Here is a 144,179-nt window from a genome sequence, read left to right as displayed (position 1 = left end):
AGTAGTCGGTGTTGTAGAGGTAGTAGTCGGTTTTGTAGAGGCAGTAGTTGGTGCTGAAGAGGCAGTACTCGGCCATTTGGAGGCAGTAGTCGGCCATGTGGAGGCAGTAGTCAGTCATGTAGAGGTAGTAGTCGGTGTTGTAGAGGCAGTAGTCGGTCTTGTAGAGGCAGTAGTCGGTTTTGTAGAGGCAGTAGTCGTTGTTGAAAAGGCAGTAGTCGTTGTTGAAAAGGCAGTAGTCGGTGTTGTAGAGGCAGTAGTCGGTGTTGTAGAGGTAGTAGTCAGTCATGTAGAGGCAGTAATCGGTGTTGTAGAGGCAGTAATCGGTGTTGTAGAGGCAGTAGTCGGTGTTGTAGAGGCAGTAATCGGTGTTGTAGAGGCAGTAATCGCTGTTGTAGAGGCGGTAGTTAGTGTTGTAGAGGTAGTAGTCGGTGTTGTAGAGGCAGTAGTCGGTGTTGTAGAGGCGGTAGTAAGTGTTGTAGAGGTAGTAGTCAGTCGTGTAGAGGCAGTAGTTGGTGTTGTAGAGGCAGTAGTCGGTGTTGTAGAGGCAGTAATCGGTGTTGTAGAGGCAGTAATCGGTGTTGTAGAGGCAGTAGTCAGTCATGTAGAGGCAGTAGTCGGTGTTGTAGAGGCAGTAATCGGTGTTGTAGAGGCAGTAATCGGTGTTGTAGAGGCAGTAGTCGGTTTTGTAGAGGCAGTAGTTGGTGCTGAAGAGGCAGTACTCGGCCATTTGGAGGCAGTAGTCGGCCATGTGGAGGCAGTAGTCAGTCATGTAGAGGTAGTAGTCGGTGTTGTAGAGGCAGTAGTCGGTCTTGTAGAGGCAGTATTCGGTTTTGTAGAGGCAGTAGTCGGTGTTGAAAAGGCAGTAGTCGTTGTTGAAAAGGCAGTAGTCAGTCTTGTAGAGGCAGTAGTCGGTATTGTAGAGGCAGTAGTCGGTGTTGTAGAGGCAGTAGTCAGTGTTGTAGAGGCAGTAGTCGGTTTTGTAGAGGCAGTAGTTGGTGCTGAAGAGGCAGTACTCGGCCATTTGGAGGCAGTAGTCGGCCATGTGGAGGCAGTAGTCAGTCATGTAGAGGTAGTAGTCGGTGTTGTAGAGGCAGTAGTCTGTCTTGTAGAGGCAGTAGTCGGTTTTGTAGAGGCAGTAGTCGGTGTTGAAAAGGCAGTAGTCGTTGTTGAAAAGGCAGTAGTCGGTGTTGTAGAGGCAGTAGTCGGTGTTGTAGAGGTAGTAGTCAGTCATGTAGAGGCAGTAATCGGTGTTGTAGAGGCAGTAGTCGGTATTGTAGAGGCAGTAGTCGGTGTTGTAGAGGCAGTAGTCGGTGTTGTAGAGGCAGTAGTCGGTTTTGTAGAGGCAGTAATTGGTGCTGAAGAGGCAGTACTCGGCCATTTGGAGGCAGTAGTCGGCCATGTGGAGGCAGTAGTCAGTCATGTAGAGGTAGTAGTCGGTCTTGTAGAGGCAGTAGTCAGTCATGTAGAGGCAGTAGTCGGTGTTGTAGAGGCAGTAGTCAGTCATGTAGAGGTAGTAGTCGGTGTTGTAGAGGCAGTAGTCGGTCTTGTAGAGGCAGTAGTCGGTTTTGTAGAGGCAGTAGTCGGTGTTGAAAAGGCAGTAGTCGTTGTTGAAAAGGCAGTAGTCAGTCTTGTAGAGGCAGTAGTCGGTATTGTAGAGGCAGTAGTCGGTGTTGTAGAGGCAGTAGTCGGTGTTGTAGAGGCAGTAGTCGGTTTTGTAGAGGCAGTAGTTGGTGCTGAAGAGGCAGTACTCGGCCATTTGGAGGCAGTAGTCGGCCATGTGGAGGCAGTAGTCAGTCATGTAGAGGTAGTAGTCGGTGTTGTAGAGGCAGTAGTCGGTCTTGTAGAGGCAATATTCGGTTTTGTAGAGGCAGTAGTCGGTGTTGAAAAGGCAGTAGTCGTTGTTGAAAAGGCAGTAGTCAGTCTTGTAGAGGCAGTAGTCGGTATTGTAGAGGCAGTAGTCGGTGTTGTAGAGGCAGTAGTCAGTGTTGTAGAGGCAGTAGTCGGTTTTGTAGAGGCAGTAGTTGGTGCTGAAGAGGCAGTACTCGGCCATTTGGAGGCAGTAGTCGGCCATGTGGAGGCAGTAGTCAGTCATGTAGAGGTAGTAGTCGGTGTTGTAGAGGCAGTAGTCTGTCTTGTAGAGGCAGTAGTCGGTGTTGTAGAGGCAGTAATCGGTGTTGTAGAGGCAGTAGTCGGTGTTGTAGAGGCAGTAATCGGTGTTGTAGAGGCGGTAGTTAGTGTTGTAGAGGTAGTAGCCGGTGTTGTAGAGGCAGTAGTCGGTGTTGTAGAGGCAGTAATCGGTGTTGTAGAGGCAGTAGTCGGTGTTGTAGAGGCAGTAATCGCTGTTGTAGAGGCGGTTGTTAGTGTTGTAGAGGTAGTAGTCAGTCATGTAGAGGTAGTAGTAATTGTTGTAGAGGCACTAATCGGTGTTGTAGAGACAGTAGTCGTTTTTTTAGAGACAGTAATCGGTGTTGTAAAGGGCGGTAGTTAGTGTTGTAGAGACAGTAGTAGGTGTTTTAAAGGCAGTAGTCGGTGTTGTGGCAATCTCATTAAAATCAGATTTTAGTTCTCGCTGCCGCTAAACAAATATCTGATAACACCCCATTACGGTTTACGTCATACCGACCTTGCGCGAAGTTTGACCGACCAATACAATGACTGACAAGAAGTCAACATTAGCCAGTCAGAAGGCAGCTTTCTCGTGCTTTATGCCACAAATTTCAAATTGGCGACTACACTTCGAAAAAAATATTTTGACAAATTCTCGATTAAAAATTTGAAACCTAAACAAAAGAACATTCTGGAATGGCTAATAGATGGTCTAGATTGTATAGATTCAGTCGTTAAGCCCGTAACAATCGTTCGGAATACCCCGTGTTAAAGTTTTCGAGGTTGCATGGTTAGAAATCACATTCCGACTGTCACTTTCATGATCTGGTAAGCGATGCTCTGAGTGGTCGGATGAAAGGTCGTTCTGGCGTGACCCCTAATGGGATGTCCTCAGATCTTTGTTTAGCGGTAGCGAGAAGTAAGATCTGATGTTAATGAGATTGGTGTTGTGGAGACGGTTATCTCAAGTCACAAGTCAAAATGTCTGAGCATTGGCCACTGTCTCAATACCTCGAACTGTGGATTTGACTGTGAAAGGTTCTATTCCAACTCCCAGCTCTACACCATAATCAAACCATAACTGATTATGTCACACAGATAACATAGAAGTGTGCGTTTTCCAGCATATAAATGATTGAATAATTAGATTACTGTATTGCGAAGTATCACTGTTCAAATGTGAAGTTAACAGATGCCTAGGCACGATCCTGCCCACGTGACTGGCGACTCTCCGTGCCAGCAGTGTGACGACAGATGCTATAAGGTGCTTGACGTGTCTTGGAGCCTCTCTGCTGGGGTCCAGTAACGTGACGTTGCAGGTAGGTCTTGGGTTATGTATCAGAGCCATCTTATTGCGCGGTGACCCTCTTTAAGAATAATTGTCACTTGAAAAATAGATTCTCAATATAAACATGCAATGCGCCCTATTAACAACAGGACCCGTGAAGAACCGGGGTAGAATAGGTCTTCAGCAACCCATGCTTGCCGTAAAAGGCGACTATGCTTGTAGTAAGAGGAGACAAACGGGATCGGGTGGTCAGGCTCGCTGACTTGGTTGATGCATGACATCGTATCCCAATTGCGTGGATCGATGCTCATGATGCCAATCACTGGACTGTCTGTTCCAGACTCGATGATTTACAGACAGCCGTCATATAGCTGTTAAACGGTGCGGCGTTAAACAAACAAACAGACGATCAAGTTTAGAGAAACATACATTGACTTCCAAGTTGCTGTGTAGGTATTTAGAAGTTTAAGGTTAATGCAGTGAAAATAGTTTATTATCCTTGGGGAACCATATTTGCTGCATAATGGTAGTTGTTTAACTTTTAAAGTACAAGCATCCATGATATTAGCCCATGCACCGACAGAGATAGTTAATAACGTTCTCTAACAAAGTACATTTAACTGTCCATTCAGACACTAATATGTTAGTAGACTTTACTCGTAACTTTGTATATTTTTTACTCGTTTGATTAGTAGGTGGTCTATCGTCACTAACTAAAAAGGGTTAAGTAGCAATCATATATACTGTCATTGTTTCAGCTTCCGGTTTGAGAGAAGTACTATTAGACAACATATTTATGAACACAAAGAATTTTAACCCTCGGCGGAATACGAACCTGCAACCTCTTAATCTGTCGTCATTCACGCATCTTCCCAAGGCAAGTGCGTCCACTTACCTTATTATCAAAGCCTTGTTTTCCACCCTTGCCGCATCAAGCCCACTTTCCTGAGCTAAATATGATTGGACAATCGCACTTATCGATAGTCCAATCAGAGAACGTTTCACAAAATCAACATCCACGACTGGAACACCTTCGTTTAAATGTGATTTACCGCTGCCTGTCTTTGTTGACACGAATATATCTATTTCATCTTTTAAACCCCCCAACGATTGCCTATGTTTTTGTGTCAAGGATGAAATCGTGAATGTTTTCGTTATCTGATCGACTAGGTCGTCGCCCATGGTAGTCGCCATGTTTGTGTGCTATACGAGATAAGAACAGCGATCTGATTGGATATCGCGTTTTCGTTAAAAGGGGCACAACTCGTGATCTTCGCGAGGTGGCGCCAGGGTCGAGCCAAGAAAAGCGACCTTGATGTGGCAAGGGTAGAAACTAGGCTTTGATATAGGCTAGTGGACATGCTTGCATCGGGAAGCTACCTTCACGCTACCTGTGCCATAGAGTCTGTTGACGTGAGAAGTGTCAGGTTTCCTTATTAGCTTGCTTAATGTGTACATTTTTATGCTAATATTGTACCAAGTTGTAAGTCCTGGTGGTATATGTGTTATTCAAGTGCCTGTGAATCTGATTTGCACATCTAATGTTAATATTATATATTATACATCTTATCCACATTCAACCTATAGCCGACCGCCTCCTTGGTCTAGTGGTCCGCCCGGAGAGCGGAAGGTCCGGGGTTCGATCCCCGGCCGCGTCATACCAAAAGACGTTAAAAGATGGTACTTGTTGTTACCCTGTCTGGCGCTCGGCATTAAGGGGCTAAAACAAGGACTGGTCGGCTCGGAGTCAGTATACTGTGTCTGAGAGGGGTATTCATGTTAAACTGCGGCATGGTATCTCAGTGAGCTAGCACTATAAATCGGCATCAGTCCGGACTTGTACAAGCAGCCACACACACACACACACGTACATGCACGTCGCTATATAAGTGCAATAATCTTGGACGCGACGTTAAACCCCATTTCACCTCACCTCACCTCAACCTATAGCCTGATGATACCTAAACATGTTTGGGTTATTATGGGGGTGTTGTATTCAGGTGGTGTTTAGTCTGTGAGACAATAGCTCGTTTCATGTGTTTATACCCTAAACGTGTAGATGGAACAAAACGTTTGGGTGAGTGAGTGAGTATGATTTTACGCCGCTTTTAGCTATATTCCAGCAATATCACGGCGGGGGACACCAGAAATGGGCTTCACACATTGTAACCATGTCGGGAATCGAACCCGGGTCTTCGGCGTGACGAGCGAACGCTTATAATTAACCACTAGGCTACCCGACCTCCCCAAAACGTTTGGAATAAAACTATTTAATAATAATTTGCATAAACAATACAGGTGAATGATTGCATAATGATTGTCAGAGGTATTATTTTAAGTGTATTTACACAATACTACAACAAGTAATTGACAGGTAAATAAAACTAACAAATCTTATTTACACTGGCTATGGATTATGGCTAAAACGGCACCTCATCAAATCGGCACCGAGCGGAAACGGCGCCGATTGGCGGAAACGGTACCGTTTGGCGAAAACGGCACCGATTGGCGGAAACGGCACCGATTGGCGAAAACGGTACTCAATTTAACTCAATGTCAAGGTGAAACTGTATTTAAAGGGAAAAACACTTCAAGTTTAAAAGTAGTTAAATATGGCGCGGCTTTTTCTTCTCGGATTCAAAAGTTGCTTTTTAGGGACTATAATTTCGACTGGTCTGACTTATGTTCAGTGCTATTCTAGCTGAGCTGCGCGAAGCGACACCTATCGGAGGATCGAAAAATGAGAAGCCGTAACACGTGGTGGCAATGGGGGCAGTGAATAAACCAAGCAATATAAGTATATCAAACATAAATACTGGTGGCGTTTTCGTTCGACAATCAGAAGCCGTTTTCGCCAAATGAAATCGGTGACGTTTTGCCGAGGTGTCATTATTAGCCTACGCCCGACTTCAAGTACTTAGGTCAAAGAAACCCTCAGGATACAGTTAAATCTGTTCAGGCGTAATGTATAATGAGTGAGTGAGTATAGTTTTACGCCGCTTTGAGCAATATTCCAGCAATTTCACGGCGGGGGACACCAGAATGGGCTTCACACATTGTACCCATGTCGGGAATCGAACCCGGGTCTTCGGCGTGACGAGCGAACGCTTTAACCACTAGGCTACCCGACCGCCCCCGTAATGTATAATACTGTAAGTCTCGTTGTGTTTTAAATAGCATCTGGAATATACATTATGATATATTGGGGAAATATAGCGTGAATCGTTACGCAAAGAGTTAACATTTTTTAGCTATGCCCATTTGCGCTTAGACGGAACCCAGTCGCAGAAATGGCCACGAGTTGCTATTCGGCTTGTCCCGGAATAACACGAATTGGTCACGAATTGCGTGACAGCAGGCTTAAGCGGAAGACAGGAATATCACGTGACAATAAACTTTAACAGGATACTCCTTCTCGCCACAGCTGCCGAGTGCAATCTACCAGACAAGAGAGTAAATTCGTTGTTTACTAACCTCCTGGCGCTTTAACTAGTTACGTTAATGGGATTCACTGGACTTTTGTCTTTGCTCAGTGTGGGTTCACTGAACGAATCCTAGTGCGAGTGCATGTTTTGTAAGCTATGGCCCAAGTGCCCTCTTAGTTAATCAGATCTTTTACTCAGAGTGAGTATGGTTCTACACCGCTTTTAGCCATATTCCAGCAACGGCAGGGGACACCAGGAATGGGCTTCAGACATTGTACCCATGTCGGGAATCGACCCCGGGTCTTCAGCGCTTTAACCACTAGGCTACCCGACCTCCCTTTTACTCAGATACAATAGCTCTCCATATGAAGAAATATCTAGTCAGCCAGAGATCATCGAGGTTTCTATATTCTCGGTTCAAATGAGGGAAGCGTTCATATCTGATTTCTGCTTTAAAGTTGATTTGTGAATTGTAATCATAAAGGCCACGTCATTATATTTTTGTATTGACCCTGTCGTTTCTTAGGGCAATGATATCTGTGGAATATATGTGCTCTGTAAGGTATACTATTATATTCTCCAGAGAACCTTGTGGGATGGGGATGGGGATGGGGTGTGTGTGTGTGTTGGGGGGGGGGGGGGGGGGGGGGGGGGGGCATATCGTTAAGTTCATTGCACTTATCTTAGTGGCGTGGTATCCCATTGGGCTAGCACCATTCACCCGACATAAACCCAGACAAGCACATGCAGCCACATATACACGTGTATGCACGGCACTATCACTGCAAACACGAAACACGTCGGTTTTTTCCGTATATGGTCATTGGACGGAAAAACGACGTTATTTGGACGCTTTCAAACCATCGTTTTTCCGTCCAAATAACGTCGTTATTTGACATCGGAATTTACTGGGAGAGAACGATATCATCAAGCTTCTCCCTTTCTTGATTGGCATTGTCAATCAAGCAACAGCGTCTACCGGTATTCCTACTTCTCAGATTTCATTGGTCAGTTCTCGCGTGTTAGATTACAGGCCCGGGTTTGACGCTGTTCTCGAAGCGCTTAGCGGAAGTACTGAAATCAATCGTTCTGCGCATGTGGATTGCTTAATGCCTTGTCCAAATTTTCCGTTCTGTGCATGCGCGATTTCGCGTATTGTTTCCACTATATGTCACCACTATTTGACAGTGATTCATAAACACAGTCTCGTGATGAGTCTCGGAATCGTACAATGTCGCTTTAATTTATGGCACGTACTTGATCGGCGCGTATTTCCCATTTAAACAAATACAATGATAACGGTAATAATTTTAGTCAAAATAATTAGGAAAGCGCAAGGCTCAGGAACGTCTGAGTATAGGAAAAGGATTTATACTTTCGAAAGTTATATAATCGTCAAATACGCAAAAGAATATCAACCGGCTTTTAAAACTTATTTTTGTAGAAGGTGATCTTGGTGTTTTTTGCCAGATAGTATATGCATATACATTTTCCCGATATTGCTTATTTTAATGTTTATTAATAGATTTAAGGTTCGTCCGCCTAATTGACGGGATTCCACTTTCATTTGTACATGACACTTAAACAGTCACTCACAATGTATCAATCTATCAATCAAACAATCAATCAAAATGGAAATCGAGTGACGGATGTTTTGACTCATTGTAAGTCTTTGTACGCCATTGTATCGTTGCTAGTGGTACCAGTTACCGGTTTGGGCTAGACGAAGCATTGACGAAGCAAAGAGTTTAATCAGACGTCTCCTTGAGGGAGACTGGTATCACACCTGTGATCCCTGGCGATAAGAAATATGACATTGCGTACCATGCCAGCAGTTAGACGTATCAACGTATAACCGTAAATTCTCCTCGGCGTAATATATATCTTGCACGTGTACGTAAACAGGATGTGTTTGGTAACTTGAGCAGGAAGCACAAGTGCACGAAGGGATGGTTTTTCAGATGACAAATGAAAGAAGACAGAAAGATTGTGACCCAAATTTAGTGACTGGTGGCCGTGTCGCACACACGAATTTTTATTAAATGTATCCTCGAGAGTCAGTAAGAAACTAGAAATAACTGCCTTTGTTCTGTAAATCTCACCAAGTTTCAGCTTTCGCCTCTTCCTTTGTGGAATGAGGTTTCACATTTGTAAAATGATCTCTGTTATCTGTCTGTACCATCAACTTAACTGCCCTCACCCCCTGCAGTTGTCCCGTCCCATATTGCCAAGCAGGTGACCCACAAGGAGGAAAACGGCCCTCCCTCAGTCCAGAATCATGAGTTATATTGTGCCTACCACAATAAGTTGTGAATACGTAGCCTTGCTGTGGCCAAACATTTTGTAACAATTTGGCAAACTTTGATATGTAAACAGCACATATAATTCAGTTTTATTTCATCTTAACATATCAGTTGATTCCCACTTGACCTTTGAAGATCCGGTTAAGAATAGATTTACAGCAACCCATGCTTGCCGTTATAGGCGACTATGCTTGTCGTAAGAGGCGACTAAAGGGATCGGGTGGTCAGGCTCGCTGACTTGGTTGATGCATGTCATTGTATCTCAATTGCGTGGATCGGTGGTCGAGATATCAATCACTGGATTGTCTGGTCCAGACTCGATTATTTATAGATCACCGTCATATAACTGGAATATTGCTACCTGCGGCGTTACACAAAGAACAACAAAAACGAAAAAAACGGAACATGCACTCGCAACTTGAGGACGTCGTAACTTTGACGTTATTTGTGAGAGGGAAGTGTCCAGTGAGTTGTTCTTTATAGATGTAGCAGGGGAAGGTAGATAAATGCAATGCCCGAACAAACGCATCAGAAAGTGAGAGCGAAATGTTAATCGGTATTGGGTGAAAAGGTACAGACGAGAAAATTGTGAGAATATGCGGGAAAGACCAAATTCAAACCCTCCTGTTCATAAAATGGATTTATCTGGCATTGCCGCGGTCGTACGTAATGTTGATATCTCATAAAGGAAATAAACGAGTCGTGGTCGTTGTTTATCGTACAATAAACAACTCCCACTTGCGGTTTGTTTCTTAATTACATGACCATATACCCTGACATTATATCACAGTTGATTATATCAGTTGACAAAAACGACATAAGCCGTTCCATCATCACAAGAAACCCTTGCCAAAAGTAGCGCCAACTGCACGATTCCGAAAACACCAGGAGCATGCATGTTTCATTATTCACCTTATAAAATGATGACACTGGGTGCTCGCAAAAAGGCGAGCTCATCCCGATCCACTAGTGGCACCCGCTACAAACACATGTAAAGCCAAGCCAATTGTTCACCCGAAAAGGCACGGAAACACACGGTACAACTCAAAATAGAGAATTGCATCAGACATCATTTTGGTCATTGATACGTCAAACCTGGATTTGCCAGCTACACGTCCTATACAAAGACCAAGCCAGGACCCGAATCCTTTAAGCCCGCCCAAACAACCCCCTGAGCACGAAGCTTGCTTACATTTCCTCCTAACCTAAAGTAATCTATACTAGTTCTGAAGTAGATCGTATTTACCCGCATGAATCGCCTTATGTCATTCATTCCCGATAAACAGAGCATGCACACTTTCTGACAGTAATGTGGGGTAAGTCACGCACCAAACCTATACTCTCGATATACATGTTGCTCTTACTTAAAACACTATTGGGCTAACAAGATACGTATATTAAAGTGCCATGCTTTTCTGATGTGCTATCATTCTAATTCGAAATAATGACATAAATAGTTACCACTCACCCTTCAATATTTTTCAAGGTCGGGTTAATCACAAACATATTTGAATATATACCACATCTATAATTACATGTACTTATCTTTATACTTTAAAGAATAAGTGTGTCTGTCATACAGACCCCGAAACAAATATGTCCAATACAGCCCAAAATTTGGCAAAATGAAGAAAGTCTCTTGGCTCCTTTTTTGTTATACTTTATAACTATTGTTTAACAACTGGGTTTTTCTGTAAAATATGTTCATTTCAGAGATTAGATGTTATTCTAGCATCAGGTCTGTGGTACGTTCACTGCATCAGCGTTGACATAAAAACGATTTTTACATAATAAATACATACAGAGGAAATGCTTAGCATTTATCTTTTAAGGAAGAATGTGGGACTTGCTTAATACATATGTATGTGGACATATATGTATGTAAATTTGGATGAATATAGATATACCTCCTTATAGATAGTGATCGTAGATGATTGTAGAACGTGCGCGAAGAAAATGGAATAATTATGTGAGTAATCGGGTAAATACCACGTTCAGCCATGTTGCGATATTGGTTTCCAACATACAAGACGGACCATGAACTTATGACTTGAATTTGGACCTGGCGTAGTGTTACTACGTTAATTCATCAGTATATATGTATTTTGCGCAAAGGATATTGTAGATCGACGCTTACATGCGCATATAAACTATTCACCAGTGCTGTAATATTTAATTCATTTGTTTTTGGTACATAAAGATATGACCATGAAGAGTCTGTCTGAAGAAATATAGACATGCATGGGATCTTTTGGATCGTTGTACTTCACGGTTAGACAAACGCTTAGTCTCTGAAAATACATTTTTTTGGTTAAAACGAGAAACTATATTTAAATTTAAAAGGAGCCCAAGTGAGATGGAAATTTCAGCCTGAACCCGTTGAACATCTAGGCTTGTTTCATTTGGGGCTACAGCATTGCAGTAAGGCCTGGGCGGAAGGGAAAATAATATGGTTCAGGGACTGTGAGACAAACTACATCACGGTCTGTATCGCCGTCGTGATCTTTAGAGAAACGAAATTAGAGCCATCTGAGACAGCCACTCGACACCTGTTGCACCCATCAGATACCAGTCACTACTGTCACTACTCCTCTCTCCAAACGAAAAAAACCCCGAAAAATGTCGGAAGTGTATATATTTAATCCTTCTAATTTACTATTTAGATACATGATTTAACTTAAAAGTAATTATATAGATATCTGTGATGCTGGTACCGTTTTGTCGCCATTGTGTAGCTATTGTGGAGTTATTATGAATATCAAATACATGTCTTGAAATATAGACTTGTAAAAGAGTTCAAAGAACCATATGCAGCCATTTAATTGGCGTGTATGGATATATTATCCATTTACTTATACACACTTATTATGGACATATACAGAATTTCATTGTACCTTATTATTGAAAAAATACCCGTGAAGATCCGGGTTAGAATAGGCCTTCAACAACCCATGCTTGTACTAAGGCGACTAACGTAATCGGGTGGTCAGGCTCGCTGACTTGGTTGATGCATGTCATCGTATCCCAATTGCGTAGATCGGTGCTCTTGATGTCAATCACTGGATTGTCTGGTCCAGACTGGATTATTTACGAACCACCGTCATATAGCTGGTATATTGCTGAGTGCGGCGTTAAACAACAAACAAACAAATTCTATTATTAAACACCTTCCAACAATGATAAATTAAACTCATATTTCTATATTTTCTGTTATATTTATAACATAATTTGATTCATAATTTAATTATTGTGTTGCTTTTTTCCCTGTCATTCAATGTACATGTTCAACCCCCTAAACTTTTAATATTTCATTTTTCACAAATAGCTACGTTAGTGAGTTGCCTAGATCTCTCGTTACCTACTCACACGAACAGATTAAAATAATTTGTTTTACTATCATATTTCTGTTTATCTAATTCATAATACGAAATTGATAATTCATTGATCACAGTATAGATCATATTCGTTTATATCACTATCTGATGCTAAGGTTTTATTGCAGAAATTATAATTAATTCAAAATGTAGAAAGATACACAATTTGCCATTATTTGACTTTTAAACTGTACAAAGTATAATATAATGATCAGAATGCCTGTAACGGGTAGTATTTAAGAAAGAAATATTTATCGATAAGTCCCAATTTTCAGATATGCCCTTCAGTAGTATTATTGTATATCTCCAAAGAGAGGTTTACATTGTTAGTTATTATTATTCGTGGATAATTCAAAAAGCAACATAGAAAATATATATGCTACCATGACGAAAGAATACAGAGTATACATAACTCGCAATTCTCCAAAAGAGATTTCAAATCACAATAACATATCTGATATAAAGAGAGGTGGTAATGATTTAATCTCTACATTGTGCCCTTGTTCGTGAGCCCTTGTTCTATTCAGCAAACAGCCCAAAACCGAAACTCCACAACATATCCGATTACACTGATTCAGGCTGTCCCAGTTCTCCATGCGATACTGACGCCCGTTCGTCTCCAAGACCATAGAGAATAAATTTAAAAGGAATCCAGCTCAAGTCTAGAACGATTTGGCAAGCCTAGATTGCCTCAATTCTATCCATGAAAGTAAGCATTAATAAAAAAATATTGTTCTTGTCTGCTTCAGACTATATTTTGTAGAGACGTATTTTTAACTAGGAAAATTGTACTGACACCGCCGCTGTTCCTATTGAAGCTATTTATAAGAATTTCGAATTGTCGTCCATTGTTCGATGTCAGTATATCGATGACAAGTGAGGATATCATAAAGTAATCGTTGATGCCGCGCTACACTATAATAAAAATTATAATCAAGTTGACTGGTGTGTACATTACTACAGTGAACATGTACATGATCATGCCCTAATAATCAAATGCCGTAATGTCAAATACTAATATATTATTGTGTGATGAATTTTACTGGATCAGTGGTAACATGTGATATTAATATTCCATCAATTTCTCTCCTGGCTGGTCCATCCATGTCTACAAAATGAACATAATACAATTAAAATGAAGCCTAGAACAATTCTTAATTTCAGGCTAGGGCTGTGGAAATCTAGACTTTCCCAATCATTATAGACTTGAGTTGGTCTCATTTTTTACATTATTCTCTTGGGTCAACGCCACAGCTCATACCATACACTAACAAGACCAGATTGCCCCCCGCCGGAGCTCCTGGGTTTTGGTTATATCATCTAACATGGCCAACTCTGCTTTTAAGTAAACAAGAACCTAATCAGCGAGGGGTCCTTTATCATCCCTGTGACTGCTTATAAAAATCTGATATCTCTTCCCAAAGACCTGGTTAATAATATATTTTCTGCTGAATATTCGAAACAGAGTGAGTAAGTTTGTACTACCAGAGACCATATAATCTATTATATGGTCTCTGGTACTACATATGTTTACGGTTCTATTTTAAATGACTGCAGCGCTCCATTATGAAAACAAATTGTTTTAACGCCGCTCTCAGCAGTATTCCAGTGATATATGACGGCGGTATGTTGTATATGAAATAAATGCAAATTGAATCTTGAATCTTGAAAGTTGTAACATTTCCGCTAATAAGTATCACATGCAGTATACAGTATATCAACTGCAATATACTGTATACAACATTCAGTAGACAGTGTGTCGCGAGCTCTGCGCTGGGCTGGAGCACACATTTCCTACCCCTCTCCCTTCGGCAAACACCTCATGAGGATTGCAACGAGGTCACAGGTCAGGCGTGCACTCGTCAGTTGTCTAATGCAGTCAAAAGTAAGATCTTCCGGAAGACCACTGCACTAGAGGTATGTGGATTGTTGATGAGGTACTACGTGTTTGGAAATGGGAGTCGAACACTAAGCACTTTTAGAGAAGAGCTCACAATAAAACGTTATGGACTCGAGGACGGGCATCATTGTGTGTTTCCGTGCTTTGTTCAGGTGAACAATTGACTTGTCCTTGCATGTGTTTGTGACGGGTGCCACTTGTGTGGCAGGATACGCTCACCTTTTCCCGAACACCCGTTGGATGGCCTGAACCAATTCGGATTTTAATCCCACATCAGTCTGTACACCGTGATATAACTGAAATACTGTAGAGTTGAAAATGGTGTTTAATGCGATTACCGTATATATATACGCGTAGTGTGTTACTGCAACTGTTCAAATGTTGTGCAGTGCTGTTATGTAATATGTAAAAGAAAGCATATTCAATTATCCAATTGATTTGAATAGAATATACTTGCGTCAGTGTATTTTATTAACGCCCCAAACCGTAATTTAAACACATATAATAACAGATCATATACACGCATGGTGCCTTGACTTACTGCTAACTTTAATAGGCCATCCCGGATTAAAATAGTTCCCCCTCCCCCCCCCCCCCCCCCATGTTTTAGTATGTTTACAAGAAATATATTCCAAACAATATCCTCATTAGATGAGAAGATATTTTTCAGAATTACGTCAGTAAGACAATTACAATGACAGAGCGTCGTAATACATTTACATCAAGTACAATACGTCAAAATGGCCGACACGATAAACGTGACGGGAGATATTCCCGAAGTTGTTAATTAATCTGTGGCTCTTTCAAGCCTGTGTCATCACTGATCAATTGGCCGATCGTTGAAAGGTGATTGTAAAGATGTGTCAAATAGATACTAAGGTAAATTCATAGATTGCTGTAGATTGTCACTACGATAGTTTGGATGTTTTTTTCGTTTGTTTTTTTTCTCTGGGATTGGTTGTAGCGAGGGTATCCTTAAACGGGCATGCAACCACGCTTCTGTATGAATTCGTACCAGGGAATTCCAATGGTTTCCCCAGGAATGTGGAAGTAGTCAGTGTTTACGCCATTTCAAGAATACAGTCACGTGAAGAACGTCATGTGACCGACCTCTCGTCCTAGCCGTATATCTTGTAAACTTCACATTAAAAAATTAGTTATTATTATAACCAAATGAAACACAACCCATTATCCGATAGGGGTAACTGTTCATAGCCGAGGGATATGTTACCACAATAAACTTGGTAACATTGTTTGGTTTGACATCTTGGCGCGTGCCTGAATTCCATTAAAATGTTACATATCCTAAAACTGGCTTATCAGCAAATCTCGCTGCACTCTGCGCGACAGATACTAGAGCAAGGCTTGCCAGAAATACGAAACCTAAAGCTTTCGAAAGGAAGCCTTAGGAATCACGTGCGTCGGGGGACCAGTGCCATCTGATTGGCCGTTAACAGTTGTACAAGGCGGAGCAAAAAGCATCGTTTTTCCGTCCATTTTACCCTTGAAAAACTCGACCCTTTTCTGCACACTTTCTAGACGCTCACCAATTAATCAATTTTAAAGAATTTTTAGTCGTTTTTCCGTCCAATGACCATATACGGGAAAAAACGACGTTTTCGTGTTTGCAGTGTATATAATGAGAACAACTCTTGAACCCCATTTCACCTCCCCCCATTGAATTCTAGCTTCGAATAACAGTTTATGTTCACATTTATGATCGTCGCTTTTTCTTTCCAAGTTCTGCCAGACATGATGGATCACGCTAACCTTGACCGCGTGCTGAACACACTGAAGTGGTATGGGCGGTACCAGGTGACCCAGATGTGTCTCATCTACGCGTCCGTCCTGCCAGGGTCACTCAACATCCTCGCATACATCTTTGTGGGTAAGTCACGTCTACATATCAACACATTCTACCATGACACGAAAGAGTGCTTGATCCTGATTGGTCAACAATGGATTAATATCAGGTATCCAACTCCATTCGATACTTCAAAATTAACATGCCTTTTCACACAAAAACCTTGCATATGAAAAGATCGATCTATCGATAACCTACGCTTGAATGCATTTAAACAGCTCGTAACAATGGTTGCGGATAACCTGTTAGACTTACATTCCATATCAGAACAACATCTTAGGAAACGTGATGAACTCTATCTCAGAACACACACAATTACGTAAAGCACACACTAACCACTGTGACTGGGTCGTGCGGTCATCGGTCACAAAAATGAGCAGTCTGGAGCTAAAAACGGCGGTATTCAACCATATTTCAGGGTGGTTTCCGTTGGCAATGAGCTTGTGCCAGCAGGCGCAGTCCCCGAGTAAATCAATTTGTAAATCCCTCTGTCACTGTGAATAACTATTTTGGTCAAGTTCAACCCCGTCGAAGTCATTCTAAATATGCAGTGCTGTTAAACAGGTTACCAATTGGTACAAACATAGAACTTCAAAATAACTCAATCACTGTGATTTAAAGTTATTTGGGAACAAAATTATTTCAGCGCTTTATCACTATTTATATAACGAATATAACCCCTGCAATGGAAGCAGTTGCCCCGAGTTACAAGAAATGACCCGATTGAGGCCAAGCAGTTCAAATATGCCACAAGAATATATATCTGTGAAGGGTTATTTCCTCATTTCTATCTCAATTCAGCGGTTCATTGGTTCGAATCTTCTCTTCTGATTCAAATTGGTATGAAGCAAAAATGCATCCGCCAAACAAATTCTGACAAGTTAGACATTGAAAATAGTGGCTACCGTTGGTGGCTTATCTTCGATGTTGTGTTTGCTTTTGGTAAAGAGGAACCGAATCTAGAAACGATGGCAAAAAAGTCTTGAAATGAATAAATGGAATCGATAGAGGATAAATGATTGGTTTGTAATATTCAGTAATTTGACCTCACGACACATGTGCTCATTGTCTGATATGCTTCTTAACGAGTCAAAGTGGTGACTCGGGGCTTGAACACCTTAAAAAAGGACATAGTGCGATCTTGAAATTGAGTTCAGTCGCTCCAGTTGTGACGAGCCTGTCCGGTCCAGTAAGTTGTGTATTCAGAGATCGACTGGAGTTTACTTAAGTTAATGTGGTATCAAACCTTTTTGTTGTTTTCATCCGTGTAATGGTGTGCGGCAGTACAAGAATATTTATGCAGATAATAAGGTGTAACGTCTTCGGATCCATCGCTCCCGGACTCTCACGTCCATGCGAGTTGCAGATTGATGTCTTAGACAGCCAATGGCAACACGGAACGGCATTACCCAAAGGTAGCTCCTAAAGGGTGCAACCCCAAAGCCCGTTGCAACAACCCTACTCATGCCACTTGCTTCTCCAGGTTATGATGCCCCACACACATGCAGTGAGGTGAGCAACACATCTCAGTTGGGTCTGACTGTCCGGAACGGCAGCAGCATCAGATACAGCGAGTGTGACATCTTCGTTGACACCAACTCAAGCCAGGGCATCCTGACTGACCGTACATACTGTGTAGCCGGAAACGCCTACCTGGAACACAAGCAGGTCTCCATTGTGTCGGATGTAAGTGTATGCCTGAACCTCGGTACAGACTCCTTCAACAGTTGAACATGTCCATAAATAATGTGTTATTACGTCGTTCATTGAACCAAATCATTTGTCTTATACATCAACATTGATACTTCTTATCAGGCGTTCTAGGAAGGAGCGTATAGGGTTTGCAAGTAAGCGAGTGAGTGCATGTGTTTTTATGCTGCTATTCCAACAATAACAATTATGACAACATCCATTTTGGGAATAGAGGTGAGGTGAAATTGGGTTTAACGTCGCGTCCAAGATTATTGCACTTATATAGCGACGTGCATGCACGTGTATGTGTGTGTGTGGCTGCTTGTACTAGTCCGGACTGATGCCGATTTATAGTGCTAGCTCACTGAGATACCATGCCGCAGTTTAACATGAATACCCCACTCAGACACAGTATACTGACTCCGAGCCGACCAGTCCTTGTTTTAGCCCCTTAATGCCGAGCGCCAGACAGGGCAACAACAAGTACAATCTTTTAACGTCTTTTTGTATGACGCGGCCCGGGATCGAACCCTGGACCTTCCGCTCTCCGGGCGGACGCTCTACCACTAGACCACGGAGGCGGTCTTTTTGGGAATAGAACCTGCAGTTCATCAGTGTGACGATCGAACATGTTAAACCCTGGACCAGTTAACCCTGTGTGAGGCAGTACTTGGGGTTTTGTAAAATTTGAGCCACGGTGAGAGAATGCAGAAATAGTTACATGTGTGTGTGTCAATGATCTTATGAAAGAAATGCCAGAATGTTTCAGTTGTATTTCCATGAATTCTGACAAGACCATTACGGTACTCGAATATAAGGATATCCTTCTTATCCTCTTATCCATAATTAATGAATAGCCCTGGCAAAGAAGCAGAAGTTGATAACACGACAGGATATTACACAACTCCCTGACATCACGGCGGGTGACACTGGGTTCCGTACATTGTGTCCATGACGGGTATAAAAATCCAGTCCTTCAGCGTGACGAGCGCACGTTCAACCACTAGGCTACAACCAGCCCCCCCCCCCCCCCCCCCCCCCCCCCCGGGCGATACTGATGCAATTCTTAAGTACTTTGAGTTAATGGTGAACTTGGTGAACTTATTATTATTCCAGTGGGATCTGGTGTGTGGGCAGGCGTCACTTTCGGAACTCACTCAGACGCTGTTTGTATTGGGGCAAGCCTCGGGCGCCATCTTGTGTTCGTCTCTCTCGGACAGGTTCGGCCGGAAGTGGACATACACAATCTCTTTGATGGGGCTGATGGTCTCAGGACTCGTTCTGTCTTTCTCCCCAAACTATGCCGTGTTCGCGACTTTCCGATTCATTGGCGGGATCTTCCAGCAGGTACGTACATTAGCTCCAAGTACAAATGCACGCAGTACGAGAATTGTGTATCGTAATAAACAATGGTCTTAAACATGTACAGAATCGTCATCAAATTGAATGTATGTACCCTATCACTTGGGTTCAAAACTGATACCTATTATACTCGTATTTAAATGCCACATTGAATTTCCTGAAAATGTGTCAATACAATTTTGATGATTACATGTATTGTTTTATCACATGTGAATTTGATTTTTTTGGAAGAGTAAAATATCTGAAAGTTTATGGGTAAAACCTTACACGGCTTTAAGGCAACATTCCAGCACCATCACGATGGAGACAGTTAACATGCTGCCTTATATCTATGTAGGGGACGGATCTGACCATAGCGACGATGATAATAGAGTGGGTACCTACAAACAAGAGGTTCAAAGCAGGCTCGGTCGGGAGTTGTTTGTGGGGTGTTTCACTCGTTACCCTCGCGCCCCTCGCATACCTCCTCCGTAACGTCAGCTGGCGATATCTGCAGCTCACGGTGGCCTTGACCGCTGCATTTTCCCTCATCTTGCCCTTGTAAGTATCGGTCCGGCAACGTGACCGTCAAACAATTTGTACCTTGGGGGGCTTTATTTGTAATTTCTACTGCATTCCTTCCATCAGCATTTCGTAGAGTGAGATTGCATTTTAACTGAACTCCAGTATGTTTTCCCTATCAATATCTCTTATTTCTTGCCTGATAATGATCAGCCTGTTTCTTTGACTAGCACACTGGATGAGACACTCAGGTGGTTGATGGCCAATGGAAAAACAAAAGAAGTGGAAAGATTATTGAAGAAGGCCGCCAAGATTAACAATGTTCCAATAGATGACGTGATGGCGTCGTACAGGTACTCGGAGGTGAAAGTGGCACTCAGCGCTTCAGACAAGGCCACTCGGGACATAGAGCAACTAGGGAACGGGATTGCCAATGGCACCCAGAATACGGTCGTTGAGGTTACTGTACACGACTGTACTGACGCCAAGGAGAATGGGATGGACGCTACTGTTGAGAACGAGGCTAAGACAGCGCTTCTGAATGCCCAGAATGAGAACAGTGTTGTGGCTCAGGCTGGAGAGACGAATGGCGACGAGGATATCACTGGAGAAACTCACAAGTCTACTAAAAAGTACAATCTGCTTGATATTCTGAAGAACAGGATGATTTTTAAAAACGCACTTATTGTGTGGTATTGTTGGTAAGTAATGGTTGAAAAATTCCACCTTTAAAACAAAACTTTTTCGACATTTTAAGGGACCTGGGGCCCGTTTCACAAAGAGATCGTAGCGCTAAGACGGTCGTAAGTCTATGTTAAAGTATACGAGTCACGGTAGTCGTAGCGCTACGATCGCTTTGTGAAACGGGCCCCTGCTTTCTTGATTAGAAATGACACGCTTGTCGCTGCTTCAGGGTGGTGGACTCTCTGGTGTATTACGGCCTGTATATGACATCATCAACATTGGCAGGAAACCGCTACCTTAACTACTTCTTCAACTCCGTGGTGGAAGTCCCGGCAGCTCTCCTCATCTTTTTGACACTCGAGAGGTACCTGTGGAATGGGTGGTGGTCAGTGCTGAGGGCTGGGTGGTGGTCGGTGCTGAGGGCTGGGTGGTGGGTAGGGGGTGGGTGGGGGCGGGCATGGGGGTTGGGCGGAAGATGTGGGTGGTTGCGGCTGGGGCACAGGGTAGGGATTGGGAATAGTTATGGGTGGGGCTCAGGGTAGGGGGGCTCTCAAGGTATCGATGAGGCTGGGTGGTGGGTGGGGTTGAGGATGGGTGGAGGTTGTAGCGGGTGGGGCTGAGGGTAGGGTGGGACTGGGTGGTGGGTTGGGCTGAGGACTGAGAGGTGGTTAGGGGTTGGGGCGGGGGTGGTGATGGGTGGGTTTGAAGGTATGGGTGGCTCTGAGGGTAAGGGTGGGGCTGGGTGGTTGGTGGAGCTGATAGCTGGGTTGTGGGTAGGGGTGAGGGTGGGGGTGGTGATGGGTAGGTTTAAAGGTATGGGTGGCTCAATCTTTCACACTGAGAATATGTCTCAAGCGGCTGCAAAAGCTGTTAACATCCGAGAATAGAAAAATCTGTTCGCAAATTTGCGAGGTTTCATGTTTTAATAGGAGAGGAGTTTCCTCTTTGTATGAGAGGACTAATCTGGTTATGTGGGGGGAATCTTAAAAAAGGTGTCACTTAAGCAACAGGAATCAACAGCGCCTTATCGTAATTGGCCATCAGTTTGTTATCTTCTTGAAGGTTTGGCCGGAAGAAGCCGTCGCTGATGTTTCACACAACAGCTGGAGTGAGTCTGTTAGGGGCCGTCCTGCTCAAGACATTCGTGGGTAAGCCCCTGCACGGGTCAGTGCTCCCCAGCCAGCATATGTACATGTGCAGGTACTTAAGGCCGTTACGGACAGTGCATAATATGAGCCCGGGCTAGGTTAAAACAAGATCATAGATCTCCTAAAGCCAAGAGATGCTATATAGCGAAGGCCGAACTAACTCTATTTCTGAGAGATGGACAGCTGCTCGAACGTATATAAACAGAGCAGCCAAGGCTAAAAATGAAATCATATCAATATAAGAAAATAGAAATCATATCAACGCAAAAACAGAAATTATGTGAACACCGAACTCACAATAGATATGTGGACCCTTCTCACACACAGGAGTCCCAAAGAGGGACAGGTCAGCCGAAATTGCTTAAGCAGAAGGCGACCTCTTAAACACTTAATGCAACAACAACAGTGCATAATAACATGTGCATAGCTGACCCTGTCAACTCGGGCCCACTCTGCGTTTTCTGTTACCTACATAATACCTCGGAAAAGACGGATAAGTTCGCAAAACATGACGGGAACAGTTGAGATTTGTTTATGGTTAATTAGGATATAAACATAGTTACTGTGTTTGAATTTGGAAACGAACGCGCAGCGTGAGGTTTCAAATGTTAAATTTAGCGGGGTTAAATCTACAGGTAACCTAGCTCTAAATTGAAAACACAGTATGTTTATCTCCATTCTATCATGACTAAATAAAACGCGAACTCTTTGGTGTTAGCAAATATACTGAGTGAAGCGGCATGGGTTGAGTTCAGTGTTTTGAGTGGGATAATTATCGATCTGAATTACGGAATCACCGAACAAGATATGGTGCTGTATATACTCAAGCAGTTTGTTTACACTGTAATACTTCACTCGAACATATGACAGGCATTGAAAGCATATAAGCAAGGCAACTTGGTAAGCTAACATGAGGTGGGCATTCCTAAAGAAAACAAAGCAAGCTTTGCAAGGCTTTCACTCACCATTATGACATCATATCGCTCATTGTGACGCAAAAGATATGACGTCACAGTCGTATATAGAATAACGCCCAAATTTCAAGCTCTCTCTTGTCTCCAAAACGTAAATACATTCCCTTTGTTGATTTCTGTCATTTTTTTTGCACGAAATGTTTTGCCACACATCCTTTGAATATTGTAGTAACCGCATCTGTGCATTTTGTAACCTGTAATTGTAGATACAGTTATTTAAATATGCCTACCGACAATGACTGAAAAGAGTACTATTCTATGAATATTAGCTTCCGCGGTGATGCGGCCGTCAAACCAGCTGTTTCAATCAAAGGGGGTTTATTGTGATTAAATAGCCTCTGATTGACCAATCAGAATCGAGTAAATTCCAAATTCATGGTAGAATATAGTATACCATTTAATATAGAAAAATATGTGTATAAATGTCAAGTCTACCGCTTCTAAATGCGTAAGAGATATCTGAGGGTGGTGAAAAAAGTCTCGGGTGACCTCCTTGTGTTCAGTTGACAGTCAGGCTGCCCAGATCGCCGCCACCATATTGTCCATGATCGGGAAGCTGACCATCACGACAGCATTCGGCATTCTCTTTATCTACACTCCGGAACTCTTCCCTACAAACCTCAGGTCAGTAATCCCTCAGTGATCCCACTGTTAAACACAGGAGAGCTCTCCTCTCAATCATTAGGACAGTGATCTCTAAATGCTCCAACACGAGGCTGCTCTCGTCACAGGTGTCTCTACCTGTCGTACCTGCGGCAGCCCAGCTACCTTCTGTAACCTGACAGCGTGTGTGTTTGCCTTCCAGGAACGTGGGTCTAGGTGCGGCGGCCTGTGTATCCAGACTGGGGGGCATAGTGTCACCATTCGCCTCAATGCTTGTAAGTAAGGCCCCGTGAATCTAGATTAAGCTTTAACCATTTCCGCTATCAAGTATCTCCAAACGCGTAAGAGACGCCTGTGTTCTCCTGTTGTCATGCCATGTCCCTCTGTTCCCTGCAGGAAAAGATGGTGGCCTGGGGCCCGGGAGCCATATTTGTGGTCATGTGCCTCCTTGCCGGCTTCCTCATCCAGTTCCTACCGGAAACACGTGGTCACGAGCTGCCGCAGACCATGGAAGAAATCAAGGAGTGGTACCGAGCCAATCTCCCCAACCAGAAAAAGAAAGACACTAAATACCGATAAATTCTGTCACCACCGTGGATCTACCGACTACCGAGTGGTGCCTTTCATATTATCTAACATCCGAACTGGACGTTCTACAGAGTCCCTGGGGACTGAAGATATGGATCCAGATGAAATTTACATTTGAATATTGTGAGCGAAAATTATGGTCTAGGTGTGGAAAAAGCTCTGTCTGTCAAATAAATAATTTTCATACAGTCAATTTTATGATATCTTGGATTCTGTCAAATGCGAACGTGCTGATTAAAGAGGTGGTGATGTGGGTATGAAATGGGGTTTACGTCGCGTCCAAGATTATTGCACTTATATAGCGACGTGCATTCGCGTGTGTGCGTGTGTGTCTGTGTGTGTACGTGTGTGTGTGTACGTGTGTGCGTGGTTGCTTGTACTAGTCCGGACTGATGCCAATTTATAGTGCTAGCCCACTGAGATACGACACAGAAGTTTAACATGAATACCCCACTCAGACACAGTATACTGACTCCGAGCCCCTTAATGTCGAGCGCCAGACAGGGTAGCAGCAAGTACCATCTTTTTGTGGGGTATGACACAGCCGGTGATCGTTGTCAAGACCTTTGTGTACATCGGGTACGGGTGTTCATCTTGTCCTGGGAAAGGTTAGGTGGCAACCAGGGCGAAACTGGATAATATGCAATGGCCGTAAGATCGCATGCCCAAGGGACGCCACTCTGTACAACGGATTTCGTGGCAGTGAAGGATTTAAGACATTGTCTGAAGCGCTCGTACAATATGAGAAAGTGTACGTCAAGGCCCTCAGTTGGTGGTGGCAGCATTTGAGGCAATAGAAGCGATCACTGTGAACCGTGAAAATGATCACACCAGTAGTGGCAACCCTGTTTCTGTGCCCCATGTATGCTCCATAGATGTAGTTTGGACTTTCTACGACAGAGATGTGTATTTAGCTCAAATATAAATAAAAGCGACAAAACCATTTCCATACAAGAAATCTCGACTTAAATCAGTTTCATCTTACAATTCCGATTATATCACGAGAATGTGTTTATGAATCAGTATCAAGTGGTGATGATTCCAGGTGTTCGCGAAACGGTGAGGGTATCCTGACCCACCGTATGCACCCGTCACAAACACATGCAGAGGCAAGTCAATTGTTCTGAAAAAAACCCACTGGAACACATGGTACAAGTACAAGTCGGGAAAACGCAATAAGATGGAATTTGTCAATGATGCGTCAAATTTGGAAATGTCTTCTACGTGTCAAATGTTTTTTTTTTGAAAGCTTTACCGAGGCCTTGAATGCTGTAACCCTGATCAAACGTTTGAGCAATAGTCGTATGACGCTCTTTGAAACCTTCGTAGAAAGAGCATGCTCGATTTCTACCTCAAAGGTTAAGTGAAAGGATCCTAAAACAATGAGTACCACCAACTGTGACGTCACACTAGTGTATCCGCAGCGACATCTCGGTTTCTAACGGCGGCGTCTGCGACGGACCGCAGCACCATCTTCCATATGCTGACTGGTGCCGCTTTCTTTGCGCTGAAGATTGTTCCATCTCCTCTGATGTCTGCTCTTGTGGACAACGTTTATTAACGTCTGAAGGGAATTTAATTTCCACTTTTGGAATTTCTTTTATTACAACCCCTTTAGATTCGGGTTAGAATTGATCTTCAGCAAGCCATACTTGTAAGGGACCGGGTGGTCAGACCCACTGACTTGGTTTGATGCATGTCATCGTATCCCAATTGCGATGATCGATGCTTTTGATGTCAGTCGCTGGATTGTCTGGTCCAGCCTCGATTATTTACAGATCGCCGTCAGACAGCTGGAATACTGCGTTAAATAAAAAACACCCACAAAGAACAAACAATCAAAATTGCTTCGACATTTCTTTGTACCCATGTCCGAACAGTTACCATGGGAAATGTACCGCAGCAGTATCAGAGTTCGACAGCCAAGAATGTGTAATGTCACTCTCCGTTTTTTATCTCAACAAAACCACTCACAGTGCTACACGGTACGATTCAGTAATTGTATGTACGAGTATATTACTCAACATTTGCCAAGGGCCCCATCTTTAACTAAATGTAACTATTCCTAAGGAAATGTTGATTGGTATATTTATATGAGGCAGTATCATAATACAAGGTATCATGATATGACCGTTGGCTAGTGAGCACTATTTTAACAGGACAGTGGTAGGAGCGAGTGAGTGAGTTCGGTTTAACGCCGCTTTTAACAATATTACAGTTATATCACGGCGTGTCAGCTTAATGTGAGAGGAAAGCCCGAGGTGATGCAGGTCTCAGACGTTTACCACTTCGGTGAAACCCACGAGCACGGGTATGGCGCTGACAAACCTAGAAACATAATCGGGGCGAACCGGGATTCGAACCCACAATCATAGGTTTCTGGCGTGCCCAAGGGACGCAACTCTGCACAGCGAATCGCGGCACCTTAGACGACTGGGCCACCCGCGCCAACGAATTAACTGAAAGTGTTATCAGAAGATGAGATATGTACTTATAAAGGCACACCAACGGTCAGTAAGGCGAGTGAGTGAGTGAGTTGAGTTTAACACCTTTTTAAACATATTATATATTTTTCATAGTGAAAAAAAGTTTAATACAAGTATATACCTTTCCTTTTAGAGATGAGGATAAATCATAGTGACAACTTTGTAAAAAGTGGTCTTTTAATGTCCGTTCTACGACAGAGAACAACAAAAAATATTATCAGGTACAACTTGGTTAGTCTAAATATATGGTAAGCCACATTCAACAAGAATGTTTTTAACAAAAGCAATCCAGGGTTGTTTATACCGGTTGTTTATATTTTCGGAATAAAGATTGATATACAATAACGGATAACTTATTTTGGTTTTCGGAAGTTAATATTTTACACCAATATGATTAAAGGAAAGCGTCCTGTTTCCCCACAGAGCATATAAGAAGGGGTACTTTCTGTTTACTGTAGTGCTAAGTCATAAACTTTTTATGAACCATTTCTAAAGGAGTAATATTGACATTTTCCCACACTATATAGCATTATTGGAAGAATCATGTGATGAAATGCCTTAAACAAACAATATTAGACCTTGACCCCTGCCTGATTATTTTATATATTTTTCTGAAATGTCATACCTAACAATACATATGTTATAACAATTTTTAAAAACCCTAAACTAACCTGAATTCTAAACCCTTGACAGGATAAACTACCAAGATATTACTCAACGTCATTTATGAATATAGAGAAAACAGAGGAGATAAATTTTCACCTTGTCAAACTCCTTTTTCACAACGGAAGAAGTATGATATTTTCTATCCCCAGATGAAAGACATGACTTAATATTGTCATACATATTATATATTACCTTTATAATTCTTCCAGATGTACCATATGACAATATGCCATAAACCTATCCGCCATACATTGTCAGACGTCTTCTTGAAGTCAATAAATACGCAATACACTTATTTGGTTTTTTTACAAAAGAATGTGCAATTAAACCCTTGAAGACAAATATATGATCTGTCGTTGCGTATTCCTTTCGAAGCCTTCCTGGGCATCACTTAAAATAGTAATACTTTCCACAAAATAAGTGAGGCGTAGATTTAAAACTGCCGTAAATAACTTTCCAAGACATGACAGAACAGTAACTGACTGGTAGTTTTCCGCCTTGCTTATACTATACATGCCACGGTTCTGGAAATTCTGTGTAACATTGTGTCATGTAACAAAAATCTAATATGACCGCTTATCGTTAGGTGCCTTTAGAACGAATCTTCTCATATAAAGAATATATGCGTTTGGCTAAAGCGGCCACTCGAACTATTCACCACAGCTTGAAAACGTTTAATTTTGAAACAAGGCAACTTTCAGATTCCATTACATCATGGTCTATGCTATAGCTTTCTGAAGAAGATGTTCTGAGTTCACTGCGGGAGAAAGTCTAACGAGTAGGACGCAGTGAAGGGGTCAGTATTTTCGAAACCATGCAAGCAGTCGCTCCGCTACCGATGTGAGTTTGGACAGGGTAGGTGTCAAATATGTATTTGTATTGTGTAACCAAGTTGTATTACATATTCTACTCAATAACCATATTTCCTATATCGATAATAACTATATTTAGTTAGTTACTGCAGAACAGATCCGTTGACACTTTCATTTTTACATTGTGAAGCCATTGCTGCAGGAGCTCTGACATCATCGCGTTGCTTGGGGCTACAATGTCAATACGACACGTGTAATTATGTACAACACGGCCGCACTTTGACCTGTCCATCACATACCATAGAGGCGATGCTGATTACTATATTCGGACATGCTAACCCTATAGTATTTCATTTCATACCATTATTATTACAGGATCTGACTAAGATTAGCCATATTTGCACTGTGCCACCTGTCGGTTTTCGTGGACCGTTGCTGATTCTATCAGATTCAGGGTTTGAATATAATATTTGAAGATAATATATAAAAAACTAATATCTTTCAATTTTGTATATATTAACTGAATACTTGTCTCCGGTTTCAAAATGGTGGTATACATCAACATACGTTCGTGTGTCTGGTAGGAATATGGCATATAGCTACTTCACGCGTATGGCTGGTTCAATATGGCATATACCTACTTCACATGTATGGCTGGTTCAATATGGCATATACCTACTTCACACGTATGGCTGGTTCAATATGGCATATAGCTATTTCACGCGTATGGCTGGTTCAATATGGCATATACCTACTTCACATGTATGGCTGGTTCAATATGGCATATACCAACTTCACACGTATGGCTGGTTCAATATGGCATATAGCTATTTCACGCGTATGGCTGGTTCAATATGGCATATACCTACTTCACACGTACGACTGGTTCAATATGGCATATACCTACTTCACACGTATGACTGGTTCAATATGGCATATACCTACTTCACGCGTATGACTGGTTCAATATGGCATATACCTACTTCACACGTATGACTGGTTCAATATGGCATATACCTACTTCACACGTATGACTGGTTCAATATGGTGTATACCTACTTCACACGTTCGACTGGTTCAGTATGGCATATACCTACTTCACACGTACGACTGGTTCAATATGGTGTATACCTACTTCACACGTACGACTGGTTCAATATGGTATATACCTACTTCACGCGTATGGCTGGTTCAATATGGTGTATACCTACTTCACACGTACGACTGGTTCAATATGTTATATAAACTTCTTCACACGTATGCCTGGTTCAATGTGGTGTATACCAACTTCACACGTATGGCTGGTTCAATATGGCATATACCAACTTCACACGTATGGCTGGTTCAATATGGTGTATACCTACTTCACCCGTATGGCTGGTTCAATATGGCATATAGCTATTTCACGCGTATGGCTGGTTCAATATGGCATATACCTACTTCACACGTACGACTGGTTCAATATGGCATATACCTACTTCACACGTATGACTGGTTCAATATGGCATATACCTACTTCACGCGTATGACTGGTTCAATATGGCATATACCTACTTCACACGTACGACTGGTTCAATATGGCATATACCTACTTCATACGTATGACTGGTTCAATATGGTGTATACCAACTTCACACGTACGACTGGTTCAATACGGTATATACCTACTTCACACGTACGACTGGTTCAATATGGTGTATACCTACTTCACCCGTACGACTGGTTCAATATCGTGTATACCTACTTCACATGTATGGCTGGTTCAATATGGTGTATACCTACTTCACACGTACGACTGGTTCAATATGGTATATACCTACTTCACACGTATGGCTGGTTCAATATGGTGTATACCTACTTCACACGTATGACTGGTTCAATATGGTGTATACCAACTTCATACGTACGACTGGTTCAATATGGTGTAAACCTACTTCACACGTATGGCTGGTTCAATATGGTGTATACCAACTTCATACGTATGACTGGTTCAATATCGTGTATACCTACTTCACACGTATGGCTGGTTCAATATGGTATATACCAACTTCATACGTATGACTGGTTCAATATCGTGTATACCTACTTCACACGTATGGCTGGTTCAATATGGTGTATACCAACTTCATACGTATGACTGGTTCAATATCGTGTATACCTACTTCACACGTATGGCTGGTTCAATATGGTATATACCAACTTCATACGTATGACTGGTTCAAGTATAAAAGGTATCAATATGGTGTTAATCAACTTAACAGGTATAACTGATATCAATATGGTATATACCAACTTAACACGTATAATTGGTATCAATATGGTGTGTATCAACTTAACACGTATTATTGATATCAATATGGTGTGTATCAACTTAAAGGGTATAATTGGTATCAATATGGTGTGTATCAACTTAAAGGGTATAGTTGGTATCAATATGGTGTGTATCAACTTAACACGTATTATTGATATCAATATTGTGTGTATCAACTTAAAGGGTATAATTGGTATCAATATGGTGTGTATCAACATAACACGTATAATTGGTATCAATATGGCATATATCAACTTAAAGGGTATAATTGGTATCAATATGGTGTGTATCAACTTAACACGTATAATTGGTATCAATGTGGTATATATCAACTTAACACGTATAATTGGTATCAATGTGGTATATACCAACTTAACACGTATAATTAGTATCAATATGGTGTGTATTAACTTAACACGTATAATTGGTATCAATGTGGTATATATCAACTTAACACGTATAATTGGTATCAATGTGGTATATACCAACTTAACACGTATAATTAGTATCAATATGCTGTGTATCAACCTAACACGTATAATTGGTATCAATGTGGTATATATCAACTTAACACGTATAATTGGTATCAATGTGGTATATACCAACTTAACACGTATAATTAGTATCAATATGGTGTGTATCAACTTAACACGTATAATTGGTATCAATATGGTGTGTATCAACTTAACGCGGATATCCAGTATTGTATATATCGATTTAACGCGTGTGCCTGGTGTCTTTATCGACATATAACAGTTCTTGCATATACATGCAAAATACTATTTCTGAAAACACATATCTTGTATATGCAGAATTACTTATTTATGTATACACATTTGGACATATATAGAATCGCATATATTCAGAATAGCTTATTTCTGTCGCCTATGTGGACATATCTAGAATTTGACACGTATTTTATGCAGTATACAGAATATCCTATTTCTGTATACACATATGGACACATATGGAATCTTATATATACAGAATTAACTACTTCTTGAAACACATATATACATCACAAACACTACTACTACTACTACTTCTACTACTACTACTACTACTACTACTACTACTACTACTGCTGCTGCTGTTGTTACTATCACTACCTCTACAACTGACACGCAATCTGCCGTTACGTCGTGTGTAAACTTGATACAAGTTTATGACTTGAGATATCTTTATTATAGACAATCAGAGTGTTTACATACACTAGTGTAAACTGGAGAATGTAACAACTCCGTTTGTTTTATCAAAGTTGTTACCTATATAAATAGACAAAGTTTATCTAAGCCATGTTTAGAGTATTATTTTTATTATGCATTTACACAGACAATTATATTTAATTGGATCCACGTTGCAGGCTGAACTTTCGATGACTGCCTCCACGCGGGCGGCGTCATTTGTCAACGTCCCAACCTATTTACACTGGATCAGTCAATATATAGCACTCCAGATGCCCGCCATTTATTTATTTATTCATTTATTTATTTATTTATTTATTTATTTATTTATTTATTTATTTATTTATTTATTTATTTATTTATTTATTTATTTATCATTCATTCATTCATTCATTCATTCATTCATTCATTTGTTTATTTGTTTACTTTTGTTATATCACATCATCCTTCATTTATACATTCAGTCAGTGATGTTGCGAGATAATCCTACTTAGTTGTGGCCTTACAGATATGCATTAAATACATGTATCCAACAGGTCGTCGCGAAACACTTGCAAAGCCCCTAAGGAAACTGACCACACCTGGCTGACAGTGGCTGACCACACCTGCTTGACGACAGTCCCTACGGCTGACCACTGGAGCCCTAACAAAGAACGATCACTATACTCGTCCAACATCATGGCGAAACAAAACCCCTTCTCTGTCATGTTCTCACCTTCAATCTAATCACGTGTATGGCTTACTGGAGCATCGGGCTGTGGAATATAATATAAAGCCAATTAACTAACCAATCTTCCACTGGCGTTTTCCCCTGCTTCCGTCAAACTTCGATTTCTACTCACGATTGCGCTATCAAATTAATATTGCCTCATTTGACTGTCAATGGCGTGTTCCGCCATGGATTGGCTGAGTAATACTCTTAAAGACCCCCTTCAGCCCCAGAGACGACAAATCTCTGCTAAGGTATCTAAAACAATCTGTGACAATTACACACGCAGAAAGTTGGATATCTTTAGCCCTCCCTCCATTCCGCATCCGCTAACCCAGGCCGAGTATTTAGAAGCTATACGTCACACACGCGCCTCTCTTTTGAACGCGTGTTGTTTTATTGGTGACGTCGAGCCACTCGCTGCAAGGACAGCCCAACAGTGCTATATAGATAGGTGATTCTCAACAGCTGCTTACTGTAAATGCATTTCACACGGGCTTTATCTATGTAATGTATCAAATGTGCCTAGGAGTAGTCAGCGCCTTCCACTCCGATAACACTACGTCGACCAGTTACTTTCCGAAAAGTGTTTTGGAAGAGTCTTTCGAGTGGCTGGCCCGTGGAGAGTATTATGACCAAAGGAGTTGTGTTACTCCCGCTACTATTATGTATATATTTTGTACATAATGTAGATAGTGATTCTCACTTTGTTAACGAGTGGGCAGCACATATAAATGGAGGCTACGACCAGGCAAGGAGGGTCGCCGAACAACATGGTTACGAAATTGTGAGAGAAGTGAGTAAAATTTTTGTTTTCCATCAAATAGTTATCACTTATAAACTCTGTTGATGATGTAGGGATATTACCGTATTTCACAACAAACCTATGTCACCCCACAGCTGTTACCGTTATCTTGTTAATCTTTTCAACAGCTCCGGCGGAGATACACATGAATATGGATAATTTTCAAAATATATTGGTCGGAAAATGAATATCATGGTAGCAATGTTTCAGTTGCTGATATTACAGGTCTTATCAATGACTATTTTATTAAACTCCATGATACATTTATGCTATATACGAGCGACACTGAATCAGTTCGGTTTCATTGTCAGCCATTTGCTGCAATTTGCCCTCAATTATAACTGACATTTTCCCTGTATATCGGAAACGATTCGGAGACCTATTACCGGTGGCAAGAAATACGACATGTTAGTGTAGCCTTTCCAGTCCAACCCTTCACACAATAAACAATCACAGATGAAAATTGGACCACATGGGACAAGCATATGACTAGGTTTGGGTCAAATAACCGAACATGTGGACGGATAAACTGATCTGTTTCTTTAGGATTAATCGGGTAACCTTACCGTCATATCAGCAAATATCATAGCTTGTATACAATATAGACAGGTTTGTTGAAAAAATACATTTTCTGTGGAAAAAAACAGCAAATGTTATCCAACATATGGTCACTTTTGTAATGACATCTGTATATTGTATAATTCTTTTTGTCAATGGAATGATGTTATGTTTCATTCAATCTCAAGAATTAATTTAGCTGAAGATACATATCATGCAGGGAAAAGAATAAAAAGCAGATAAATCGAAAGAATACAGAGTCAAGAAAATTGATTCTATTGAACTAGCATGTTGTCGTTGTTTTCAGCAATAACAGTCAGATAACTTCAGTATACAGGATTCTTCTTTAATCCCACATGTAAAACTACACGAGAACCCTCATATTTTTTAAAAACGGGTCAGAACTTGATAAAGCGATGTTCCTGTTTACCACCTACATACGACATGCCACTCCAGCTATTCAAACACTTCCATGCTGATTTGGTCTATAGACGGACATTTTTTGAAGGAGAAGAAATTGCTGAACACGGTATTTTTGTGATATCAGTAACCCAATACTCTCTCTCGAGGACATACTATTCTACACAGTCTCTGGATTTTATTCTTTGATTGTTTCTTTGTTTGTTTGATGTTTTTAACGCCGCACTTAGCACTATTCCAGTTATATGATGCGATCTGTAAATAATCGAGTCTGGGCTAGACAATCCAGTGATACAGTAATGGCACATAGACATATCATTGAGTACTGACACATGGACGTATCATTCAGTAATGACACATGGACACATCGTTCAGTAATGATACTTTGACATGACATCCAGTACTGGCACATTGGCATGTCATTCACTTATGGCATATTGACATGACATCCACTTACGACACAGTGATATGTCATTGATTAATGACACATTGACATGTCATTGAGTAATGACACATTGACATATCATTGAGTAATGACACATTGACATGTCATTCAGTAATGACACAGTGGCATGTCATTCACTAATGACACATTGACATGTCATTCACTAATGACACATTGACATGTCATTCAGTTATGACACATTGACATGTCATTCAGTAATGACACCTTAACATGTCATTCAGTAATGACACATTGACATGTCATTCAGTAATGACACAGTGGCATGTCATTCACTAATGACACATTGACATACTCAGTAATAACATAAATGGACATAGCATTCGGTCATGACACATTGACATGTCATTCAGTAATGACACGCGAACATACCATTCAGTCCTGTCAACGACACAAGTCAGTATACAGTATACGCACCCAGTGCCAATGGTGGCATTATATGACATTCTCCGTATTGTGGTTACACGTATACAACACGATTAACAAAACTCCAACAGCTGTCAGTTATATCGTTATATAAAAGATCAAAGCTACCTTTCATAAAATCGGAAAGTTTTGAATGATATAAAAGGTATATTACATCCTGTATAGGAGGATTGGAATATATAGCACACATATATAAATGCACGTCTTGTTCAATGCCATGACTGTCAACACAAATCAAGTATTCAGATGAGGAAGAGTAGTGATGCTGATAAACAATGAAGATAAATGACACATACATGGTCACTAAGAAGCAGCAGCAACTTCAGCAGCATACGTTGCTGTTAAGAGTTGTCCACGTTTATTGTTGTAAACCCTAAGAGATACTGTGTGTATGTTAATTAATGTACAACACACCGAAAAGGAACAAAGACTCTATCTAGGAATATGAAACACATATTTAATATCAGATTATATATTTTTTGGTTGATAGTGATGCCATATGTTTCGTATATATTTGCATACACACATATATATCTAACAAAGTTTATTCATTACGGCTAAATTCATAAAAAAATTAATTATCTGCATATGTAGTTCTCTCATGATGACGTCGACGTACGTCATTATCATAGTATACACTCCATGTTTCAATGATCAACATACGCCATATGTATTATGTATGCCCCTATATGGTATACACCCTCCCACGTTCGGTATACATCCTCCTCTGAACAGGATCTATCGCCTGGGTGTAGATCTCCCAACAGATACTCTCAGTAATGATATATGTATGTCAACAGGACGAGCTATTTCTCCATGAAGTGTTAATAGTGTACTGGGCTAACTGTGCAATGACGTGCGCACAACTACGCAAAAATGCACATGTGTGTATGGTGCTTATTTTATTCATAACATGGCGGTGACTTTCATGTGAAACCATGAACTGCGTCTATAAAGCTGTAATTTCATATTCCATTTAATTTGATTAGACACGAGAGACAGTATCAACGTATGGAAAAGTATTTCACATTATGTTTGAATAAAAAAACGTTATTATTATTATCCTTCGTGCCAGGACGTGAGAACGCTGTGAACAGATGGCATGAAGCATTAATGTACAGCCGCCGACATGTTAGGAATTTTGCCCTTGCCGTCTAAACCAACTGTCACAAAAAATGACCGGGATGAAATCAGAAATAGTTAAACTAGATCCCACTTTACAATATGTCAGGTCAAAATCGATACGTATCGATGTACACGCTTAATGGAATTTATGTTAAAACATTCAAATCATCCTTGCCACGAGGTATACAAATACTATTGTCCTTAATGAAAATACATTACCACAAGCGGAAATTTTTTTTGGGTGATAGTTTGAAAGTTATATGAAAGAATATTTTAATCATTTCCTAATGTATGACACACGTCTAGCCTGGCTGTCACCGAGACCCGGATGTGCTACCGCAACATGGAGGTCTCGCCTCCCTCGCACTGTAGCAGTGTACGATAATGACGGACAGATCTTACAAAAGATTGGGACAGATTTAAAAGCTTATGTCAGGCCGTGAGTGGAATGGTGGTCGTGCTGCTCTGATTTCTGACACAAAACACAAACTTCAAAGCTGACATTATCATTTGATATTGTAGATTCCCGATTGCATGCAGCTTTAAATTAGGCAATAAATATGCAACATGATTCAGCAAGGATGAAACGGGCATCACTGACGTGTCTTCAGAAGGTACATGTCTTGTGTGGAACATGAATACATGACACTTTTTACGGATAGTAACTTCTAATATTCTTTGTCACGACGTTTCAGAGCTGAAGTAGAAGTACCGTAAGTCCCCAGTAGTATGGTGGCTCAACTTTGGTTGCTGGTGATCTAGAGCTCATTTTTATTATGTATTGTAATTAATAGTCATACTTTAAGATTACATGCTAGTTTTATATACAAATCTGTGATACTCTAGTTGTTTTACTGTCCATTGCCGACAGATTTTTATAAACTCTGAATGCATTTACTCTTGAACTATATATTGGTCTCGTCACAATCTAGCTGAAATATTGCCGATGTGACGTTAAATATTAACTCACTCACTCACGTTTCAGAGCTACTTCTTGCTCCTCCATCAGGTGAATGCTGAGTGAGTGAGAATGTGTGTGTGTGTTTACACAACAAAAGGTGGCATGAATGTAGAAAGATAACAATATAATGACAAAGCCAATGAGATAGAATTAATGTACTAGGACAACATTATAATGACAAAGCTAATAAGATTAACAGGAGAGGATTCAAATAGGTACACTGAAGGCGTAGGGATGACAAGGGGCTGGCTCTTGTGACACAACCAATACGGCAATCAACATTTCCATAGTAGTTGATGATGTGATTATAGCACAGTAGAGTACACACAGGTAGATACTTGGTCTCTGTTAATGGCTGGCTTCGTTCTTTGGATTTCAATGCTTTCTTGAAATTGCCTTTTTTTCCAAATGACTGATGTTGGTACTGAGAATCTTGGTTTGTGGCCAGGAAATTTGGTGGTCAGGATCTATGATGAGATGTTCCGAAAAAGTAGATGTCATTTTATGCTGGTGGCTATGGGGCGTGAAATCATTCAAATGTATTTGTGTTCACAGTTGTGTAATATATATATATTATTAGACGCAAGAAGTAGCTCTGAAACGTCTTGACAAAGAATTAAAAAAAGTTAGTATCCACAAAAATTGTCATGTATTAATGTTCTTCCAACTTGTAAATGCCTATCAAAGACTTGTAAAGAAGAGGTGACATGACCGTTTAGAAAACAACAACACACGAACTGTGGAGGACACACGCCGACAGGTGGCAGTACATGTGTATGGAGAAATGTCAGACTCTTATGGATGTGAGACACTACATGTAACATGCATATATATTATACACGGAAATGATGTATTAGAAACGTGGGTATGTTATACACTAACATCATATGCTAGAAACGTCCATATGTTATACACTGACATGACATGCTAGAAACGTACATGTGTTATACACTGACATGACATGTTAGAAACGTCCATATGTTATACACTGACATGACATGCTAGAAACGTCCATATGTTATACACTGACATGCTATGTTAGAAACGTCCATATGTTATACACTGACATGATATGTTAGAAACGTCCATATGTTATACATTGACATGATATGTTAGAAACGTCCATATGTTATACACTGACATGATATGTTAGAAACGTGGGTATGTTATACACTGACATGATGTATTAGAAACGTGGGTATGTTATACACTGACATGATATGCTAGAAACGTCCATATGTTATACACTGACATGATATGTTCGAAACGTCCATATGTTATACACTGACATGATATGCTTGAAACGTCCATATGTTATACACTGACATGCTATGTTAGAAACGTCCATATGTAATACACTGACATGATATGCTTGAAACGTCCATATGTTATACACTGACATGATATGTTAGAAACGTACATATGTTATACACGGAAATGATGTATTAGAAACGTGGGTATGTTATACACTAACAGCATATGCTAGAAACGTCCATATGTTATACACTGACATGCTATGTTAGAAACGTCCATTTGTTATACACTGACATGACATGCTAGAAACGTCCATATGTTATACACTGACATGCTATGTTAGAAACGTCCATATGTTATACACTGACATGCTATATTAGAAACGTCCATATGTTATACACTGACATGCTATGCTAAAAACGTCCATATGTTATACACTGACATGCTATGCTAGAAACGTCCATATGTTATACACTGACATTACATGCTAGAAACGTCCATATGTTATACACTGACATGACATGCTATGTTAGAAACGTCCATATGTTATACACTGACATGCTATATTAGAAACGTCCATATGTTATACACTGACATGCTATGCTAGAAACGTCCATATGTTATACACTGACATGATATGTTAGAAACGTCCATATGTTATACATTGACATGATATGTTAGAAACGTCCATATGTTATACACTGACATGATATGCTAGAAACGTCCATATGTTATACACTGACATGATATGTTAGAAACGTCCATATGTTATACACTGACATGATATGTTAGAAACGTCCATATGTTATACACTGACATGCTATGTTAGAAACGTCCATATGTTATACACTGACATGATATGCTAGAAACGTCCATATGTTATACACTGACATGATATGTTAGAAACGTCCATATGTTATACATTGACATGATATGCTTGAAACGTACATATGTTATACACTGACATGATATGCTTGAAACGTCCATATGTTATACACTGACATGATATGTTAGAAACGTCCATATGTTATACACTGACATGATATGTTAGAAACGTCCATATGTTATACACTGACATGCTATGCTTGAAACGTACATATGTTATACACTGACATGCTATGTTAGAAACGTCCATATGTTATACACTGACATGATATGTTAGAAACGTCCATATGTTATACACTGACATGCTATGTTAGAAAGGTCCATATGTTATACACTGACATGATATGTTAGAAACGTCCATATGTTATACACTGACATGATATGTTCGAAACTTCCATATGTTATACACTGACATGATATGTTAGAAACGTCCATATGTTATACACTGACATGATATGTTAGAAACGTCCATATGTTATACATTGACCTGATATGTTCGAATCGTACATATGTTATACACTGAAATGATAATGCAAGAAACGTCCATATGTTAAACACTGAAATGATATGCAAGAAACGTCAATGTTATACACTGAAATGATATGCAAGACACGTCAATGTTATATACTGAAATGATATACAAGAAACGTCAATGTTATATGCTGAAATGATATGCAAGAAACGGCCCTATATTATTCACAGAAATGATATGCAAGAAACGTCAATGTTATAAACTGAAATGATATGCGTGAAACGGCCATATGTTATGCACAGAAATAATATGCAAGAAACGATCACATGGTATACACTAACATGATATGCTAGAGCAGTCCATATGCTAGATACTAACGTGTAAAATATATATCGAATTGAGATTGGGAGATGAAAAAAGATTAATCTGAAAGATTGAATTATAACTGACTTTGGTGGACATTTGAATGTTCGAGAAGTTCAATGGCTGTGTCTGGTTATCTGATGTTATCAAAACCATACCAGACATTAACGTCATCATATTACGTCCATAAATCGAGACGGCCTATCGGATTGAGCATGTGTATGGAGGGGTGAGCAGAATATTTCCTAATTTAAGAAATACCTTCGCTGATATTCTTAAAAGCATATTCCTTGAGCTGTTTTCTGACGCTGATAGATCCCATCCATCATGAGGTGTATTAGGCAGTGAGTGAAATAGGCTCAGTACTCGCGTTCCACGTCTTTATGTATATCACATTGCAAACATGGCAACCATTTTATATATTACCTATTGATGAAATAATTACCAAAGAATGAAATTCTCGACGCAATAGCGGACGAAAGAGCATGAAATGGTCGAACTATATGTTTTATTGGCCATCATACTGGCTGTGCAAGGTTTCTCTACTGTCAGCCTCTGTTTATTTCTGGGACAGATTCGATGTTTTAAGGCGGCCGTGATTTGGATGGAGTATTGCAAACTGCGGCGTAAAACAACATACTTATCACCTAGAGAAAATCATCTGAGCTAAAAAAAACAGCTCTGATCAATAAGATGTTCTTAAAGATACATTTGCATGAATGGTTGGAAAATTCCCAGCATGACACTAGTGAATTCACCCAATCCTGTTTGGTGTTTATGTTGGTGAGAATAAAGCGATTTTAGCAGATGGTTACATATATAAGACCGCTCCTCTCTGACATTGCTGATCAGGATCGGTCGCAATCACCAGTGTGGAGACTAGGGCGGCCACAACCCTCACTGCTACCACACTGTGTATCCGGGTGCAGGAGCAGCATGGCAGCATTTCCACCGTGATGAAGTTGTCGACTCGCACATGTTTATGTACATACAGTAAACTACGTTTATAACGAACACGCTTATAACGAACTGACGGATTTATTGTTAGTCCCGACCATTTGTTGTATATATGCTGTATGTATGCTTATAACGAACTACGGTTATTACGAACTACAATTAGTGGTCCACTCGAGTTCGTTATAACCGTAGTTTACTGTATTTAGACATAATGCGTTGGTATAGCTAAAGAGATAACCGTCACACGTTTTGTTGTCCACAGAGAGGGTGTGTGTGCTTGTGTGTGCTTGTGTGTCCTTGTGTGTCCTTGTGTGTCCTTATCAACTCGGTGTGACAGATCAGCTAAACATGGTTGTTCAACATATATGACACAAGTTTAAATTTCAGTTGAACTAATATTTTTTAATATGTGCAGTAAAATACGTTTATAACGAACACGCTTATGACGAACTGACTGATATTACGAACTTATTTCTTGGTCGCGGCCATTTCCTGTATATATTCTGTATATATGCTCATAACGAACTACGGTTATAACGAACTAAAATTAGTGCCATTTGAGTTCGTTATAACCGTAGTTTACTAATACGCATTTGGTCCAATGGCTGCAATGGAAGTTCAGAACGTAAATATTCAATCTCATAATAATCTTTAGGTATGGGTACAATGTGTGAAGCCCATTTCTGGTGTCCCCGCCGTTATATTGCTGGAATATTGCTAAAAGCGGCGTAAAACCCCACTCACACACTCACTCACTTTAAGGTAACTGAAGGAATCTTTTCAAAGTACAACATACAAAACGTCAACGCCAGAGAATAATCAGTCTCGGTTATCAGTCGAAACAGATTCCATTGGGCGTAAAAGGCAAATAGCTGTGAAAATTATATGAGAGGATCATTGAAACAATACAGAGAGGTACGAACAATTATTGTTTTATGCCGCACCAGCAACTTCCCTGGTCTAAAACTAAAACGCGAGTGAATATTTCTTTGCGCCAGACATGGGCTAATGGTGACAGAAGGGGCGTTTACTACCACGGACACTGCAGAAGTTCTGCCAGATATTGAACTGCCTTGTCATTTTTATGTTTCCACACCATAAAAAGACAAAAGGCATTTTTGTGTTTGTCTGTGAAGTTAACTGTGTGCGCATTACTTGGGAGTCATTACGAAGTCTACAGCGGTGTGTGGACAATACAACGCTTGGCATCTGGTTACATAACTCAGCTTATTATCTCAGAAAAAATCATCAAAACAGTTTAGACGTCATCATGTGACATATTCCTGGTGTGCAGAGTAGGCGGTGCACCGCGACGTCTCAGTCCTCTGTCATTTTATGGGGTTCCCATAACATAACTTAATAGCAATGACGTAATCGCCATGAGTGGCGCGCCCACTTGAAGTGATCGAACCCATTATGACAGGTTGGGGATCGGGGGTCGGGGGGTCGGGGGGTCGGGGGAAGGAGGTCAACAACACAAACTGTAATGTTATTATTGTATTCGTTCTAATTAAATATATTTTTATATCAAAACGTTATGTGCAAACTAAACGGCCACCAACATGGCAACATACAAAAAGAATCTGGATGAATATGATTCCAGTCAGACTAACATGAAGACGACCATGTCATCAAGGCGCTCACCGGGTCTGATAACTGTAGGTGTACTCTTAAATGTGATAGGATTCATATGAGATCACCCAGAGTTAGGAAATAGATCCCAATGCATCCGTTCACTACCGGGTTTTGTTTGTTTGTTGTTTAACGCCACACTCAGCAATATTCCAGCTATATGACGGCGGTCTGTAAATAATCGCGTCTGGACAAGACAATCCAGTGATTGACATCATGAGCATGGATCCACGCAATTGGGATACGATGACATGCATCAACCAAGTCATCGAGCCTGACCAACCGATCCCGTTAGTCGCCTCTTACGACAAGCATAGTCGCCATTTACGGCAAGCATGGGTTGCTGAAGACCTATTCTACACCGGATCTTCACGGGTCTGGTGTACTATGAATAGCATGGTAAACATACATATTGTATTGTGATAATTGATTTTAGAATTGCACTGACAATGGTACTATACCAATCCAGCATTTAACCCAGGCCTTCAAAAGGGCATATGTAGACACCACATATGATGCCACTCTCGTTGCGCATGATTAATGTTGATGTCATCAAGCGTTTTGTCATACTGACCAGAATATCAAAATATATTTAATGATGTATCTTCATAACAAAAGAGTTCAGCTCTCATGGAATGGAATGTTATAAAATTAATTTCTAAATACACTGTTTCAGCTAACTTGTTTGCTAAGAAACATATAGTTTATGAAGTGACCATTTAACCTTTGGCATAAGAACTAACTGACATATGCACGTTTGACCGTTGCGCACTATATTATATATGGTTTAAACAGTCTGTATCAGTATAAAAATACAACCAGTCGCCAACTGTCAAATACCGGATTGTTATATTACCAACATAAATTCATAAAGATCTTTAATCGAATATAACACACCTGATGCAGCTTCTCCATGAAATGTGTTCTCAACGCTTCCAGACAGACTAGTGTTTCAAACAACCAAGATAAAAAAAAACGTAAATGCGACTTCAGTGAACTATAATCGGAAGACTCGATATTTTGTGAGCGAATCTGATTCAGAGCAATTTCTTATTACCTAAGGATGAGACATGATCCCATTATAGGAAACCTTAGAACAGTTATATATCTGTGTGGTGTTGTACAGTTCAGATGTAAATCCTAGTCGCCGTTGTGATGACGCAGTGTCGTGACTGTGTCTCCACTCTCCTCGCTGCATTACTGATAAGGGGGGGGGGGGGGGGTGTAATGGAGACGAGCGTTGATTGGGAACGAAGATGGGGACATAGATTGGGAACGCATATGGGCACACAGATGGGTACGTCGATGGGGGTGGGGGGTGGGCGTAGACTTGGAACGTACATGGAGACGTACTCGTAGTATGGGGACGTAGATGGGGATATATATAGATCGATAGATAGATACTCACAATCACGTATACATTTAACATATAGATACTCACAATCACATGTACAGTTAACGTATATATACTCACAATCACACGTACAGTTAACATATAGATACTCACAATCACATGTACAGTTAACGTATAGATACTCACGATCACACGTACAATTAACATATAGATACTCACAATCACATGTAAGTTAACATGTAGATACTCACAATCACATGTACAGTTAACATACAGATAATCACAATCACATGTAAGTTAACTTATAGATACTCACAATCACATGTACAGTTAACATACAGCTACTCACAATCACATGTACAGTTAACATATAGATACTAACAATCACATGTACAGTTAACAGATAGATACTCACAATCACGTATACATTTAACATATAGATACTCTGAATCATGTATACATTTAACATATAGATACTCACAATCACATGTACAGTTAACATATAGATACTCACAATCGAATGTACAGTTAACATATAGATACTCACAATCACATGTTAGTTAACATATATATACTTACAATCACGTATACATTTAACATATAGATACTCACAATCACACGTACAGTTAACGTATAGATACACACAATCACGTAAACAGTTAACTTATAGATATTAACAATCACATGTACAGTTAACTTATAGATACTCACAATCGCATGTGCAGTTAACATATAGATGCTCACAATCACGTATACATTTAACATATAGATACTCACAATCACATGTACAGTTAACATATAGATACACACAATCACGTAAACAGTTAACTTATAGATATTAACAATCACATGTACAGTTAACTTATAGATACTCACAATCGCATGTGCAGTTAACATATAGATGCTCACAATCACGTATACATTTAACATATAGATACTCACAATCACATGTACAGTTAACATAAAGATACTCACAATCACGTAAACAGTTAATTTATAGATACTCACAATCACATGTGCAGTTAACTTATAGATACTCACAATCACATGTACAGTTAACTTATAGATACTCACAATCACGTTAACAGTTAACTTATAGATACTCAAAATCACATGTACTGTTAACTTGTAGATACTCACAATCACATGTACTGTTAACTTATAGATACTCACAATCGAATGTACAGTTAACTTATAGATACTCACAATCACACGTACAGTTAACATGTAGATACTCACAATCACATGTACTGTTAACTTATAGATACTCACAATCGAATGTATAGTTAACTTATAGATACTCGCAATCACATGTACAGTTGACCCCCCCCCCCCCCCCCCTTGTAACAAATATATGCAGATGCCATCCCTTGTAAAATGCATATTCAAAAATTAAAAAAAGTAAAATATGCATTCACCTTCCCCACTGTAAAATATGCACTTAGGTGTCCATCCCTGTAAAATATATATTCAGCCCCCCTGTAAAATATATATTCATATTCATCTCCGCACCCCCCTCTCCGCACTTTTTACAGACGAGTCCGTGAATGGCTGGGAAGACGGTTGATAATGCAATGGACACTCCAGTTACTAGGATTTCTCTCGGTGACACTGGTTTTAAAACCGTTATTTTTTATTGAACATAAACGTAAACATGACTATTGGTGTGTTTCCTTGGATACCTCATCTTCATGACGGGATAAGTATCTGAGAACCTTTAAAGAGAAGCTAGGCTGGGGACAACTGGCAGCCAAAGAATGTTTGATTTAAGTCATTGTAAAAGCAGGTTGTTTGGCTGTTAACTTTAATTATATATTGTACGTGAATATGTCAGTTGACAATTTTCCGTTTCACACCTGATAATTATTAAAACGTTTAGGCTGTAGACATGTACGCTATTTTCTCAGAGGTTTGTACGCCACCTGAAACAACATATAGGAAGCTGATATGTCGACGAAAACATCGACTACAGCGACGAGCGAGGTCACCTTCACGAGAGAACAGTAATGTTCTAGCATGGTGCATCATGAGTATGGAGACATCATGTGGAGAAAACCCTGTGTCAAACGATTGACAAAGTTTTACACAGCGTATATAAGATGATGGTGATGATGATGATGGTGATGATGACGCCGACGACGATGATGATGGCGATGATGACGACGACGACGAGGACGGCGACGACGTTGATGATGATATCGACGACGACGACGATGATGATGGCGATTCTTTGTTTTGGAAATACTTAGTATATATGAATTCGGTTTGAAATATTGTGTAAAAATGAATTGATTTGAAGGTTAGCTTGCAAACAAAGTTGGTGAAATTTTCTTTTATCATGAATCTGTTTTGGTATAATTATATAAATTGGTAAGTATGACATCATTTTGCACAGGAAAACAATGAGACATGCTAGGTTGTAAAGAGGAGGCTGTAACGGAAGTGTGTCATTTACTAAGCCATAAATATTGTTCATCGTAAGATGAAAAGAAGCTCTTCAAATAAAGGAAGTTCCGTAATAAAGTCTCCATAATGTCTCTAGGCCCATGCTTAATCGAGACAGTGTATGTCTATCAGTTTGTCATTTCATTATCTACATTGGCAGGGCGCGACCCCAAGCAGACTGCTGTCGCCGCCACGGCTTCTTGGACACATTTGACCTTTGTACAACATATGAAAGAAAAAAGTTGAATATGTGTCTCGGTTCATTTCTTCTATTTTTTCATGTTCCTAATTGTCTATCGCGTTTTTTAATGCGTCACCTGATTTTTCACCAAGTGTGTTACACTGAGATGATTGTGCACCACGTGTGTTACAGTGTGAGGTGATTGTGCACCACGTGTGTTACAGTGTGAAGTGATTGTCCACCATGTGTGTTACAGTTTGAGCTGATTTTACATCAAGTGTGTTACAGTGTGAGGTGATTGTGCACCACGTGTGTTACAGTGTGAGGTTATTATCCACCATGTGTGTTACAGTGTGAAGTGATTGTCCATCATGTGTGTTACAGTGTGAGCTGATTTTACACCCCGTGTGTTACAGTGTGAGGTGATTGTGCACCACGTGTGTTAAAGTGTGAAGTGATTGTCCACCACGAGTGTTACACTGTGAGGTGATTGTCCACCATGTGTGTTACAGTTTAAGGTGATTGTCCATGATGTGTGTTACACTGTGAGGTGATTGTCCACCATGTGGGTTACAGTGTGAAGTGATTGTCCACCATGTGGGTTACAGTGTGAGGTGATTGTCCACCATGTGTGTTACAGTGTGAAGTGATTGTCCACCACGAGTGTTACACTGTGAGGTGATTGTCCACCATGTGTGTTACAGTTTAAGGTGATTGTCCACCACGAGTGTTACACTGTGAGGTGATTGTCCACCATGTGTGTTACAGTTTAAGGTGATTGTCCACCACGAGTGTTACAATGTGAGGTGATTGTCCACCATATGTATTACAGTGTGAGGTGATTGTCCACCACGTGTGTTACAGTTTGAGGTGATTGTCCACCACGAGAGTTACAATGTGAGGTGATTGTCCATCATGTGTGTTACAATGTGAGGTGATTGTCCACCACGTGTGTTACAGTTTGAGGTGATTGTCCACCACGAGAGTTACAATGTGAGCTGATTGTCCACCACGTGTGTTACAGTGTGAGGTGATTGTCCATCATGTGTGTTACAGTGTGAGGTGATTGTCCACCATGTGTGTTACAATGTGAGCTGATTGTCCACCACGTGTGTTACAGTGTGAGCTGATTGTCCATCATGTGTGTTACAGTGTGAGGTGATTGTCCATCATGTGTGTTACAGTGTGAGGTGATTGTCCACCACGTGTGTTACAGTGTGAGGTGATTGTCCATCATGTGTGTTACAGTGTGAGGTGATTGTCCATCATGTGTGTTACAGTGTGAGGTGATTGTCCACCATTTGTGTTACACTGTGAGCTGATTGTCCACCACTTTTGTTACAATGTGAGCTGATTGTCCACCACGTGTGTTACAGTGTGAGGTGATTGTGCACAGCGTGTGACAGTGTGAGCTGATTGTCCACAACTTTTGTTACACAGTGAGGTGATTGTCCACCACGTGTGTTACAGTGTGAGTGTGGTCGGATTGTCCAACACGTGTGTTACAGAGTTAACTGATTGTCCATCACCTATGTTACAGCGTCAGTTGAGTTCCACGACGTTTGTTGAACTGGAAGCTATCGTCCAACACGTTGTTTACAATGCGAGCCGATTGTCCAATGTAACGAATGTCGGAAGTCCCGATGGAGTAATCAGCCAGTGGAAGCCGTGTTGTCCTTTTCTGACATTTATAGGTCAATGTGGACTGAGATTATAATGAAGGTAGTACTTCTAGGTTGCTAATGACCCGTGTCCATCCGACTAGTCAACTCCAATCTAACTGACATCGTCTCTGCATTGCAGGGGACAAATCTAAAATGACGCATGGCAACATGATTAGAATTTACTGCGTCAGGACAGCAACATTTTCAAGTAGATATGCCTTAAATGTGTTGATACTTATAAGCATTATGGTACACTATCACTAAAACACTGTTGTCCCTTAAATCAACACTAAATTACAGAATGAAGAACAGAAATCACGGCTGCAGATGTACAATGCAGTATATCTCCACACATGAATCATAACATTTGATTTACAAAAACGTCTCCGAAATACGACCAGGTTTCGATGTACTATGTTGTCCTGCTATAAATAAATGCAATGCCAGCCAGCCACCAAGATATGCTGTATTGTCTATTGTATTCTCTTCATGCCTAGGGAAAATATTTTTGCATTTCATACTACTAATATTCATAAATCTGAGGGGGCACGGGTGGCCCAGTCGTCTAAGGCGCCGCGATTCGCTGTGCAGAGTTGCGTCCCTTGGGCACGCCAGAAACCTATGATTGTGAGTTCGAATCCCGGTTCGCCCCGATTATGTTTCTAGGTTTGTCAGCACCATACCCGTGCTCGTGGGTTTCACCGAAGTGGTAAACGTCTGAGACCTGCATCACTTCGGGCTTTCCTCCCACATTAAGCTGACACGCCGTGATATAACTGGAATACTGTTAAAAGCGGCGTTAAACCCTACTCACTCACTCACTCATAAATCTGAAAAACGGCATCTGAGATTTCAGAAAGTACACAATGGCGATTTCTGTGTACACGTTATTTCAATATGAGTAATCTGTGTCATGCCTCAGACATCACTGTAGCTAGGCTTCTCTCTCTGCATCAGTGTGGGAGGATCAGATCGAGAACTGTCGCCTAATGAGCTTCGCACCTGTCCACACCAGCCATGTCAACAGGTGTGCGAAAGCCGGTCGTTGAGTTTCAACAAAATATTGATTTAGGCGAATATGATAGAGCTCATGGCTATTATCCACTCATTTGCTTGGATTCAAAACTAAATAGCTTATTGATTTAAACAATAAATACATACATCAAACATATTGAACTAACTATTATTGCTCTAATAAAGCGATATGCGTGTCATAAAGGTGTTTAATTAGTTAACACGGCGGTATGGTGGGGTTGACTTGTCATCTGAATCTGAGTCCATCACTGACTGTTTGAAACATGTTACAGCTTGCATAAACTGTCACAGTTTAATAAATGATACACAATCACGTACGTCTCAATACACATTCATTGTATATGTGTTCGCGTGCTGCTCGGACGTGCTTTAACTAACACACACACACACACACACACACACACACACACACACACACACACACACACACACACACACACACACACACAAACACAAACACAAACACACACACACACACACACACACAAACACAAACACACACGTATGTATGTATGTATGTATGTATGTATGTATGTATGTATGTATGTATGTATGTATGTATGTATGTATGTATGTATGTATGTATGTATGTATGTATGTATGTATATATATATATGTATATATATACATTGTATTTTATTTTGTGATGTGAAATTACAATACATGTATCATTACAAATAAATGCTCGACATTTAACTAAACGTGAAAGCTACTCCTGGCTGTAACAGTAGAGTCCAGTCTACAACGACTATCAATAATAATTTCATTCTGCTTAACCTATTCATACCAGGTAATATTTGAAAATTCTTCCCCGATGAAGAATCCTTTCTATCTGCGCTCCAAATAGACAAAGGAAATAGTAATCAAATAGCTTTTTTTATCCATTCCAATAATCAGTATTAAGTTAAATGTCAAATCAAAATCACGTTTAAGATTAAAGCGATTTGTGGAGATGGAAAATATATTTTCCGTAACTCTATTTAATCCTTAATTGGTTTGAAACTACTTTCAGTCTTGATGTACCCAGTGTATACCGTCCCCGCGGTACGGTGGGGTTGTTTGGTCTCGACTGAGGGCGGCTGTATTTTATTCTGATAGGATTGTCTAATTGTTGATATTGATCCCCCCGTAGTGCTGACATAAGTGGACACATCTGGCGTTAACATGCCCGAGACATTAACTTTCGGAAGTAGAGGACTCCACCACAAAACATAACAGAAAATACGATGTCCTACGGGAGAGGACAAATTGGCACCGACGAGAGATCTACATTTATTTACGGCCAAAAATATACAACATGGTGTCAATGTTTCATAACGTGAATTAAAATTTCAGCCATTTATAGACCAGCAGAGTAGCTTGACTGCTTGGAAAATCATGCAACGTTATTCATATTCAAAGTAGTTTGTATCTTCCGCTCTATTATAGGTACCTAGCAACATGCAAATATGTTCCTAATAACATATTATCATTACATAACATATCATCATAACATATTAGCCATACGTCGTTGAATATGCGTATCCAAAGAACGCGTGCTATTAGTTCGGTTCAAAACTGCACCTTAATTTGTTTATGTTCATTAACACATCACTCATGTTGATAACAAAGAGTATTTGTGATATATGTCCATAAGAACACATCATCATGTTGATAACAAAGAGTATTTGTGATATATGTCCATAAGAACACATCATTCATGTTGATAACAAAGAGTATTTGTGATATATGTCCATAAGAACACATCATTCATGTTGATAACGAGGAGTATTTGTGATATATGTTCAGAAGAACACATCATTCATGTTTATAACAAAGAGTATTTGTGATATATCTCCAGAAGAACACATCATTCATGTTGATAACGAGGAGTATTTGTGATATATGTTCAGAAGAACACATCATTCATGTTGATAACAAAGAGTATTTGTGATATATGTTCAGAAGAACACACAATTCATGTTGATAACGAGGAGTATTTGTGATATATGTTCAGAAGAACACATCATTCATGTTGATAACAAAGAGTATTTGTGATATATGTCCATAAGAACACATCATTTATGTTGATAACGAGGAGTATTTGTGATATATGTTCATAAGAACACATCATTCATGTTGATAACAAAGAGTATTTGTGATATATGTCCATAAGAACACATCATTCATGTTGATAACAAAGAGTATTTGTGATATATGTCCATAAGAACACATCATTCATGTTGATAACAAAGAGTATTTGTGATATATGTCCATAACAACACATCATTCATGTTGATAACAAAGAGCATTTGTGATATATGTTCAGAAGAACACATCATTCATGTTGATAACAAAGAGTATTTGTGATATATGTCCATAAGAACACATCATTCATGTTGATAACAAAGAGTATTTGTGATATATGTCCATAACAACACATCATTCATGTTGATAACAAAGAGTGTTTGTGATATATGTTCAGAAGAACACATCATTCATGTTGATAACAAAGAGTATTTGTGATATATGTCCATAAGAACACATCACTCATGTTGATAACAAAGAGTATTTGTGATATATGTCCATAACAACACATCATTCATGTTGATAACAAAGAGTATTTGTGATATATGTCCATAAGAACACATCATTCATGTTGATAACGAGGAGTATTTGTGATATATGTTCAGAAGAACACATCATTCATGTTGATAACAAAGAGTATTTGTGATATATCTCCAGAAGAACACATCATTCATGTTGATAACGAGGAGTATTTGTGATATATGTTCAGAAGAACACATCATTCATGTTGATAACAAAGAGTATTTGTGATATATGTCCATAAGAACACACAATTCATGTTGATAACGAGGAGTATTTGTGATATATGTTCAGAAGAACACATCATTCATGTTGATAACAAAGAGTATTTGTGATATATGTCCATAAGAACACATCATTGATGTTGATAACAAAGAGTATTTGTGATATATGTTCATAAGAACACATCATTCATGTTGATAACAAAGAGTATTTGTGATTTATCTCCAGAAGAACACATCATTCATGTTGATAACGAGGAGTATTTGTGATATATGTTCAGAAGAACACATCATTCATGTTTATAACAAAGAGTATTTGTGATATATGTCCATAAGAACACACAATTCATGTTGATAACGAGGAGTATTTGTGAAATATGTTCAGAAGAACACATCATTCATGTTGATAAAAAAGAGTATTTGTGATATATGTCCATAAGAACACATCATTTATGTTGATAACGAGGAGTATTTGTGATATATGTTCATAAGAACACATCATTCATGTTGATAACAAAGAGTATTTGTGATATTTCTCCAGAAGAACACATCATTCATGTTGATAACAAAGAGTATTTGTGATATATCTCCAGAAGAACACATCATTCATGTTGATAACAAAGAGTATTTGTGATATATGTCCATAAGAACACATCATTCATGTTGATAACAAAGAGCATTTGTGATATATGTTCAGAAGAACACATCATTCATGTTGATAACAAAGAGTATTTGTGATATATGTCCATAAGAACACATCATTCATGTTGATAACAAAGAGTATTTGTGATATATGTCCATAACAACACATCATTCATGTTGATAACAAAGAGTGTTTGTGATATATGTTCAGAAGAACACATCATTCATGTTGATAACAAAGAGTATTTGTGATATATGTCCATAAGAACACATCACTCATGTTGATAACAAAGAGTATTTGTGATTTATGTTCATAAGAACACATCTCTTTATGTTGATAACGAGGAGCATTTGTGATTTTTGTCCATAAGAACACATCGCTTAATTTTCATAACAAAGAGTAAATGTCCATAAGAACAGGTCGATCATATATCAAATGAATGTCGCTTACATTAAATTCATTCATAAAATAGCGTGGTTTCACATGTAGAGAAGCCCAGTAGATGAAGCGCTCAACCATCACGCCAAATGGACTAGTTCGAATTCTATATGGGTACAATATATCCTGCGTTAGGTTTTGCTTGACAATTGCAAAAGGCGGCGTAAAGCCCCATCCACACACCCACTCACTCACTCACTCACTGCTTGAAAAGAAGTTATTTCATTTTTTTCACAACATTTAGTTTTGTCAGGACACTGTGCATGTCAAGCATACAACGAATTTTGGGGTAAAACCGAAGATTCTTTTTCTCCAGTTTGTTCTGTAACATTATATTATTTATACAAAAAATAAGAATAACTTTAACATCGCCTCCCAATGGTGGGTTGCCTGATAATATCAACCTACACATGAACGGTTATATCATATTAACTTATCTTTATTACCAGAATAACATTTTTCATCAGTCGTTTCGATTACAGTGACGCTAACGAAATAATATTGTTTCACGTAGAATGCACAGAAGCGGTGATGGTTGTGCATGAAAATGTTGACAGTGCCAGTCTTGCTGTTTCATACGCAATTCACTACATGTACCTACACAGGAAATAGACACAACTAGATGTAAATCACTCATGATGTTATTGGTATGGCCTTATCAACCTCTTACTTAAACTAACGGCTACTTGGAATCACTTGGACTCACTATATACCACGAGCAGTGAAGATATCGATGTGAACTCGGGGGTGACCGGAAGCGTCATATGTCGCGGGGATGCCAGCGTGACAGTCCATACAGATAGGCTCAGGTAAATAGTACCTGCTCGAATGCAACCACATCAACCGCAGCGCTCACAGAGTGGGCTGGACAAATATTACAACGTTGACTACTAGGGTTGAGGGATGGACGGCCACAACAACCAATACATTGACATGTACAGGAGTGAGATGGTTTTACTGTTAGTGAGTTGGTACTGGATAGAGTTGGATCCGAAGGAGTGAGATAATTAGTAGTTAATGGTGCTGGGAGGAGTGAGAGATACTTAGTAGTTCTGGAGTGAGTTAGTATGTAGGAGTTGGCCCTGCAGTCATTGAGTTGGTTCTGGGATGAGTGACAAGGCTCTAGAGACAGTTCTGGAGTGAGTTGGTATGTAGGAGTTGGCCCTGCAGTCATTGAGTTGGTTCTGGGATGAGTGAGATTGTTCTAGAGACAGTTCTGGAGTGAGTGAGATGGTTCTAGAGACAGTTCTGGAGTGAGTTGGTATGTAGGAGTTGGCCCTGCAGTCATTGAGTTGGTTCTGGGATGAGTGACATGGCTCTAGAGACAGTTCTGGAGTGAGTTGGTATGTAGGAGTTGGCCCTGCAGTCATTGAGTTGGTTCTGGGATGAGTGAGATTGTTCTAGAGACAGTTCTGGAGTGAGTGAGATTGTTCTAGAGACTGTTCTGGAGTGAGTTGGTATGTAGAAGTTGGCCCTGCAGTCATTGAGTTGGTTCTTGGACGAGTGACATGGCTCTAGAGACAGTTCTGGAGTGAGTTGGTATGTAGGAGTTGGCCCTGAAGTCATTGAGTTGGTTCTGGGATGAGTGAGATTGTTCTAGAGACAGTTCTGGAGTGAGTGAGATTGTTCTAGAGACAGTTCTGGAATGAGTTGGTATGTAGAAGTTGGCCCTGCAGTCATTGAGTTGGTTCTGGGATGAGTGACAAGGCTCTAGAGACAGTTCTGGAGTGAGTTGGTATGTAGGAGTTGGCCCTGAAGTCATTGAGTTGGTTCTGGGATGAGTGAGATTGTTCTAGAGACAGTTCTGGAGTGAGTGACATGGCTCTAGAGACAGTTCTGGAGTGAGTTGGTATGTAGGAGTTGGCCCTGCAGTCATTGAGTTGGTTCTGGGATGAGTGAGATTGTTCTAGAGACAGTTCTGGAGTGAGTGAGATTGTTCTAGAGACAGTTCTGGAATGAGTTGGTATGTAGAAGTTGGCCCTGCAGTCATTGAGTTGGTTCTTGGACGAGTGACATGGCTCTAGAGACAGTTCTGGAGTGAGTTGGTATGTAGGAGTTGGCCCTGCAGTCATTGAGTTGGTTCTGGGATGAGTGAGATTGTTCTAGAGACAGTTCTGGAGTGAGTGAGATTGTTCTAGAGACAGTTCTGGAATGAGTTGGTATGTAGAAGTTGGCCCTGCAGTCATTGAGTTGGTTCTTGGACGAGTGGCATGGCTCTAGAGACAGTTCTGGAGTGAGTTTGTATGTAGGTGTTGGCCCTGGAGTCATTGAGTTGGTTCTGGGACGAGTGAGATGGTTCTGGGGCGAGTGACTGTTGGTTGTGGGAAGAGTGAGTGGGTTTACTTTCTTTCGCCCGTTAGATTATATACCTGTCTGACATTTCCAACCTTGCCTCAGACAAAAATATATTTTTTAATTATGCTTCGTTTTCCGTTTGTTATATTATGCAAGGGAAGTTAATTTCTTGCATCTAAGAAATTTCGAAAGAGAATGTTTGTGTTTCAAAGAGTTTTGCCATGGGCTAGTCAGGATACTCGAACCTAATGAAAAAGAAATCTCTCGTTACAACAGATCTCATATCAGTGAGTATGTGTCTAGAGGCGAGTGTCGTCTCTACATCATGCTTGTCGAGTATCATGATCTCCTAATTGTTCTGACTAATTGCTTCTGTTTATGATGGAAACTATTTTCTTATTTATTGTTTGCCATGATGTTTAATCTTTTACGAGATGAAATGATGTTAAACATGATATTCCTGATGAAAATAAAGAGGTCTCTTCATTACATGATATGGTTAAAACAATCTACGGTCAGAAAGATGTTTATTTCTGAATTGTCATGGCTGTTGGATTTGATATGTGTTCGGGGTTGTGTCTTGATATGTGTTCGGGGTTGTGTCTTGATGATATGTGTTCGGGGTTGCGTCTTCATACGTGTTCGGGGTTGTGTCTTGATATGTGTTCGGGTGTGTGTCTTGATATGTGTTCGGGGTTGTGTCTTGATACGTGTTCGGGGTTGTGTCTTGATATGTGTTCGGGTGTGTGTCTTGATATGTGTTCGGGGTTGTGTCTTGATACGTGTTCGGGGTTGTGTCTTGATATGTGTTCGGGTGTGTGTCTTGATATGTGTTCGGGGTTGTGTCTTGATACGTGTTCGGGGTTGTGTCTTAAAACGTGTTCGGGGTTGTGTCTTGATATGTGTTCGGGGTTGTGTCTTGATACGTGTTCGGGGTTGTGTCTTGATGATATGTGTTCGGGGTTGCGTCTTCATACGTGTTCGGGGTTGTGTCTTGATACGTGTTCGGGGTTGTGTCTTGATATGTGTTCGGGGTTGTGTCTTGATACGTGTTCGGGGTTGTATCTTGATGATCTGTGTTCGGGGTTGTGTTTTGATACGTGTTCGGGGTTGTGTCTTGATATGTGTTCGGGGTTGTGTCTTGATGATATGTGTTCAGGGTTGCGTCTTCATACGTGTTCGGGGTTGTGTCTTGATATGTGTTCGGGGTTGTGTCTTGATATGTGTTCGGGGTTGTGTCTTGATACGTGTACGGGGTTGTGTCTTGATACGTGTTCAGGGTTGTGTCTTGATATGTGTTCGGGGTTGTGTCTTGATATGTGTTCAGGGTTGTGCCTTGGTTTGTGTTCGGGGTTGTGTCTTGATATGTGTTCGGGGTTGTGTCTTGATATGTGTTCGGGGTTGTGCCTTGGTTTGTGTAGGGGTAGAGGCAGATAGATTGTGTTAGGCAGAGGCGTTGTGCTGTGGTGGGGGTAGAGGCAGGGGCAGAGGCGTTGTGTCGTGGTGGGGGTAGAGGCTAAGGGGTTGTGTCGTGGTGGGGGTAGAGGCTAAGGGGTTGTGTCGTGGTGGGGGTAGAGGCAGGGGCAGAGGCGTTGTGTCGTGGTGGGGGTAGAGGCTAAGGGATTGTGTCGTGGTAGAGATGTAGGGAAGAGGGGTTAGGGTTGTGCTGTGTTGTGGGTAGAGGCTAAGATCGGCTAAGGTGATGTGTCGTGGTAGAGATGTAGGGAAGAGGGGTTAGGGTTGTGCTGTGGTGTGGGTAGAGGCTAAGATCGGCTAAGGGGTTGTGTCGTGGTAGAGATGTAGGGGATGAGGGGTTAGGGTTGTGTCGTGGGGTGGGAATTGACGCGTTGTGTGGAGGTTGGGCATTAGGAGCACTGTGGCAGGACGCTATTCATACATGTATGTCCTGTAACACTTGCCACGACAACATACACACATCTATATTTCTGTAACACTGTCACATGACACTATACATTCATTTATATTCCTGTAACAGAGGGACGGGACACTAAAATTTTATTTCATTCTAACACTGTTTCAGGCCCGTCAATGAAATAATCCTGCAACACTGCGTCAGGCACCATGCATTCTTGTATATCTCATCCAAGCGATATCTCCTGTGGGAGTCAGTTTTGGATGATAAATAAATATATATATATTGGTTACCATGACGTCACAATCAAATGACATCACTAATGGCTCTGCTACTGAAGCTGTTAGCAGTACTTTTTACACTGAAGACACTGCTAATTACTGTCTACAAATTGATAAAGTTGAAAAAATGATGTTGGATGATAAATAAAATCTCACCCTCGTGTCTTTTGATATCAAATATATCAACAATCGTTGATAAAAGTGGCAAAAATCCTCGGCAAGCCTCGGAATTTTCACACTTTTATCAACTCGTGTTGATTTATTTGATATCAAAAGACACTCGGGTGAGATTCTCTCTCTATATATACATTAACTTTCCTGTAACACCGTGTCAGGCACAATATATACATATATATTCCCGTAACACTGTGCGAGGAACATACATACATATGCACGCACGCACGCACGCACGCACGCACGCACGCACGCACGCACGCACGCACGCACATCTGTACACGAAATCATCACGAACAGGAAAACCAATATCTAACGGGTGTTTCCTTTTCATCTTATTCACTTCAAAGTTACTTGACAAAATGTTTGTATAACTTCATTTACGACTAATGTTATCAGTAGTGAATTTCAAGGCTAATCGGGTCAATTTTCCACTTCAGTTAATGCTAGAAGCGTCGTTGCTATGGTCACACGAAACCCATGTTCCGTCCTTTTTACGACAAAAAGGTCTTGTGGTGATGCCGACATAAAGGGCAACATTAACGACGAGTCTGAAAACAAATTAGGAGGAAGACTTTATGTCTCTGTGGTTGGAAGGCTTTCTAAAATCGAGGCACGAAGGACGGATTTAGGTCGGAGACGAAAAGCAGCAGGGACACACGAAACGAGAATTAAAGGGAGATAACCCAAGTTGGTGCTGACAACCGCTCATGCACAGACCGTGAAGTGCTAATGCACACTGCCTGCCAAGTGTTAAGATATCCCAGTAATGGTAGGAGGCCCTCGCAGTATTAAATATTTAGATTTTATAACTAATTTTGCGCCTTTGTGTGCAATATGAACGTAACACCGACATATCGCATGTCGTATTCTATGAAATATGAACGCACCTACCACCCCCAGGAGAATGATCGTTGCTGTAATAAGCTACTAGGTAACATAGTGACGACAATGGCTGCGTCTGCCCGGTATTGTGAGTTCAGGTATTGGGGGTAAATGGTAGATCCAGAATTTTAACATACGACGTAGCTGTTTTCTGCTGCTGAGAATGCTATCCCCAGTGTATGACGCAGCCATTAGCAGCCACACGTGTCCACTCTGAAAGGAAAATCACGCGTACACGGGTTAACTTTTTGTATGACGATGTGCAAGGTGATAGTCACGTGACTGATGTTTCACTCCGAAGTGAAATAGTTAAACAGGTACCTTAACTACGTCAATGCAATTTACTTCTTTAATACAGTAAATAGTTTAAATATGGTGTTATGATGATGATGATGATGATGATGATGATGATGATGATGATGAACATGAAGATGATGATGGTGTGATTTCAATGAAAAATGCAGCAAAGAGGGTTTTGGTGATCCTGACACAGTCAGGCTGGTTAGGCACATCATCACCTCAGGGGCCTTCCCCCCTCCACACGCAGCCCAGACAGCGAATGGACTTCTCCCAGGAAGCGCTGCCAAGTAAAACCCACCACCAACTTTTCGGAGAATGTGAAGACTCCCCAACACTGCAGCCTTCTGCATTACCCAGATTGTCAGAAGGGCTGTATTCCTGGTAGCAAACCCGGGAGCTCTCCCGATGTCAGTCAACAGATTGGGAGGAACCAAACCTAAGGCACCAAGAACAATGGGTAGTCGGACAACTTGGTACTTGGGATGCAAGCGTGACATTTCGAAAGCGAGGTCCTCATATTTGCCATTTTTTACTGAATCTTGTCATCACATTCGTATCAAGAGGGACAGAAAATTCAATATTTTATTATAATTTAATTGGATTTATCAAGAAAGGACAAAATCAGGTTTGTTGGCCTGGATACGTCTGAGGCTGTACACTGGCCTATTCAAAAGAATTTTGTATTTATCATTTTCCATGACGCCCTCTACATATTCCGGGTCGTACCATGGATGACCACTCCATTATGTCGCTTAAGATACCGTGTTTGTGCCAAAGCTGTGCATCCACTGACAGTGTTTTGGACAGTCTCATGAAATTCATTTCATAATCTACATTAATTTTCATTTTTATATTTTGATGCAAAATCACACAATGACGGTTTCGAGTGAGAAGTGACTGGTCATGAGAAGCAAAGAGAAAATCTTCTTCTTCTTTAAAAATATGTTGACCTAGGAAAATCTGAAAGTTCAGAGCTGAACGCCCGCAATACAATCAAAGCCACAAATACTTATGCTGTACCTGTCCTTTCGTAGTCGTTAGGTGACATCTGATGTGTTGGTACGGATGGAGTACATATCAGATGTACCTGGTCAAATAAGGAAGTATTCGTTTGCTCTAAAACAGGGGGTAATGTATGAATGAGCTGTTACTAGTGGGATGCTGTGTCTTTAAAATTGAAAATTGTGAAAATGGCGGGTACTACATGTAGAGCAGGGCATGTTCACCCTCGTTTCCTCTGACGCTCTTTCCAGCAGATATTCGTGACTGGGTGTTCTCTGGCGTCAGCAATTTGAAATGAACAAAAACGGCAGGGTCCAAATTGTCCAACACAATGAGATTTTACATGGTTCCCGGTTGTGTATAGAATCATAATATTATTAACTATATCAACTGATACGGCTTTATCGATCTGCAGAAGCAATATGTGGCGTTGCGGTGTTTATAACGGAAACTCTTCGATAGGAAAATATACCTGCCGAAAACTGTTTTCCATGTTTAAATTAGGTAGAGAACGAGATACATTATTCCCCTGTACAATATAGTGGAACGTCTGTGTACGATGTGTAGATAAAAGACCAGATTTTCTTAACACGAGTCAGTTGTTGTTGTTTATAATATGTAACAGATTAGTTAAGTGGTCTCGTGTAGAACGGTGTGTTATTGATAAACAGGCTAGTTTCAGCAAAAGGCTTTCAACCTGTGGACAACATATTAGTTATTAATACATTAATAAATAGGTATTTGTAGTAGAAGCGATGTAGGCTGCACTGTGCCTCCATGGACCTAAAGGGTGATTAAGGTAGAACATATAAGTTAATCAAAAATATGTATGAATCTGTGAAACGTGTCTGTCTTTGGAAAATTGGTATACTGAGTTGTTTTTATGCAAGGCAACAGAGGTGTCAAATATCGTTATTTTTATTTTCATTTTTCATCAATGATGTTGCAATTTTTTTCCATAGAAGATAACAAAAAATGCTATCACGTTAAATGCCCTTGAGGCATTATTCTAATTGATGACAAAGGTGTAGGCTTACAAAAGCGTTTTGCTCACTTTATTTTCATTGCAATAAATGGAAGTTAAAAATCAATATGGATAAAAGTAAGGTTATTGTGTTTAGAAATGGTGGCCATTTGAGGAAATTTGAAAAGTTTGCGATTTGGGATTCTGTACTCGAGATTGTTAATAGTCATACATATCTGGGAGTACAACTGTCTTTGTCAGGCTCTTTATATTTAGCTCATCTAAGTTTGTTCGAATACTACACTCTTCATTGAAGCTCTCCGCTCTACTCTCTCGTTTAGCTTTGGAGCATTGATGTAATGTTATTTAGAAAAAAACTCTCATACGATTCTGTTGCTCTAGCCATTCTCATGTTAGAAAGTGGAAGTAAATATGACATACAAAGGTTATGCCCATTTTGTGTAGTACCACAAGTAGAAACTGAATACCACTTTTGTTTAAAATGCCCCTTTTATTCTGACCTTGGACATAATATTATTCCTTTATATTATTGTGGATTGCCTAGCGATGAGAAAATCAGACAGTTTACTAAAATATCTTGGAAAGTATATATTCTTGGTTAAAAACAGAGAGGTAATTATATAAAATATTCGTAGCAATATCTTTAATTCTGTGTGATCTGTGCTGTATTTATTATACTTAATATTATTGTTAACTTATTGTGGTTGTCACCATGCTGTATTATATTAGACTGCAACTCCATCTATGCGCTCTGTAAAAAAACTGTATCATTGGCCGGTGTCATCTTTTCGCTAATAAACAACAACTGACTATGAACACTAGTAATTCAGAAGCAGAAACTTGTTTGTCTGCTGGAATGTCTTACTATTGACATGTCTGACTACTGGGTGTCCGACAATTGACATTCTTGTCTATTGGGTATTTGATTATTGACATGTCTGATTATTGACATGTCTGATTACTGGCTGTCTGACTACTGGGTGTCTGACGACTCACATGTTGGACTACTGGGTGTCGGACTACGCACATGTTGGACTATTTGGGTGTCTGACTACTCACATGTCTGACTCCTGAGTGTCGGACCACGCACATGTTGTACTATTGGGTGTCTGACTACTCACATGTCTGACTCCTGAGTGTCGGACTAGTCACGTGTTGGACTACTGGGTGTCTGACTACTCACATGTTGGACAACTGGGTGTCTTTCTACTTGGTGTCTGACTACTCAAATGTTGGACTACTGGGTGTCGGACTACTGGGTGACGGACTACTGGGTGTCGGACTACGCACATGTTGGATAACTGGGTGTCTTTCTACTGGGTGTCGGACTATGCACATGTTGGACTACTGGGTGTCGGACTACTCACATATTGGACAACTGGGTGTCTTTCTACTGGGTGTCGGACTACGCACATGTTGGACTATTGGGTGTCTTTCTACTGGGTGTCGGACTACGCACATGTTGGACTATTGGGTGTCTGACTACTCACATGTCTGACTCCTGAGTGTCGGACTACTCACATGCTGGACTACTGGGTGTCGGACTACTCACATGTTGGACAACTGGGTGTCTTTCTACTGGGTGTCGGACTACGCACATGTTGGACTACTGGGTGTCGGACTACTCACATGTTGGACAACTGGGTGTCTTTCTACTGGGTGTCGGACTATGCACATGTTGGACTACTGGGTGTCGGACTACTCACATGTTGGACTACTGGGTGTCGGACTACTGGGTGACGGACTCCTGGGTGTCTGACTTCTCACATGTCTGACTCCTGAGTGTGGGACTACGCACATGTTGGACTATTTGGGTGTCTGACTACTCACATGTCTGACTCCTGAGTGTCGGACTACTCACATGTTGGACTACTGGGTGTTGGACTACTCACATGTTGGACAACTGGGTGTCTTTCTACTTGGTGTCTGACTACTCACATGTTGGACTACTGGGTGTCGGACTACTGGGTGACGGTCTACTGAGTGTCGGACTACGCACATGTTTGACTACTCACATGTCTGACTCCTGACTGTCGGACTACTCACATATTGGACAACTGGGTGTCTTTCTACTGGGTGTCTGACTTCTCACATGTTGGACTACTGGGTGTCGGACTACTGGGTGACGGAGTACTGGGTGTCTGACTACTCTCATGTTGGACAACTGGGTGTCTTTCTACTGGGTGTCAGACTACTCACATGTTGGATAACTGGGTGTCTTTCTACTGGGTGTCGGACTACGCACATGTTGGACTACTGGGTGTCTGACTACTCACATGTCTGACTCCTGATTGTCGGACTACTCACATGCTGGACAACTGGGTGTCGGACTACTGGCAGGAATCTGTGACTGCCAATCTGTAGTTTAGAGTAAATAATAGTTAACATCCTAAGCAACTCTCAGCAAGTCCCCTAAAAAGATATGCGCGAAGTAGTCGTAAAAATGCAACTGACTGGTTGGCAAATACAGGGGTTTACACAGATGTAAACCCCATTAGCTTGTCTTCCTTTCTAAATGTGATGTGTTTAATACCCCGTTAGCCCCTGAGGGGGAACATTGTTGTTTACGGCACACTACAGTATTAGTGTTTAGTCGAGCGATTACGTCTCATATACTCACGATGGATTTTATGTAGTTTAGATCTACTTAGATCGATCGAGAGTATCGCAGACACATTTACAAACATATTCACGGGGGGAGGGGGATGGGGGGTGGGGGGGGATGGTAGTAGTTTAGTTTAGACATATTTACAAACATATTGACGAGGGAGAGTTTAGTTTAGATATAGTTACAAACATATTGACGAGGGAGAGTTAGTTTAGACATATTTACAAACATATTGACGAGGGAGAGTTTAGTTTAGACATATAAACCAACACATTCACTACAGAGCTTTTACCTTTTGTAACCAAAAGGTGTTGTAGTTTGGTCGAACGTATTTCCACCGTTGGTGGTTTAAAAAATACGAGTTGCACATTTCACCATGTCTAACCCGTGCAAGCTTCCCTCCATTTCAACACACCTGGCTCCCTTCTATAGACCAGGTGTCACCTAAATCACCTCTCAAACGTCAGCTATGCGATGGGATGAGGGAAGGCAGCCCAGTTAATACGAAAAACGGCAACGTTGATTAAATTTCTCGAAGGATCACTGCGATATAAGCGATGTTATGAGTTCTAATTTACTTCTTGTGCGGTGAACTAAGGTGGTTATAATGTGATTGAAGTCTTCACCGGTTTGCCCCCATGCCATCCTATTCGTGTCCCTGATTCATCGTTGGACTATAGGTGTTGTAATACATATAGAGAATCTCACCCAAGTGTCTTTTGATATCAAATATATCAACACGAGTTGATAAAAGTGGAAAAATTCCGAGGTTTGCCGAGGATTTTTTCCACTTTTATCAACGAGTGTTGATATATTTGATATCAAAAGACACGAGGGTGTGATTCTATTTATCATCCAACATCATTCTTCCAACTTTTTCAATTTGTAGACAGTAATTAGCAGTGTCTTCAGTGTAAAAAGTACTGCTAACAGCTTCAGTAGCAGAGCCATTAGTGATGTCATTTGATTGTGACATCATGGTAACCAGTGACGTCACAATGGTCTGCAAAGCATTGTGATGTAATTTCAATGCAGCGATATCTACAGTGTGATCTAATCCAAGCGATATCTCCTGTGGGAGCCAGTGTTTTTAAAAATAACTTATCGGTTGTTAAGCAATACATTTGTTTATTACCCATAAGGTTAGAAATAAACGAGTTAATAAAAGTCGTATGTGCACTTGTGCAAATATCACTTCACGCATACCAGTGTATTGTTTACGTCATGTGGGCGGATTTGTTGACGTCCTTCGAATATTATTGTGACGTAAGGTCGGAATGATATCATACTAGAAACGACGTCATAACTGAAGAATTCTGACGTCATTCGACAATTGTGGTTTTCTGAGACGGCAGTCGTGATCTGTGCACTTTTCTAAAAGGGAGCTCAAAAGAATTGTGATAATGCGTAATAAAGAAATTATAATACTTGCATGTGTGTTACTCTGATCTTACGAAACTCGTGTAATTCGTGTCATACACGCGCTCTCGCTCGGGAAATGCAAAAATTCTGACACTCGTTTTGTAAAATCAGTTTGACACACATGCTCGTATAATAATCCCTATTTATTACCCACAGGGTTAGAAATAACCCTGTTAATAAAAAATCGTATGTGCACTAATGCATATATCATTTCATGCGCAACAGTGTACTGTTTACGTCATCCGGACGGCACTGAAGACGTTATTCGAATCATGTGACATAAGGTCGGAATGACGTCACACTAGAAACGACGCAATTGCTGAAAATTGTTGACAATTGTGGCTTTCTAAGACCGATGTCGTGATCAGTGCATATTTCTGAAGTTGAGCTTAAAAGGACTAAGTGACGACTATTTGATATTCTGGAGGGGTTGGGGTAACTGGGATATGGTATCGAGATTAGATATTTTTACAGCTTCAGCTTCAAATCCAGATTATTATTTATTTAAAACTTTGAGCCTGATTTTATTTTTAAAGAAAAACGCCTTGCAACAATGTAAATTTTGTGGCAGGAAATTTCATTGTTTATCAAAGGTACGAGCCACAACAATTTCAAAACAATTCAGGGACAATTTATTTTTTGGGATAAAATCCCAGGCATACCCCAAGGGATAGAACGGATTTCGTGTTAACCAGCATTGTCGAAAGACCCGATTAAACTGGGCATCGGGGGGTTTGGCCCTGTGACTTGGCTGGTTGCGTGCCATCGCTTCCCGAATGCTTGGGAATTTGCTCATGCTATCCAACACTGGTTTGCCTTGTTTGACTCGATTTTGTGTAAGTAAGTGAGTGAGTGAGTTAGGTTTAACGCCGCTTTGAACAATATTAATTTTATTTCACGGCGTGTCAGCTTAATGTGGGAGGAGAGCCCGAAGTGATGCAGGTGTGACGATCTCACAATCATAGGGTTCTGGTGTGGCACTCTGCACAGCGAATTGCGGCGCCTTAGGCGACTAGGTCACCTGTATGACTCGATTATGTACAGAATGCAAACATGGAGCATTGCTGACTCCTGCCTAAATTAACAAACCACATGAGAAATAGTTTCAGAGTACTATCATCAAATTGTATAGCACGAATCAACGTAACTCTTTTCCCTGGCACATATAAGTTTCACCGCTCTTTTACCTTTCACACTCAATGGAATCAGTTTCGGTGGATAATCAACATTGGTTGTTATCCGGGGTTGCTGTTTATTATTTAACTGTTTAAAAAGCAGTGAGAGAGGCAGATCACAGTGTTTCTTGTTTGTGTATATATGGGACTGCACCTGAGTAAAGGACCTGTGCAGATCCGGGGTAGAATAGGTCTTCAGCAACCCATGCTTGCCGTAAAAGGCGACTATGCTTGTCGTAAGAGGCGACTAACGGGATTGGATGGTCAGGCTCGCTGACTTGGTTGATGTATGTCATCGTATCCCAATTGTGTGGATCGATGCGCATGATGTCAATCACTGGATTGTCTTGTCCATACTCGATTATTTACAGACCGCTGTCATATAGCCAGAATATTGCTGATTGCGGCGTTAAACAACAAACAAACAAACAAACCTGAGTAAGGATGGTATGTTCTGTTTTGCAGGTGCGAGGATTCGATGACCATTACTTGCTACGCCACAACAACGTCCCTCACCGGTCCCGGCGCAGTGCGGACCACCAAACCAGACGGCTGACAGGGGACCACAGGGTAGGCTCTATACACTGTCCCTATACAACAGAAACTACGGTTATAACGAACTCAAAGGGACCAATAATTTGTGTTCGTTATATCCATAGTTCGTTATAAGGTTTTCAACTGAAGGTTATCGCAAAAAAAAACCCCAAAAACCCAAACGAGACCAAAAACAACAGTTCGTTATATGCGTCACTTCGTTATAAGCGTGTTCGTTATATACGTAGTTTACTGTACATTCGTAATTAATTCACAGTGAAGAACGAACCTGGATCTGTTCTCTGGTGGTATATCTAAATTTATTTATTTTCGTTTGTTTTTACATTTTATGTTTAGAACGTCCTGGAATGGCTAGTAGGTAACACGAGTCGTCGAGTCATATATACTCGGCATCAAATGAAACGCAAAACCACAGAAACATATAGAAAAGTATGTACGTTAAGGAGAGATGTTTCCAATGTGTACTACTTAATGACAAAACTAACAATCAGTCAATTGTTACCATAGTGTGTTTTTATTCGTATCACAATATGCTGCACGAGATTTCCAAACTTTACAGTCATGCTAATCCTGCACGAGACAAAGTATGTTCGTCTGTGCATCAAACCAATCTAATATCTCTTGAATATGAGTAATTCTTCATAAAGTTATATTAACCAACACGCATGGTATTCGCGTTTCTTTTGTCGGTGAGCATATATACAATATTACCATTCACAAAGATATTGCAGTTTCTGATCGAGAGGTTTGTTTTTGTTTGTTAGATGTCTTGATGAGATATGAGTGACCAGCTATACTACACAATGACATGTCAAACTTTATATTCTCATATATGACATCATTGTATAACTGAAACGGTAACGATAATTTTACTGTTAATTAAGTGATTTAGACTTTTAAACATAATATAAACAATTAAATACATTCATGTAGAATATTTAATTTATTTTGTGTATCCAAAAGATTTATGTGTGTCTAATTGTCACACATTTATACGTAGCATAATATGAAATCATCTGCATAAATAACTAAGAACTGTTTACCAGCTTCTAGAGAATTGGATTTCTGTGCAGTTGTCTTTTGCTATGCCTGTTTTAGAGAAGAAAAAATAATAGGATGCACATTTTGCGATTTAACATATATCCATCGTTACACATTTATATACAGGTGTTTTTCTTTAATCCGCCGATCCAAAATATCATAAGTGCTGAATAAAATTAAAATTTGGTCAGTTATTTTTTTCCATAATGGTAAGTATATATAAGTGGGCAAATGTGAATAACCATTAAATGCTCCTTTACATGTATTCCGCCCAAACTTCTTTTCAGGATAAATTAACTTTTATTTTTATTTCGGCCAATGTAATTGAAAAGGGAATCAGTAATACAAAGTAGTTATAGAAGGATTACGTCACAATACAAAGTAGCATCCTTCCCTTGTTGGTACTCGGACAACGCAGGTGGAACAGTGACGATAATGTTCCTCCTGTAGCTCTAGTCCCAGGGGTCTTAGTCTTGTGAATCAGAAACAGTTAGAAGATATTTATCATATCTGCTGACAGAGCCCATCGCTGGGAAACCGAGGAATGCTCTGGGGACAGTAAGGCGGCGTGCGTGTCGCTGGGGTGGGTGTGGGGATGATGGTGGGGGTGGGGGTAAAAGGGTTGTTTCATTGGGAGGTAATAGATTCCGACAACCGTATGTCACTTTTTCGTCGTTAACAATACAATGATGGCCACTGTAGGTGAGGTGAGGTGAAATTGGGTTTAACGTCGCGTCCAAGATCATTGCACTTATATAGCGACGTGCATGTACGTGTATGTGTTTGTGTTTGTGTGGCTGCTTGTACTAGTCCGGACTGATGCCGATTGATAGTGCTAGCTCACTGAGATACCATGCCGCAATTTAACATGAATACCCCACTCAGACACAGTATACTGATTCCGAGCCGACCAGTCCTTGTTTTAGCCCCTTAATGCCAAGCGCCAGACAGGGTAACAACAAGTACCATCTTTTAACGTCTTTTGGTATGACGCGGCCGGGGATCGAACCCCGGACCTTCCGCTCTCCGGGCGGACGCTCTACCACTAGACCACGGAGGCGGTTGATGGCCACTGTAGGAACCAAAGTAGGCAAATATGACTTGAACCGAGGCTCCATATATACTAGTGGGGGACGTATAGTGGGAGAAACGAAAGGACGCATGTGGCAATAGCACCGACAGGCTTAGTTCACAGCACCCAATTGTATAGTGTGAAAGTTGTAATCATTGTGGAAAATATGAAACTTGTGGTTGTAATGGACTTTCATAAGTATTATGTTTCTATTTAATATATTTAGATAAACGTTAGATATTTTTTCCTAACAATGTAGAGTTGCTGGCCGAAGTGATTTTTTTTATTTTAATGGATTTCTAAAAGAAATGTTGGGATATTATAAATATACTTTTTTATAGAATGGCAAGTCGAATGGTTGCTTCGCTTCCTATATAATGACGTATTTGAAGTTTTTTTACACCTAAATTAGTGGAGAGATATGGATTTAGCAGAGGGAAGAAAATACTGTTCTCAACATTTTATTAATCCATTCTATTGATCGTTATGAATAAATAAATGAATGGGTGGATGGATGGATGTATAAACAAACAAACAAACGAACGAACGAACGAACGAACGAACGAACGAATGAATAAATGAATACATTGTCTGTGATAGCGTGGATGTAGTCTATGCTCTGTGTTACGTGCCAATATCAAGACATTAATCTGTCTGCATTGGCATACAAGCACGGCCTAATCCTTATGCTGTCGCGAGTGTTTGGGAAGTCAATATTTTGTAACGACCGTTTGAGACAGAACCTATTGTAACTAAAATCTTTCTTGCCAATAAATGTTTAATTATTTTTTATTCATTGAGAAAACAATCGAAGTTATATTGAGTTGAGGGAGGAAATGGTCCTATTCCCGCAGCGGTTCGCCATCACCTAATCAACTGGCCACCAACTGCAATTTCCGGTAATGGAGGCCTTCAGCGACATAGCAACCGGTTTTATCCAATGAAAAGACGCGATACAAAGGTCATTCATCACCTTTCGACATTTATCTGTCAATGAGTGACTGAAAGCTTAGCAATTTTGACATAGGAGAAAAGCTTTTCCACCTCGAGATTACGAAGTGAATACCTGATTATTTCATCTCCTCTTCCCAACACTCCCAAGACATACGGTAATACTCTCTATCTGTCGCACACTCCATGTTGAAAGAAAACGGATATGTGGATCTCTACGACTGCCTGATGCATATACTTAATGCAGATGATAACGCACTATTGGTTACACGCCGACATGCACTTCAATGTGTAATATACAACGTGGTCATTAAATTGATGATTATCCGTAATTATTCCATCGTATTTATTAAAGATAATGGTTCTTTAAGACTTGTGGGAAATAAGGTTTTTGTTTTGATATCATTGGCGTAAAGCGTGTAGGGGCGTATTTAAAAGATCCATAAACTTAAAACATTCTACTGATATTTATTCTTTAGAAATGTGATTTAATCACAAAGGGAAACACACACGCGACAGAAACGCTATGAAAACCATTCAATTAATTATTTGAATAACATTTGGGTTCGTGTAAACACAACCTTGTCGGAAGTAAGAGAGGTTCCTACGTATGGTATGGCTTTCAACGCGCAGTATCGGGGAGATCCTGGTCCAATACAATACACATTGCTTCAACAATAATATTGTGGTAACTATGGCAACAAAACTAGAATGTAACTGGATTAATAGCCTGGTCCAGATGCTGCATCCCGACTTGGTAAACTGATCCTACATCACTCCTGCGGCTGCTGGCGTCCATAAATCAGAAAACATTTGACTTAATCTAGTTATTTCTTCATGCCACTTAATTGTTTCTTTTGAAATTACTGCTTGATCTATAGTTCCCGTTGATGCATCATGATCTAGCTAATGAACCACGCTGTTATACGAAGATGCTCATCATTAAAGACAGATTGCGTAGCATATACAGTGTGCCTGTTGCGTTGAAGGTGCGCATTGTGTGCGAAGTGTGTAGTGTTCGTATCGACACTTGGGTTCCTTGTGTGCGAAGTGAGCGGAGTGCTCGTAGTGGCAGTAGCGTTCGTAGTTTGCAGTATGGGCGTTGTCTTCATAGCGACTGTAGAGTTCGTAGTGTGCGGAGAGAGCGTAGTGTTCGTAGCGTGCGGAGTGGGCGTAGTGTTTGTACTGTTCGTAGTGTGCGGTATGAGCGTAGTGTTCTTAGCGACAGTAGGGTTCGTAGTGCGCTGATTGAGCGTAGTGTTCGTAGAGTCAGTAGCGTTCGCAGTGTGCAGAATTGGCGTCTTCTTTATAGCGACTGCAGAGTTCGTAGTGTGCGAAGTGAGCGTAGTGTTTGATGTGACAGTAGGGTTCGTAGTGTGCGGATTGAGCGTAGTGTTGGTAGTGTTCGTACTGTTCGTAGTGTGCGGTATGATCGCAGTGTTCTTAGCAACAGTTGGGTTCGTAGTGCGCGGGTTGAGCGTAGTGTTCGTAGCGACAGTAGGATTCGTAATATGAGGAGTGAGCGTAGTGTGCGTATCGACACTTGGGTTCGCAGTGTGCGGAATGAGCGTAGTTTCGTAGTGTGCGGAGTGGGCGTAGTGTTCGTACTGTTCGTAATGTGCTTTATGAGCGTAGTGTTCTTAGCGACAGTAGGGTTCGTAGTGCGCGGATTAAGCGTTGTGTCGTAGCGACAGTAGGGTTCGTAATATGAGGAGTGAGCGTAGTGTGCGTATCGACACTTGGATTCGCAGTGTGGGGAGTGGGCGTAGTGTTCGTACTGTTCGTAGTGTGCGGTATGAGCGTAGTGTTCTTAGCGACAGTAGGGTTCGTAGTTCGCGGATTGAGCGTAGTGTTCGTAGCGATAATAGCGTTCGTAATATGAGGAGGGAGCGTAGTGTTCGTAGTTTGTGGTTTGAGTATAGTGTTAGTAGAGAGCATTGTATGGGGAGTACGCGTAGCAACTCTTCGTGATGGTGTTCGCAGTGTGCCTAGTGTGTAGTATGCATTCGGCTGCTTCCACCCTACAAATAAAAATTGTTATCCTCTGGATGATACAGAACGTATGCGCCCGTCCTCAGTTCAGGTCCACCGCAAATCGTGACCAACTCGTGTTATTCCGGAACAAGCCGAATAGACTCGTGCCCCTCTTATGGCCATTTTTGCGACCGGGTTCCGTCTTAGCGCAAACGGGCATACCTAAAACAATTGTCAACTCGTTGCGTAATGGTTCACATATATTTCCCCATATATTATAATTATATATCAGATGCAATTTAAAGCACACCGGGACATGCGGAATTATACGGTATACATTTAACTGTGTCTTGGGTATATTTTTAGATGCAAGACATGTAAAATCAAAAACTGTTTCTGAGGGATTCTTTGACGAAGAACTTGAAATCATACGCGCATTCTGATTGGTTTGTCGTAGTTTCGCACATAACACTCAACGATAGGGGGACGAGTCTTCTTGCAGGTTACGGAAAGGGGCGAGTGGTGACGAATGGTCCACCGCGTCCAACAATGTAACGACACATCCGGGTGACTACTGACATGCGCGGTAGGAAACTTCCTCCGTGCTAGGGAAGACATGATCAAACAACACTATCTACTATGAAAGAATTACCGACGACAAAAAAATATGATCTTTACCGTAACATTATTGTTAACCTTTAACCGCATAGAGTAACAATGATCCATCTGTTCTCGTTTCACAACACTTATTGATGGAATTCTTCTCATCCATAATGCATGTATGTATCACGTGTATCGAAAACGACAGGCGTACCTACAACCATGACAAATGCATTAATTTTATTGATATTTCCAATGTTAGTACGTGTTGCATATGATGTGTTTATTATGCGTAGAAATTTTTCTTTTCATTTTTGCTGATCGATATGTATATTAACTAGTGTTTAATAGTCCTCTGGATACATGCATGGCGTGAGGGGTGTGGTTGTGTGGTTGTTAAAGCATTAACACTTAGCTATACAATGTGCATGCTGGGTTTACAGCTTTCCTACTTGCCATCTTTGTTCTGTGGTCTGTCCTTCCCAGAGATTGCAGACATCGTCTACGTGTTATGCACACTTTTTATTTACCTGCATTTTCACTCGTTCAAGTTTGTCACTAATAAATCAGTTAGTACGCACATTGTATAAAGAAGTACTGGTTTTAATGTCTACACCTCTTAGTCCTCGTCCTCGCCCGCGCAATGTCCTTGAGTGAGTGAGTTGGTAAGTGAGTATGGTTTTACGCCGCCTTTAGCAATATTCCAGCAATATCACGACGGGGGATACCAGAAATGAGCTTCACACATTGTACCCATGTCGGGAATCGAACCCGGGTCTTCGGCGTGACGAGCGAACGCTTTAACCACTAGGCTACCCGACCGCCCCGCAATGTCCTTGACCTGGTCTATGCACCTCTCCTTCCCGGGGCGGTCGGTTTACCTAGTGGTTAAAGCGTTCGCTCGTCACGCCGAAGACCCGGGTTCGAATCCCGACATGGGTACAATGTGTGAAGCCAATTTCTGGTGTCCCCCGCCGTGATATTGCTGGAATATTGCTAAAAGCGGCGTAAAACCAAACTCACTCACTCACACTCACCTCTCCTTCCCGGGATTTAACATCCCAGCACCTCCCCCTACATAGGTCCGTCCCGTTGGGTCGTCGCACTCCCCTCGTGTCTCAGCCCTTCTCTTCACCCCATCCCAGCCCCTTCCTTACCAATATAAGGAAACTATGACCTCCACCAAATAGCCAATACTCTTAACAGTTCCTTCCAACACGGAAATACAATTTTATGCATTGACTGATAATCGCGTAATATTCCTGTATTGGGTCGGAGGCACTCGCTGGCCACTACTGCTTATGGTTCCGCGTGTGTTAATTGAGAGTGAATCGTCCTTGCCGTCCGCTATCCGGGGAACAGGTCAAGTCAATGACGCCGCGCTTACGTCTTCCGGCACGACGTGACTGTCGGGAAACGTGGAGGAGACGGCGACTGCTGCCACAAAGACGATAATGGAATATTCCAATAGAAAGATCTCTCAATTTCCTGAAATTGGAGAGAGGGTTTACAACTAAAACCTGCTGTTAACTTCCACGTGTTACTGGGAACAGTTCAGTTTCACAAGTTTGATGAAATTTCGAGAAAAAAAATCAGTTTAAAAGTGACGAGAAAATAGCAAAAAATTAACGAAACACCTAGTTTGTTCATTCTGAATGCTGGTGTGTTAAACCAGGCTACGGATCAGTGGGGTTCTCATGTGTGTGATTATAGGTACACGTGTGTGTGATTATAGGTAGACGTGTGTGTGTGTGATTATAGGTAGGTGTGTGTGTGATTATAGGTACACGTGTGTGTTATTATAGGTAGACGTGTGTGTGTGTGTGATTATAGGTAGGTTTGCGTGTGTGTGTGATTATAGGTAGACGTGTGTGTGTGATATAGGTAGACGTGTGTGTGATTATAGGTAGGAACACGTGAGTCAGAACAGGTAGATACGCGTGTAATTGTAGGTAGAAACATGTAAGATGGTACAGGTCGACACGTCTGTTATTGAAGGTAGAAACATGTGAGTTAGCACAGGTAGACACATGTGTAATTGCAGGTAGAAACATGTGAGTGATTACAGGTCGACACGTCTGTAATTGCAGGTAGAAACATGTGAGTTAGCACAGGTAGACACATGTGTAATTGCAGGTAGACACATGTGAGTGATTACAGGTCGACACGTCTGTTATTGCAGGTAGAAACATGTGAGTTAGCACAGGTAGACACATGTGTAATTGCAGGTAGACACATGTGAGTGATTACAGGTCGACACGTCTGTAATTGCAGGTAGAAACATGTGAGTTAGCACAGGTAGACACATGTGTAATTGCATTGTCGAAACATGTGAGTCAGCACAGGTAGACACATGTGTTATTGCCTTGTCGAAACATGTGAGTCAGCACAGGTAGACACATGTGTTATTGCATTGTCGAAACATGTGAGTCAGCACAGGTAGACACATGTGTAATTGCAGGTAGAAACATATGAGCGAGTACATGTAAACACGTGCGTTATTGTAATTAAAAACGTGTGAGTCGGGACAGACAGACATATTTGTAATTGCAGGTAGAAACATGTGAGTGATTACAGGTAGATACGCGAGTAATTGCAGGTAGAAACATTTGAGTGATTACAGGTAGAACCACGTGTAATTGCAGGTAGAAACATGTGAGTGATTACAGGTAGACACGTGTGTAATTGCAGGTAGAAACATGTGAGTGATTACAGGTAGACACGTGTGATTGCAGGTAGAAACATGTGAGTGATTACAGGTTGACACACGTGTGATTGCAGGTAGAAACAGATGAGTGATTACAGGTTGACACACGTGTGATTGCAGGTAGAATGGGCGGAGCAGCAGGAGAGCAAGGTGAGAAGCAAGAGGGGATACCTGGAGGAAAAGGCATACCTGGTGGAACGCGCATACCTCGAGGACAAGCGTGAGACGGAGGACCGGCTATACAGAAATATACAAAACAGCTTCTCGGACCCCATGTTTAAGGACCAGTGGTATTTGGTACGTTTTACAACATATGTACGGCATGCATTTCCGGAATTGGACAACTGAGATTGCTTGAATTTAATAGAATTATTGCTGGAATATTGCTAGAAATAGGTAAATATAATTACTGCTAGAAATAAAACATAATTATTGCTGAAATATTGCTAAAATTAAGAAGAATTATTGCTGGAATATCAGTAGAATTTAGTGAATTGGTGCTTGAATATTGCTAGAATTTAATGGAATTCTTGCGGGAATATTGCCAGAATTTAGAGTAATTGTTGCTGGAATACTGTTAGGATTTAGAAGAATTATTGATGGAATATTGCTAGAATGAAAGCACAATTACTGCTGAAAAACTGTTAGAATTTAGTAGAATTAATGCTGGAATATTGCTAGAATTACTATAGTGTGTATCTAATGAGATACTGCGACATGTAGTTATTCTGATATTGCATTTACAGCCATGGCGTAACAATTGCTGTTCTATTATATCGGGGACCGCCTCCGTGGTCTGGTGGTAGAGAGAGCGGAAGGTCCGGGGTTCGATCCCCTGCCGCGTCATACCAAAAGACGTTTAAAGATGGTACTTGTCTGACACTCGGCCCAGAACAAGGGCTGGTCGGCTCGGAGTCAGGGTACTGTGTCTGAGTGGGGTATTCATGTTAAACTGCGGCATGGTATCTCAGTGGGCTAGCACTATAAATCGGTATCAGTCTGGACTAGCAGAAGCACACATTCACGCACACACGTGCATACACGTCGCCATATAAGTGCAATAATCTTGGACGCGACGTTAAACTCCATTTCACCTCATCTATTATATCCGCTGTTGGATGTGTTTTTGCGCCATGCATTTGTGTAATGTAGCGGTTGTTCTGTCACATAGTGTTGCCGTTGTTCTACCATATGGAGTAGCAGTTGTTCTACCACATAGTGTAGCGGTTGTTCTACCACATAGTGTCGCGGTTGTTCTACCATATGGAGTAGCGGTTGTTCTACCACATAGTGTAGCGGTTGTTCTACCACATAGTGTAGCGGTTGTTCTACCACATGGAATAGAGGGTGGTTCTACCACATAGTGTAGCGGTTGTTCTACCATATGGAGTAGCAGTTGTTCTACCACATAGTGAAGCGGTTGTTCTACCACATAGTGTAGCGGTTGTTCTACCATATGGAGTAGCGGTTGTTCTACCACATAGTGTAGCGGTTGTTCTACCACATAGTGTAGCGGTTGTTCTACCACATAGTGTAGCGGTTGTTCTACCATATGGAGTAGCGGTTGTTCTACCACATAATGTAGCGGTTGTTCTACCACATAGTGTAGCGGTTGTTCTACCATATGCAGTAGCAGTTGTTCTACCACATATTGTAGCGGTTGTTCTACCACATAGTGTAGCGGTTGTTCTACCAAATGGAGTAGCGGTTGTTCTACCACATAGTGTAGCGGTTGTTCTACCAAATGGAGTAGCGGCTGTTCTACCAGATAGTCTAGCGGTTGTTCTACCACATAGTGTAGCGGTTGTTCTACCACATGGAATAGAGGGTGGTTCTACCACATAGTGTAGCGGTTGTTCTTCCATATGGAATAGCGGTTGTTCTACCACATAGTGTAGCGGTTGTTCTACCACATGGAATAGAGGGTGGTTCTACCACATAGTGTAGAGGTTGTTCTACCACATGTAATAGAGGGTGGTTCTACCACATAGTGTAGAGGTTGTTCTACCACATGTAATAGAGGGTGGTTCTACCACATCGTGTAGCGGTTGTTCTACCACATGGAATTGAGGGTGGTTCTACCACATAGTGTAGAGGTTGTTCTACCACATGTAATAGAGGGTGGTTCTACCACATAGTGTAGCGGTTGTTCTACCACATAGTGTAGCGGTTGTTCTACCACATAGTGTAGCGGTTGTTCTACCATATGGAATAGAGGGTGGTTCTACCACATAGTGTAGCGGTTGTTCTTCCATATGGAGTAGCGGTTGTTCTACCACATAGTGTAGTGGTTGTTCTACCACATAGTGTAGCGGTTGTTCTACCACATGGAATAGAGGGTGGTTCTACCACATAGTGTAGCGGTTGTTCTTCCATATGGAATAGCGGTTGTTCTACCACATAGTGTAGCGGTTGTTCTACCACATGGAATAGAGGGTGGTTCTACCACATAGAGTAGCGGTTGTTCTACCACATGGAATAGAGGGTGGATCTACCACATAGTGTAGCGGTTGTTCTACCACATGGAATAGAGGGTGGTTCTACCACATAGTGTAGCGGTTGTTCTTCCATATGGAATAGCGGTTGTTCTACCACATAGTGTAGCGGTTGTTCTACAACATGGAATAGAGGGTGGTTCTACCACATAGTGTAGCGGTTGTTCTACCACATGGAATAGAGGGTGGTTCTACCACATAGTGTAGCGGTTGTTCTTCCATATGGAATAGAGGGTGGTTCTACCACATAGTGTAGCGGTTGTTCTACCACATGGAATAGAGGGTGGTTCTACCACATAGTGTAGAGGTTGTTCTACCACATGTAATAGAGGGTGGTTCTACCACATAGTGTAGCGGTTGTTCTACCACATCGTGTAGCGGTTGTTCTACCACATAGTGTAGAGGTTGTTCTACCACATGTAATAGAGGGTGGTTCTACCACATAGTGTAGCGGTTGTTCTACCACATGGAATAGAGGGTGGTTCTACCACATAGTGTAGAGGTTGTTCTACCACATGTAATAGAGGGTGGTTCTACCACATAGTGTAGCGGTTGTTCTACCACATAGTGTAGCGGTTGTTCTAGCACATAGTGTAGCGGTTGTTCTACCACATAGTGTAGCGGTTGTTCTACCACATAGTGTAGCGGTTGTTCTACCATATGGAGTAGCGGTTGTTCTTCCATATGGAGTAGCGGTTGTTCTACCACATAGTGTAGCGGTTGTTCTACCACATAGAGTAGCGGTTGTTCTACCACATGGAATAGAGGGTGGTTCTACCACATAGTGTAGCGGTTGTTCTACCACATAGTGTAGCGGTTGTTCTACCACATAGTGTAGCGGTTGTTCTACCACATAGTGTAGCGGTTGTTCTACCACACAGTGTAGCGGTTGTTCTACCACATAGTGTAGCGGTTGTTCTACCACATAGTGTAACGGTTGTTCTACCACATAGTGTAGCGGTTGTTCTACCACATAGTGTAGCGGTTGTTCTACCACATGGAATAGAGGGTGGTTCTACCACATAGAGTAGCGGTTGTTCTACCACATGGAATAGAGGGTGGTTCTACCACATAGTGTAGCGGTTGTTCTACCACATGGAATAGAGGGTGGATCTACCACATAGTGTAGCGGTTGTTCTACCACATGGAATAGAGGGTGGTTCTACCACATAGTGAAGCGGTTGTCCACCACATATAGTAGCGGTTGTTTTACCACATGGAATAGAGGGTGGTTCTACCACATAGTGTAGCGGTTGTTCTACCACATAGTGTAGCGGTTGTTCTACCACATAGTGTAGCGGTTGTTCTACCACATAGTGTAGCGGTTGTTCTACCACATAGTGTAGCGGTTGTTCTACCACATATTGTAGCGGTTGTTCTACCACATAGTGTAGCGGTTGTTCTACCACACAGTGTAGCGGTTGTTCTACCACATAGTGTAGCGGTTGTTCTACCACACAGTGTAGCGGTTGTTCTACCACATAGTGTAGCGGTTGTTCTACCACATGGAATAGAGGGTGGTTCTACCACATGGAATAGAGGGTGGTTCTACCACATAGTGTAGCGGTTGTTCTACCACACAGTGTAGCGGTTGTTCTACCACATAGTGTAGCGGTTGTTCTACCACATGGAATAGAGGGTGGTTCTACCACACAGTGTAGCGGTTGTTCTACCACATAGTGAAGCGGTTGTTCTACCACATAGTGTAGCGGTTGTTCTACCACATGGAATAGAGGGTGGTTCTACCACATAGTGTAGCGGTTGTTCTACCACATAGTGAAGCGGTTGTTCTACCACATGGAATAGAGGGTGGTTCTACCTCATAGAGTAGCGGTTGTTCTACCAAATAGTGAAGCGGTTGTTCTACCATATGGAGTAGCGGTTGTTCTGCCACATGGAATAGCGGTTGTTCTACCACATAGAGTAGCGGTTGTTCTACCACATAGTGTAGCGGTTGTTCTACCATATGGAGTAGCGGTTGTTCTACCACATAGTGTAGCGGTTGTTCTACCACATAGTGTAGTGGTTGTTCTACAACATAGTGTAGCGGTTGTTCTGTCACATAGTGGAGCGGTTGTTCTACCACATAGTGTAGCGGTTGTTCTACCACATAGTGTAGCGGTTGTTCTACAACATAGAGTAGCGGTTGTTCTACCACATAGTGTAGCGGTTGTTCTACAACATAGTGTAGCGGTTGTTCTACCACATAGTGTAACGGTTGTTCTGTCACATAGTGGAGCGGTTGTTCTACCACATAGTGTAGCGGTTGTTCTACCACATAGTGTAGCGGTTGTTCTACAACATAGTGTAGCGGTTGTTCTACCACATGTAATAGAGGGTGGTTCTACCACATAGTGTAGTGGTTGTTCTACAACATAGTGTAGCGGTTGTTCTACAACATAGTGTAGTGGTTGTTCTACCATATGGAGTAGCGGTTGTTCTACCACATAGTGTAGCGGTTGTTCTACCATGTGGAGTAGCGGTTGTTCTACCACATAGTGTAACGGTTGTTCTACCATATGGAGTAGCGGTTGTTCTACCACATAGTGTAGTGGTTGTTCTACCATATGGAGTAGCGGTTGTTCTACCATATGGAGTAGCGGTTGTTCTACCACATAGTGTAGCGGTTGTTCTACCACTTCATCATGTTGTGTTCTGTAAGACACAGCTGATACGAACACGTTTGCTTGCTGTACAAAATTACACTGTTCTAGTGGGTTACATCACTATGTGTTTCATGTTATGGGTGGTATACTAGTATATGGTCTTGTGATTCTGCAGAGTTTGGGCTTTTTTGACGGGAAAAGTTTATGTTATATTACCCAGAGAGACGATCGGGAGGGCACCGTCAGCCCCAAGGTCGACCTTCACGTCATGCCTGTCTGGAGCAAGAACATCACCGGAAGGGGCGTGGTCGTCACGATTCTTGATGACGGTGAGCTCCACGCATGCGTAGTCTCACGTATCTGTAACATTATGCCTATCATGTGACAAAGACATTAAGACGAAAATGAGTACCAAGTGTTTAGCTTGGGGCCCCAGATTAAACATAAAGGTATAAATTACTTATTTTCTTCTGCAGGTATTGAGAGGAACCATACAGACCTTATAGATAACTACGTAAGTTCATATCTCCAGCTTGGTAAGTGGAGAAACACATTTCGTCATTAAGAAAGATACAGCTTTGTTAGTGGAGAAACACAGTTTGTCATTTATACGTATCCAGCTTTGTTAGTGGAGAAACACAGTTTGTCATTTCGAAGTATCCAGCTTTGTTAGTGGAGAAACACAGTTTGTCATTTATACGTATCCAGCTTTGTTAGTGGAGAAACACAGTTTGTCATTAAGAAAGATACAGCTTTGTTAGTGGAGAAACACATTTCGTCATTTATACGTATCCAGCTTTGTTAGTGGAGAAACACAGTTTGTCATTTATACGTATCCAGCTTTGGTAGTGGAGAAACACAGTTTGTCATTTATACGTATCCAGCTTTGGTAGTGGAGAAACACAGTTTGTCATTTATACGTGTCCAGCTTTGTTAGTGGAGAAACACAGTTTGTCATTTATACGTGTCCAGCTTTGTTAGTGGAGAAACACAGTTTGTCATTTATACGTGTCCAGCTTTGTTAGTGGAGAAACACAGTTTGTCATTTATACGTATCCAGCTTTGGTAGTGGAGAAACGCAGTTTGTCATTTATACGTATCCAGCTTTGTTAGTGGAGAAACACAGTTTGTCATTTATACGTATCCAGCTTTGTTAGTGGAGAAACACAGTTTGTCATTTATACGTATCCAGCTTTGTTAGTGGAGAAACACAGTTTGTCATTTATACGTATCCAGCTTTGGTAGTGGAGAAACACAGTTTGTCATTTATACGTGTCCAGCTTTGGTAGTGGAGAAACACAGTTTGTCATTTATACGAATCCAGCTTTATTAGTGGAGAAACACAGTTTGTCATTTATACGTATCCAGCTTTGGTAGTGGAGAAACACAGTTTGTCATTTATACGTGTCCAGCTTTGGTAGTGGAGAAACACAGTTTGTCATTTATACGTGTCCAGCTTTATTAGTGGAGAAACACAGTTTGTCATTTAGAAAGATACAGCTTTGTTAGTGGAGAAAAACAGTTTGTCTTTTATACGTATCCAGCTTTGTAAGTGGACGAAAACAGTTTGACATTAAGAAAGATACAGCTTTGTAAGTGGAGAAAAACAGTTTGACATTAAGAAAGATACAGCTTTGTAAGTGGACGAAAACAGTTTGACATTAAGAAAGATACAGCTTTGTAAGTGGACGAAAACAGTTTGACATTAAGAAAGATACAGCTTTGTTAGTGGAGAAACACAGTTTGTCATTAAGAAAGATACAGCTTTGTTAGTGGAGAAACACAGTTTGTCATTAAGAAAGATACAGCTTTGTTAGTGGAGGAACACAGTTTGTCATTTATACGTATCCAGCTTTGTTAGTGGAGAAACACAGTTTGTCATTAAGAAAGATACAGCTTTGTTAGTGGAGAAACACAGTTTGTCATTAAGAAAGATACAGCTTTGTTAGTGGAGGAACACAGTTTGTCATTAAGAAAGATACAGCTTTGTTAGTGGAGAAACACAGTTTGTCATTAAGAAAGATACAGCTTTGTTAGTGGAGGAACACAGTTTGTCATTAAGAAAGATACAGCTTTATTAGTGGAGAAACACAGTTTGTCATTTATACGTATCCAGCTTTGTTAGTGGAGAAACACAGCTCGTCGTTTAGAAGCTTTATTTGTGGAGAAGTATTCTCACGTATTCACGTATTCACTCACAAGCTGAAGTTCAGAGAATGAACTCTCCGAACTGTCTGTATAAAAATGGATATTTCTCTTAACTTAAGGATCCAAAAGCCAGCGTCGACCTGAACGGCAACGACAGCGACCCGATGCCCCGATACGACCCCACCAACGAAAACAAGTCAGTAGTTTCAGTATCCGCATGTCAACTATGACTGGGCAGGTTTCGTGGGGTAAACTCTGACTGGGGAGGTGTGCTTCAGTGAGGGAACATTGGGGAAGGAGGGCATAGTAGTAATAGTTGTTGTTGTTTTGTTTGTTTATTTGTTGTTTAACGCCGCACTCAGCAATATTCCAGCTATATAACGGCCGTATGTAAATAATAGAATCTGGACCGGCAATCCAGTGATTGATAACATAAGCATTCAGGTGGTAGCTGAGGTGGTAGATGTGGTCGTAGTTAAAATTAGACAATGAAAGAGACGTTTATCAAACTCTCTGGCAATGTTTAACATATCACAGAAATATCTTCCTTGATATAAAATATTCATTGATATATACAACCTATTGTGATGATGTAGAGACTCTGTATGCGTGAGGAAAACCAATCATAAGAATGAACTCTTTATGTACACATCATCATCATCATCACCATCATCATCATCATTTAGATCGTAATCATTATTTTTAAATATATCTTTTTATTTATCATTCAGACACGGTACTCGCTGCGCTGGTGAGGTAGCTATGACGGCAAACAACGGGAAGTGTGGTGTCGGGGTCGCATTTAATGCAAAAATAGGAGGTATATATATAGAGATATATAGTTGTGCACATATGTTGGTTAGTGCTTGGTTGCATCGCTACAGGTTCTTCTTCTCCGTGCTATTAAGTCTGCCGATGATTTACCAGTGAAGCGTCCTAAAATCCAATACTTCATGCGGGACGAACTTCTATTTGAGTGGCTGACAGTGCAGTTAGATAACTTGATTCTGATACCGAGCACGTACAGCCCGGGATTAGTGAAACAAGAGCGGTGCCTCAACAACGCCACGCTTATACGGGAGAAATTCAGTTGGCTTTAGAACCTGCCATGATAACGGCAGACAATATTCCGCCACAACATCTTCTTAACCCTTCTGAAGTTCGCAAGACATGATAATTGCAAATATTTGTGGGTGAAACAACAAATTTAAAGATGAGGTGGATGGGGTTTAACGTCGCGTCCAAGATTATTGCACTTATCTGGCGACGTGTATACACGTGTGTGTGTGAGTGTGAGTGTGTGTGTGTGTGTGTGTGCGTGCGTGCGTGCGTGCGTGCGTGTGTGTGTGTGTGTGTGTGTGTGTCTGCTTGTACTAGTCCGGACTGATGCCGATTTTGTAGTGCAAGCCCACTGAGATACCATGCCGCAGTTTAACATGAATACCCCTATATTGACTCCGAGCCGACCAGTCCTTGTTTTAGCCCCCCATTGCCGCGCGACAGGGTAACAATAAGTACTATCTTTTAACGTCTTTTGGTATGACGCGGCTGGGGATCGAACTCCGGACCTTCCGCTCTCCGGGCGGACGCTCTACCATTAGACCATACCAGTTTAAAAGCTAAGTTTATAAATGAACTGGACATCTATGAAAGACTACAGGGCCACCACTGTTAAATCGGCTGTTGTCACCCCAGCGTTATTACATGGGTGAACAGAGAGAGCACTGACCTTCAGGCGACGACTAGGAACTGATATAATATGTGTTTTGTTGTTATCAAATGAAGATAGCTTTAATTCATGTGCTTGCTCCTAAATTAATTTGATTATGGCCTTTGAACAATATATCGCTCTGAATCAATCAATGTTGAGGACGAAGGCTGCTGACGTGTTGGTCACGTGTTAGTCACGTGTTGGTTACTCGTGTTGCAGGGGTCCGAATGTTGGATGGGAAGGTCACGGATGTGTTAGAAGGGGAGGCAATCCAGTTCAACCACAAATACGTGGACATCTACAGCGCATCGTGGGGACCTAACGACGACGGACATACAGTAGAGGGGCCAGGCAAACTCGCCAAGAAGGCCTTCGAGACAGGAATAAAAGAAGTGAGAAAAAAAACATTGTAAATTAGAGGTCACGGAACTTATTTCAGACATAACCTTTAAACATTCCAAGAAACCGGCATCCATATCTTTAAGTGATGGTCTTGACTAGGCCCGCCAGGTATCAAGTTATTAAATGTAAATGTGAGAGTGATGGTACGGTCTAGAGCTGGTATGGACAACTAACTGCAAACCTTGAGCTTATTATTCAAAGGGTCGTAACGGAAAGGGCGTCATCTACGTGTGGGCATCTGGTAATGGCGGACGTATGAAGGACAACTGTGACTGTGACGGCTACACCGGCAGCATCTACTCCATCTCCATCAGCAGCGCATCACAGGCATTCGAGAGGCCCTGGTATGGGGAGAGATGCGCCTCTACCATGGCAACCACTTACTCCAGTGGCGGGCTGAACGACAAGAAAGTGGTAGGTTGACTGACGCTTCTACCTATATTCACCTAATGTGGAGGACGTCAGTTGCACAGCATTCACTTCAAATGTACGAATAAAAAATCGCTTCAAACGAGGAGGTTGGGGCGCGCATCGGTGCAACCTATACAGGTCCACATTTGTACTGCACGTCACACTAGTGTTTACTTCTTTAAGTGTCATCTAGAAATAGGTGTGATGAACAATGGATATAGTTCTTTGGATATACAGCTCCTCTATTGCAATGACTGCTTGGTATGTGAACAAGGAAATTAGATCTATGGATATTGTAATATTAATATAAAAATGTAAATTTAAAATAAATATAAGAAGTTTAATACAAAGGTTGTATATGCATAGAACTATATCCCCTGTTTCTTCTAGTGTTAACTGATGACGTCTTTGGGGCTGCAATATCTAAGTAGGATGTGCTGATATCGTTAACTGTTCGGGGTACTGGCGGCTCAGTGCTCTTATGTGCCGCATCACTCTGTGCAGAGTTCTTTCCCTTGTCCCCACCAGTATCCGATTACCGTGGGTTTCAATCCTAGATTGCCACGGATCAGCAATGCTGCGCTCTAGAATGAACACTGTTGTAAACGTTAACGATATGAGTCACCAGAAGGTTCCAGGGACACGCTGTGATTGGTGTTTAAACATCTCACTGACTCGATTTGTGGCTGTCCAGGTGTCAACCGACTTAAGGAATAAGTGTACCAACATGCACACGGGGACGTCAGCCGCTGCCCCATTGGCTGCTGGGATATTTGCCCTGTTGCTTGAGGCAAAGTGAGTATTAACCTTATTATACTACTCAACATTTGCTAAGCACCACAACTTTTTGTAAAGCTGACTATTAGACAGTAGTCTGTCAACGAATAACAAATATGCTAGTAATGACATAAATATTTTCATGGTACAATTTTATTATCCTACCACTCCCTATTGCAACTGCATAGTGGCCACCTTGTGTCCTTAGCAAATGTTGAGTAGTATATAACATATGAAGGAATATGCAGATGCTGGCGATTCACATAACTTTTCAATGTCGGAAACTAACACCACTAAAGTATATCCCAGGCAGAATAGGTCTTCAGCAACCGATGCTTGTCGTAAAAGGCGATTATGTTTGTCGTAAGAGGCAGCTAACGGGATCGGGTGGTCAGGCTCGGTGACTTGGTTGATGCATGTGATCGTACCCCAAAAGCGTGGATGGAAGCGCATGTTATCAATCACTGGATTGTCTGGTCCAGACTCGATTATTTACATACCGCCGTCATATAGCTGGAATACTGCTGAGTGCGGCGTTAAACAACAAATATACAAAAAAAAAATGACAAAATTTGTGATAACTTTGCATATGTCACTTTGTGTGACATTATAGTGTTGTACAACTCGATAAAGGAATTAAGCATGACAAGAATCTTAAGAAATATCAATTCGGGGCAAGAAAAATCTGTATTCAATTGTACTTAGTTAATGCTCCTAGATAGATCCACGAATACCCAATGGCATTCAATTGAGAGCATATAGTAACAAGTTTGGCAACGATATGTCTTATACCTAAAACATCATTCAAGAGGTGTTCGAAGTAAGCAATAATATATGTAATATCCTTTGTCGTCCCTGTGAAGATAGTTGTGTAATCGCTGGTGTACTCGCAGCCCAAGTCTGACGTGGCGTGACGTACAGCATCTGGTGGCCTGGACGTCCCAGAGTGACCCTCTCGCCCACAACAAGGGCTGGCAGACGAACGACGCAGGGTTCCGAGTCAACACAGCGTTCGGCTTCGGCCTGCTCGATGCAAGCGGTCTCGTGGACGCTGCCGACCCCAATGAGTGGATAACTGTCCCGGAGAGCTTCGAGTGCAAAGTGAAAGCTTCGACATCCTCCAACCTGCCAAGGTACAGGATACTCATGACCACTCTAGGTGCCACACATTCGTGACCAACTCGTGTTATTCCGGGACAAGCCGAATAGCGACTCATGCCATTTTTGCGACCGGAATCCGTCTTAGCGCAAACGGGCATACCAAAAACAATTGTCAACTAGTTGCGTAATTGTTCACATATATTTCCCCGTATATAATATATATTTCAGATGCGATTTAAAGCACATCGGGACATGCGGAATTATACAGTATGATTGAACACATGAAACTGTGTCTTGGGTATATTTTTAGATGCAAGACATATGTAAAATCAAAAATTGTTTCTGAGGGATTCTTTGACGAAGAACTTGAAATCATACGCGCATTCTGATTGGTTTGTCGTATTTTCCCACATAGCATTCATCGATAGGGGGACGAGTCTTCTTGCAGGTTACGGAAAGGGGCGAGTGGTGACGAATGGTTGCCACATTAAAGTGGGAAGGAATATCTGGCATGCCATACAGCTTATAAACTTACTGCCACTTTTGCCTAATTATTGTAGGTATCTTCCTATCTCGTATTAACCTCTTGGGACGTTTTACTTATTCCCAGTAATACCTCATTCCGGGTATGAGGTTTTCCGTTTTCCGTGAGAGATCTGATGAGTTGAGAAGAAAGCGATATTTGTACTTTGTGTTTCAAACATCCAATTTTCTAAAATCGAAGAAAGAAATAACAGTTTGCATTATGGATGACCGGAACCGAACCTGCAACTTCACATATCGTGTTTAGTTTTGCAACCCGCAGTGATCCCACTGAGCCACCGGGGCAGGTGATGAAAAGTAGTTCAATTTTACTTTTCATGACTTCGTTGCCTGCTGCACGTGGTCTTTCTCTCGCACACCTTTACACCCCGACACACTGTATTGTTTCACATGTCAGTTCTATTGTCCATGTGTATGACATGCTCTGTATGTCCACGGGTATGTTGTGTTCTGTATGCCCACGCGTACGTGTTTAATGTGTTATGTATGCCGGTCAAGCGTTCACGTGGATGGTGTATAATTGTACGATCCTCTTTGTTGCAGGACACTGGATGCGGTGGACGGGGGTAAGATGCTGGAGATTGAGATCTTCACTTCCGGGTGTGAGGGTGAAGACAATGAAATCAACTTCCTTGAGCACGTGATTCTCACCCTAAATGCCGACTACACCCGGAGGGGCGACCTCTCCCTCTACCTCGTCTCTCCAAAAGGTGCGTGTCGGAAGCATTACGGGGGTTGGTGGAGCAAGTTGGAACGGGCGTTGGATTGGATAAGTGAATAACGGATGTTGTTTGGAGCGAGTGAATAACGGGCGTTGATTTGAGTAATTGAATAACTTGCTTTGATTGGAGCAAGTGAATAACGGGCGTTGATTGGAGTAATTGAATAACTTGCTTTGATTGGAGCAAGTGAATAACGGGCGTTGATTGGAGTAATTGAATAACAGGCTTTGATTGGAGCAAGTGAATAACTGGCGTTGATTGACCGAGTGAATTACGGGCGTTGATTGGAGTAATTGCATAACAGGCGTTGATTGGAGCAATTGCATAACAGGCACTGCTGGGAGTAACTGAATAACAGGCGTTGATTTGGAGTACCTGAATAACTGGGGTTGATTGACCAAGTGAATAACGGGCGTTGATTTGAGTAATTGAATAACTTGCTTTGATTGGAGCAAGTGAATAACGGGCGTTGATTGGAGTAATTGAATAACTTGCTTTGATTGGAGCAAGTGAATAACGGGCGTTGATTGGAGTAAGTGAATAACTTGCTTTGATTGGAGCAAGTGAATAACTGGCGTTGATTGACCGAGTGAATAACGGGCGTTGATTGGAGTAATTGCATAACTGGCGTTGATTGGAGCAATTGCATAACAGGCACTGATTGGAGTTACTGAATAACAGGCGTTGATTTGGAGTAACTGAATAACTGGGGTTGATTGACCAAGTGAATAACGGGCGTTGATTGGAGTAATTGAATATCTGGCTTTGATTGGAGCAAGTGAACAACGGGCGTTGATTGGAGTAATTGAATAACTGGCTTTGATTGGAGCAAGTGAATAACTGGCGTTGATTGGAGTAATTGAAGAACAGGCGTTGATTGGAGCAATTGAATAATTGGCGTTGATTGGAGTAATTGGATAACAGGCTTTGATTGGAGTTATTGAATAACAGGTTTTGATTCGAGCAATTGCATAACAGGCGTTGATTGGAGCAAGTGAATAACAGGCGTTGATTGGAGAAATTGAATCACAGGCGTTGATTGGAGTAACTGAAGAACAGGCGTTGATTTGGAGTAACTGAATAACGGACGTTGATTGGAGTAATTGAATAACATGCTTTGATTGGAGCAATTGCAAAACTGGCGTTGATTGGAGCAAGTAAATAACGGGCGTTGATTGGAGTAATTGAATAACAGGCTTTGATTGGAGCAAGTAAATAACGGGCGTTGATTGGAGTAATTGAAAAACGGGGATTGTATAGTTATTGTTAACGACTAGTGAAAGGGGAAACGGGCGTTGCAAGGAGGAAGGGGGTATCACGATGGCAATAAAGGGATGACACGTGTTGCAGGCAACACTTGGAAAACAAACGGTAGGAAGAAAGGGCAATGAGGGGAGGAAGGTGTTGATGGGTGTTGATAGCAACACGGAGAAAGCTAGTGTTGCTGGTTTTAAGGATGGTAAACGAGAGATTTAGTAGAGGATAATCCGATATGAACATTTATCCGATTTGAACAAAACTGTGCGTTGTTTCCAGGTACGACGACGATGTTGCTGTCCCGGCGTACTTACGACACCTCCTCCAGCGGCTACAAACACTGGCCCCTCATGTCCGTGCATACGTGGGGGGAGGCGCCCAGGGGCAAGTGGAGGCTCATCTTCGAGGATACGGTACCATCTCCATGACTTAGATACTAGTATTTCACGGAATCGGGTGGTCATGCTCGCTGGCTTGGATGATGCATGTCATCGTATCCTAATTGCGTAGATCGAAGCTCATGATGTCAATCACTGGATTGTCTGGTCCAGACTCGATTATTTTACAGACCGCCGTCATATAGCTAGAATATTGCTGAGTGCGGCGTTAATCAACAAACAAACAACATGCCTAGTTCTATGCCTAGTTCACAACAGCGATACACATCTCAGTTACAATAAGCGAGCTATAGCCCTTTTGTGCATTCTTCACTGCAGTGGAGTTTATGGATTGATGATGACTGCATTCAATCAGTTAATATAAGTGTGTGAAGATATTCAGGTATGCAAGCTGAAAAGGCTACATTGTGCAATAACAATGTGATACAGCTGGGTTCCTTATTATATCACGCGTAGTTATCCCCAAGCCAATCAAATTTAATTGGGCTATGGTGATTTGCTTTGATGGAAATACTCAGCTTATCTGGAGCTCTGACTTGAGTAAAGGAATGCCAACGAATTGAAAGAGAACGATTAAATTATGAGGCCAAGGATGTGTTCAGTTATCTAAGGGCAAACTTTCATAAAATCTCAAATACTGTACCCTGTTAATGGAACCATTTAACCAACTATTAACCGGCTTCAACGTTTTGGACACGCTAATTACCGGTACCGATCAAGCTCTTCACAGGGCCGGGCTAGTCGTGTCTTATTTGTCTTTATAGATGCTTGATGTAATTTCTATGCGTTTCTATGGTTACAGTCAGGGAACGACAACTCCGGCTCAGTGACTGACATTTCTCTGACCATGTATGGTACGAAAGCCCAGCCAGCGCACATGCGCAATGGACATCGGAAATACAACCCTGATTATAATCAGGTGAAAAATGAGAAAAAGGTACGTTAAAATACATTAGAAGGTTTGAGTGAAGTGAGAGACGTGTTTTGTATTACACTTATCTCGACTCAGTAGTCGCTGAATCATCGTTAAACTGTTAGTTCTGTATCATAGACAGCGACATAGGGTGGAGGGATGCAGGGGGCTCATATGTCGTCTTATCCGACTTTGTGAGTAAGTGAGTGTGGTTTTACGCCGCTTTAATAACTATTACAGCAATATCACGGCGGGGGACACCAGACATGGGCTTCTCTCATTATACCCATGTGGGGAATCGAACCCGGGTCTTCGGCGTGACGAGCGAACACGTTAACCACTAGGCTAACCCATCGCCCCTATTCGACTTTGTGATAAACTGGGTAAAATACTGATAAACTCAAAAGAGCTCCGCCTGGCTGCATATAAAGTCTTACCTCGCATTTCGTGTCATTATAATGTTAATGTGATGTGCATACTTTTAGAGCGAGCGAGTGAGTATGATTTGATACCGCTTTGAACAGTATTCCAGTTATATCACGGCATATCAGCTTAATCTGGGAGAGAAATCCACAGTGATGTTTGTCTCAGACGTTGACCACATTGGTGAACCCCACGAGGGCAGGTGTGTTGCTGAGAAACCTAGAAACATAATTGGGGCGAACCGGGATTCGAATCCGCAATCTTAGTTTTCTAGCGTGCCCAAGGGACGCAACTCCGCACAGAGAATAGATGCGCCTGAAACGACTGGACCACCGAGACCCTATCATTTCAGAAGTGATGTTGGGTTCAAAATGGATAGCTGTTGATTATTCTAAAACATGACTTCCATTACAGCAATACTTAATGATACACTTTAACAACATGACGTTATCTGTCATAGGAAACGTTATTACAAATACAGGGATATCTGTTGTTTAGTGTTTGCATGTGTCTGTCGGGAAAGAAGACGACAGATAAGAAATCACGCCATTATTCTTTCATTTGGGTTTATGTGTGTACATAGTATTAACGTTGTGTATTATCGTCATGTATTAACGTCATGTTAACGTCACCAGAGAATGGACGAGAGGATGAGCGTAAGTGTCCAGCACAGCAACACAGCATGAGTCGATAACATTCCTACCCTGTACCTAGAACACTAATCTCTGTAGCAAAACCTATGGAATGTGCATACTGTTTTTTTCATATTTAAGATTTATTTTTTGGACAGATTTACATATGGGTGTAGGTGGCACTTTCTCACGTCAGCACGATTTGGGGTAGGGAGACCCTCTCTCATGACCTCTCCATTTTAGGTAGAAGATATAGAGGTGCTTTCTCATTAGCCCATGCTATGGGCATGGGGATGACACTCTCTCATGATCGCGCGATTTCTTTCAGGACCCTTTTTTTTTGGGGGGGGGGGGGGGGGGGGGGGGGGGTACAGGAGGCATTATCTTGTGAGTGAGCATGGTTTTACGCCGCTTTTAGCAATATTCCAGCAATATCACCACGGCGGGAAACACCAGAAATTGGCTTCACACATTGTACCCATGTAGGGTGGAACGCTGTAACCACTAGGCTACCCGACCGCCCCCATCATATTGTGATGTGTCGAGAGACGGACCCGGTGAAGGTCTGGATTAGATGTGGTATTCAGGAACTCATGCTTCTCGTTGGAGGCGACTAACCGGATCGGGTTCATCAGACTCGCTGACTTGGTTAATGCATGTCATCGTATCCCAATTGTGTAGATCGATGCTCATAATGTCAATCATTGGATTGCCTGGTCCAGACACGAGTATTTACAGACCGCCGTCATATAGCTGGAATATTGCTGAGTCCGACGTTAAACAACAAACAAACGAATAAGATTTGGGGACGCTGTCTCCTGACCTCGCGAACTTTAGATGCTGTATCCTCCTTTCACGACCCCATATGTTGTGGGTGTGGGATCATTGATGGATTGTCATTGGAATTATGCTTTTTTCAGAATCATTAAGAAGATGGAACCAACTAATTACTTAGCGGTGAATGTTTGTATTTCGCCCTTGATGGGTTGTGGTTGTTGTACGGTTGTCACTGTGGGAGGAGATTGACAATCGGTTGTCACTGTGGGAGGAGATTGACAATCGGTTGTCATTGTGGGAGGTGATTGACAATCGGTTGTCATTGTGAGAGGTGACTGACAATCGGTTGTCACTGTGGAAGGAGATTGACAATCGGTTGTCATTGTGGGAGGAGATTGACAATCGGTTGTCATTGTGGGAGGAGATTGACAATCGGTTGTCACTGTGGGAGGAGATTGTCAGTTGGTTGTCATTGTGGGAGAGTTTGACAATCGGATGTCATTGTGAGAGGAGATTGACAGTTGGTTGTCATTATGGGAGAAGATTGACAGTTGGTTGTAATTATGCGGGGTCTGTCTTTTAGGCTGTATTTAAAAGGAACAATGAGTAAAGATGTCGGTTTAGTTGCTTGAGTATGTTTTCTTTATGCACGTGCACGTCCTAACGCACAGCAGATATGCTCATGTGAGAGACGCACGTGCTTGCAGGTAGCCTGAAACACACTCATCGGAAAATTAGGGACTGGCCATTTTATTGAAAAAAAACCCCCATGAAACTGGAAAAATAAGACTGAAGAATAAAAATACATATGGACAAATATGTGTTGTGAAATAAAATTCAAGTGTTCGACTCCTTCTTTCGTCGAAAACAAAATTTGTTTGAAAGTCGTGACCGACAAAATATCCTGTCTCTAACAAACAGCCCGAATATCACATGGTCCGTCCCTGATTCCTGTTAGGGATGTACATCTCTTGGCACGAATCTTTCCAGGTACAGTCTTAAACATAAGTATATCAAAGAAATTAGGACACGCTAGTACACAGCTCAACACCGACCTTTGTCACGTAGGCAATCGTTATTGATTTATTTATGGACCTATTTAGTCCAGAGTCCCGACAATCCGGGCGACTACTGCAAGGGAAGTGACTATGTACTCGAGACGCGATAAGACGTGTGTTCATCTGAACTATGTTTTATGATAATGTCTGCATTGGGGTAGGGGGTGGGGTGTCACTGAATTCATGGACAAATAAGCACAGTTTCAGAACTAACACCCTCGTCCAGAGTGATCTCCTGCATCGACCGTGTGTACCAGTGGATAGTCTGCGGTAAAGCTGATAGTATCTAAAAACATTATTCCATAAAAGGCTCTATTTTGACGACGCTCCAAATAGATTATATTCAGGGGCTATTTAAATGAATAAATCAAGGCGGAAATGGATCGCACAATATGGATTTGAGACAGGGTTTACATATAATGTTTTTGTCAATAGAAGAATTTCTCAGGTCGGTGTTAGCTTAGAGTTGGCATGTCCTACTTATCATTTTCTCCGTAGTGTAGGGTGGATGTTTCAACTGTAGTTGCCTAGGAGTGACCACTCGTGGAGATATAGCTTGACCCACCATATCCAGACTGAGTTTGTTGACCTACGCCACTCTCCATGACACTGATTGGCAGTGCAGGGCTCACATCACATCTAGTACGATATAACAAAATCTCAACCGTTCAGAAACGTAAAGTGTCGTTCTTTAATGAGCTGTTCAAGCTATTACCTTATACGAGTGGTCTGGCATGTAGTTGCTATAATATTTATATTGGGTGATAAAAAGAATCTTTCCCTCGTGTCTTTTGGTAACAAATAATCATCACATGTCGAAAACGGTCGTATGCATTTCATGCTTGGACTATCAGAGGCTACGCGGGCAACCTATGCTAGTCGTTAGAGGTGACAAGTGGATCGGGTGGTCAGACTCGCTGACTTGATTGCGTGTCATCGTACCCCGAAGGCGTGGTCGTTGCTTACAATATCGATCACTGGATTGTCTGGTTCAGAATCAATTATAGCTGAAATATTGCTGAGTGCGGCCTTAAGTACCGAATACAAGCATGTTTGAAACCGGATGTTTAGCCTAATTGAACCATCGACAGAGTGCTTATTGTATTCGATCACCATCTCCTTCGCCCGAAAGCTGTCAATGGCACTGTGCTCACCGACGCGTCTGAAACGTTGCTCACAGATGATCCCTGGACTCCTAGGTGTAAACTCCCAGGGGCTCGGAGGATGACGAGGGCTCAACTCTAAGGACATGTAATGTCCATTTAGTTGGTTTTCTCGCATGCCTGAACTCAACATCGCACTCTTCACTTTGGTCACGTCATAGATACAGGGTCGATTGCTTCCTCGTACCTTTTCACGCAAACCTTTTACGCATGACTTTTATTTCTTATTTACCACCAAGCAGATTTTATGTGCTTATATGGCAAGCCGTTTTCACATTTATTACGGAATTACTGATACCTTCAATTGTTTTACAGATATTGGTATTCAATTTAAATATATCAATAATTTTTTTTAAGATATCAAAAAATAATTAAAGATATTTTGATATCATTTCTGATCTCCAAAATACAGTTGCTGATATCTTAAAATGTTACAGTGATAGCAACCAAATATTTCGTGATATCTCTAAATGTACTTAAGATATCATTAAACCATTACAATCCTACTGTACGTAATCATAATAGAAGTAAATTCAAGATATCTTAACTTCAATTCAAGATATCTTGAAATAACTTATACACATCCCCAAATGCATTACATATATCATTATTCGTTTTAGATATATTTAAGTCAGTTTGATATATCTTTAAATCAATTCAAGATTTCATTAATTCTGACCGTTACTGATATCGAAAATCAAATGAAAGATATCATTAATAATTTTGAAGTTATCTTTATATCAATTGTTGATATCTGTAATATAATTTAAGTTACATGAAGGAACGGCAAAAGAATTATTCCGGTCCCCAAAGGTGTTGGAAATGATTTACAAATATCTTCAAATACTTCCGGTCTGGCTAAATGTCCGTAAATTCTTCCGGTTCCAAAATGGCGGCAAACCATGCCCAACTTGTGCAGGAACTAGTCTCAAAAGCACGCCAAGCAATTCGTGAAGGAATTGAGGGGATGGCCTATGACAGCAGTGATCAATTTGAAACATGGCCTCTGTAGTGAGAAGAATATTTCCCGCCATGGTTAGAAACATTACCCCCCCTACTTAACAGACGGAAGTATTTGAAGATAAATAAGCGGATGTCTTCAATAATGGCAACAATTGAAGATATCAGTAATCAATTGATATCTGTATGTAGTTTCAAGATATCAGGAATTGAATTTCTGATATCATAACAAAACATAACTTTTTGACAGCTTAAAATCATATTTTGATATCACTAATCGAATTTGAGATATCAGCAATTCTTTAAAAGATATCAGTAATAAGCTTCATCATATCCTTAAATTATTTCGTGATATCTTAAATTTTATTGCAGATATCTACAATTATCTGCATTTAAGATATCTTCAATTCACAATATCTTCAATTCAGCTCAAGATATCTTTAAAACAATTGAAGATATCAGTATTTCCGTAATAAATGTGAAAACGGCTTGCCATATGTATACTTCAATGTTATTATAATTATGATTAATGTACATTATAGTGTACATGTTCACTTTGGTCTCTAGATGCGACACGTCCCACACAGATTTGACTAATGTGTGCCGCACTCGTCTTAAAAATCGCGGCTCTTGCTTGTATGTGCAAGGCCTGCGACGTGTTTTAGTTTTCCACTTATGTAACACTAATGTGCTCTTATTGGACCAACTGTTTCAACATGATGCTCATATTTTGTTCATTAACATTTCAGGATGACCAAGCCCATGATTCGGAGTCTGACAGCACCTTGGCAGAGTCTCTACTTCAGCTGAAGCTCAAACTCCTGTCGAAGATGTTGTGAGGCAGCGACGGTGGAAACATCACGGAATAAACGTCATTACGTCATCGTTTCTAACGTTTGTTTCTTGTTGTTAACACAGGACTTCGTTGTTCAATAAAGTTGTTACCACACATGTTATTGTAAAGGAGTCCATTCATTGACTATGAATTGCGTCTTTTAGAATCCATATATATGCAACGAGAAATAGAAAAGTTTGTGGCCTACATAGAACCTCGTACAGAATACAAATTATTCAACATACTTGAACACTTGGTTCAGAGATGTTGAAATTTTATTATCCCCGCGCAAAACCTCTCTCCATCTAAGCTCCCCCTGCCAAGACGGGGCGATAAAATTTCCGTTACTGGTGCAATCTCTTCCCTGCAGTTGCTATTTGTGTTTAGGGAGGAGATAAAAGTCAGGGGTGCAAGGTCAGGGGAGTACGGGGCAGGGGGAGTAATTCAAGCCACGATATGCAGCTGCAGACACTGCCACTCTTGACGTGTACACATGCGCCTTGTCAGTTTGCCGTCATATAGCTGGAATATTGCTGAGTGCGGCGTTAAACAACCAACCAACCAACCAACCAACCAACCATAAAGCAGAAGGACATCGGCGAAGCTTCTCTCATCTGACGTTGCCCTAAGTCATAGTAGTACCCATTGATAGTCTGGCCTCGTTGCAGATGACTAGGCAATCGTGATTACCTCCTTACAGACCCAGAAAACCGAAGCCACAACTTGCCAACTGACGCCATCCACTGGCACTTCTTGGCTTGTGGTGAGGCCAGATGTGTCCACGGTTTGCTCTCGAAGTAATGGACCCAGGTCTCTTCCTGGGTGACAAACCGTCAGACATCTATCCGAATGTGAACTGGTCGGAAGGTCTCTGGAAATGTAGGATCAGGTCCGACCCGGTATCAGCATTTTGGGTACTCATCATGCGGACAATTGATCATGTGGAGTGTGTCAGTGAAGATGGACTGTACAGAACCCAATAATGGCCGCGATGTGCTGAATTGTAAAATGTCAGCCATAACTTAACGGCGGACAGATTTCAGACACGCCATCGTTAATTTGGACGACCAAACCAAAGGTAATCTTCTGTGCTACCATTGCCTCGTTCCAATCATGCCCAAACGTACTGTTTATATCTCTATATATTTTAATTGGTGATATCCCCTTCTATAGGTACCTCATCACAGCTCGTGTCTGTTTTCTCGAACTCTTCAGTGTCTATCAAATTCTCTAGTTCACTTTTCGAAAAATTTCAGACTGATTACATGTTAAATAAAGAAGGTATAATTGGTAATTTACAGTACACACAAAACGCAATTGATCACGGTGGTGATGTATACGTCCCCTAAGCTCTTACATATCCACACATCTCCCTACACACCGTTAACTCACATCGTCGCGATATTATTAGTTATGGTGTCTTTAGTTGCCATATACGATGTCATATCAGGTTAGCAGAAAATATTGCAAACCTAATATGACACCGAATGCGGCAACTTAAGGCACCATATGGAATTTATTATGCCGAAAAGTTCAGACTATCTGGTATCCATATCGCACGTCATGTCAAAATGAAAACTTACAACCGTTGACATTAAGGGTCAAAGGGAGACTACTCTTCAAACATGACAACCGATATTATTGACAGGACTAGTTCACGTTTTCTATAATCTTCATCAATAAAGTCACGAACGTGATCTAAAAAAAGGTGAATGTCTTTGCACATCAGAATTAATGCTATAAAAACACAAAACAGTGTCGAATAACGAATTACTGTAGCAGAATTTTTATGTGAAATATGTGAAGTGGGTGTTGGAAAATCCAAGATGGCTGTCACTGACGGTACACGGTCTCTAATTAGCTCAGTCACAATCATCTTGGATTTTTACTGACGGTTTAGTGGGGTCAGTAGTTCTGCTCTCTGATTGGTCAACCTCACTATGAGGCATAATAAATAAAATATTACTATTGTATTTTTTCTTTGAAAAACAAGGGCGTGATCTACGTTACCAGCAGAAAACATTTAACATGGGTCGAAGGAGTAAAGTGTCTTGGCAGCAACTGAAAGGTCTACAAGTCATATTTGTGATGCTATATTTATTTTAAATAAAACTTTATCTGACAATGTGGTCATGTAAATCCAGACTACGAATGTGTCCTATGGGTCAGTGACCACTATCACCTGTAAGACGTGTCCTATGAGTCAGTGGCCACTATCACCTGTAAGGCGTGTTCTATGAGTCATTGGCCACTATCACCTTTAAGGTGTGTCCTACGAGTAAATGGCCACTATTACTTGAGGGTGTCCCGTGAGTCAGAGGCCACTATCACCTGTAAGGCGTGTCCTATGAGTCAGTTGCAGCTATCACTTGAGGGTGACCTATGAGTCAGTGGCAGCTATCACTTGAGGGTGTCCTATGAGTCAGTGGCCACTATCACCTGTAAGGCGTGCCCTATGAGTCAGTGGCAACTGTCACCTTTAAGGCGTGTCCTGTGAGTCAGTGGCCACTATCACTTGAGGGTGTCCTATGAGTCAGTGGCCACTATCATCTGTTAGGTGGCGTGTCCTATGAGTCAGTGGCCACTATCATCTGTAAGGTGGCGTGTCCTATGAGTCAGTGGCCACTATTACTTGAGGGTGTCCCGTGAGTCAGTGGCCACTATCATCTGTTTGGTGGCGTGTCCTATGAGTCAGTGGCCACTATCATCTGTAAGGTGGCGTGTCTATGAGTCAGTGGCCACTATTACTTGAGGGTGTCCCTATGAGTCAGAGGCCACTATCACCTGTAAGGCGTGTCCTATGAGTCAGTGGCAGCTATCACTTGAGGGTGACCTATGAGTCAGTGGCAGCTATCACTTGAGGGGTGTCCTATGAGTCAGTGGCCACTATCACCTGTAAGGCGTGCCCTATGAGTCAGTGGCAACTGTCACCTTTAAGGCGTGTCCTGTGAGTCAGTGGCCACTATCACTTGAGGGTGTCCTATGAGTCAGTGGCCACTATCATCTGTTTGGTGGCGTGTCCTATGAGTCAGTGGCCACTATCATCTGTAAGGTGGCGTGTCCTATGAGTCAGTGGCCACTATTACTTGAGGGTGTCCCGTGAGTCAGTGGCCACTATCACTTGAGGGTGTCCTATGAGTCAGTGGCCACTATCATCTGTAAGGTGGCGTGTCCTATGAGTCAGTGGCCACTATCATCTGTAAGGTGGCGTGTCCTGTGAGTCAGTGGCCACTATCACTTGAGGGTGTCCTGTGAGTCAGTGGCCACTATCATCTGTAAGGTTGCGTGTCATATGAGTCAGTGGCCACTATTACTTGAGGGTGTCCCGTGAGTCAGTGGCCACTATCATCTGTAAGGTGGCGTGTCCTATGAGTCAGTGGCCACTATCACCTGTAAGGCGTGTCCTATGAGTCAGTGGCAACTATCACTTGAGGGGTGTCCTATGAGTCAGTGGCCACTATCACCTGTAAGGCGTGCCCTATGAGTCAGTGGCCACTATCATCTGTAAGGTGGCGTGTCCTGTGAGTCAGTGGCCACTATCACTTGAGGGTGTCCTATGAGTCAGTGGCCACTATCACTTGAGGGTGTCCTATGAGTCAGTGGCCACTATCACCTGTAAGGTGGCGTGTCATATGAGTCAGTGGCAACTATCACTTGAGGGTGTCCAGTGAGTCAGTGGCCACTATCACTTGAGGGTGTCCTATGAGTCAGTGGCCACTATCATCTGTAAGGTGGCGTGTCCTATGAGTCAGTGGCCACTATCATCTGTAAGGTGGCGTGTCCTGTGAGTCAGTGGCCACTATTACTTGAGGGGTGTCCTATGAGTCAGTGGCCACTATCATCTGTAAGGTGGTGTGTCCTATGAGTCAGTGGCCACTATTACTTGAGGGTGTCCCGTGAGTCAGTGGCCACTATCACCTGTAAGGCGTGCCCTATGAGTCAGTGGCCACTATCACTTGAGGGTGACCTATGAGTCAGTGGCAGCTATCACTTGAGGGTGACCTATGAGTCAGTGGCAGCTATCACTTGAGGGTGTCCTATGAGTCAGTGGCAACTGTCACCTGTAAGGCATGCCATATGAGTCAGTGGCAACTGTCACCTTTAAGGCGTGTCCTGTGAGTCAGTGGCCACTATCACTTGAGGGTGTCCTATGTGTCAGTGGCCACTATCATCTGTAAGGTGGCGTGTCCTATGAGTCAGTGGCCACTATCATCTGTAAGGTGTCGTGTCCTGTGAGTCAGTGGCCACTATCACTTGAGGGTGTCCTGTGAGTCAGTGGCAACTATCATCTGTAAGGTGGCGTGTCATATGAGTCAGTGGCCACTATCACTTGAGGGTGTCCTATGAGTCAGTGGCCACTATCACCTGTAAGGCGTGCCCTAAAAGTCAGTGGCAACTGTCACCTGTAAGGCGTGTCCTATGAGTCAGTGGCTACTATCACTTGAGGGTGTCCAATGAGTCAGTGGCCACTATCACCTGTAAGGCGTGTCCTATGAGTCAGTGGCTACTATCTCTTGAGGGTGTCCTATGAGTCAGTGGCCACTATCACCTGTAAAGCGTGTCCCATGAGTCAGTGGCTACTATCACTTGAGGGTGTCCTAAAAGTCAGTGGCAACTGTCACCTGTAAGGCGTGTCCTGTGAGTCAGTGGCCACTATCACTTGAGGGTGTCCCGTGAGTCAGTGGCAACTATCACTTGAGGGGTTTCCTGTGAGTCAGTGGCCACTATCACCTGTAAGGTGGAGTGTCATATGAGTCAGTGGCAACTATTACCTGAGGGTGTCCCGTGAGTCAGTGGCCGCTATCACTTGAGGGTGTCCTGTGAGTCAGTGGCCACTATCACTTGAGGGTGTCCTATGAGTCAGTGGCCACTATCATCTGTAAGGTGGCGTGTCCTATGAGTCAGTGGCAACTATCACTTGAGGGTGACCTATGAGTCAGTGGCAGCTATCACTTCAGGGTGTCCTATGAGTCAGTGGCAACTGTCACCTGTAAGGCGTGCCATATGAGTCAGTGGCAACTGTCACCTTTAAGGCGTGTCCTGTTAGTCAGTGGCCACTATCACTTGAGGGTGTCCAATGTGTCAGTGGCCACTATCATCTGTAAGGTGGCGTGTCCTACGAGTCAGTGGCCACTATCACCTGTGAGGTGGCGTGTCATATGAGTCAGTGGCAACTATCACTTGAGGGTGTCCTGTGAGTCAGTGGCCACTATTACTTGAGGGTGTCCTATGAGTCAGTGGCCACTATTACTTGAGGGTGTCCTATGAGTCAGTGGTCACTATCATCTGTAAGGCGTGCCCTATGAGTCAGTGGCAACTATCACTTGAGGGTGACCTATGAGTCAGTGGCCACTATAACTTGAGGGTTACCTATGAGTCAGTGGCAACTATCACATGAGGGTGTCCTATGAGTCAGTGGCAGCTATCACTTGAGGGTGTCCTATGAGTCAGTGGCAACTGTCACCTGTAAGGCGTGTCCTATGAGTCAGTGGCAACTGTCACCTTTAAGGCGTGTCCTGTGAGTCAGTGGCCACTATCACTTGAGGGTGTCCCGTGAGTGAATGGCCACTATCACTTGAGGGGTTTCCTATGAGTCAGTGGCCAGTATCATCTGTTAGTTGGCGTGTCCTATGAGTCAGTGGCCACTATCATCTGTAAGGTGGCGTGTCCTGTGAGTCAGTGGCCACTATCACTTGAGGGTGACCTATGAGTCAGTGGCCACTATCACTTGAGGGTGTCATATGAGTCAGTGGCCACTATCACCTGTAAGGTGGCGTGTCATATGAGTCAGTGGCAACTATCACTTGAGGGTGTCCTGTGAGTCAGTGGCCACTATTACTTGAGGGTGTCCCGTGAGTCAGTGGCCACTATCACTTGAGGGTGTCCTATGAGTCAGTGGCCACTATTACTTGAGGGTGTCCTATGAGTCAGTGGCCACTATCATCTGTAAGGTGTCGTGTCCTGTGAGTCAGTGGCCACTGTCATCTGTCAGGTGTCGTGTCCTGTGAGTCAGTGGCCACTATCACTTGAGGGTGTCCTATGATTCAATGGCCACTATCATCTGTAAGGTGGCGTGTCATATGAGTCAGTGGCAACTATCACTTGAGGGGTGTCCTATGAGTCAGTGGCTACTATCACCTGTAAGGCGGCGTGTCCTATGAATCAGTGGCCACTATTACCTATAAGGCGTGTCCTATGAATCAGTGGTCACTATTACCTGTAAGGCGTGTCCTATGAGTCAGTGGCTACTATCACCTGTAAGGCGGCGTGTCCTATGAATCAGTGGCAACTGTCACCTTTAAGGCGTGTCCTGCGAGTCAGTGGCCACTATCACTTGAGGGTGTCCTATGAGTCAGTGGCCACTATCATCTGTAAGGTGGCGTGTCCTATGAGTAAGTGGCCACTATCACTTGAGGGTGTCCTATGAGTCAGTGACTACTATCATCTGTAGGGCGTGTCCTATGGGTCAGTGGCAACTATTACCTATAAGGCGTTTTCTATGAGTCAGTGGCCACTATCACCTGTAAGGCGTGTTTTATGAATCAGTGGCCTATATCACCTGTAAGGCGTGTCCTATGAGTCAGTGGCAACTATCATCTGTAGGACGGCGTGTCCTAGGAGTCAGTGGCCACTATCACCTGTAAGGCGTGTCCTATGAGTAAAGTGCAACTATCATCTGTAAGGCGTGTTTTAGGAGTCAGTGGCCACTATTACCTGTAAGGCGTGTCCTATGAGTCAGTGGCAACTATCATCTGTAAGACGGCGTGTCCTAGGAGTCAGTGGCCACTATCACCTGTAAGGCGTGTCCTATGAGTCAAGTGCAACTATCATCTGTAAGGCGTGTTTTATGAATCAGTGGCCACTATCACCTGTAAGGCGTGTTCTATGGGTCAGTGGCCAATATCACCTGAAAGACGTGTCATATGAGTCAGTGGCAACTATCATCTGTAAGGCGGCGTGCCCTATGAGTCAGTGGCCACTATCACCTGTAAGGCGTTCCCTACGAGTCAGTGGCAACTGTCACCTTTAAGGCGTGTCCTGTGAGTCAGTGGCCACTATCACTTGAGGGTGTCCCGTGAGTCAGTGGCCACTATTACCTGTAAGGCGTGTCCTAAGAGTCAGTGGCCACTATCACCTGTAAGGCGTGTCCTAAGAGTCAGTGGCAATTATCACCTGTAAGGCGTGACCTATGAATCAGTGGCCACTATCACCTGTAAGGCGTGTTCTATGAGTCAGTGGCTACTATCACTTGAGGGTGTCCTATGAGTCAGTGGCCACTATCACCTGTAAGGCGTTCCCTATGAGTCAGTGGCAACTGCCACCTTTAAGGCGTGTCCTGTGAGTTAGTGGCCACTATCACTTGAGGGTGTCCCGTGAGTCAGTGGCCACTATTACCTGTAAGGCGTGTTCTATGAGTCAGTGGCCACTATCATATGTAAGGTGGCGTGTCCTATGAGTCAGTGGCAACTATCACTTGAGGGGTTTCCTATGAGTCAGTGGCCACTTTCATCTGTAAGGTGGCGTGTCCTGTGAGTCAGTGGCCACTATCACTTGAGGGTGTCCTATGAGTCAGTGGCCACTATTACTTGAGGGTGTCCCGTGAGTCAATGGCCACTATCACCTGTAAGGCGTGCCCTATGAGTCAGTGGCAACTATCACTTGAGATTGACCTATGAGTCAGTGGCAACTATCACTTGAGGTTGTCCTATGAGTCAGTGGCAGCTATCACTTGAGGGTGTCCTATGAGTCAGTGGCAACTGTCACCTGTAAGGCGTGCCATATGAGTCAGTGGCAACTGTCACCTTAAAGGCGTGTCCTGTGAGTCAGTGGCCACTATCACTTGAGGGTGTCCTGTGAGTCAGTGGCCACTTTCACTTGAGGGTGTCCTGTGAGTCAGTGTTCACTATCATATGTAAGGTGGCGTGTCCTATGAGTCAGTGGCCACTATCATCTGTAAGGTGTCGTGTCCTGTGAGTCATTGGCCACAATCACTTGAGGGTGTCCTATGAGTCAATGGCCACTATCATCTGTAAGGTGGCGTGTCATATGAGTCAGTGGCAACTATCACTTGAGGGGTGTCCTATGAGTCAGTGGCTACTATCACCTGTAAGGCGGCGTGTCCTATGAATCAGTGGCCACTATTACCTGTAAGGCGTGTCCTATGAATCAGTGTCCACTATTACCTGTAAGGCGTGTCCTATGAGTCAGTGGCCACTATCATCTGTAAGGTGGCGTGTCCTATGAGTAAGTGGCCACTATCACTTGAGGGTGTCCTATGAGTCAGTGACTACTATCATCTGTAGGGCGTGTCCTATGGGTCAGTGGCAACTATTACCTATAAGGCGTTTTCTATGAGTCAGTGGCCACTATCACCTGTAAGGCGTGTTTTATGAATCAGTGGCCTATATCACCTGTAAGGCGTGTCCTATGAGTCAGTGGCAACTATCATCTGTAAGACGGCGTGTCCTAGGAGTCAGTGGCCACTATCACCTGTAAGGCGTGTCCTATGAGTCAAGTGCAACTATCATCTGTAAGGCGTGTTTTATGAATCAGTGGCCACTATCACCTGTAAGGCGTGTTCTATGGGTCAGTGGCCAATATCACCTGAAAGACGTGTCATATGAGTCAGTGGCAACTATCATCTGTAAGGCGGCGTGCCCTATGAGTCAGTGGCCACTATCACCTGTAAGGCGTTCCCTACGAGTCAGTGGCAACTGTCACCTTTAAGGCGTGTCCTGTGAGTCAGTGGCCACTATCACTTGAGGGTGTCCCGTGAGTCAGTGGCCACTATTACCTGTAAGGCGTGTCCTAAGAGTCAGTGGCCACTATCACCTGTAAGGCGTGTCCTAAGAGTCAGTGGCAATTATCACCTGTAAGGCGTGACCTATGAATCAGTGGCCACTATCACCTGTAAGGCGTGTTCTATGAGTCAGTGGCTACTATCATCTGTAAGGTGGCGTGTCCTATGAGTAAGTGGCCACTATCACTTGAGGGTGTCCTATGAGTCAGTGACTACTATCATCTGTAGGGCGTGTCCTATGGGTCAGTGGCAACTATTACCTATAAGGCGTTTTCTATGAGTCAGTGGCCACTATCACCTGTAAGGCGTGTTTTATGAATCAGTGGCCTATATCACCTGTAAGGCGTGTCCTATGAGTCAGTGGCAACTATCATCTGTAGGACGGCGTGTCCTAGGAGTCAGTGGCCACTATCACCTGTAAGGCGTGTCCTATGAGTAAAGTGCAACTATCATCTGTAAGGCGTGTTTTAGGAGTCAGTGGCCACTATTACCTGTAAGGCGTGTCCTATGAGTCAGTGGCAACTATCATCTGTAAGACGGCGTGTCCTAGGAGTCAGTGGCAACTATCACCTGTAAGGCGTGTCCTATGAGTCAAGTGCAACTATCATCTGTAAGGCGTGTTTTATGAATCAGTGGCCACTATCACCTGTAAGGCGTGTTCTATGGGTCAGTGGCCAATATCACCTGAAAGACGTGTCATATGAGTCAGTGGCAACTATCATCTGTAAGGCGGCGTGCCCTATGAGTCAGTGGCCACTATCACCTGTAAGGCGTTCCCTACGAGTCAGTGGCAACTGTCACCTTTAAGGCGTGTCCTGTGAGTCAGTGGCCACTATCACTTGAGGGTGTCCCGTGAGTCAGTGGCCACTATTACCTGTAAGGCGTGTCCTAAGAGTCAGTGGCCACTATCACCTGTAAGGCGTGTCCTAAGAGTCAGTGGCAATTATCACCTGTAAGGCGTGACCTATGAATCAGTGGCCACTATCACCTGTAAGGCGTGTTCTATGAGTCAGTGGCTACTATCACTTGAGGGTGTCCTATGAGTCAGTGGCCACTATCACCTGTAAGGCGTTCCCTATGAGTCAGTGGCAACTGTCACCTTTAAGGCGTGTCCTGTGAGTTAGTGGCCACTATCACTTGAGGGTGTCCCGTGAGTCAGTGGCCACTATTACCTGTAAGGCGTGTTCTATGAGTCAGTGGCCACTATCATATGTAAGGTGGCGTGTCCTATGAGTCAGTGGCAACTATCACTTGAGGGGTTTCCTATGAGTCAGTGGCCACTTTCATCTGTAAGGTGGCGTGTCCTGTGAGTCAGTGGCCACTATCACTTGAGGGTGTCCTATGAGTCAGTGGCCACTATTACTTGAGGGTGTCCCGTGAGTCAATGGCCACTATCACCTGTAAGGCGTGCCCTATGAGTCAGTGGCAACTATCACTTGAGATTGACCTATGAGTCAGTGGCAACTATCACTTGAGGTTGTCCTATGAGTCAGTGGCAGCTATCACTTGAGGGTGTCCTATGAGTCAGTGGCAACTGTCACCTGTAAGGCGTGCCATATGAGTCAGTGGCAACTGTCACCTTAAAGGCGTGTCCTGTGAGTCAGTGGCCACTATCACTTGAGGGTGTCCTGTGAGTCAGTGGCCACTTTCACTTGAGGGTGTCCTGTGAGTCAGTGTTCACTATCATATGTAAGGTGGCGTGTCCTATGAGTCAGTGGCCACTATCATCTGTAAGGTGTCGTGTCCTGTGAGTCATTGGCCACAATCACTTGAGGGTGTCCTATGAGTCAATGGCCACTATCATCTGTAAGGTGGCGTGTCATATGAGTCAGTGGCAACTATCACTTGAGGGGTGTCCTATGAGTCAGTGGCTACTATCACCTGTAAGGCGGCGTGTCCTATGAATCAGTGTCCACTATTACCTGTAAGGCGTGTCCTATGAGTCAGTGGCCACTATCATCTGTAAGGTGGCGTGTCCTATGAGTCAGTGGAAACTATCACTTGAGGGGTGTCCTATGAGTCAGTGGCTACTATCACCTGTAAGGCGGCGTGTCCTATGAATCATTGGCAACTGTCACCTTTTAGGCGTCTCCTGCGAGTCAGTGGCCACTATCACTTGAGGGTGTCCTATGAGTCAGTGGCCACTATCATCTGTAAGGTGGCGTGTCCTATGAATCATTGGCAACTGTCACCTTTAAGGCGTGTCCTGCGAGTCAGTGGCCACTATCACTTGAGGGTGTCCTAAGAGTCAGTAGCAATTATCACCTGTAAGGCGACGTGTCCTATGAATCAGTGGCCACTATCACCTGTAAGACGGCGTGTCCTGTGAATCAGTGGCCACTATCACCTGTAAGGCGTGTCCTAAGAGTCAGTGACCACTATCACCTGTAAGGCGACGTGTCCTCAGAGTCAGTGGCCACTATTATACGTAAGACGTGTCCTATGAGTCAGTGACCACTATCACCTGTAAGACGTGTCCTAAGAGTCAGTGACCACTATCACCTGTAAGGCGTTTCCTAAGAGTCAGTGACCACTATCACCTGTAAGGCGTGTCCTAAGAGTCAGTGACCACAATCACCTGTAAGGCGTGTCCTATGAGTCAGTGGCCACTATCACCTGTAAGACGGCGTGTCCTGTGAATCAGTGGCCACTATCACCTGTAAGGCGTGTCCTAAGAGTGAGTAGCAATTATCACCTGTAAGGCGACGTGTCCTAAGAGTCAGTGGCCACTATTATACGTAAGACGTGTCCTATGAGTCAGTGACCACTATCACCTGTAAGACGTGTCCTAAGAGTCAGTGACCACTATCACCTGTAAGGCGTTTCCTAAGAGTCAGTGACCACTATCACCTGTAAGGCGTGTCCTAAGAGTCAGTAGCAATTATCACCTGTAAGGCGACGTGTCCTAAGAGTCAGTGGCCACTATTATACGTAAGACGTGTCCTATGAGTCAGTGACCACTATCACCTGTAAGACGTGTCCTAAGAGTCAGTGACCACTATCACCTGTAAGGCGTTTCCTAAGAGTCAGTGACCACTATCACCTGTAAGGCGTGTCCTAACAGTCAGTGACCACTATCACCTGCAAGGCGTGTCCTATGAGTCAGTGGCCACTATCACCTGTAAGACGGCGTGTCCTGTGAATCAGTGGCCACTATCACCTGTAAGGCGTGTCCTAAGAGTCAGTAGCAATTATCACCTGTAAGGCGACGTGTCCTAAGAGTCAGTGGCCACTATTATACGTAGGACGTGCCCTATGAGTCAGTGACCACTATCACCTGTAAGACGTGTCCTAAGAGTCAGTGACCACTATCACCTGTAAGGCGTTTCCTAAGAGTCAGTGACCACTATCACCTGTAAGGCGTGTCCTAAGAGTCAGTAGCAATTATCACCTGTAAGGCGACGTGTCCTAAGAGTCAGTGGCCACTATTATACGTAAGACGTGTCCTATGAGTCAGTGACCACTATCACCTGTAAGACGTGTCCTATGAGTCAGTGACCACTATCACCTTTAAGACGTGTCCTAAGAGTCAGTGACCACTATCACCTGTAAGGCGTGTCCTATGAGTCAGTGACCACTATCACCTGTAAGGCGTGTCCTAAGAGTCAGTGACCACTATCACCTGTAAGGCGTGTCCTATGAGTCAGTGACCACTATCACCTGTAAGGCGTGTCCTAAGAGTCAGTGGCCACTATTATACGTAAGACGTGTCAGTAGGACACTGTGAACACTTCATCCCCGGTGACAGAAGCTCCTGGGAGTGTTTTCAACGTGCCAGCAAGTTCACACACGGGTTTCTCGTTCTTTGTACGGATAAAGTGAAAGTTCCGACACCCCTCTAATTGAAGACATTCAACTGCACAATGCAGCCGTGTCCTTGAAGACGTCACGTTGCTAGGGGACGTCAGCAGGCGAGATGCGACCGTCTTGAATGTTGACTCTAGGATGTAAAAGTATAAACAATATTATACTACTTGATCATGGATGTACCTGTTACAATCAAGAATGAAATGTTTATCAAGGAAACAGTTAGTGAGTTGACAAAAGAAACTCAAACTGGTAATTGGAAAACGATGGTATTTCGGCGTCTTGCTGCAAATTAGTAAATAACAATCGTTTTTTCCCCGAATAAATTGTTACACTAGCAAAGCTTCATACTGTGATGTTGACTGCTACATTTGTCGTAAATGCATCCTTGATCGTTTTTTTTATCTTCCGATAAAGACAGATGTTGTCTACATTATTCTTATAAATCTTCTTACATTGACGCCCCAACAATCGTGGCGACACATTTAACTTCCGTTGGGAAGGGCAGGTGTGTGCGCGCGCATGAAGGTGTGGTGCGTGTGTGTTGGGGTGCTGGTGTCTCTTGGACGTATAATATAAATTTAACATAGATTGTATTTTACTGTATTCCAAAGACCTATTTGTTTACATTTACTTTAATTCTATTATACATGTGAACTTTAATACTGACACCAGATCATTCGTCTGATGCGCCACAATTCACTGAGCAGAGTTGCGTGCCTTAGGCGTGTCAGCAACTTATGATTGTGGAGTTCGAATCCCGGTCCGCCCTTATAATGATTCCAGGTTTGTCAGCACCATACCCCTGCTCGTGGGTTTCACCAAGGTGGCGAAAGTCTGAGACCTACATCACATCATGCTTTCCTCCACATCACGCTGACACGCCGTCATATATAACTGAAATATCGTTTAAAGCTGTGTAAATTTGCCACACGAGTAGGAATGAGTGCTTTGGATAGCTTTGCTAGAACTATCGATCAGGAAAATGGTGCTGACAGTCTAAAGATCTTAAAACGGGAAGAATCGTAGGCTGACCCCACGACAAGAATAACTTTGAAACACAGCGGAACCTTGGAAAGCGAATTCCAGCCTAATACGACTGGGCCACCCAATCTCCCTCTTTATGGGAAAAAAATAACCTTAAGCAGTGTGACAAATAAACAAAACTTTAAATTGCAAAAATGATCATAATTTACGGATAGAAAACTGGTTCAAGTGAATAGTGGATGTACTGACCCTGGAAGCCCCGGAGGGCGGGGTCGGAGAATACCTGCACTTCACACAGGATCAGAGGATTGGTCGCTTTGTGATTTGTTTTGGTAATCCGGACATATCTTCCCGTGACGGGCTCGTCACACTTCACTCGGAAGTTGTCGGCTGAAATCGGTGACTTCAGATGGTAGCAGAATACCCTCGGGGCGTCGGTTTCCTTCTGAACCTCGATTGTTATGTTCTTGAAGTTGCGATCTAAAAATATACATTTCACCAGATAACACCAGCGTTCAACTGTAAATTTCGACAATAGTTGTGATAAATGGTCGACAAGTACCGCTGCTTTATCATTGTAAAACGCTTAAGAACAATTATTATTTAAAACATTTTCGATATAAACCCGTGTTCCAATTGAGAGTTTCGAACATGGATTTGATGTCTATAAAATTCCTGCTAAACCTAAATTGAAAACACATTACTTTATCTTCTCAATGCCAATGCAAAATTTCGTAGCAGGGGAAGTGGTGAGTGACTATGTTATTTACAGAATAACAACTTTCAGAGATCAACGACGACATTGTACAATGCGCTTATGCATGTTAGCTTCAATATATTCAAATCATGATTTAAACTATAATCATCTAACCAGTTACAACAAGGGTGATGGGATAACCTGGCAGAATTTCACGTTAAAGGGGAAGTGTACACGCAAAAATCACTTTCTTTCTTTTTCTAAACAAAACGCAATTTTAGAATTAATTAGTATCTGTGTTTGAAAATATACACTCATTTTTTCCACAGTGAACGTAGGAATCTCACAATAGTGTGAAAATGATATGCCGTTGTGAGGCCTTCGTTTTTCGAGCTAAACAGGCCTGAGTTATCCCCCTTAGATTATGACGTAATTGGTGCCAATTCAACTGGGTCCCTGTCTATTCTCAACGCAAAAGATATCAAGTACCAGTTTGCGGTAAAACAACATGGCCTACGACACACTCCGGCGCAGTGGTGACTCAGCATAACACTATGCTGGCTGGCATCTGAGACGCTAGAATCACATACCTGGACCTACACCACGTGAAGCGGCTCTAACAAAGCATGATGACGTCATAATGTTTATCAATTGGCACCAATGACGTCATATTGCAAGGGGCATAAGCCATGGTGTTTTTGTTGTGGAAATAGAACACTTGGTAAATGTGAAAAATATAAATCGTTTTAATGCGAAAAATATGTTAATTAATTGTGATATTTTTATATTTTTGTCTATGACACTTCTATGTTAACACTTTTAATGTGGAAAAAGTACAAGAAAAATAGGTTCATTTCCGTGTGAACTTGCCCTTTAAATGAACCAATTTTTCTTGTACTTTTTCCACATTAAAAGTGTTAACATAGAAGTGTCATAGACAAAAATATAAAAACATCATATTTAATTAACATCTTTTTTGCATTAAAACAATTTATATTTTTCACATTTACCAAGTGTTCTATTTCCATAACAAAAACACCATGGCTTATGCCCCTTGCAATATGACGTCATTGGTGCCAATTGATAAACATTATGACGTCATCATGCTTTGTTAGAGCCGCTTCACGTGGTGTAGGTACAGTTTTGTGATTCTAGCGTCTCAGATGCCAGCCAGAATTGTGTTATGCTGAGTCACTACTGCACCGGAGTGTGTCGTAGACCATGTTGTTTTACCGCAAACTGGTCCTTGATATCTTTTGCGTTGAGAATAGACAGGGACCCAGTTGAATTGGCACCAATTACGTCATAATCTAAGGGGGATAACTCAGGCCTATTTCGCTCGTAAAACGAAGGCCTCATAACGGCATATCATTTTAACACTATTGTGAGCTTCCTACTTTCACTGTGAAAAAAAATGAATGTATATTTTCAAACACAGATACTAATTAATTCTAAAATTGCGTTTTGTTTAGAAAAAGAAAGAAAGTGATTTTTGCGTGTACACTTTCCCTTTAAGGGACCGATAATATGATATCCTTGAGGGGCCTGGATTTTATTTAGAGAAAAACACGAATTTGTCAGATTAAAATAAAGCATGCAGTAAGGAGGGTTTGGGTGATCTTGGCACAGTCAGGCTTGTTAGGCTCATCGTCAGCTCAGGGCCAATTCCCCCTCTACACGCAGTCCAGACAGCGAATGGGACTTCTCCCAGGAAGCGCTGCCTACTCGAACCCACGTAGAACTTTTTAGGAGCGGAAGACTCCCCAATACTGCAGCTTTCTGCATTACCCTGTCAGAAGGGTTGTGTTCCTGGTATCAAACCCGGGTACTCTCCTAATGTCAGTCAACAGATTGGGAGGTACCAAACCTAAGGTACCGAGAACAATTGGTAGTCGGACAACTTGGTACTTGAGATGTAAGCGTGACATTTCGAAAGCGAGGTCCTCATATTTGCTATGTTTTTCCTGAATCTTGTCAATCACATTAACGTCCAAAGGGATAGAACATTCAATAAGATAAATGATTTCATTGAATTTTTTCAAAAAGGACAAGATCAGGTTTGTAACCTAGATAGGTCTGAGGCTGTATACGGGCCTATTCCAAATACCTTTGTATTCATCATTTTCCATGACGCCCTCTACATAATCTGATGTCGTACCCATAGATGGATCTCCGTGTCAAAATCATAAGCAGGGCGAAAACGGTAATAGAATGATCGAACCACTCCATCATATCCTTAAGACACTGTGTTTGTGCCAAAGCTGTGCATCCACTGCCAATATATTGGACAGTCTCATTAAATTCATTCCATAATCTACATTTCATATTTACATTTTGATACAAAATCAACATTGAAATTGAGATTATGTCCCACATCCTTAGCTTGATTACGAAAATTGTGGAATGCCTTGTTTTCATCAGGAGGTTTGATATGCTTCACAAGAGGATTACTACTTGTTTAATTTGAAGTTTAAAATATTACGAATAACCGTAGCACAATTTAGATGCAGCTCCTAAAGACGTATGATTGTAGTAGGCAGAGATAGAAACATAACTAGAGAGTTGTGAATTCAATTGCTGTTAGTTCTGTTACTTTGTCCAAAATACGACTATCTAGGAAGAACAAAACTCAAAAACTCAACACAAATTTATATCGATTGTCAGCAAATGATAATTCTACTCTTTAAAAACTGTCAATGTTCATTTTTATGCTATTTTGATATGAATTGTTAATCACTGTTAATTGCAACCACTCCAAAGTATATTTGTACCATTTGCCAGTTGCCTTTTGGCGAGCAATCCACTTATCTATATCTATATCTAAACAGGAAGATTTTGACATTATCCGGATTATCGGTATTTTAATGGCCTTGAAAAGAAAGTACCCGATACGTGATCTTTGACTACCATCTAGGAAGTGTTTGCTACCCTTTACGTTCAAGGGCTCCTGTACTGTGCCAGTAAACTCTCACAGATATTCACAATGGAAAAAAGCCCAATATATTAGCAAAGCATAAAAAACAACAACATCGTGACGTGCAACCTTCAACTTCTTATTTCTCACGTGTGTCCTGTGTATGCATACTCCAAGGAAACGTGGTTTTCGAAAAATAATATTCTGACCACAAGCAGGGGTGGGAACTGATCTGGTCCAGGTTTGTGTAAAAGGTTTGATAGATGGGCAACGGCTAACGCTTTTATTCAGTGCTCTGTTCTTGGACTGGAGGATCTTTCCATATGTTGCCTATTAATGTCATCTTCTCAGGGCAAGGAAAGTTTCCACGCTTGCCGAACCAGGCTGCAATTATGGAGTTACATTTTGGCTGGTCTAACGAGTCTAAACATAGTCCAATCAAAATCGCCTCACGAACTAGACATCTGGTTCGTAAACAACAAGGATTTCAACGTGCAGATTTCGGCCGACTGCAGGATTTACAAAGCATGTGTACCGCCAACTAGGCGTCGACAGATATTTTGCAAATTCTTTCATGTTTTTAATCAAGGTGATCACGTGATCTTATGCACATCGCGGGGTAAGACCCGTTATATTACAATATAGATCTTGATTATCGATCAGATCGTCTTGACAAGGCGCCGCAATTGCAAGTGATATGAGCGATTGAATCTGACTGGTCACTAGGAGGAACATAGAAGGGACATAACTCGTAATAGCCAATGGTGGCGCTAAGATCGGGCCTGGAAATTCCAGCCTAGTTCGGCAAGGGTGGAAACTGGACTTTTATGGTCGGTAACCGCCCTTGCCTCGAGAAGATGCTTAATGTTGTCTCCAGTCCGTGTATCTCTGTGCAGCGAAACGTGACGTCTCGGACGACAGGGCCACCCGTACTCCTGTTCGTGTAACGCTTATGTTAAAAAATCGATTATTTTAAATAATATTATGAAACTTTGGACAGATATTTGTTGTGTACCTTGCAAAGAAGAAGTTTTGCTATCTAATGGGGTCAGTTCGTAATAGGGTCATAAATAATGCCATCGAACTGTCGATATCTGCACTGGTTGTTGACTTGACCTCATTCTTGATTCTAAATTGCCAGTTAAAGTTGACGAAATAATGAGAACAGTACCATATGACTTTATTTACCACACATTGATAACATTCCGTCAAATTAACAACAGACTGACGTGTGAAGTTTTTATGCAGGCAGTTTTATGCATTGTTATCGCATCGCATCGCATCGCATCGCATCGCATCGCATCGCATCGCATCGCATCGCATCGCATCGCATCGCACATCGCACAACTCATCGCATCGCACATCACACATGTTAAGGCAGTGCATACCTCACATCTCATCGCATCGCCCATCACACATCGCATCGCACATCACACAAGCTAAGGCAGCGCATACCTCACATCTCATCGCATCGCCCATCACATACTTTATCGCACATCACACATATCATCGTATCGCGTATTACACGTATAATCGCACACCACACATCGTGTATCACACATATCATCGCACATCACACATCACTCATCTATTCCCACATCTAATCGCACAGCACACATCAAATATATCATCGCATCGCACATTACGCATATCATCACATTGCACACCAGATGTCCGGGGGAACGCTCTACCACTAGACCACGGAGGTGGTGTCCGGGCGAACGCTCTACCACTAGACCACGGAGGTGGTGTCCGGGCGGACGCTCTACCACTAGACAACGGAGGTGGTGTCCGGGCGAACGCTCTACCACTAGACCACGGAGGTGGTGTCCGGGGGAACGCTCTACCACAAGACCACGGAGGTGGTGTCCGGGAGGACGCTCTACCACTAGACCACGGAGGTGGTGTCCGAGCGAACGCTCTACCACTAGACCACGGAGGTGGTGTCCGGGCGGACTCTCTACCACTAGACCACGGAGGTGGTGTCCGGGCGAACGCTCTACCACAAGACCACGGAGGTGGTGTCCGGGCGAACGCTCTACCACTAGACCACGGAGGTGGTGTCCGGGCGGACGCTCTACCACTAGACCACGGAGGTGGTGTCCGGGAGGACGCTCTACCACTAGACCATGGAGATGGTGTCCGGGAGGACGCTCTACCACCAGACCACGGAGGTGGTGTCCGGGCGGACGCTCTACCACAAGACCACGGAGGTGGTGTCCGGGCGGACGCTCTACCACAAGAACACGGAGGTGGTGTCCGGGAGGACGCTCTACCACAAGACCATGAAGGTGGTGTCCGGGCGGACGCTCTACCACAAGACCACGGAGGTGGTGTCCGGGAGGACGCTCTACCACTAGACCACGGAGGTGGTGTCCGGGGGAACGCTCTACCACAAAACCATGAAGGTGGTGTCCGGGAGGACGCTCTACCACTAGACCACGGAGGTGGTGTCACGGAGGACGCTCTACCACAAAACCAATAAGGTGGTGTCCGGGAGGACGCTCTACCACTAGACCACGGAGGTGGTATCCGGGAGGACGCTCTACCACTAGACCACGGAGATGGTGTCCGGGCGGACGCTCTACCACTAGACCACGGAGGTGGTGTCCGGGCGGACGCTCTACCACAAGACCACGGAGGTGGTGTCCGGGAGGACGCTCTACCACAAGACCATGAAGGTGGTGTCCGGGCGGACGCTCTACCACTAGACCACGGAGGTGGTGTCCGGGCGGACGCTCTACCACAAGACCACGGAGGTGGTGTCCGGGAGGACGCTCTACCACTAGACCACGGAGGTGGTGTCCGGGGGAACGCTCTACCACAAGACCACGGAGGTGGTGTCCGGGAGGACACTCTACCACTAGACCACGGAGGTGGTGTCCGGGGGAACGCTCTACCACAAGACCATGAAGGTGGTGTCCGGGAGGACGCTCTACCACTAGACCACGGAGGTGGTGTCCGGGCGGACGCTCTACCACAAGACCACGGAGGTGGTGTCCGGGAGGACGCTCTACCACAAAACCATGAAGGTGGTGTCCTGGAGGACGCTCTACCACTTGACCATGACGGAGGTGTCCGGGCGGACGCTCTACCACTAGACCATGGCGGTGGTGTCCGGGCGGACGCTCTACCGTTAGACCACGAAGGTGGTGTCCGGGCGGACACTCTACCACTAGACCATGGAGGTTGTGTTTGGGTGGACGCTCTACCACTAGACCATGGAGGTTGTGTTTGGGTGGACGCTCTACCACTAGACCATGGAGGTGGTGTGCGGGCGGACACTCTACCACTAGACCACGGAGGCGGTGTCAGGACGGACACTTTACCACTAGACCACGGAGGCGGTGTCCGGGCAGACACTCTACCACTAGACCACGGAGGCGGTGTCAGGACGGACACTCTACCACTAGACCACGGAGGCGGTGTCAGGACGGACACTCTACCACTAGACCACGGAGGCGGTGTCAGGACGGGCACTCTACCACTAGATCACGGAGGCGGTGTCAGGACGGACACTTTACCACTAGACCACGGAGGCGGTTTCCGGGCAGACACTCTACCACTAGACCACGGAGGCGGTGTCAGGACGGACACTCTACCACTAGACCACTGAGGCGGTGTCAGGACGGGCACTTTACCACTAGACAACGGAGGCGGTGTCAGGACGGACACTTTACCACTAGACCACGGAGGCGGTGTCCGGGCAGACACTCTACCACGAGACCACGGAGGCGGTGTCAGGACGGACTCTCTACCACAAGACCACGGAGGCGGTGTCAGGGCAGACACTTTACCACCAGACCACGGAGGCGGTGTCAGGACGGACACTCTACCACTAGACCACGGAGGCGGTGTCAGGACGGACTCTCTACCACTAGACCACGGAGGCGGTCTCAGGACGGACACTTTACCACGAGACCACGGAGGCGGTGTCAGGACGGACTCTCTACCACTAGACCACGGAGGCGGTGTCAGGGCAGACACTTTACCACTAGACCACGGAGGCGGTGTCAGGACGGACACTCTACCACTAGATCACGGAGGCGGTGTCAGGACGGACACTTTACCACTAGACCACGGAGGCGGTGTCAGGACGGACACTCTACCACTAGACCACGGAGGTGGTGTCCGGGCGGACACGCTACCACTAGACCACGGAGGCGGTGTCCGGGCGGACACTCTACCACTAGATCACGGAGGCGGTGTCAGGACGGACACTCTACCACTAGACCACGGAGGTGGTGTCCGGCAGACGCTCTACCACTAGACCACGGAGGCGGTGTCCGGGCGGACGCTCTACCACTAGATCACGGAGGCGGTGTCAGGACGGACACGTTACCACTAGACCACGGAGGCGGTGTCAGGACGGACACTCTACCACTAGACCACGGAGGTGATCTCGATGAGAAAGGAAGGTTCTGGTCTGGTATAAAGTTTTTAAGGATATCCGTATCCAAAGAAGGTTTCTTTAACAGAAGGGTGATAAGTGATAAGTCACATGATATGCCGTGTGTGTGTGTGTGTGTGCGTGCGTGCGTGCGTGCGTGCTTGCGTGCGTGCGTGCGTGTGTGTGTGTTTGTGTGTGTGTGTGTGTGTGTTAGTGTATTGCATGTGAAATATGCACATGTGTGTAGCATGTGATGTGAGTGTACAGTGCTTGTGAAATATACACGTGTGTGTAGCATGTGATGTGAGTGTACAGTGCTTGTGAAATATACACCTGTGTGTAGCATGTGATGTGAGTGTATAGTGCTTGTGAAATATACACATGTGTGTAGCATGTGATGTGAGTGTACAGTGCTTGTGAAATATATACGTGTGTGTAGCATGTGATGTGAGTGTACAGTGCTTGTGAAATATACACGTGTGTGTAGCATGTGATGTGAGTGTACAGTGCTTGTGAAATATACACCTGTGTGTAGCATGTGATGTGAGTGTATAGTGCTTGTGAAATATACACATGTGTGTAGCATGTGATGTGAGTGTACAGTGCTTGTGAAATATATACGTGTGTGTAGCATGTGATGTGAGTGTACAGTGCTTGTGAAATATACATGTGTGTGTAGCATGTGATGTGAGTGTACAGTGCTTGTGAAATATACACCTGTGTGTAGCATGTGATGTGAGTGTATAGTGCTTGTGAAATATATACGTGTGTGTAGCATGTGATGTGAGTGTACAGTGCTTGTGAAATATACATGTGTGTGTCATGTGATGTGAGTGTACAGTGCTTGTGAAATATACACGTGTGTGTGTCATGTGATGTGAGTGTACAGTGCATGTGAAATATACCCCTGTGTGTAGCATGTGATGTGAGTGTACAGTGCTTGTGAAATATACATGTGTGTGTCATGTGATGTGAGTGTACAGTGCTTGTGAAATATACACGTGTGTGTGTCATGTGATGTGAGTGTACAGTGCATGTGAAATATACCCCTGTGTGTAGCATGTGATGTGAGTGTACAGTGCATGTGAAATATACACATGTGTGTGTCATGTGATGTGAGTGTACAGTGCTTGTGAAATATACATGTGTGTGTCATGTGATGTGAGTGTACAGTGCTTGTGAAATATACACATATGTGTAGCATGTGATGTGAGTGTACAGTGCATGTGAAATACACACGTGTGGCATTTGATGTGTGTGTACATTGTAGGAGAAATATACACTGTATGTGGCATGTATAATGTAACTGCACAGAGCATGCGAAGTACAGTATACGCACCTATTGCTCGACGAAATATTTTGAGACTTGTTATGAGGTATTCTGACTGCAAGTCAACCTGCCACCAACTTGTCTGCTTCTTCTCAGTGTAGGCACAAAGGCTTCCTTTGTCTTTACCATTCCGCTCCGATCCATCAACAGCCCTGGAGGCTGGGAATATGGTTGTGCTTTGCTCGGCTGGCTTCATGAAGGCGAGGTTTATAGGATCTGAAAGTGCAAGGCCTGGACACTGACTGGGTTAATCCAATGCAATACCTCCCCAGTGTCTTGCTGACATAATGCAAGAATGTTTGTTTCGTGTGTTTGTTTGTTGTTTAACGCCGTACTCAGCAATATTCCAGCTATATGAGCCCGGTCTGTAAATAATCGAGTCTGGACCAGACAATCCAGTGATTGACATCATGAGCATCGATCTATGCAATTGGTATACGATGACATGCATCAACCAAGTCAGCGAGGCTAACAACCCGATCCCGTTAGTCTCCTGTTACGACAAGCATAGTCGCCTTTTACGGCAAGCATGGGTTTCTAAAGACCTATGCTACCCCGGATCGTCACGGGTAGAATGCAAGAATGAAACATACTCATGGTTTTATTGAGTGGGACGTAATGATGAAGTATTGCTGTTGTATTGATGAAGTACTGATGCAAATGAAGCATTCATGTACTTTTAGAGTGTGAGTGAGTGAGTGAGTATGGTTTTACGCCGCTTTTAGCAATACTCCAGCAATATCACGGCGGGGGACACCAGAAATGGGCTTCACACATTGTACCCATGTCGGGAATCGAACCCGGGTCTTCGGCGTGACAAGCGAACGCTTTAACCACCAGGCTACCCGACCGCCCTGTACTTTTAGATAGTTCATGATACTAATTAAGGTAATTTAGGAATTTAAGTCTCTTTATGATTTGGGTGAAGCATAGTAATAAGTACCATCTGGATGTTGAGTGAGAATCAAAGTATGTCGAATGAAATAGCGTTATAGCGTTATCCATATTGTTATGTGGCTCTCAGAGCGAGGTGTATGATTTAATTATTAGCATACAGAGATATGATATTGTGCAGTTTTGTCTTACAGAAAACCCATGGTGTGGATCGCTGCTTGTTTTTACTGATGTTCAATTGATCATCCATAAACTTTTCTCCATTATTTTGTCTTTTACACCCAATGGAATCTGTTTTGGTAGATAATCGTGACTGATTATTCTCTGGCGTTGATGTGTTATATCCTTAAATCAATCACTGGAATGCCTGGCCCTGAAACCATTATTTACAGGCCGCTCTCTAATACCTGATTATTGCTGAGTGCGGGGTTAAACGAAACAGCAAACGAAGGAATATAACTAACGGGTAGTATCTTAACAACACACCCCTGCCAACAACACATACACCACAAACGTCTTTTACTTTATTTCACAAAAATCCCGCGGAGTTTCTGCGAAGTGTTTGTTCAATTCCTGCGTAGCTACGGTTGGATTACGCATTTTTGCGTAACATTTCATCTCCGCTACACAAACACTTCCCTACAAATACACAATACAACTGCGAATAATTGCCCCTTTAATGTTTGTTTGTTCGTTTGTTTGTTTGTTAGTTTGTTTGTTGTTTAACGCTGCACTCAGCCATATTCCATTTTATGGAACTAATTTATGGACACCCTACGTATCATGCCTCCAGTCAGACGTTGGATCTGTTGATGGGTCAACAACAACCACTCCTGATGCAATGCTGCTTCCAATTGGCGTAAATCTTGTACAGGAGGATCTCGTGCCTGTATGCGCCGCTCCAGAACATCCCAAACATGTTCAAGGGGGTTCAAGTGAGTAAGTGAGTGAGTGAGTTTGGTTTAACGCCGCTTTTAACAGTATTCCAGTTATATCACGGCGTGTCAGCTTAAGGTGGGAGGAAAGCCCGATGTTTACCACTTCGGTGAGACCCACGAGCACGGGTATGGTGCTGACAAACCTAGAAACATAATCGGGGCAAACCGGGATTCGAACCCACAATCATAGGTTTCTGGCGAGCCCAAGGGACGCAACTCTGCACAGCGAATCGCGGCGCCTTAGACGACTGGGCCACCCGTGCCCCCCCCCCCCCCCCCCCCCCCCCCCCCCCCATCCCAAGGGGGTTCAAATCTGGGCTCATTGTTGGCCAGGGTAGTGTCGTTATTGCATTGGCCCTCATGTAATCCATGACTGCATGCGAACGACGAGGCCTGGCATTGTCATCCATGTACTGAGGTCGAGTAGCAGGAGGGTGCTTGTCAAAATGAGGAACGACGACTGGCCTCAAATTGTCCCGGATTTACTGAGCCCCTGTTAAGTTGCCCCTTGCGGTGACCAAATCCAACCTGCAATCATGAGAGATACACCCCCAAACCATTACCGAGCCCCCGCTGTATGCAACAGTCGGTTTAATGTTCCTGGGGTGTAGGCCGTGTTCCGGTGCCTCCAAACTCTCGTTCTTCCATCAGTGACATGGAGCAGAAAGCGACTTTCGTCTGACCAATGGATCCGTCTCCAAGTTCTCAGATTCCAGTTCTGTCGCGCAAAACACCATGCTAAACGAGCAGCTTTGAGGTGATCTCTCAACAAGGGACGCTTTATGACTCGTGTAGCCCTCAGTCCTTCTGCTTTCAGCCGGTTCCTGGCGGTTCTGGTGCTGAAACGTCGAAGGGGCAACCACAGCTGTTTCAGACGAGTACTTGTTAAAAAGGTTCTCGGCGTATGAGACGAAGAAGTTCACTCTCTTCACGATGTGTCGTCCCAGAAGGTCTTCCGGATCTGGGACGTTCCTGTACTTCACCGGTCTGAGCATGTTTCTCGACTGAACCACTTACGGCAGTGTGACGATTCCCCAAATTCCGACCAATGGCATCACAAGACATTCCTGCGTTATGCATGCCGATTATTTGCCATCTTGTGGCGTTTGATAATCACCTTCGTGCATGGAATAACTGTTTAAATCCGAGCTTACGAAAGCAATTTTTACGTTTGGATATACTGCTTTTAGAGATACTCGAGGGTAGCATGTTGCACGGGCATACCATGCATGGCACGTGAGCTTTCGTTACGTATGACTGATTACTTCATCTCGAGAAAACAATTCTACCCGTAATGATATCTTCCATGACTGTTACAAATATTGGGACCAAACAATGATGAAATATATTGGGGTGTGCTTAACTTTTTTCTTTGTGTATATGTCAAACATCACCTGCAATCCATTCACATTGTGGCATCACAAATCCACATGAACATTAAGCACCACCCACATTTCGGATTACGTGCCACATTAAAAAAGTGTGATTCATTGTTGGAAACACGACAAAAGAGTAGTAAAGTGACAAACACATGTAGCTGACACTAGCAACAGGTAGCCATTTATTGGCGTTATGCGAAGACGTCCAAACACTTTGATTTCTATAACGCTGAGAAGAAACAGCGCCCAGTCTATACCACGGATCGGACATCCCCCTGATGTAATGACAAACGATTATTGTTAATCTATCTTGGAATCAGTGACTCTGCAATTAGTATCTGAAGCATCCACCCCTCCCACGGAAGCGTCTCTTCACACTGCTGAACAAACGTCATAAGTTCAACATTGTATTTCTCTGCCGTTCTTGGTGCGGTGCCTTGGTCAATTCCTTCCGGTTTTGAACTGGAACTGATTCCGGTCTCCAGCTCTCGCGGTAATCCCGAAGTGTTTAGTTGAGATCGGATCAGGGTTTGTCAGTATTTTTTGGAATTGGAATTGTCAATGGGGAGATGCTTAACTAATGCTCGTGTGTACATTTAGATTTTAGATTTAGGCAATATTCCATCAATATCAACATTTAGATTTTAGATTTAGGCAATATTCCATCAATATCAAGGCGGGGAACGCCAGAAATGGGCTTCACTTTGTGAATCGAACCCTGGTCTCAGCTGTAACCACGGGGATACCCCCGTTTCATTAAGAACTATATTGACTGCTGTCGGAGTGACTAATCACTGACCTTGTGGCGTAGTATGGTGCGAAAATTCTAGGAAAATTGTTCAGGTTTCGTTTTCAAGAATATTTTTTTACTATAAAATTTAAGAATGACTATGAATTATCATGACTATGTGTTTCGGGATGGTAAATATCCTATATTAGCTAACTTTAGATAGCTACATGTAGTGGTGAGGTGGTGAGGTGAAATTGGGTTTAACGTCGCGTCCAAACTTATTGCACTTATATAGCGACGTGCATGCACGTGTGTGTGTGTGGCTGCTTGTACTAACCTGAACTGATGCCGATTTATAGTGCTAGCTCACTCAGATACCATGCCGCAGTTTAACATGAATACCCCACTCAGACACAGTATACTGACTCCGAGCCGACCAGTCCTTGTTTTAGCCCCTTAATACCGAGCGCCAGGTATGACGCGGCCGTGGATCAAACCCCGGACATTCCGCTCTCCGGGCGGACGCTCTACCACTAGACCACGGAGGAGGTCTACATGTAGTGACATGTAGCTACTTGTTCTATCCTCAGAGGTTCAAGTCAATTTGCTAAAAATGAAAGCAAATGCCATCTGAAGTTTACTGAGAAAACAATATGTGAAATGTTGAATTTCTTCATTGATAGCATCTATGTAGGCATCCCCTTTGGCACCAATTGGCACCAATGGGCACCATGGGCACCATGGGCACCATGGGCACCCCGTCATGCTGATCTGTTTTTTTTATGCATCTTTGCTTGGTTCGGCCAAGTAGAAACAAGGTAATTAGGCCAAGAAGTTTAACTTAAGCTTTCGGTATATCGATGATCTGATATCGTTCAATAATCATCAAATAGCCAATACCTTCCACTGATTTACCCGCCTGATCTAGAGATAAAGGAGACCACGTGTGTCATATTTTGATCTATGAATAAGGATTCAGAGTGACAAAACACTCTCCACAAGACTGCATGACAAGAGGGATGACTTCATCTTTCCAAAAGTCAGCCTTCCCTTTATGTCGATCAATATTCCTGCAGCCCAAACCCTTGGTGTCTACATTTCACAACCTTTGAGGTACAATCAAGCATGCTCTTTCTACCAAGATTTCAAAGAGCATCATGCAACTTTTCATCAGAAGTTGTTTGATCAAGGTTGCAACATTCAAGGGCATTCAAGGCCAGAAAAGCATTCAAAACGTTTTATGGAGGACATTTCCTAATTTGACGCATAAGTAACAAAAATCATGTCTGTCGCAATTCATTACATTGACCTGTACCATATGTTTTCGTGGTTTGTTTCAGGTGAACAATTGACTTGCCTTTGCATGTATTTATGACGGGTGCCACCGATGGGGCATGATACGCTCACCTCATCAGCTGGTATCATCAATGTTTGATAGTGATTCATATTAAAAAGTTCGTAATGTTGTCGGAATCGTACAGTCGACTGTTTTTTTTATATGAAGAATACGCATTCAGCACGCTACCGATAGCTAAATAAATGTCATCCCTAAAAGAGAATTATTACCATCCCAAATCACGCGTCCGTGATAACGTGTATGTAAGCCAAATAAGTCGCTCACCAGACCAACAATAAGAAAGAGTTTTTTAATCACCCCGTATGAAAATAACCCGCAGCTATCTATGATTAAGATGACATGTCCTTCACTTGGTTATAGAAGATCTGCCATAACGTCATTTAACGCCCGAGCAGTGTGGACAACTTGGTATACAAACAGACGGGATATGGTTTGAAAAATCACTAGTTCGGCAAGACTATTAGCGATTAAAGGCGGCCATTTCTAGTCTAGTTTCATCGTTCATCCGAGATGAGCAAGGGGCATTAATTATGGATCGCTCTAGCAAGCATGTCACTCCTGTTCGTCATCATGACGTTAAATCTTGGCCGACAGCGCGTACTTTTAGAGGACAAAAGGTCAAAGCAATGGAAGGTTCCGATAATGAGAGAGATATATTTAACTGTTAAAATGCGAAAGCACTTTAGCCAAAACAAAGCTCAGTATCTGCTTCTAAATCTATCATTAAGAACTTTGTTGCTGCGATTTAATGGTAACATTGTTTCAATGGTAATCCGAGACGATATACATATTTTACTGTCTTTCCGTTTTATAAATTATTTAACAATGACAAACATTTACGAATGGAGAAAGAACAGATGTTCATTAGATTTTTGAAACCTAAACTTAATTCAAAAGTATAATTATCAAAACTTCCCCATCCAGCTCAATGTGTACTTGTGCACTCACACCATAATGCATTCATGCCTCCCACTATTATCACTAGCTATGACGTCATATTCTTTATGACGTCAAAAGCATAACGTTGGCTGTCGCCCAGGGCCCGGGATCATGAAAGTGGTCTTAGCTCAAATTTTGCTAAGCACGAATTTTGTCTTAAGTTTTTAAGATTTTGCTTAGCTAAGATTCGCTCTAAGACTGGATCTTGAAACGGTCTCAGCAAAATCTTATCTAAGTCTAAGTCTAAGACCGTCGTCATAGGGACACGCGCACGTAATATCGCACTACTGTAATCATTGGATGCCGAGGTTATTTTTCTGACGCACATTTTCCTAAGATCGGAAAAGGGAAGGTTGTGCGAGAATTGCGCTCACCCGGCACTGGATCTACCTCTGGCTATAAAATTACGCAGTGATGTAGAATATTAAATTTCCTATCTGATGGTGTAAATTTAACTGTAAATATTAAACCGGTTTGAAAAAAAGACGCTGCTAAGTTTTGTCCGAGAATATATTCTGCGTCGAAAAACAGGAAATTTCTCCGCTTTTTAGCCTACACCAATAAAAGTACTGTGCGACAAAAAAAATTATTTAGCAGCTTTACCGAAACTGTGAGCGAACATAATACTGCCTAATATTTGAACGACATAAATATATATCAAATGGAGTTATATGAGTATGTATAACGACATAAATTCAATGCAAAAAATAGCCTGCCGTAAATGACGAAATCTGATTTACCGCTATGACGTCAAAAGGCGACAGAGAGGTTACACGCGTTCAAAGGAAAGGGGGCATAACTCCGCTATGCTTAGCACTAGTTTATTGTAACTAGGGTCACTTGGTGAGAATTAGCTGTGGGTAAGGACAGTGTATTTTCGTGGAGTTTTGTTCACGAGGAACCAAACTATTCCAACACAAATATTGATATTGAAACTGTATACGTTTAGGCATAAAAAAACCATCAGAAATTATGAAATTATACTTCATAAAAAATGAGTGATAGCGAAATGGATGGCCCTATGTAAACTATAATTTAGTCCTTAGATTCCAATATTCTCCTGATTGTGCAAGTGTATTTTGACTTATGTTGCACCTATCTAAATGGATCACTAGCAGTATCATCAAATGTAATTAATTACTAAGAAAATAACACAATTCTATTTGACGTCATGGCTGCTTGTTTGTCTTTGATAACGTCGGAGAAAGACGACACTGGTATTTTGATTGATATATATCTCCCCTAACTTTAGTTCATGATATGGAAAAAGTCCATGTGTTTAAAACGGAATTTGACGCTTTTTCGACACAACATAAAAAGACTGCGTTTACCATGTAAATAATGTCTTGAATAGATAAACAATTCGATAATGTACAGTGTATCTTAATTGGACAAGACACGCACCTGTTTGGCATCAATTTTACGTAATCATGCAAGTACTCAAAAAATTATTTCAAACCAAACAAAATTATTATTCAATATTGTACATGTATTTGTTCATTATTATGTATTTATATTTCTCATCAGCTTGTCTCAAAATTATAGCTTAAAAGATGCGAAAAAGCTCTCTTGGTATAGAATTACCAGGATAATCGTGTAAGGATTATCGTCCACCAACGGGCACGGGTTATATTTTAAAACTTTTTACAATTCTTGTAGAAATATAGTAAACAGTTTAATATCTTGTGGTCACAATATTTGATAAAGGATGAACCCATTGATTATATAATGCAAAACTAGAGAAATAATTCATAAGTCGTTTGTGACCAACGCGCACCTGGCGAATCGTTAGATATCACTGTTCTGTATATCAAACGGCATAAAAAAAATTCCAAGACAAGGACAATTCTTCTAGAAATTTGTGCATATATTTAAACGAAAAATAATATCAATTTTCTTTAAGTTATATCTTCAGTTTAGTTATACAGCTATTCGTGGACACTGTTTATATGAACTTATAATATTGACTATTACACTCCCTATAAATACATACATGTTGCAGTTGCATTTACATTTCATCTAGTATCACTTGTCCAAAATAAAGAAATATCGTATACGACACTATAAACTTATCAATTTCATGTGTAAACATTGTTCAAACAAACAGGATATTATTAAAGCTTCATACATGTTTTGGCCTATATCTACTTATGATATCATATTAAACATTGATTAATATCCAAAGTGAAATTAAATGTGTGAAAAAATGTACACAAGACATGCACGATCTACATCATAATTGAAACTGTAAATAGCCTGCTAGGACACAATGATCGTGTGTACTTTCATTCAAGGACCTTCACCTCAAAGAAATTACCTAATATGTACAACATTTGTTGACGTATGACATCACTACCGGTGACCGACTTTTACAAAATGGCGTGTTGACTGTCAACAGTACGCGGGATTTTACAAGGGGACTTTCGTTGATTCAGGGTTCGTATATACATAAAAGTGACATGTAAGTAATCAGACCCATTCTTACAATCTGTGTACTGTTATTTGTTGTTATATTTTTCATTGAAACCACGGAAATTCCGATAAATACTGATAAATACCGTTGTCTTTGTGCGTGATTTTGCGTCAGTCATGGCGTCACACTGGACAAGTTCTGTTGAAAATATCAAATCATTGCAATGTATATATTCCCTAATTCTCCCTACGATTCTCTTCCCGTGTTTATTCTGAAAATGCTGAGCCAATGTACTCAACGAATAGACGAATGGCTTTGTTTACATTTCCAACAAGTGCACTTTTTTCAGCGTTCGTTTTCACGACTCATTTATTTTGCTTCATTACATCTAGACAATTTGTATTGGTGACAAAGACCATTTGGCATTTGTTTCTAAAATGTATGAGGAATTAAAGGATGTAGGTATCGCAGCTGATTTTGAAATATACGTGATGGTATTTGCGTCTTATTACCGGTGTACGTATAACGTGATTTTGTAAACCCTATCCAATATGGCTGACACAAAGCGACTGAGCAACTGAAGGTGAAAAGCCCAAATAGCAAAAAACTGAAGGAATATCAAAACTTGAATAATAGGTGGGAGACTGTGGGAACGCTGAGTGGGGTAGAATCTATGCCAGTTCATCCCCGGTTATACCAACGATGAAAAAAATGGTAGGACGACGAAATCTATATCTCTCAAAGAGCTCTTCGTCGTTGTACAGATCAAGAGGGTTGAATCGGTCTCGAAATGTCCGATGATTTGCTATTTTGTCCTTTTTAGCCCCTAGGCAACGCATGAGGCGAACAACCTCCGCCATCTTTCTTGCTACAAATTTTGTCTTAAGTCTACTCAGGGGCAGTCTTAGGATTTAAGATCAAATTTTGTCTTAGACTTAAGATATTCTCAGTGATTGAGCTTCGTGATCCCCGATTTAAGACAAAATTTGGTCTTAAGTCTAAATCTTAAGAGTTAAGACAAAATATGATCTTAAGTTAGTTTCATGATCCCGGGCCCAGGACTACGTTTTACTTCTCCCTCTATTGTCACTGTTACATCATAGGCATTTTGACGTCACAAATACTACTGTAATGCGTCGCCTAGGATTATAATGTAAGTTAAATTTTCACTACACCTGAAGAGCCGTTGAACGGCGAAAGATCTTGTGTGGATAAAGGAGTTTTGACAAGCACGAATATCCGGACTTCCTCCCCACACCATAAAAGCCCGACCATCACCATACGGCTAGACCTGAACGCAACATGCCGCCATTCGTGCTCCTCTTCGGCGGTAAACACACTATCTTCCATCAGCTCTGAACAGATAGAACCGGCTTTTATCAGTATAGACGACTCTCTGCCAGTCACGTCGCTGCCAACGGCGTAGAGTCAGGACCTATCTCAATCTCTGGCGACGATGTTGCGCTGCCAATAACTGTCCCCTCTAAGGTCTATTAGCCCTAATTCCTTGAGCCCTGAGTCGCGTGGTAACTATCTTTCGACTAACCATATGCCCTAAGGCATTCGTCGCTGATGACGTCACTCTCAGGAATCGATTACAGAGATGGAAAGTACGCACGTACCGGTCTTCATTGGGTGTAGTTACCCTGGGTATGCCTGTTCTTGGCCATTCTGATGTTTGCCCTGTCTGTTTGTAGCATTGCATCAGGTTAGTTGCAGTAACACGGGAGCAACCAAAATTTCTAGCAATGTGGGCATGGGTGGCTTTCATGTGTACCGTACCCAGGGTCCGCGCGCGTTGTACGGGTGTCAATCGTGACATTTCTGTGATGGTATTTTATCAGTGCGAGTGTTGTCCGTATAATTTTTATACCCTTATTGCACGTGTAGTTTTAGCTGCCCAAGCGGCACATGTTTTTCACTTTTTCTCATTTTATACAGAATAAAACGTACCGTAGACGTGTGTTAGTTTCTGTAAAGAGCAGTGTTGTGTCTTGACGATGTGTTTTGCATTTTGAACGTTTGTTTTTAATTTTTTGCAATTTCACTTTTTAAGTGGAAAGGTCTTTTTTGGCTGTCGGTAAGTTCTGCCTTGCAGTCCTCGTGGAGTCACTATTATAAAGACTCCTGTTTGCAATGTTCAAGTACCGCTCATCTCTAGACAGCATGTACATCGCAGGTATGGGGCTACATTTAGTGTTATATCTTAGACTTCTGACAATATGTTGGTGAATATTAATCTTATAATGTAAGAATATCTGGTGCTGTTAATGTACATCTACTTCAGGAAAATTGTTAAGCACCCCATGTCACCATTAATTTCAACTGTAATGGCAGTGATGATTGTGACAAGAATGGCGTTCCATCGTAAGGATGTGACCGTTCATGTTTGACGGTTAGAAATCGTCGTGGCATGCACGTGCAGCACGACACTCGTGCAATCTCCAAAATACAATAGTTCAGATTGGGTTTTAAATCCACTGTCTTGCAGTGTTTAATCATTCCTCATGACCATGGCAGGAATGAGGATATCAGCGGCGCAAAGATGGACATAATCGGAATGCATTCTACATGGTTGTCCTTCAAAGCTGCCGGCATTATCTGGGCTATGAGACAGGTTCCTGGTCCATGTCACGGATGAACGACTGAGTGAGTGAGTGAGTGAGTTGGGTTGGGTTTAACGCCGCTTTTAACATTATTCTAGCTACATCGCGGCGTGTCAGCTTAATGTGGGAGGAAAGCCCGAAGTGATGCAGGTCTCAGACGTTTACCACTTCGGTGAAACCCACGAGCATTGGTATGGTGCTGACAAACCTAGAAACATAATCGGGGCGAACCGGGATTCCGGCGTGCCCAAGGGACGCAACTCTGCACAGCGGATGAACGACTGAGGGTTTGAAGGCACAGGAATACGGGTTTATACGCTGCTGTCCCTTCGAGCTGTGGGGGTCATCTAGGGACTCAAAGTGACATATTTATCCTGAAATAGTCACCTGAAATCGTCGTATGACATCTGCAGCACCACACGTAAAATGGATATTGTTTTGGGGTGAAAAAAATCACCGGTGGTTGTGGTTGTGCTAAATCGTGATTAAAAGCTAACATCATTTGACAATGGTGGTTGTTTCTTATTGTCAGAGAGATGTCCTTACAGATCACGTTCGTTTTTCTAAGTTCAATGCTTTTACAACACAGTCATTGAAACATTTCTTGGGCTGCTCTACCTGTTTCCAGGCGTATATGTAAAGCCCGCAATAAATTCAAAACTACTCACCGGCATGTATTGTGTGGACAACGCACATTAACACGATGGACCCGAGCATGCTTCGGCAGATCGATTACTCCTACCGAAACACAAGGCATTTTAACAAAACCTCCCCAACTCAGCCCAGTGGTGTCACGTGGTCAGAAGATAACCTATCAGTTCATCTGATGAGAATACTTATCTGGGAACTCTCAATGGGCTATGCACAATCAGTCCCATCGTTGTATTGATTTCCTTTTATCCTGAAATAGTCACCTGAAATCGTCGTATGACATCCGCAGCACCACACGTAAAATGGATATTGTTTTGGGGTGAAAAAATCACCAGTGGTTGTGGTTGTGCTAAATCGTGATTAAAAGCACAATGAATTTTCTCATCGTGCCTGAACAACACGTGATGCACGTGCACACAGATGTAAAAGTGTGTGCGCCTACAGAGGAACTTACAATCACTAAACCAGTTGAGCTAAGGGCACGTCTAAAAATGTCTCGAGGCAATATCTCAATGAACAGACCAAATGGCATTTTGTGGGTACGATAAGGGTGGAGGGGCGTCAATATCCCAAGTTGCCCGAATTTTTGGCAAATCAAAAGTAAAAAAAGTGTAATTTCTCGACTATGGAACAAGTACCGTACTGGGTGGGGTCGCCATGAGGGGTTCCATCTCTATTCGCCTATAGTATATTTCGACTTTGAACAGTGCCGATCGCCTACAATAAAGCTGTTTTTAGTGCATCATGCCTACACTATGAAAAATGCACCACAAAATATACTGAGTCAAATTAAAAACTTCACATTTTTAAAAGTAATCTATGGAATACTGTAAGGGACATTCTCGCGATCTCGCATTCTCGCGATCTCGACCTTTGGAAACGAGATTTTGGCCAAATCTCGCGTTCTCGCGATCTCGCATTCTCGTGTTTTGGGTATATTTACCTCGTTTCCAAAGGTCGAGATCGCGAGAATGCGAGATCGCGAGAATGTCCCTTACAGTATTCCATAGTAATCCCATATATGATATACAACGCACAAATGTATCAGAAAAGGTAATTTTTAATCATTAATGTCCAAAGAAGGATTTTAATTAACGGTGGTTACCATAATTTGTTCCAAGCACCTACGGTATTCGGTAATAACATTGACAGTTTAAATCATAAGCCCCAAGTACGAGAATCTGATGGCACACAAGTTCAGTAGCGTGTATGGCCACCATGTGCTTTGACAACTGCCACACAACGCCTCCGCATGGACCTTGTAATGCTTGTGAACACATGATTAGGAAGACGACGCCATTGTTGCTGCAAAATGGTGCCAAGATCTTGCAAATTCTGTGGTTGGTTCTGGAGAGTGCGCAGACATCTGCCAAGAGCATCCCAGACGTGTTCGATGGGATTGAGGTCGGGAGACCTTGACGGCCAGTCCATGACGTTGACTCCCGCATTCTGAAGGAAAGTCCTTGTCAAAATTGCTGTGTGGGGTCTGGCATTGTCGTGTTGGAAGATCAAACCGGGTCCATGTGCTGCCATAAAAGGCAGAAGTTCTGGTGCCAGTACCTGGTCGCGGTAAGGAGCAGCGTTGATGTTGCCACGAATGACAAGACGCCTGGAACGTGCATTGCCACAGAAAGCACCCCACACCATGACACTTCCGCCTCGAAATCTGTCAACTTCCTGTACACAACACTGGGCGTAACGTTCATGACGGCGCCTCCACACCCTCGCCCTACCATCAGCAAATCGAAGATTAAATCGGGATTCATCACTGAAGACGACTTGATTCCAATTCCTCTGAGTCCATCGTTAGTGTCGCTGTGCCCACAATTGACGTTGACGCCTGTGTAATTGAGTCAGAATCGGCCCGCAGTATGGCCGTCGTGCTTGAAGGTGAGCAGTTCTCAGACGGTTTCGAGCAGTTTGCGCACTCAGTCTACCCCTAAACAGTTCATTTCTGGTTGATGTAGCCGTCAAAAATCGGTTACGGAGGTGACGTAAGACAATCTGACGATCCTCTGCATGTGACGTCACACTTGGTCGACCTGGACGAGGGCGATCAGCTGTGGTACCCGTTTGCTGTAGACGCGTCTGTAAAAAATAAACAGTCCGTCGACTACAACCCATCGTCCTTGCGACTTCAGCTACGGACGTTCCCGTCTGCAACATGCCGATGGCACGTTCACGTTGCACATTTGAAAGGCGTGGCATGACAAATGGTAGTAAAGACGTTTGTTTTCTAGTGTTTTTCATTTTTGGTTAATGACTGCTAACAAGTATAGCTGAAAACACGTGCGGTATTATGGCCACGTGACCAGTTGCACGTGAAAAAACACTTTTGCCACTATAGTGCTGTGCACATGATTTTGATCGATTCACCTGCACAAAAACGGATGTTATCTGAAGACAATACGTGGCCATTACTGTATAAATATACAATAAGGACCCACAATGATAACTGGTCAAAATGTTAACATTTTAGGATTGTGAAGTTTTTAATTTGGTTCAGTATATTTTGTATGTTATTATTACTTTACTCTCTGTTGAAAAACCTGTGAGTTTCTTTGAAACATGTTGCGGTTTATATATTTCCTCTCAACACCCAGTAGATGAAAGAGGCACTCCGTGCGTTTTATAAGTTATTAATCCTTCATCAGTCAAAGAAAAGCGGCGAGGAATGCTGACTGCTGGAGTTCTCCTATTTAATGACAATGCCTCTTCTCACACCTCTCAACTTGCAAAGACTGCTGTGCGACAATGTTGGTTCGAAGAGCTGCCTCACCCTCCATACTCGCCAGACCTGGCACCAAGGGATTTCCTACCTGTTCCCTAAACTGAAAGAACACCTTCGTGGAAAGCGTTATAACGACAACGATGAACTCAAAGCTGTCGTGAATGGATTTCCAGGGTGGCTTCAGAAAACTTTTTCCTGACTGGAATTGAAAAGCTTCTCTATCGATATGAGACGAATATTGAAAGGCAGGGAGATTGTGTTAAAAGGTACAATGAAATACACTTTCACAATTGTTGGTTTTGTTTGTTAGGCTGAGAACCTTTTGACTAGCCCTCGTACAATTAGTAAAAAAGATCAAGGCAGTGTCAGTAGCTCAGGACTTAAGTTAGTAGAATTATGTAGGAATACCAATATGTTTATATGTAATGGCAGACTATGTAATGGCAGACTAGATAAAGACAAAGGAGTTGGTAAGTAACTTCCAGTTTAGTTGATTATGTCCTATCTTCATGTATGTACTTCCATGTTTTAATGAATTTGATATTTCTGAATTTTCCCATCTGTACTCAGATATTCATTGCCCAATTATGTTTTCACTCACTTTAAATAGTAATAATACAACCATAGCCAGTACTGCAAGTAAGCAAGATATTTCAAACATCCCCTTAAAAGATCACGATGCAAAACCAAAACATTGTGAAAAGGATAAAGCAAATGCATTTGTGAATAATATCAACAGAGAAGCTGTCCTAAAACTGACCCATTTATTGAAATCAACAAAAGGTCATGACGACCCAGCACGTGTTGTTAATGAATATGCAGCGTTAGGGGAAAGGCGTCCAGTTCGCCACGGCCCGAGAAAAAATAAAAATAACAAACCCTGGTTTGGGACAGAATGTTGAAATAAACGTAATACATTTTATAAATTAAAACGTCGATACTTTAAACATGAATCAGAAATTGATAGTGAGTGAGTGAGTTGGGTTTAACGCCGCGTTTAACATTATTCCAGCTATATCTCGGCGTGTCAGCTTAATGTGGGAGGAAAGCCCGAAGTAATGCAGGTCTTAGACGTTTACCATTTCGGTGAAATCCACGAGACACGGGTATGGTATTGACAAACCTAGAAACATAATCGGGGCGAACCGGGATTCGAACCCACAAGCATAGGTTTCTGGCGTGCCCAAGGGACGCAACTCTGCACAGCGAATCGCGGCGCCTTAGACGACTGGGCTACCCGTGCCCCCAGGGTATATTCGAAACACGGTGACAGTATTAAGGGTAAATTCTTCCAGTTAGTTCAAAATATACATGCAAATATAAGATCATGTGTGTCTGTAAATGGTGTTGTATCAGATTATTTCCCGTATTACTCGGGCGTGCGGCAAGGAGAACATTTATCACCTCTTCTATTTTGTCTCTTTATCAATGATCTTGATACATTCCTTATGAAAGACGGATGCAAGAGTGTGAAAATTGGCGATGTGAACCATTTGCAAGAACATTTATTTATCTGTCTCTTAACCCTTCTATTCTGGTGTCCCCCGCCGTGATATTGCTGGAATATTCCTAAAAGCGGCGTAAAACCATACTCACTCACTCACTTAACCCTTCTGTATGCTGATGACACTGTCCTCTTTGCTGATTCTGCAACTGGACTCCAGAATACATAAGAATGTTTTAAAAGTTCAAGCAATATCTGTAAATCAGGCGTATACCTAAAAAAAAGTTTTTATCATTGGAAGCGGGCCGTCGTAAAACATTAGGTTATCTTTATATTTGGAAAACGCGGAAATTGATATCGTAGACAATTATACGTACTTAGGTGTTATATTTAGAAACAACTTTCTTCTCCTATCTAAACACATTTATTGTCCTGTTCTGAAACATAGAGCCTATGTATGTCGCCAGCTACTGCCGATGAATTCCACTACCTGTTTAAATGTGAAGCTTTCCGTGAATCTTGATCTGAATTTATCTCGAATAAATGTACGCAGTTTCCTAACACAAAAAAATACAAAAAAAAGTCGAGAACCAGAAATGTAACAGAGATAAAAAAAAAAACTTGCAAAATTCATAATTATGTGGAAAGTACCTTTGAGTGTGACTGTATATATGTGTGCTTGTTTATGTACATGTATGTGTTTCTGGTCAAATGTTTCTACAAATTTTCAAGCAAAATGCTTAAATGTCGCCAAATATTTGTATGGTATAACCGGCATCTTGTTAAATATTAATCATTATCAAACTTCTTCTCCTGTACCACCGTGGGTGGTTCTTTGTTAGAAATAAAATTAATGATGATTGATTGCTGAGATCGTCTCATAAATTACACTACGCAATAGCTCCAAATATCTCCCTATTATCAATGGAGAATTCCGTACAATAACAGGAAGGCGCATTTCAACATCTAGCGTCAAAAACCGGATCCATGCAGCTCGCTTGAAAGCAGTGCGTCCTGAGAAGGATGTGACCCTAGCAGCTTGCCATAGGCGGCAAATATTGGAGTAGGCTAGCCAACATCAGGGACGGACCATGCCTGAACCCCGTTTTTTCCAAACCGGTTTGACCCTTGTGTTTCTTTTACATAGGAAAAGGCATGGTCCATGGGAGTGAAAGCACAACTCGTCTCGGGTGCTGTCTTCTGATAGGTCGGTACTGTCTTCTGATTGGCCGAAAACCCAAGCTTCTAATTGGTTGCACTGTCCCTGTTTTTCTCGGGTGTACATGTCGATCCACATCCTAAAGACAATATAATACATTTTTTTCAACTTTTTGTAATTCCCCCGCTCACATGAACCAACCAACCAACAAAAGTCACAGGATTAGGGGCGGCCTTGTGATTTTTGTGAACAGGAACTTTGTCAATAGGGTGGACGTATGTACGCTCATAAAACTCGATGAACAGGAACTTTGTCAATAGGGTGGACGTATGTACGCTCATAAAACTCGATGAACAGGAACTTTGTCACTAGGGTGAACGTATGTACACTCATAAAACTCGGTGAACAGGAACTTTGTCTCTAGGCTGAACATATATACACTCATAAAACTCGGTGAACAGGAACTTTGTCCATAAGGTGAATGTAGTTTCAGTGAACAAGTGTCAGGTCAATAAGGACGGAAAGGTTGGTTCTTTTGATGTAGGGTACGCGTCTGGCCACTCAGTCGAAAGGCAGGCATCTCATCCACAGGAACAGAGGTAGACACTTTGGTATGAAACCATTCTAATACAGTGGCATCATTCTTGACGGTGTCATTCAAATCCAACGTTTCTAACACTTGATTAAAAGTCCACCCACACATTCGATAAGTCAGTATGTAGAGACAGTACACACCACAGAACGTGCTGTATCTATGTCGTAATAGCTGTGTATTCCAACGTTGTTGAATCTGGCCCATGCGATTCAAAGTCTCTTTAAACAGAGGTAATGAATACAGTCCATAACTATCCATCATTTCCACGGATCCAGGAGCTGGATGACAAATGCTCACCCAGTGTGTGCCAGGTTGATCGCTTGGATCTGTGTTGACCATGTATGCTTTGGGGTAAAATCGGTCATCCTGTTGCCATCCCAGTCTGACAAAGTCATCTCTGGCCAGGGTGCCCCGGTACATGGCATGAAGTTGCACTTCATCAGCCACGATGGCTTCAAAATCCAAGGTGCACAGTGTGGCATGACCATCTGCCTGTGCTCTTTTTATACCATCATCGCATTATGGAAACGATCTATTTCCAGAACATTTTCGCATTCCTCATAGCAGATGAGGATGACCGGGTTCTTGAGAGCTTGTCCAAACTGGATTTCCAAACCCAACTTGCCAGTGTGTTGAGGATAGTTGATGCCTTCATCAGCACCAAGATCTGGTGTGAGATCCACCACCCACAAGGTGTAACCTTGAGCAAAGGCCTTGAGAGACACCTCACAGGTCTCAGGCCACAACAGCTGTCCACTGTTTCGGAACAGATTCATGTAGATTTGTTTCAAAATGGCACTGTTGTTGCTGAAGTCGCTTTTCATGTCTGTGCCATGGACTTCCTGGGCATTAAGTTTCAGCTTCATCATGGTGACATGGTTGTGTTTGCAGTTGTATGGATTCTTCTCTTTGCTTCCTACATAGGCACTATTGTCCACCAGTCCCAGTACCACTGGTAATTGGCCACCGATGAGCTGATCCTTGTGAAAGTCTCTACCGCCTGTGGGGATGTCATGGGCTGTCACTCGCACATGGGAAAGGGGATACTTAGCAGTCACCCCTGCGTTTGGGCTGGACACATGTGTTTGAGACAAACAGAAAATTCAGCTTTGGTCAGGGCTATTTTGTAGACACCCTCAGCAGCACACATGAAGAAGAATTTATAGCAATTCCAGTTTCATAGGGACACCATCCAACAGATAGCATTCTTGAAGAAACAGGTCACAGTGTAGACGCCCAGTCAGTTCCACTTCTTTGGTGGGCACAATAAGATTACGTCGAGTTCTGACGCTCGTGTTTCTTACCTCAGCATTTGCATGAGGATTGAAAGCATCCATTTTACCAGCATCATAGGCATACCATCCAGGACATCGAAGGTGAGATGTTTTGGCTCCTGTACCATAACTCAGAAGGGTTTCCAAGTAGGCTCTGTAAGGGTAAGTGCCAATGGAGGGTGTGATCTCCAACTGATTGTGTCCCACTTGCAGCCGCACTTCACGAAACAGGGAATGCATCAAGTTGTTGACTGTCGATACGGGGTGATCTGCTAGAGCTGTATCTGTCCCATCTTCTTGAGTCACCCGAAGACATAATCTCAGGTAACACTGGCTCAAATCAATGTAAGCGTACACTGGATTGGAAATGTCAAACTGAAGTGGTCCTGCAACAGAGGGTGGTGCCAAGGAACTACAGCGAATCAACTAATACTCTTGCACAGTGGCTGTCACAAGGGGTCAATAAGGGGATCCAACTAGGCCTTTGAACATTCGCAATAGTGTCTGGTCTGAAGCTGAGTAAAGTCCTTTGAAACCGTACCACCATGGCTGCTTTAGTTTCAGGATTTTGACTGGTGTAGAAATGAATGCCGAGCTTTGTCAGGAGATCCCCGAAAGGGCGGTTGACAAATTTTCTGCCTTTGTCTGTTTGCAACTGAGCAGGTAGTCGACCTTTGGCTTGTTGCGTCAGAGCAGAAAACCTTCCATCAGAGCAGAACTGCTCTTGGTCTTCAGGGGTTGCACCCATGCCATCTTTGAAAATAAATCAATCACACACAGCAGATATTTGAACCCTTTGTTGCCGTCTTTAAAGGCAATCATGTCACTCAAGTCTGCTTGCCACAATTCATTGACGCCTCCCACACGATAGTGGTCTCTTGGAAAGGAGCATCTGGCTGGTTTGTGCAAGGTATAGGTACTTTGGGTTTGCAACCAACGCTTGATTTGACTTTGTGATGGAATGGGTTTTTTCTTGCTTTTACAGGTTCTTGCATCTTGAGTGTGGATGAGTGCTGCTTTCCACAAAGGTCGCCAGCTGCCAAAACTTGCTGGATGTAAGTAAGCTTTTTTCCAGCCAGGCAGTCCAAAGGGAAGTTTTTTAATTTAAATTTTTTAATTTTTTTTATTCAATTCAGTATATGACATTACAGAGTTGTACATGGAGTAGCACGTCTTGTAGCATACTTGTTAGGTATAGGTTACCTATACAGCAGACAGCAGGTCAGCAAGTTTAAGTTCGCTACAGGTGTCCATCAAAGTTTACACATGGTGAAAACGGCCAAATATTTGCCATATTTCCAAAGGGAAGTTGGAAATCCTTGTTTTGTTTCCCTGCAGCAGCAGCAACAAAGGGAATGCGTCATCAAGTCTCTGTCTGTTGCTTCATTTCTCTCATCAGACTGATGCCACACGGTATATGGATGGTCTTTTATAAAGACCGTGAGATTTTTTCTTCTTATGTGGTGCTAAAGGGTATCCATGAACTACTGCCCTGTTTGGTATCAGAGGGAGGTGGGGTCATCAACCATGGGGTTGGCATCTCAACTTCTTCTTTCGCTTGTGGATCCAGCTGCCGCGAGGGAGGTGGGGTCATTAACAGTGCGGTTAGCATCTCATTTTTTTCTTTCGCTTGTGGATCCAGCTGCCACAGCCTCCTTCATCTCTTTTTGTAACTTTGCGGGGCGAACATGGGGAGGGGGAACTGGGTATTGGAAATATGACTGCCCAGGAACAGGTACCAAAAAACACCTCACCCGAACGCGCCACCTTTAAGGGCGCTCGTACGTTGAAAAAAAATGGTGTAACAGGTTTCCCGCCTATGGCATAAACTGCACGTGCATGTTAGCTGTATAAATGCGTTCTTCTGCAGGGTATAACCACATGTGATGAAAGCACACAAAAGTAATGCCACGACTGTAACAGGAGCAGAGACAGAGAGCCATCGGTATGGCCGAAATGGGGGCAACACAGGTCCAAATTGCCAGAAGGTTTGGTTGTACACCATTGACAGTAGCCAGGCTGATTCAATGGTACAGGCAGACAGGGAGGACACAGGACAGGCCTAGAACCAGACGACCCCGAGTGACAACACCACTGGAAGACAGTCAGATACGGCTCAGATATGCGAAACAGATTCGTTACAGCGACGGCGACGGCAGCAACACTGTTGGGACATCCCATTAGCCAACGTACAGAACTACAACGACTTCTTGGTGCTGGAATCCGAGCTAACGTCCTTTCCGAGGAATGGTAATGACTGCTCAACATCTACGCCTGAGACTGCGATGAGGCAGGTTCGACGCTGGCAAGTGAGAAATTGGCGTCGAGTGCTGTTTTCTGATGAAAGTTGGTTTAACTTGTTTCGAAATGGCGGCAGACAACGAGTTTATCGACGCAGAGGGGAACGTTTGGCTCCGGCTCCATCCATTCGGCGGGGGAGGTGTCTTGGTGTGGAATGGTATTTGTGGAGATCAGAAGACTGATTTGGTGATTATACAGGGAAACCTGAAAGCTGTGCAGTACAGAAACCAAGTGTTGCAGCCAGTTGTGCTTCCGTTCTTACAAAACCAACAGCAGAGGACATTGTTTCAACACGACAATGCCAGGTCCCATACTGCAAGACTGACTCGGAACTTTCTAAACCAGTAGAACGTTGACGTTTTGCCCTGGCCTGCCCACTCACCCAATATGAATCCTATTGAACATCTGTGGGATCATCTTGACAGACAGATAAGAGCACGCCAACAGCCTCCCGTCAACAGACAAGAATTGCAGCAGGCCCTGAGAGACGAGTGGCAACAGATTCCAGTCAACATCATCAGAATACTGACTTCATCGATGAGGCGGCGTATCGCAGCATGCAATGAGGCAGCTGGAGGTCATACATGCTATTGAAGGCAACTGTGTTGACAATGAACTTTTAGTGTGTCTGACAATTTTTTGGTGACATTTCAGACAATTTTTTAAAATGAAATTTCTTACCCCACCATTGTTTACCTTGAGTTTACATTACCTGTGATTGCACAATCTCATTCAAACTGTGGTTGATCAATCATTTGTTACCCCTCCCTAGATTATATTATAATTCACATCAAAATCTCTTCTTGTTATTTTTTTATCGATCATGGAACTCGACCTTTGCTTTCTTTTGCCACCCAGTTTACTTTCCTCCAAACAAAGAAGCAATGGCAGAGCCAATAAGAGGAATGAGCCCTCCTAATAATCCTCCTCCATGTTGAAGAATGTTACATTTCTTGCTTAGAGGTACTTGTTTTTTCATGAGTGTATTCAAGACTTTGCCATGCCATTGCAAGTTTTGACATTGAGTCGGTGGTCATGGGAATATTGCCTGAATACAAGTTCACCACACATTCACAAAGGGCATGGATGAGATTGGTAGGAGCATGTTGATAATGGCTTTGAGCATCGCTGGAGTGGCAGCACACAAATGGCACAGAGCGTGTTTCAGATTTCTGAGGCACTGGAACATCTTTCCTGCATGGAGGTGTTACCCTGAATGAGGCACTTCATCTGCAGCATCTCTCTTTTATCAGGCAGTGGCAGGAGGGAGTTGCAACTGTTGATCTGCATTCTTGGACTTTCTTTTGGTGCGCATTTGTGCGAAATGCATGAGAGCATCAACTTTATACGCTTTCGTGAGGTTTTCATGAGCCTTTACTTTTGGCTTAGTAGTCGTTGTTGTTGTTGTAGGTCGGCGGCCCCTGATGTTACCCTGGAATGTTGCAATTGCAACAGAATGCGGGTCAAGACCACACCAAGTGTTCCACTACCACTGCACTGCATCAGGTAGTCAAGACGTTCATCCATAGGCAAACGTGGATTGACAATTTTAGTCGAGTATCTTTATGTTTCTGCAACCCCGTCTTATGATGAGTGGGACTCGTCCTGCTCTCAGGTTCCGCACAACAATCACAAACTACTGCAAAAGCCGATTTCTTCCTTTGACGGCAAGGGTTGTAACATCCCTTGACAGAAAAATAGTCGGTCTCTTGTCTTTTTTCTTCTTTCGCGGGGACTTCTGCTGCTACTGGTGGTGCTGCAGAGGTTGAAAGTGTTGAAGAACGACTGGTGGTGGTCGTGACGAGGGTGCTGATGATGAAGGACGTTGTTGTTCCTGACGATGCATGGTGAAGGGTTCTTTTTCTGAAGTGCAGATGACACAAGCCCCCATAGCGACGTTGGGGGTAGACCATGTCATAGAAATCATTCATGATCATCTCTTGGTTTTTATTCTTTCCCTTTGTAGGATGAGCCTGTTTCTGTCTTTGCCCCATGATGACTGTTGCTCAACTGAAGGAAGGTCAGTGGGTTCACATGCTTTTATGAAGTCTCCACATCTCATAGGTTCGGCACATACACGATGGGTATCTCGGATCTCGAAAACAGGTGGGCACATACTCGATAGTCTTGCAATGTGGTGGGTTTCAAGTCCAAGAACAGGTAAGTGTAAAGTTCTTTGGTGGCGTCTTCATAGGCTTCACGCAGAAAAAGAACTTTGCCTGGAAACACCTGGCGAGCCAGACTGTCAATTTGTGATGCATCTCTCGGGTTTTTAAAGAGGACCATGTAGTGAGCATTCAGACTAATGGTGCGATGTTGTGGTGATTGGGCAAACAAGTTCTGAGTGAGATACAACACGGATGTGTTTCAGTGATGATTTTTCTTGGTGAACCATCGCAACACTTCAGTTTCTTCTTCTTTTGTATTGTCACCCAGCAAATCATCGATGACTAGCCAATGCGAGGCCACCCCTTTTTCTGGCAAGGCACTATCCATTTCTTTCATGCTATGCACAAACTCAAGAGTGACCGCTAAGTGGTCTGCCATCTCTTAAAACTCATGATTGAGCAGTTTCCATTCGCTGTTCACCCACACAATGCAATGGGGTGACGTATCCAACACCTCAGCGTGATGTATCTGCTCCATACATGATTTCACAAAGGAACGTTTTCCTGATCCTGTGTGTCCAGCAATAAACATTGTGAAAGGGTGGCATAGGGTCAAAGGTGAGGCCATGACATCTTCTTCTATGTCTCTCCATATTAGCATGTCTAGATAACTGCCTCACACACTCGGGACATGGTGTGCACCCCATGACGTCTTACATGTCACTGACGATGTGATAAGGCTCTATCATGTGTTCTGGGTGACTGACACAAGGCAACTGATCCTTTCAAGCATGACCTTTCTCTTTTCTCTTTTTTCTTTCTTTTTTTTCACACACGCCCTGTGCAGGTCTCTGATTGATCGAACAGCGGGTTGTGCTTTCTCTTCCATGGAACATGCCTTTTCCTATGGAAAACAAACACAAGGGTCAGACCGGTTTGGAAAACCTAGGCTCAGACCAGGGCCTGGAACGGACCAATTGGCGTGCTGCGTGTTGGACCCATCAGTGTGCAGAGATGTTCAATCCACTTCCTCTGCTATAAAAAGAGCGAAGCCACTCACACCAACACAGTCCTAGCACTGAATGGTGATGAAACATGAGTAAAGTCTATTCGTGGACAATAGTGGCCTTTCCACCCGGGGAAGCAGAGACGATTTTGGCACAGTCCACAGTGGTATAAGACGAAATAGGGGTGTATGAAATCGTTGAAACGTTTTGTCAAACATTGGGTTGACGTAGCAGACTGCTGGGATGGTCCGTATTATTTTCTATCTTCGTGATCAACTATCGTGTTCAACCCAGAACCCGGCAAGAAGACGCCATGCTGTCAAGCCTTTGGCCATGAGCCACCATGCTGTTAAACTTTATTTTCTCCAACGGCCCTAGGAAGCTAGGATGAAAAAAGAACAGTTTATTTCTTATACAAACGGCCCTTCAAACACACAAACACACAAAAAAGAACCCTCCTCCTCCTCCTTCCTCCTCTTCCCTCCTCTACCTTCTTCCTCCTCTTGCTCCCTCCTCCTCCTCCTCGCACGCCTCCCGGAACCGGACGAGCCGCCATCTTGGAGGCGCACGGCTCCCGGAACCGGACGTGCCGCCATCTTGGAGGCGCACGGCTCCCGGAACCGGAAGT

The 144,179-nt window shown here is 42.5% G+C and overlaps 3 protein-coding genes across 8 annotated transcripts in view; 2 read left to right on the top strand and 1 right to left on the bottom strand.

Annotated features, from left to right (window-relative positions):
• The window catches only part of LOC124114072, a 1,548-nt gene extending 1,430 nt beyond the window's left edge, over positions 1 to 118 (bottom strand). Inside the window, exon 1 of the mRNA XM_048403985.1 lies at positions 1 to 118. This exon is cut by the window's left edge and continues 1,430 nt beyond it. Within this exon, the coding sequence (XP_048259942.1) occupies positions 1 to 118 (118 nt within the window).
• Positions 119 to 3,278: 3,160 nt separating this feature from the next.
• LOC124114082 (solute carrier family 22 member 3-like) lies at positions 3,279 to 24,005 on the top strand. 4 transcript variants are annotated; one of them, XM_046474623.2, is made up of 11 exons: positions 3,279 to 3,425; positions 16,138 to 16,284; positions 17,744 to 17,946; positions 19,069 to 19,299; positions 19,652 to 19,854; positions 20,046 to 20,516; positions 20,729 to 20,863; positions 21,562 to 21,647; positions 23,125 to 23,245; positions 23,427 to 23,499; positions 23,621 to 24,005. In XM_046474623.2, the coding sequence occupies exons 2-11, from the start codon at positions 16,149 to 16,151 to the stop codon at positions 23,801 to 23,803; spliced, it is 1,842 nt and encodes a 613-aa protein (XP_046330579.2). In that variant the 5' UTR covers positions 3,279 to 3,425; positions 16,138 to 16,148; the 3' UTR covers positions 23,804 to 24,005. The 4 variants fall into 4 exon arrangements, with proteins under 4 accessions (XP_046330579.2, XP_048250422.1, XP_048250432.1 ...); XM_048394465.1 differs by lacking the exon at positions 3,279 to 3,425 and adding an exon at positions 4,156 to 4,275; XM_048394475.1 differs by lacking the exon at positions 3,279 to 3,425 and adding an exon at positions 4,182 to 4,271.
• Positions 24,006 to 32,377: 8,372 nt separating this feature from the next.
• LOC124114087 (neuroendocrine convertase 1-like) lies at positions 32,378 to 96,216 on the top strand. Of its 3 annotated transcripts, none has more exons than XM_046474629.2 (16): positions 32,378 to 32,776; positions 66,334 to 66,438; positions 74,889 to 75,065; positions 80,090 to 80,198; positions 80,346 to 80,383; positions 82,137 to 82,213; positions 82,749 to 82,837; positions 83,948 to 84,120; positions 84,332 to 84,544; positions 85,236 to 85,336; positions 86,212 to 86,451; positions 87,506 to 87,672; positions 89,221 to 89,354; positions 90,142 to 90,276; positions 91,311 to 91,331; positions 96,015 to 96,216. In XM_046474629.2, the coding sequence occupies exons 1-16, from the start codon at positions 32,612 to 32,614 to the stop codon at positions 96,102 to 96,104; spliced, it is 2,034 nt and encodes a 677-aa protein (XP_046330585.2). In that variant the 5' UTR covers positions 32,378 to 32,611; the 3' UTR covers positions 96,105 to 96,216. The 3 variants fall into 3 exon arrangements, with proteins under 3 accessions (XP_046330585.2, XP_046330587.2, XP_046330586.2); XM_046474631.2 differs by lacking the exon at positions 91,311 to 91,331 and adding an exon at positions 92,228 to 92,264 and having other exon boundaries at positions 32,379 to 32,776; XM_046474630.2 differs by lacking the exon at positions 91,311 to 91,331 and having other exon boundaries at positions 32,380 to 32,776.
• Positions 96,217 to 144,179: the final 47,963 nt, after the last annotated feature.

Source organism: Haliotis rufescens, unplaced genomic scaffold, assembly GCF_023055435.1.
Source record: "Haliotis rufescens isolate VD_foot unplaced genomic scaffold, xgHalRufe1.0.p SCAF_1, whole genome shotgun sequence".
Lineage (NCBI taxonomy): Eukaryota > Metazoa > Mollusca > Gastropoda > Lepetellida > Haliotidae > Haliotis > Haliotis rufescens.
Note: the sequence above shows the minus strand (reverse complement) of the source record. Positions and strands in the feature narration are given on the sequence as shown.

Bases quoted from the DNA above. Each gene is read 5' to 3' on its own strand.
- LOC124114082 (XM_048394465.1), top strand. From the start codon at position 4,191: ATGAACACAAAGAATTTTAACCCTCGGCGGAATACGAACCTGCAACCT. The intron at 19,855-20,045 runs GTAAGTATCGGT...TTCTTTGACTAG, and splicing joins TTTTCCCTCATCTTGCCCTT to CACACTGGATGAGACACTCA. The intron at 20,517-20,728 runs GTAAGTAATGGT...TCGCTGCTTCAG, and splicing joins CTTATTGTGTGGTATTGTTG to GGTGGTGGACTCTCTGGTGT.
- LOC124114087 (XM_046474629.2), top strand. From the start codon at position 32,612: ATGACCAAAGGAGTTGTGTTACTCCCGCTACTATTATGTATATATTTT. The intron at 32,777-66,333 runs GTGAGTAAAATT...TCTGTTTTGCAG, and splicing joins GTTACGAAATTGTGAGAGAA to GTGCGAGGATTCGATGACCA. The intron at 86,452-87,505 runs GTACAGGATACT...TCTTTGTTGCAG, and splicing joins ACATCCTCCAACCTGCCAAG to GACACTGGATGCGGTGGACG.